This window comes from Ostrinia nubilalis, chromosome Z, assembly GCF_963855985.1.
Source record: "Ostrinia nubilalis chromosome Z, ilOstNubi1.1, whole genome shotgun sequence".
Lineage (NCBI taxonomy): Eukaryota > Metazoa > Arthropoda > Insecta > Lepidoptera > Crambidae > Ostrinia > Ostrinia nubilalis.
In genome coordinates, this window is record NC_087119.1 from 20,334,640 (window position 1) to 20,478,818 (window position 144,179).

Consider the following 144,179-nt stretch of genomic DNA (forward strand, 5'->3'; position numbering starts at 1 on the left):
TTTATAGGTGTCTAAATAGTAGACACCTTTTCAAAAATTGCCTCATAGACGTCGCTTGCCCAAACCCACCTGCAAAGAAAGTTCGTTATTATTGTAGTTGCAAGGAGACCAGCAGAATTTACTTTTACGGAAAAAAAAAATCCGACTCGAGATCTAAAGGAGCACAGTGCCACCTAGTCATTTTGCAGTGTACTAAGTTTGAGTCAGCATGGAGTCGAAAAGTGTGAACCGTTTTAATAGGGGCTGGTTTTATTTTCCACAGTTTCCTCCATGAAGAAAATAAAATATTTGCTGTCGTCTCCCATTTTGTTGCACTTTCAACTGTAACTTTAATTTATTTAAGATTTTCTAAATAATTGCCTATTTATGCAGTGTCACATACTCATGGCTAGAACGCGTAGTTCGATTGGTGGGATCACGTGGTCTAAAAAAATAATAGTCCGATTACTTAATCGGACCAACCGGAAAAAAAAGTTAATGTGGTCCCATGCATCGGTAGGACAAAGGCAGTAGGACCACGAGGCCACAGGGGATTCCTTGACCGACCTCCGACCGTCAAGTGGAGTAAACGAGTTATCGAGTAGAGATCACACCTCGGTAAATGGTCGCCTGCTACATGACATGTCACACCGACGACCTCAAGAAGAAGGCTGGTAGTAGCTGGAGGAAACAGTGCTTCTTGACGATGAAAATTTCCGTCTCCTTCCTAGCACACCTACTGTGACCAAAACTTAAGAACACTCAATCTTACTATAATTCGTAACTACGATGTATTGAAACAACTTATGTTAGTAAAATAGATTTATTTATAATTATAACAAAATATAATAATTATAACGAATTATTTAAGATACATAACTCGAAATTATACTAAGGCATATAAAGTCTCCAAAATACTATTACAGAATATATTCGAAAAACCTATAGAATCTTTACGTAATTAAATTTAATAAAAAGGACGGAATTAATCAGACCCAAAATTCTACAATAATAAAATGGTGGCGAGTTTAATAATTACAATTATTCTAAAAAACTAGATAGTATAGTATGGTATCTTATTTTCTCTTTATTCAATAATAACGGACAAGTCATAAGCATGTAAATGCATAATTATTAGAAGATTCTTACAAAATCAATGACTGTTAAGTTTACGTAGCCACTTCTAAATTTAATGTCACTATATTCAATAAATAAAGAGAAAATGAGAGATCTTAGCTTTGAAATGGTTTGTTGATTGCCACCAATAAATAAATAATATAAAAATAATATTCTGGTGAAGGTTTTTATACAGATACAAATTATAATATAACTGTATGTCCTAATCTAGTTTTAATATAAACTTGTCCATACAAATGTTTGCTTATTTCAAACAGTATTTGACACAATGATGTTTGCTATTCGAACCAATTTAAAAAAATCAAATTAATTGTTTCAACCAATCTGAAAGGGAAAACTGACGACAGTTCTATTCACGTCAGCCATTTTGAAACAATGAATCAAATATCTCCTTTTTCCTGTGGTGAGGATATGGGCACGCGTGCGGATCTGTGGCCTTATTCACGTAACAAAACTTCAACGACAACAAAACACTGAGTTGCGATCTTATCGAGTAATCGTTCTATCAAAATGACCCTTGTGAATACAGATTTAGAACTGTTTTTCAATGGGACGACGACGTAACAAAACTTCAATGACAACAAATCGCTGAGTTGCGATCCTATCGAGTAATCGTTCTACCGAAAATGACCCTTGTGAATACGGATTTAGAATTGTTTTACAATGGGACGACTTCTGAACGTGAGCGAGATCTTGACTGTAAAAAATACGTGAATTAGGCCACAGATCTGCATCACAGGAAAAAGGCATATACAGGGTGTTAGGTAAATGGGTATATGAGCCGACACTAGCCCATGTTAACATGGGCATATAAATGGTATGGTGAAGTCAGAAATTTGATATCATCATTTAATTTTTTTAAATTTTCATACAAAATAAATTTTATTAAATCCGATTTGTATGAAAAATAAAATAATTAAAATGAAGATATCAATTTTCTGACTTCACCATACCATTTATATAACCATGTTAACATGGGCTAGTGTCGGCTCATATACCCATTTACCTAACACCCTGTATAGTAGTTATCACTCTAGTCAGCATTAAAAAGTAAATTAACCCACCCACACTCACCCACCTGCTTAAACGATGATTAAAAGCTAAATATACTCAACGCCTTGAGACCAAAACAACCGCCGTTTATATTTCAAGCAATGACTTTGGATCTGGCAAATATAGACAACATTAATTAATTGAATTATCTGTCTTAAAAAGGCTACGACCATAATATGAGTTCTAAAGACAACGTTCTATAGGTCAAGCACATGCATGACTTATGCCCGTTTTCACCATCAATCCCTAATTTTAAAGTGACCCCTATGAAAACAAAATGCCTGTTATGTGTCACCATAGGGGTCACTTTAAAATTAGGGATTGATGGTGAAAACGGGCATTAGTGACTGAGATAGTTAATAAGGGAACGGCACTGGAGGGTGTTTTTGTGACGTCAGACGTCAGTGAGACTTCAGATGTGTTTCAGACTTGTATGCTCTGTCACGACATATTATGTCAATTATGTCACCCCTCCCATAATTTGGACCAACTTATTTTAATGTAATGGAATAAGATTGTGCTGGTTTCTCGACGCGCTTTAAATCACGGCATGTAATGTTCACTGGGATGAACGTCAGTGACATAATTTGACACAGTGTCATAACATTTGACACTCGTTCCTCAAGTTCTTAGGTTAAGCGCTTCTGCATTGACGAAAAATACACATCAAAAATTTATTTTTTTTGCCTTATTTAGGGTCCACAGGTGTGATTTTATGTAGCGACTTCCAGTAAGAAGAATGTATCTTGGCAGAAGAACAGTAGGTATATCTAATATTTACTGCATTTAATGGAACCGTTCATTCATCGCTTATTTAGAATTGGCTGTTAAATGGAATTTCTTTCTGCCTCGAGGCGGTAAGTAGTGGTCAATTGATTTAATATTAAAGTAAATGTACATAAATATTGTCACTACTGTATAATTGGATACTATTTTCGACTTATCTTATTAAAGAGATTACACATTAACAAGTATACTTACTATTTTTGGAAGATCTTTGTCAGAATGAAACTTATTTTATCAATTTGACACATTGTTGCTTATATGTAACAAAATACGTAGGTACTTCAGCGGTGAAAAACAATGTAGCCTTCCACTCTTAGTTTTATACAGCGATCAGTCATCAATTAATAATGGAGAGACGAGGCGTAACGCAACATGAGTCTTTTAAAATGAAATGTTTTCACAACACTGAGTGAGACAAAATAAATAAATAGCCAATATTAAGATCACCTCTGTCTTGCTGTCACTCTAAGTATGAACAAGACAGAAGATGGTTATAAAACGAGACCTAATTACCTTTCAAAATATAAATAACTTTAGTTCGCTCATAATAAATAATATTACAGTTAACACATCTGCAATTTTTTAAATATTTTTGTATAAATATTTTCAAAATGAGTTAAACATCGCTTACGACATAACTGGAATTACGCAAGCGATGAAATATATTTTTAACGAGAATACTGTTTTAAATTACGTATTATCAGAAATATGCAATTGCGATTATGTTACAGTTTATGGTAATAGCAGACTTATCAACTCGGAAAGGGGTCAACACCGTATCGCCTTTCGCGAACTGTCTTCGCCTTTTGCGCGCTGTTAATCGCGAGGCGAGGCGTTTACGTTACGATACGGATAAGTGTGCGTTGCAGTATGAAGTTTCATACAATGAATACTGACCACCTCGAGTTGATACGGTTACGATCCCTTTCCGGGTTGACAAATGTGCTACGTCCTTTAAGGTTTAAAAATGTTATGAAACTTATTTTAATTTTAGTAATAATAATTTACATTTGGTATAGTAAATGCAAAAAGTATATTTTAAGTACATGATTAGACTAAAGTTTAACTAAACTATTCTCATTGCACGAATCTAATAATGATGTTAATTGTTTTAGTAATAAATGCATAATTTAAATGCGACATCTATTACAACGTAATATCAATTCGACTTGAGAAAGACACTAGACTAGAAAAGCTTTCTCGGAGTAACGTGATTTTTCTTCAAAAAACGTAGATATGACACTTACTTAAGATACGAATTAAAACACAATATTTACCTGACAATCAATTTGTAACCTTCTACAGTTACAAACTTAGTTTGGTCCTCAAGACAGAGCGTGAGGTTCAAAATATAGTAGCAACAGCATTGCCGCGATATTACGGGTTAACATTAGACGTCTTTCTAAAAGTCGATATGTATCTTTATACAGGGTGGCCAAAACAGTGAGGTCTAAAAGAAAAATTTAGATTCCTTACATCAAGGTGTACCTAAATCACCCCCATGTATGTAATACGATTGTGCTTAGTTTAGGAGATAGAGTTAATTTTGTGATATTTTAAAATTTTATGACCTAGTAGGCTTTAAACATTTTTATCTTTTTTTTGGGTTGACTTTTTTCAGATTTCTTTTTTTCGACAGATTTGTTATTAATTGCAGATGTTTGATTAAAATAATCACCTTCCTATCTTTGATTCAAGATACAAAAGTTTTGCTAGAAACATTAAAATTATGCTTTTATCAGAACACTATCAATTTTTCAACTTAAAAGTTTATGTAAAAAAAAGAACTTCCATAGGTCCAAAACCATTTTAAAAACTGCGCCGTTTCCTGAACATTCATAATAATACAAAAAAACATGTACTTAATGGGCCACTATTTCCTGTAATCGGTCCACTAAAGTGGGAAGTCGGAGATTTCGTTACTTGTTTTTGACTTTCTTAGAGTGAATTAATATTGGGAATCCTCTAAGTTTACATTACGTAGAATAGATTTAGAGCAGTAATAGGACAGAACATGTTTTTATTCTCAACGAGGAAGCTCTTGCCCTTCACCACACCTGGTGGAAACTGATGATTAGGCTGAAGGTGGAAGGGTACTTCAACTACAGAGGAACTATGGCTTCCTACCTCCAAATGCCGGAACACATTCTTATTTTTAAGTAAGTTTTAATTAACATAAACCAAATATCCTCCTTCTTCTTCTCACTGTAGTAGGTATTTCAAGGGAATAGTAAAATGTAACAAATGCCTCTGTCTTCAAGTGGTAAGATGTAAGCTTCAGAGGTCCCGGGTTTGATTCTCAGTGGAGGTGCAATTTTCTGCTCGGTTTGGTTGGTGGTAGGGTTTGATCTAAGTCTATCTGGCTAGCAACTCTATTTTCCTAAGTCTGTCACTATAACAATAATGTTAATAGCATTACTGTATTCCGGCATTTGGAGGTAGGAAGCCATAGTTCCTCTGTAATTGAAGTACCCTTCCACCTTCAGCCTAATCATCAGTTTTCACCAGGTGTGGTGAAGGGCCAGAGCTTCCTCGTTGAGAATAAAAACATGTTCTGTCCTGTTACTGCTCTAAATCTGTTCTACGTAATGTAAACTTAGAGGATTCCCAATATTAATTCACTCTAAGAAAGTCAAAAACAAGTAACGAAATCTCCGACTTCCCACTTTAGTGGACCGATTACAGGAAATAGTGGCCCATTAAGTACATGTTTTTTTGTATTATTATGAATGTTCAGGAAACGGCGCAGTTTTTAAAATGGTTTTGGACCTATGGAAGTTCTTTTTTTTACTTAAACTTTTAAGTTGAAAAATTGATAGTGTTCTGATAAAAGCATAATTTTAATGTTTCTAGCAAAACTTTTGTATCTTGAATCAAAGATAGGAAGGTGATTATTTTTTTCAAACATCTACAATTAATAACAAATCTGTCGAAAAAAAGAAATATGAAAAAAGTCAACCCAAAAAAAAGATAAAAATGTTTAAAGCCTACTAGGTCATAAAATTTTAAAATATCACAAAATTAACTCTATCTCCTAAACTAAGCACAATCGTATTACATACATGGGGGTGATTTAGGTACACCTTGATGTAAGGAATCTAAATTTTTCTTTTAGACCTCACTGTTTTGGCCACCCTGTATGATAACGGAATGCACAAATAAAAAAAACGTGTTAAAAAGAAAGGATTGAAAAATAAATAAACATAAGTAGAAAAAAAGTTGAGATTTTAGAAATCCTAACCAAAAAGAGTCAAAAGTTGAGATTGAGATTTTAGAAATATAAAAAGACATTTTATGATTAAAATAGTCAAATAACTGCGACTTACATAACTGGAAGCTTTTACTGAGATTTGTGCGTGTCTTTTTATTTCTACTAAAACATTAACTTTTCCGATTTCGGAAGACGCAAGCTTCACTGTCGTTATATGCAGACTTTAAATAAATTCGAGATAAATAGAATACCTAAAAATACAATATATTTGAGCAAACAGTCTTACTAGACCGACTTACTACATTTCGTCGTGACGAGCTCTCTCTTTGTCAGTGTTGTCTTTCTTGTTGCGCCGGTTTCTCCTGGAAAGAAAATGCATTTGCATGTTTATTACATATTTTTGCTGTTGCTTAATATTATAAAGGTCATAATGTTAGCCGTGCAGTTCAGCTAGAGTAGAATAAGAGTAGGCGCACACCGTTGATTTTTCGTCGGCCGATAGTTTAGTCGGGCTGTTGATCAATATGGGCATGTATGGGAGTGCGCACACTACGCCGATTCGATTTGGCCGATTCTTCATACAATTTGAAATCGGGCACAACAGACTATCGGCCAACTAAAAATCAACGGTGTGCGCCTACTCTAAGTGCGAATACGATATTGTCATCATAACTAAGGCCCCTCGCCCACGGCGACTTTTTGTAGCGATGCAGTAGCGATTCTGTCGCGCGTTCGCATCGATACAGTCGCAATGCGGTCGCTAGCTATGTGCCCTCGCCCACATAAACGCGCTTCTGTCGCGATGCAAACTCAATACTGTCGCGCTCCTGTAGCGCGTTGGCATCGCTTCTGTAGTGCGTGCAAATGCGACTAACGCGCGTTAGTAGCCGATACTGTCGATCGTTTACGAAACGCGCGATAACATCACTACAAAAAGTCGCCGTGGGCGAGGGCCCTAAGGTAAGTAACGTACAAGCGTATGTTCTGTTCTGTACAAGCTTCTGCGACAGAATTCAAACCCGCTATCACAAGTTCACAACTGGCATGTAGTCCTTTACGGCTACTGTTCGAACCACCAGGATGGGTGGCCGACATGCAGAATAAGTACAAAAATCCTTGTATTGGTGAACCTTTTTCTATCACTTTAGGGAAAAGGCGTTTTCCAAAGGACTTTCCCAGTAGTCTTACCGCCAAGTGAGGTGCAGACCAAGAGTTTCCTGTAAGATGAATTGACTTTGCTTTAAGATCTTTTGCCTCACCTTAGACCTTTTTTTCACTTTCGTACAAGAACCCGATAGAGTTAACTGCGCACCTGGCAGCCGTGACGTCATATCGACGCTCTGATACGGACGGAGCGAACGCAGGGAGGTGTGCGGGACTCATCCTTCAACTGACTTTGCTTTGAGACCTTTCAGCACACCTTATGCCTTTTTTTCAGCTTTGTACCAAACATTGTATAAGGGGCAGTTTACCTGTGCTTGCTGTTCGACAGTATCTCGTAGGCCTGCTGTATCTCCATGAAGCGCTCCTGCGCAGCGCGGCGCTGCGACTCATCCTTCACCTTGTCGGGGTGGTTCTCTCGGGACAAGCGACGCCAGGTGGAAGTTATCTCTTGCTGACTCGACTCCGGACCGAGCCCGAGGACCTGGATATGAGAAAAAATCGAGCTTACAGCAAGTCATCATGGAACCCTAGTCGATTTATTTCTTTATTTATTTGGGAATAACAACAGCCGACACATAAAATAGACTTAAATGTCGATGTCGATGAAAACCTTAAATAGCTGAAAAAAATACTAACTCTATAGCAGATTAATTGTATTTTATAAAGACTCAATCGTACATAAGTATAGCCTGGTCTACATGCGACGCAAGATGTACGTTTTCTCTTGCTGGCTCGACTCCGGACCGAGCCTGAGAACCCGAAAAACTTTCGAGTTCGGATCGTTTGGTTATCGAATCGCCATCAAAAGATTTAGTACGAAAACTACAACAACGCCTTTGTGAACATGTCGTAAAGTGAACTTAAAAATGGTTACGCGAAACTTATTTTGAGAAACAAAATTGTCACGTTATCGTTTTATTCGAAGGTTGAGTATCGAATTTTATCGCATACGCAAACGATTCGAAGACGAAAGTTGTTCATGCTAGAGGTGCAGTGGAAATTATATTTGCTTCGTCATTAGCATATAATATCAAATTGAGCTCAACTCTGTGTCATAAATTGTTGCACTATATGTCTAGCGGTCACCGAGTCCCGTGCGCTCGAACGGAGGGTCGCACGTCAAACGATAGCGAGACATCAGATTTGCTGTCATGTCATAATATGTCAATGTCACACCTCCCGTACTGCTCCCAGAACTGCCTAAGGCCCTCCTAAATACTCACTCAGTTACGGGCTAGACATATAGGTGCGATTTTGAAACAAATATGTATAGTCTAATGAACTGTGGACTGTCCATTACCTAATGGCATCTTATGGCCACCTGGTCATAACATGTATGTGTGAATCAAGCTGAAAAATGTGTATGGACAAGCAGTTGGGACCAAAGTCAAAATTTCTTAATTTGTATGCTCTTTAAATAAATAGTAAGTACAGTCGCGGAATGAAAAGGTTCGTCACCTTAGTGTCGGTTTTCGCTTGCACTAGGTACTGTAAGAGTCAAACCTGCCAACATAACCGTGCAAGAAACAGTGCTGCTAACATTTAAATAAATATGACGTTTGCTTACGAATAAGGTTTTGCTTGTTTATTTTTCTATCCCATCAGTGCTGGTGCAATGTTACAAAATGTAGTTTTTTTTTATTTAATGGCAGGTTGAACCAACAAGGTTTTAGTTTAGGTATTAATCATAATAATCTTCTTGACAAGTTAAATCGTCAAACAACTTTGATCTGAATAATTTTGAACTTTACTGACGAACAGATAAAGATTATTTTCTCTAACTCGAGATTATTCTGTAACATAGTTTCAAAAGGTAATATGTGCTCGCGATTCGTTGAAGGAATCAATTTGAAAACTGACGAACCTTTTCATTCCGTGACTGTACCTACTTACAAATCGTCAAATATTTCAACGCACGCTTATCCGCGCACCGTAGTAAACGCCTCGCCTCGCGATTGACAGCGCGCGAAACGCGATGACAGGTTGAAATAGGCGATAATGTGTTGATCTCTTTCCGAGTTGATATGTCTGCTATGACCTTTAACTTACCTTGTAAGCGTTCTGTTCCCCATGCGGATCTGACAGATCTATGATTTGCTTCCACACCTCGTACCAGCCGTGATGCTGCGCGTACTGGTAAGTATCGTACAGACATTGCTTCGCGTCCAACCACCTGGCAACAAAACGTATGGTGATTAATATAACTTTTCTTAAGTTATGTAAAAGCAAGCTGTATAATAAAAGTTATCAGAACTGCTTACTGTGTCATTTATGTTAATGTCAAACTAAAACGAATGTTGTGTTCAGATACAAACTATTTTTTTACGATATACACCGTGTTACTTTGCATTCTTGCCATATTCACAGAGATAAAAGTAGGGAACAATACCTATTGTTTAAGATAAACAAGAAACTCCCATAAATAAAGGACACTAAGATTTTAGTGAATTTGGTTTTTCAGTACAAATTGGAATAAACCAATTTTGTCTCGCACGTTCTACAGGTGCAAGTGGAATAAACCTAGTGGGCGTGGCCTAGTTCTTAATAATCTGCTGTTTTATGGCTCTGGGTACCAGCCTTTTTATCCAGTCATAATAATTATTTTAAAATACTCTTTAGTTGATTTCGATTTTCCTTTCTACTTTACGGGCTTAGGACCGTCAAAAATACGTAATAATTATTAGGGTTTTAATTAATTTATAACATTGTACCCTATTTTTACAAATTAATAAATTAAGTATGAAATGAAATCACCTTATTCACAATCAATTATTTATTTATAAGTTCCTACTTACAAAGTTTACGGACTGCGAAGCAAGTGTTCAAAGTGTCCTCCGTTCTCATGAAAGCACAGTCTAGCACGGCGCAGCGTAGGTTTTTCGCTTTAGTTTTCGCAACACATAAACGTTTTGTCTCACAGTTTCACTAAAACAATCCTTTCATGTAACGCGTTTACTCTGTTTATCTCTTCTGCGCATACCAGTCGTTTCAAGTCACTCCAAAAATCCATTGGTGTCAGGTCCGAGGATCGTGGTGGCCAAGCTACTGGACCCCTCGTCCAATCCACTGTTCACCAAACGTATTATTCGCGCACTTGACGTCCTTATTGTGGGGGAGCACGGAGCACCATCCTGCTGGTAGTAGGGCATTTGGTCACGGTAATACTATCTATAGTATTCCAACTCAGCCTTATTTTTGAAATAAATGTCAACAGCCGCGCGGTACGTCACCGTATGACAACATGCGATAGGGCTGCCCACCTACAGAGCCTATTTTCATGACATCTGCCTACTTAGAATTTCTATCTAGTTTTGTGAATGTATTTTGTGATTGTATTTTTTTATTTTATTTTGACAAACAAAATAATTTGTGAATGAAATAGGATAAAAATGCATGTTGTTTTGTGATTGGTAGATTTAATTTAAAAAATATATTTGTGTTAAGATTTAGTAACAAATCTTATAAATTTGCGACCGTAAAATGTACGCGCCTCGACTGAGGCTTACAAAATGCTTGATTATTAATTATACAGGGTGTTAGGTAAAATGGGTTTATAAGCGGACACTAGCCCATGTTAACATGTGCATATAAACGGTATGGTGAAGTCAGAAAGAAAATTGATATCATTTTAATAATTTTAATTTTCATACAAATCTGATTTTATAAATTTTATTTTGTATGAAAATTAAAAAAAAAATGATTATATCACTGACTTTACCATACCATTTACATGTACATGTTAACATAGGCTAGTGTCGGCTTATGAACCCATACCTAACACCCTGTATAAATAGGTAGTTGTAATTATTATTATAAAAAAAAAGCACATACTGTTTAAAAAACAACACATCGTTTGTTTATTACTGTGGCACATTAGCGACACCCCCGACTTTTGCATGTCGAGCGCATACCGAGATTTGAATTTCGAAGGAAAGCTCGCGTTTCGTCCGTTTATATGAAGTTACAATACTGTATGATAATATTACCGTGATTTGGTGTAACGCTAAGGGTACGTCATCAAGCATTTCGTCTAAGACGTCTTGCAGACACTCCAAGCACCATTTTGATTAAATTATTCGTTATTTGAATACACTTCAGTCATTTTTTGTATTATTTATAACGTGATTTGTGATTGATGGATTTCTCAGTTATTTACAAGTGTCAAAAAGACATTTTAAAGACAATAGATTGCAATAGATATTTAAAAATACAATAAAAAGTAAAAAAGTCTCCATCGCCATCGCCAACAAGTGATGTGCATGCGTTACGATAATTAGTGGTGTGTTTAACAGGTTGTCGATAAAATAAAATAGTCAAGATTAAAAAAAAATTTCGGGCGTTATTTTTTTACGGATTTGTGTTCAGTATCAGTAATATAATAACCTCTGTAAATATGGCAAGAATGCAAAGTAACACCCTGTATTTAATGCTTAGGCTATGATTTGCAATTTGTTGCAGTAACATAGTCTACATTTTAATCCCATTCACTAAAATATATTGTTTGCAACATCACGAAACTTCTCCATTTAGTACTAAGAACTCCCGCGCATCACGAGACTAGGCCGCGTGAGCGTGACCAAATTCATAATATTTCATCGGCCGCAGTGACCTGTACCTCTAGCATGAACAACTTTCGTCTTCGAATCGTTTGCGTATTCGATAAAATTCAATACTCAATCTTCGAATTAAACGATAACGTGACAATTTTGATTCTCAAAATAAGTTTCGTGCAACCACATCTCATACTAAGTTCACTTTACGACACGTTCACAAGGGCGCTGTTGTAGTTTTCTTACTAAATCTTTTGATGGCGATTCGAATACGCAAACGATTTGAACTCGAAGTTTTTCGTGCTAGCCGTACTGGCCGCGCGACCTCATCACCTAATACACGGGGGCCTTAAAAAGTCATGGTAACCCCTCGTGAAACCCGCGTCTACGGATCTGCCGATTCGGCCAGTCCATCCCGACACCATTGGACTATTGTTGCTTTATGCTATCGTTGCAATATCCACGAAAACTTTAAAATAATTGTGTGCGTGACTTGTACTTGTAACGCAATACGACGCTGCCCGACAGTTTTATTGACTACTATGTATTCTGAAGAAGACAATATTATAAAAGATATTTTCAGTTACAAATTATGTCTTTTTATCTGACATGACGATGCTTGACTGCACATTGTTGAGGGTGGAAGATGGATGACTCTTCCTCACGCTCAAATATTGCTCGTCGAGTAATACTATAGTCTATCCAATATAGCTTGATTAGAATGACGGCTGTCAAACGAATGTGACTAGTGCTGGGTATGTTTCGTACGGTTCACATATATGTATCGATAAGTTTTCGAAAAAATGATAATAAAAAAATGCACCCAATTTTTCTTCATATCTTTATTCATAAAAATGACAATTATGATTTAAATTTAAAGACAGTAAAATTTAAAATTCATGTCAAGGGTGTACAACCTAAGTCGTAGTCATTATCATCGGTGTTCTTCAGTGGTTTTTTCCTCTCGCTAGAGGGCGGTGGCCGCGGTGGGCATCTCTTCTAGAGCAACGGTGCTATGAATACCCAAAAAATTACCGGTGATTGATTTTCGATGTTTGATTATTTAAGAATGAAATGTTTTTTGGTTTTTAATAGTGAACATTTAGAAAAACGTATAACTTGACTTAAATATGTTAAAAAATTAGTTGGAAAAAAAATTTGTTAAATATGTTAAAAAATTAGTTTTAATTTAATATGACATTTGTCGATATGTCCCAACACTAACATTTTTGTAACTCGAGATAACCTTGTAGAGACGTCGTTAATACTCTAGCTTGATTTTTATAATTTCGAATTACTACTTATTGGAGTAATTTAACGCTGCATTTACACGAAATTAACATTTTCATTGGAAGCACTGTCGTCGAAAATATTGTTTGTAGGTCAAACGTGAATTATTTCTTGTCCGCCAATATTTAGCTCTCATTGATCGCTACTACAAAGTTATGTCGTTACTTTTGATGGCAGCTGTCATTCTAATCAAGCTATATTGGATATGTCGCAGTCGGATTGTATAATCCGCCGTTTTACATTACCACTAGGCATTTTACATTACAGCTCTGTTTTGTAATACGGCGGTTCAACGTTTAGGCGGATTGAATACGGCTGAATGAAAATCCGCCGGAATGTATTCGGCGCCAAATGTTCTTCAATACGGCTAGCCGTAATGTAAAACAGCGTGTCATTACCCGCCGCTTTGACAGTTTTTAGTTCCCATTTTCAATACCGTGGCGCTGCCTGACATAACAACAACAATGGCGTCGGATGCAGAAAATGTGTTGCTAAATTACGGTGTTATTTCTGAATCTAATAAAGAAAACGTTATAAATATGTGTGTCGACAGTGAGTTTAAGAACAATTTTAACTTGCAATTGAAGAATTTCTATTCTTCACAATGTGGAACAGTCAGAAAACCGTGGACAAGGGACCGAGTTTTGGAGGTTATAGCCCACATCAAAACCGCTAAAGTGGCTATGGATTCTGGTGTTCGGTGGAATCCTACTCAATATTATTGGTGCAAAAAGTATGATATTATGACAGTGGCCGGTGAAGATTTTGAGATATCTTTTATTTTAAGATGTTTGTACCTTGTGATTACTCATTGTGTTTAAAAATGACTAAATCCAAATATTTTATTATATTATTAACTTTCGAAAAAAGTCTATTTGTTTTGAGATGGCTGTCCTTGTGATTTATAAACATACAAAAAAATTACTGAAGCCAAATATATAATTTAGTATTACTTACAGTAACGAAGATAATCATTCTTACTTAATCACTAAGGAATATCGTGAGAAGAAATCTTTCTTATTAAAATTTATTTTCATTAAACATTGTTTTATTTTGTAAGTATGGTCACCCTACAATCTAAATAGTAGTACGATGCGGCTAAACGTGGGCCGCCGTATTGAAGAACGTATCGCAATGACAATCCGCCTAAACGTTGAACCGCCGTATTACAAAACAGAGCTGTAATGTAAAATGCCTAGTGGTAATGTAAAACGGCGGATTATACAATCCGACTGCGACAGATAGACTATACTGAGTATTATTTAAGTTTGCTGTATTAATACAACATACAATGCTACAAAAACAACTTGCAACACATTACACACCCAATCGTCAAATGTAAGCTTTATAAAAAACAAACAAAACTAATAATATACCTACTTAACTTAAGCTATGTAGCTTGTATGTACGACATTTAACAATCAGGCATCACGAAAGACAAATAGTAATTTGATATACTGATCTTGAAGCATTATTTTCTATCTAAAAAGTAACAAGTTTCCTCGCAATTTGAGCTTTCACTACATGTAAATAGAGGATGATAACGCGTGGGATATTCTATTAATGTATGATTGGATAATTTTTGTTAAGCGTTTGAGGGCGCCACCGTTATTTTATTGATTATGGCACTCCAGTAGGATCACTTATTCTCGAAAGGTGACGATATTTAAATCGTATTTAAATCCGTGAGCGCGCGATGCCCACAGTGCGATCATAAATATTGTACCCCAAATAGAAGTATCCAGAACACTGCTGACATAGCAACGAAACGCGAATCCGACTAGCTAAACAACATAGAACAAATAGGGGACGAATGTCAAGGATACAAGGTGCGTAATTGAATGTTCTAAATTTTAATCTAGACTAGGGTTCCGTGATATATCAGCATAATTATATCATGGAACCCTAGTCGATGCCGATGAAAACCTTTCATAGATGAACACTAAAAAATTACTAAACTCTAAAGCAGACTAATCGTAATTTATAAAGACACAATCGTAACATTCAACAGCCAAAAGAAACTCCAAGACTTTTATACACTGCGATAAATACGATACAGGTTAAAAGTTTGCATATTATTTAAGGCCTATGAAAACAATGCAAACTAAACTGTAAATGTTTAAAAATAGAAACCCTCAAACAAGGTCACTTACCAAGGACTGCTGAAGAAGTGTTCAAACGCTTCGTAGATGGGTACTTCATTTCCATCGCTGTCGGTGATGATGCCTTGGAAGTAAAGATAGCTGACCCACAGCGACAGGTAGAGGCAAGCACACACCGCTAAGATGGCTATGCGGCTGTCAAATAGAAATTAGCATTTATAACTTTGATAGTTGAATATAAATTGTTCGAACACACAATCTTCATTTATTGACATTTAGAAATAATTCATACACTTATTGAATAAATACCGCACTAACCTCACAACATGACGTTTCTTGGGTTTCTTTTTACGCCACTCCTTGGAAAAGGAGTCAAATGCAAGCGCCGAAGCAAGCACCATGAGAGTGAACCAGATGGTCTCATCGTAGATGTAGTAACGCGTGAAATACGTCACGTATGCTGCCGCCAGGGGCCACTTCAGACTGCCTTGCTCTCTGCCAATGTTGCCCACTGTCCACACACCTACACAAAAGAAAAACAATCAGAACAGAGCACTATATGAATGCATTTACCCCAAGACCTTTACCATTATACACTACTTACCGAGAGCAGCTGCAAATGGAATCAAGTAGTTAAGGTATCTGAAGTTGATGCCCCAGATTTCATCAGGAGGAACTGCATACAGCATCATCTGCCCCCAGGAGTAGCCGACCATAAGCATGCCCGTAAAGCGATTCATCGAAAATGGGGGCTGGAAGAAAAAACCTATGAGCACACCTGCGCAAAACACAAATATGACATACATTGTACACCTAAAGCACTCAAGTTATAATTATTTTGGTGAAAAGAATACATATTATTAGGCTTAGGAGAATTTATTTATTTAGGACAAGAAGGACATAATATGATAGATATGGGTCACAAAGTTAGGGTTTAGAAAAATGTAATTGATGTTGTTGGTAAGAAACAGGTTTTGTTCACAGGAAACAACTTTCTGACGGATAAAATGCCTTGGGGTGAAGCACATGTAGTCTGTAGATACTAGTAAGTTAATGGGAGCATATGAGATCAAATACTAATTAAATGTAAAAAAATGATATTGTATCAAGCAAGTCATATTAAATAAATATATAATGCTTGTTTTCTCTGGCTTGATAGACATAATGCAGTTAAGAAGGCTAATTAGTTGCAATCATTGAATCATGTTACCTACTCAGGAAGGATCAACTTGACCCATCAAGAACACCCTCAGTTTGCAATTTGATATCAAGAATGCTTGTAACTTACTCATTATGAGATAGTAACTGTCATCAATCAAACCAATAAAATGATCAAATTCTGAAACTTCTTAATAAGCAATAATTTTAAAATCCACAATTATTATGCACCTGAAAATCACATTTTAGTGTAGACTACATTTTATGTAAAACTTCAGAATAAATTTTTAGTGAGGAAAATGGTCATGAAGGAGGTTAACATACAAAAATGTAGGTCACCAATAAATTGAGGTCAATGAATCCTCAAAATACATCCTTATTAGTTACTAACCTTGCTGTTTTTGCTCATCCTCATTGAGAGCTGGAGCATGTACTGAGGATCTTCATTGGCGTCCCGTACGTATCGAGGTATCCGGAATATTTCACCAAGCCACCCAACGCCAAATCCACCAAGTGTAGACCACCAAACGAAAGCATGCCTGTCTCTTCGCAAGTAAAAATGATGCACTCCAAATATACCACTAAAGAGCCACAGCACGTAAGCCAGGATTACTGACTTGTTACCGGGCACAGGGTCCTCTTTCTTAGACATTTTCAACAATTGATTTAGTAGACCGTAGACCTAAATTCAAAACTACCACTGCCCGTGATTAAAAACAACGAAAGAAAATTATAAATAAGTTATTCTACCATAAACTATTAGATATCCCAACACATAAGCCTTCAGCGGATATTTTATGTGCTAAAAATCAATTTATCTTGAATATAAAAATCGAGATTTTGTAAAACTTGACGAAACCGCAGTCTGAATTTCTCTAAACGAATGACGTGTGTAGTAATGTGTGTGTGTGTGGTAGTAGTGTTTACAAATGACATGTCACTCATGGTTGTTCGGATACACAACTACAAGAGAATTTTGTACTTATTCTTTTTTTGTTTTTTTTTTTGGGAAGATTGGTATAGCCCGACCAGGAACATAAAAACCCTGGCATAAAGGTGCGTCAATAAGGGTTTTCGCGATTGAAAAATCCGCCAGATGGCAATACGTAGACGCGAGGTCCAAATGCTGCGCGATTGGTGGATTTTGACATATCTGTCAATGTCATGTCAAAAATAACCAATCATGCAGCATTATTTTGGACCTCGCGTCTACGTATTGCCATCTGGTGGATTTTTCAATCGCGAAAACCCTCATTGCATTTGATAGTGCAACACTGAGTACAGTCGTACATCGTACCTGTGTTAAATTAATAAGCTTATTTTATGTATCAGGCAGGATACAGGATTACGGGCTAATTTGATATTTTCGTCAATTAACGAAAATATACTATAAATTATAGGTAACCTGGTTTAAATAAATTAAATGAAACATCAATCGAGCTAGTAGGATTTATTTTATTATTCATCAATAATCAAATTCAGAACTTGAATATTCAACAGACTGCAATGTCTGCTCATGAACGCTTCAAACTCGGTACTTCTTTCCCAATTTCATAAAATTCAACACTTACAAAGTGACAAAAAACTTTAAAATAAGTAGTTGAAACAAATTACCGCTAATTTTCATAGTGGACTGTACTATACGATAAACATGTCAGTCAATTTGACAACCTTTGCCGGAAACATTATTCAATGAAAATATTGTCCGAGCCCTTAGTATTTCTCTTCGACAAATACTTTAACACATTGTGCATTGTGTGTGAACCACTTTTCTTTCACGACTATAAAAAGATTTTCGCAATTTAATTCACAAAATCAATTGCACTTAAAATAAATTTTGTTTAGGTTTGTTTACACTTTAACAGCAATAGTTTAATTAATGACATGCAAGGTGACATGTCAATGAAGTTTTCAGTTACTGTTGCCATTAAAAGAAATTAGTACCATTAAAATAGTTTTCCGCAACATGGCGAGGGTTTTTATATTCCTGGTCGGGCTATAATATTATTATACCACCAATTTTGCCTAAAAATATATGCTAGGCTGCGCTGCTATACTGCAATACACGTCCGATTGGAAAATTGCAGATAATGTGGTAAAGTTCGCGCTCAAACAAAGACGAAACAGCGGATTTAATGACTTTCCAATATTGGTCCGAACACCAGACCTTATTTTTTCACTAAAACACAGCAAATTTTCGTGAAGGCGTTTGTCTTGAGTATGAAAAATGTAACTTTCTTTTAGCTTTTACAAGCAGTTGCGTTTTTTTTTCGTTTGAACTAGCTGTCAAAGCGACACCGCGATACGGATTTGTGATTTTCGTTCGTCGTCTAGTGGCGTCGCGTTGTAGTTGAAAATATTTAGGGCAAGCGGGGCCCAGGTTGATTGGGATACCTACTCGACCTATTCCTTGAAAGGGGTTACACTAGAGGTCATTAGTGACAAATTAAGTCCAGTAAACCAGGGCCCCGATTGTGCTAAAAATTTTCAACTGCAACGCTACTGGACAACGAACAAAAATCAGCTGTTTGCACAAATCCATATCGCGGTGTAGCTTGACCTGCTTGACAGATTGTTCAAAGTTTCAAACGAAGCTGTAACATAAACGGAACGTACCTAGGCGTCTTTGTGTAAAATTAAGCTGAAAGAAAGCTACTTTTTCTCAAACCGAAAGAATATAATTTGTCAGTCTATACGTACTACCTACAATATTATATAAAAAAAATATTACCTTCCATCATCAGCTCGTCAACATGAGATGATGATTTACAGACGCAAATACTTGGGTAGCTTAAGAAAAACTACGAAAAACAATCTTTATAGTGCCTCGCGTTTGCACCTAAAGCTGTCTGGCAAGAAGAAGGAACGATCAAAATGGCTGATGCGGAAACTTCATGATATCTCGAATATTACATGTACCTAGTTACCTTATTATCAGCTATTATAGTATGACGTAAGTAGGATCACATTTACATGAACTTTAGGGTGTCTGGCAAAGGGTTGCCACGATAGTAGGTGTCTGTCAATGAAGGACGTCATTTCTAATAATATTTTGAAGGAAATATCAAAAAATCTAATTTTATAATTTGACGTTATTGGGTTGGTATTTTACACACCTTTAGCACTGTCTGTCTGCCAAAGCCACGATGACCCAAACTTCATGTTTGGCCATGGTTCTTAGCTACGTTAGGAGCATGCGCTGACAAAATTTCAGCCTTTATAAAATAACGTAGGTTTGGCTTTCACACTTACGCAAGAAATCATTATTCATCATTATAATAATTATTGTCCGAACTTGGAATTTTTTACGCAGCACACTCACTCTGTGAGAGGACCCCCAAATTCCCTCTTCCAGTTATTTTTATAGAGGTTACGATAGTTAAGTTTTGATCTATCGCTAATTAAAATGTATCGAAAGCAATCCTCCAAAGAAAACGCAAACAGCTATCTCTGAGGGTTTTAAAGATAAATCCCTAAATATAAAATACCTCGCTATCCGCAGCCCAGGTACTTGTCCGGTATACTCAATACTCAATATTTTATTGCATCCATTATGTACTTAAAATTAGAACATTATGGGCCCTGTAGGGCACGGCAATTAGGAGAGAGGAGGACCACCCTAGATCAACTGAAAGATGTATCAGAAGTTAGAGCCTAGTAATTTATCATTGAGATACTCGCTTAAAGCATAATAGTGTTTGGAAATTAAAAGTTCTTTAAGTTTTTTTATAGCCTGACCAGGAACATAAAAACCCTGGAATAGAGGCGCGTCAATTGCATTTGATAGTGCAACACTGAGTACAGTCGTACCTGTGTTAAATTAATAGGCTAACTTTATGTATCAGGATTCAGGATTACGGGCTAATTTGATATTTTCATAAATTAACGAAAAAATATTATTATAGGTAACCTGGTTTAAATAAATGAAATGAAACCATCAATCGAGCTAGTAGGATTTATTTTATTATTCATCAAAATCAAATTCAGAACTTGAATATTCAACTGCAATGTTTGCTCATGAACGCTTCAAACTCGGTACTTCTTTCCCAATTCCATAAAATTCAACACTTAGAAAGTGACATTTTTTTTTTAAATAGGTAGTTGAAACAAACCACAGCTAATTTTCATAGTGGACTGTACTATGCGATAAACATGTCAGTCAATTTGACAACCTTTGTCGGAAACATTATTCAATGAAAATATTGTCCGAACCCTGAGTATTTCTCTTCGACAAATACTTTAACACATTGTGAACCACTTTTCTTTCACGACTATAAAAATATTTTAGTAATTTAATTAACTAAATCAATTGCGCACATTTAAAATAAAGTTTGTTTACACTTTGACAGCAATAGACTGACATGCAAGGTGACATGTCAATGAAGTTTTCAGTTACTGTTGCCATTAAAAGAAATTAGTACCATTAGTTTTCCGCAACATGGCGAGGGTTTTTATGTTCCTGGTCGGGCTATACGAATGTTGATTCTTTGGGTGTATTTTTTATTGAAACTGGAAGCATATTAAAAATTTTGATTGACATGGAAAGTGGACCCGATGAGTACAGTTCAAGGTAGTAGACCCAAAATATCGCCCGATGGTAGAACACGAAATGTGTTCATCGCCTCAACTCTCGTCGAGCGACCTATAAGTAACTAAGCGATTTTTTTCATGTCTCATCTATACCATTACACATTTCTATTAAGTTTGGAGTAAAAAAATGTGAAAAAAATAAAATAAAAGCAGTTTTCAATAATTATTAATTAATACAATGTATTAATTCTAAATTCCTGAGTCATGAACATGATACATGATGGGAGTGTATCCAAATATTTGTCAACAAAAAGAAAAGTAAGCAGGGGTGCCACTAAAAATTTACGTCATCAAAAGGAAGACTTTTTTATTATTTAGATTTAACTTTATTAAATATTTTAACAGTGAATTATTAAATTTACTGTATAAAATTTATTTGCGTATAAAGAAACTAAATTTATCGCCTTTGTTTGGGGTTTCTAGATTTTTGATTTAAAAATAGTTCAAGCAGAACACTTCCGGAAACGGTAGTGCAATAACGCCAATCAATGGTGTGCGTAGTTTTTTTTTATAGAATTAAGTCAATCTACCTACTCAACACACAAATGGTGTCTTTCCAACTACCTCTGATTTCATAAACATAAAACTTACAATCTACCGTCTTATAAAACGATATGCTCAAGCATTAGAATTTACTGGAATATTATCGATTGAGCCACAGCAGGGAGCAGTCGTAGAAGCCATGTCATAGTCGCCAGGGGTGAAGGTACCAAGTGCTCGTTCTCCTATCCTTCAGTAGTTCCTGCGCCAGCCAGCAAGATGAATTTCGACGAAAGTTCCAGTGGGTATGTTACCAATGAAACCATCTATGGAACCCATGAAGACTCACATGTCGTGATGTCAGAAAAAGTTCAGTCTCTGGCTGGCAGCATTTACCAGGAATTCGAGAGAATGATCGCTAGATACGACGAGGATGTAGTAAAGACTCTAATGCCGTTGCTGGTCAACGTACTGGAATGCTTGGACTCGGCCTATCAGACAAACCAGATGCACGAAGTTGAATTGGAACTACTGAGGGAGGACAATGAACAGCTTGTCACCCAATACGAGCGCGAAAAGTCAGCACGCAAACTTTCGGAACAAAAGGTGAGCTCCCAATTAACACACTACTAGACCTTGGTATAGATTTCTTTGTTTTACTGTACAAGGCTGCATGTTTGGTTGCATTCACAGTTGTTTCCTCAGTTTCTACCGATGCACACCTGTATTACACACAACAATCCAGTAATTATAAGTATAATGTGTTGTTTGCCATTTTTGTGATTTGCTGCAATGTGTCATCCTTTCAAATACCTCTACCCCAAGGTAAACAAGCTGGTTTACATTTTTAAAGTTATTGGTAATTTCGTAGTTTAATTTTTAATAATATACCTGGGTAATTATTGATACAAAGAATTTATTGTTCGTTAATTTCTTTTTGGAAACATTCTTGATCACTGCTTAAATGTTTTATATACACGATTGAAAAATTATGTTATTTAAAGCAAACATAATTTCCTCATGATGATTTAATGTCTGGCATTCGAAACTTATCACAATGCAATGCAATGTATAATTATTATGAAACTACATGTGTGCATGACCTGGATAGATTTATGCGATTGTTTTGCCCAGTTCATTTATTATTGTGCACAAAAATAAACAATTTGCTGGCAATCAGTATTAGTAATTAGCATTTGTGGTTGAAGAATAATATATTATCTTACTAAGATACTAATACTAATCATGTTAATTTGGATTAATTAGGTAATGTGGGTAGATTCTTAAAATTACTCGTTGTTGTTGCTGACCTGAGACTATAATGTGTTCCAGCGATGGCTAAATAATAATTAATCGAAGGGATATTTCTTTGAAATAATTATTAAAAAGGAAATTGTTAATTAACACTTGGTTATTGGGTGTGGCATTATACTAGGATTCTATTTGCTTAACCATTTTTGAAGTCATAATACAAAACCTACCAGTTGTGGTTTTCAATATTCATTTAGTTATGTAAATTTTCTACTAAATCATTAGGAAAAAGTTTACTATCTACGCTAAACATTATAGAGTTTATGATGATTAATATATTTCTAATTGGATTGCATGTTTCGGTAAAATCATAGATGAATTTTTACACATGAATAGATTTAGTTTACTGTCTTACATGAAAAATATTATTGCATCAATTATCATATTTATTGCAAGTGAGAATATTAGTGGCTGTTATGATTGGACCAATTTATGCATTTGAAGACAATTAGAAAACAGCGCATATGTTAAACACTTTTACAATGCAATTAATGTCATCACAATAAACATTTATAATTTTTAATAGCTACTTGAAGCTGAGGATCACCACGAAGGGGAAAGAAAAGACCTGCAAGGCCGGATGGAAGCACTCGACAGCATTGTGAGAATGCTGGAGCTGAAACATAAGAACTCTTTGGACCATGCAAGCAGGTTGGAAGAGCGAGAAAATGAACTCAAGAAGGTCAGTAACAAAAATCGTTGTTTGTTTCATCAATATTTAACAGATTATAATTTTTAAAGTTTGACAATGTTTTTTGTAATTTCAACTTATATTAATAAAACATTTTGATAGTTTCTTGTCTGTGCCACATTCAGATGTGGTTGTGGGTACAAAGATTGCAACTTTAATTGTTTTTAAAACAGGAATATGCAAAACTTCATGACCGTTACACTGATCTATTCAAAACACATATGGACTACATGGAGCGCACCAAACTTCTTCTCAGCACAGCTAGTGAGCGGAATGAGGTCCGTGGAAGGCTGGGCCTCAATCCTGTTGGTAGATCAAGTGGTAAGTCTACAATCTTTAACGTCTAAAATTTAGAGCACGCAAGATTGAGCTAAGTTATTTTTGCTAGTTCCTGGTCTTTGTGCAAAGTGATGCTTTGTCTTCTTTTTTGTTGAGTTGCTTGTAATTTTGAAGAAACATAGAATTTCACTACTGCTAGTACTATACTACAATATTGTCTTCTTCATATTATGCTAGTAACTAAAATACCTTTGAGATTTCACCATGACTAGCTAGGATTAACATAAGAATTCCTGAGATTCCAAAAGTGGGATGTTTATGAGTTGGATTGAGTCTTATTGCAAAATTATATTGTAACTTTCTAAGACTTCACTTTGCAATCATCTCTAATAAACAGCTCAGTGCTAATGTTATTTGGAATTATTTGTAACAACTGCTAGTTTTTTTCTATATGTTTACACGGTTGAGCTTATCCCTTTTTTCTTCCAATAACAGGACCCATATCGTTCGGTTTCGCATCCCTGGAGGGCTCCGTGAATGTTGTGGAGCAATCGGAGAGCATGCCCGGGAGCCCTGTGAGTTTGTCTTCGTCGCCTCCGACGCCGCCACTGGGGTCCGAACTGGCAGCGGTGCGCACAGTGGAGAGGGCCCACCAGACTGACCCCATCACCCAACAGAGTCAGGTAATTATCTCAAAACTTTCAAATTTTCTTGTACAGTTAGCGTCAAATAGTTCGTGACACTCAGAGTGGTCAAACACTTGATAACATAACCTTATTCCAATTGTAACATATTTTTGGCTAGCACAGACGACAGCACATCAAGGTAAAAATTGTGAAAGGAGCGATTTTGGAAAAAAAAGGAGTCTGATCTGATGTGCTGTTGATGAACACAAAGTGATGTGTTAATGTATTTATCAATACAAAGAAGTGTATTCTACTCGCCAAGTGTACTCCATAATCTGCCACCACCATATCGCCATTACGTAGTCTGCAAACAATTATCACTTAGAAAGGAATAAAGAAAAGTATTCATATAATACGTTGAATGCTGCAAGCTTCACCGTGATCAAGATTTTCTATTGTGTGTAGTTTCTCGGCGCTGAAAGTTTTAATGCACAGGTTCAAGTAAGCTAATCTACCCACTTTAAAGTTTTAGACCAGCGGTTCCCAAACTTATTTTGTCTACTGCCCACTCTGAGAATAAATTCTTTTTTGTAGTCAAGAGTCGAGTGCTCAGTCGGTGTCTAAGTCTTCCTAGTAGATGAAATTATAAATCGCCTCTACACAATGCCCCGATTTTTTTCCGGGGTCTCTTACCGCCCCCCTTTAAGCCTGCAGCGCCCACAAGGGGGCGTTATCGCCCACTTTGGGAAAGACTGTTTAGACGTACGAATAAAGCCGGTAAGTGCAGGCACGATCAGAGCATAATATGATAAAACATTTTGCATGATAAATATCCCTATCTTCTGTATTATTTTCCTTCTAATGACATCGTTAATATATTTGGCATTGTTATTCGTAATTAAATTGCAATTACAATCCTTTGTCAACGGACACTACTTGTTTAAAAGTACTTCGGGTATGAGTATGGTTTATAAAAGGTCCAATATTGTAGGGTGCTATTCTAGTGGCACACGTTTATTCAGACTGAATGGACTAACCGGTTTTGCGGTCGGCGAAACACGCACCTGGACTCTATTTATTGGTGCGCGGTTATTTACTCGGGAGGGATGTTTAAATGCCTAAAGCCCGACTTGCCAAGTTTTCAGTATTTACGATCATTGTTATAGAAAAAATTGGTAAAATAATCACAAAATTATTGGTAAACGCCACCGATTAGTGCCAACGATCACCCCGGTGGCAAGCTCGAAGGGGGTAGATGGGAATATAATATAGGCATGTGTTGGTCGAAATAATTTCTTCTAAAAACCGAAATTAACACGTAAAACGAATGCGACTGCATTGTTTCTTTGTAAAAACTTACACGTTACTTTAAATGCATTTAGAACCGAAAGCAACACGATGCACTGATCGTTCGCGTGTTAAACTGCATCAAACATACGCGTTGTGTAGTAATAAAGTTAATGGGAATTAGTAAAACATGTTATTTTCGCTTTTAAACTAAATACATCGAACACTTTTATAGGTAGTTAAAGATGCATTCCAATCATGCTTTAAAAAGATTAGTGAACTCATAGATAGGCCTAAATTCCGATAGCTAGCGCCGTGGAAAATTCAGTCAAGGTGACTATTTAGCCTAGGGCAGTCCACCGACTTTTAGTTGGCCGATAGTTGGGCCCGGTTCTAATTTGTATGAAGAATCGGCCGATATCAAATCGGTGTAATGTGCGCACTTTCATACATGTCCATACTGATTAACAGCCCGACCCAACTATCGGCCAACTACAAATCGGTGGTCTGCGCCTAGGCGTAAAGGTCACCCACCAGAGGTCAACAATCCGTCAGAGGTCTAGGTCTCCTTGGAGAACGCCCCTATAGATTAAATAGGTTACATAAGTACGGCCGAATGTTTTCGTCCACAGTATACTTTTAGTATTAGCAGTCTAAGTGTGAGCTATTCATAAAATTAATTTATATTGTTGACTATCTACAAATTGGTTATAGACTGATTTAGGATTATTTATTGGTAATTGAACATTTAAATATTTCCACAATGCAATAATTACACTTTCGCTTTAGATGACTGTGGGTGGACATACTTGTTTGGATACTAATGAATAATTCGAATCTCGGAGACAGACGCATTCCCAAATTATCTTGAAGTAATAAAGAAATTATTGCATATAAACAATGGCACAGGTCAAACCGCACGAGATTATGCAGAGGTCGTTCTATGAACTACTCATTAATCACAAATGTTCAATATTGTTTGACGGTAATTAATAATGACCTTAATGACCGTATTAAATTGATTAATTCAGGAAGAAAAATATTTTGCCTGTGTAGAATTAGATTAAACTGTACAGCAGTGGCATCATCTAAAAAACTACAATAGTTTTTATGAAGACTACTTACCTATGTGCAATCTTTTTTACTTTTTTACAATTACATGAAATACTTTTTAATAGGTTTATTAATTAGTATACTTTGATATTCGATAGAAAGAAGTCTATCCATCTTCTGAGGCGTCTGATAAAGTGAATTTGCAAGAGCATTAACGTTACGACCCTGCCAAGACCCAAGATGTTATTTTATATTGAACTCTAATTTATTGAGAGCAGAGGTGATTATTGACTGTTACGTAACCATTATCCACGAGCAAATTGGATAATGTTGTAGCCATTTTGTAAATAATTTAATTAAATGATGTATTGTGTAGACGTCGTTTTTGTATTATCTTTTATTCATTGATAGTATGATATTTTTTTTAAAATAAACGTTATTTTATTATTTATTATTTCATTTTCTGAATATATTTATCAATAGAATACATAAGATGTGTTGAAATAGTCACACATGGTTGGCGCTGTCCTCATCAGCTCGTCATATAAGTTAGGATCGTATTTAGTGCCAACCACCACCCTGGTGCAAATTTGAAGGGGGTAGATGGGAATAAAGGATCGAATTGTGATGAAGAAAATTTTAATCTTATATTTGGTTAAATTCAAACCAAATTAAATTATTTTAGTCACATGTATTTTATAATATTGGTCTTGATGAGTAAGGTAATGCCTTTCGAAACACATTGCAACATCTAAAAGCGTTGCGGCAAACGCTCTGAGCCTATCCAGTTATTGGAGTTATTGCGGAATCATCCAGTGTTATACATCGTTATAAATTAAAACTTGTTGTTATTAAAATGCAATTGATTAACGTTCTCTTTCTTCATAATTGGTTGTATTGAAAAGTTTGATAGATGTCGATGGGTGCCTGGAACAAAGCCGCAATAGCCATAGCAGCAGTTTTCCGATTAAGTGATTTTAGTAAACTGCGGGTCCCTATACACCTTTTGAATTTTTTTCAGAATTTTATCTTTGAAACTGCCTGATTTACCAAAAGCACTATGGATATTGAATCGTTATTCCCATTCATCATTTAAAATTTGTTGACCGGAATAATCGTGCCATATACAATGTTAAAACTTTTATTTAAATCTTCTACAAGCAAACGGCTATTACTGTATCCTTCAGATCAGCGCCCGAGACTGCAATACACTATTGCTGTTTGATTAATTGCACACTTTTTACCGGAATAAAACCACAATGGACTCTTACGGAACCGACTTTCAATGTATGAAGCGGCAATATGTATTTTTACCTTTTTTAAAGTATATTCTAAGCACTATAACCTTATGCACATTAAATGTTACTCCAGAAAAAATAACGCATCGTTTGATATACAAACCGTTTTGATACGCCTCGTAGTTTAGAATTATTCAAAATCTGATATTTTGCTACTAGTTATTACGGGAACGCCGTCAATATTATAACTACACCCGACTAAATTTCTAGAAGCAGGTATAATCAAGTAGAACTAACCTAAAAGGACGCAGATAAGCGTTGAAGGCACTGGGCGAGGCCAGAAAGATATATGCACGTACGGACGGCGATGCATACTAAAAACTGAGGCATTTCAACTAGCTGTAAACGGTGCTATCCTATATCCTACTTCCTACTATGTACTATCCTACTAATATTATAAATGCGAAAGTTTGGATGTCTGGATGTTTGTTACTCTTTCACGCAAAAACTACACATATAGGCTATAATTTATGACGATCTGTGACAAACGAAATTTCACGCGGGCGAAGCCGCGGGCAAAAGCTAGTTTTACAATAAAAACGGATAGTAGGATGTGCTGTCGATTGTACAGTCAACAGCCGTGCTTAAAACAACTAGATAAGACACCAGTGTTTAGCTTTATGTGATGTCGTCTAACGTACGCGATAAAGACACGCAGTGAAAGTTCTAAAAACGCATAATGCGTCGGTGATATTAATTGCGTTAATAATACAGCATAATAATACTCGTGTACATTCAATTAATAGATAGTATTCGATTAAGTAACCAGCTATTCGACTTACGTAAAATTGTTATGAAATATTACGTAATATTTGGAATATAAATATCGGCATTTAAAAGTGTGCCAGAGGAAACTTTTCCGAAGCGTTTTCTTTGTGGCGTAATATGTTTTCAAAGGCAGACTTCTCTAATTGGAGTCGGTGAGGGGCTGAAGGCTGTTGGAAATTGCGAAGGGCTTGTTAAAACGCCCACACTCGCTCGCCACAGGGGATTAAGGGTAGTGATGGAAAATTGTCGGGTCTTTTGAGTCTTTTAAAATGGAGCTTTTGTGTGTGAAACCGGTTTGATGTGGTCTCTCAACGGAATCTATGGCAGAAACTTAGATGCAACTAAAAGTAACTAGAAGTTGCAGTTTCGTTGCAATTGCGTTTCACCGTGTGTTCTGGGCCGAATACTTAAACGCAACGGTTAACTTAAATTATTTTGCCAGTTTCTAGTGAAGAATTACTAACCTACCCAATTTTTTTCAGTTTTTTGTGATGGAGTGGATGGAAATATCCCTTTCTCATTACTTTTTGAACATCCCTCGTATCTAAAGTTGACAACACATCGCACAATTTTAAGTGCTTGTATAAGGACTACTTGAGTTTGTGCCATCTTGAAATAAGTAGGCAAAAAGGAATTCGGCACACATAATCTCAGGATTTACTTTAGTCTGGAGACTAGTACATATTACCCAACCCTAATCTGTGTGCTTCCAGCAGTAAAAATATTTTACGAAAACATGGAAGTGAATGAATAGAGTTTGCAATTTAGTTCAAAGGATACAGGCAGGGGCAACGTAATATCATAATAATATTTAGGTAACTAAGCGTTCGATCAATATTTATGTGAATAATATGAGTGAACCAATAATGGTAACTGATACCTTCCTAAGTCGAAGTGACAACGACAATTTACATGTATAGGAAGAATGTTTATACATTTATACTACTACTTTGCCTGGCCAATTCCCAATCATTTTATTTGGGGTCGGCTCTCCGCGTCATGCGTCTCCAGGCGGCTCGGTCCTGGGTTGTCTTACTGTTAACTTGGGCTTCTTTAAGTTTCGTTATTGATTACGGACATCCATGTAATATGTCCATGTTTATACATTCATATGACCGACAATTTGGTCCAATGATACTCGGGTGAGAAGAGAAATGTTTTGTTTTGTTCAACTTGTTATTTAATCAAGATTTGCCGGCTGACCCTCGACTCAAGATGCCGACGCGACTGCATCCGTCTGAAATGCGCTCTAATAATTTCCAGTAATACATAACGTTTTTATTAACCGTCTGTTTATATACGTTTCAAGGATTTCATGCAAATTTAACGTTTGCTTAACTCTGGCTCATTCATATTTTTTATGATTTTAGGAAATTAATAAAGTAAATGCAGACAAACAAAAGTAAATGGAGGAAAAATACGATGTGTTTGTATGAATGCTAAATAATGTTAATAAATAATATATTCATTTAGAGTGTAATGTAATTTTTCATGATCCACTTAACGACAGCTAACATGATATGTATTGTAGCCAATTAGTGTTCGTCCAAGCATCGGCCGTTGTTACTATGAAGCATCTAATAATAGTTTAATTTAGGTTTCCCTTCGTTACTTCATTAGGGAAAATGTATTGCCTGTTTCCTGCGAGCGACTCGACGCATCTATAAATAATAAGACAGCAGTTAATCGAGTGCATGTTATAAAATCGATTGTTTTAGCGCTCGTAGTAATAAGTTTATCGGCACCATTTGCTTGGCTTCCTGTGTGTCATCTTACACGTAACCTCACTGTCGACAAAAATGTTTACCTAGATAACGTTGTTTTCATCAGTTTAGCAAGATAAAACTACTAACGATTCTTTCATTAAGAAAAGGTGGTTAAAATTATCAGTGAAATATAATCGTACTTCATACAATATATTTAAAGTTACAATTACAACTAATTACTTATACTGTACATGTTATTGCGGTAAATCCACATGCTGTTTAGGAGGCAGGCGATAAGCATCGTTATGCTACTTCGCGCGCGACTGCTTGTTCTGTTGCAACCGTCCTCTTCGCATTCGCATGATAAAGAGTAGTGGATATTGCTGAATTTCGACTGTACGCATCCCAGCGGTCGCGTGTAGATATACGCACACTCCCTAATTACCGTCACGTCCTGCTCAGGCTTGAAGAACTGGAGCTGGGACAGGATACGGCATACGGGCTCAGCTGATTGGCGAGCCCTGTCGCACTCCTTTAAATGATTAGCATCAAGATCGTAATTAAAACAACCCCGATCGGTCACAGACGAGCACTGGTAGCACTTCAAACATTCCACTCGTGTCCACGCTAGTAAAAATATAACAATAGCTAACACGCTACATTGCATTTTTATGATCGCCGATTGACATATACGACAAACCGTGACAAGGTGTCAGTTGACTGACATTCTATTCATGAAGGAAACTAAAAAATGAAAATAGGTTTTTTATCATTTTATGATTCAAGTACTAATAATTATATTATAGCCTGACCAGGAACATAAAAACCCTGGCACAGAGGCGCGTCAATTGCATTTGATAGTGCAACACTGAGTACAGTCGTACCTGTGTGAAATTTATAGGCTAACTTTATGTATCAGGATTCAGGATTACGGGCTAATTTGATATTTTCATAAATTAACGAAAACATATTATTATATGTAACCTGATTTAAATAAATTAAATGAAACCATCAATCGAGCTAGTAGAATTTATTTTATTATTCATCAATAATCAAATTCAGAACTTGAATATTCAACTGCAATGTCTGCTCATGAACGCTTCAAACTCGGTACTTCTTTCCCAATCCCATAAAATTCAACACTTAGAAAGTGACAAAAATTTTTAAAATAGGTAGTTGAAACAAACCACAGCTAATTTTCACAGTGGACTGTACTATACGATAAACATGTCAGTCAATTTGACAACCTTTGTCGGAAACATTATTCAATGAAAATATTGTCCGAACCCTTAGTATTTCTCTTCGACAAATACTTTAACACATTGTGAACCACTTTTCTTTCACGACTATAAAAATATTTTAGCAATTTAATTCATAAAACCAATTGCGCACATTTAAAATAAAGTTTGTTTACACTTTGACAGCAATAGACTGACATGCAAGGTGACATGTCAATGAAGTTTTCAGTTACTGTTGCCATTAAAAGAAATTAGTACCATTAGTTTTCCGCAACATGGCGAGGGTTTTTATGTTCCTGGTCAGGCTATAATAATTATTTCGACGTTCTATTGTCTTGTTTAATTTAATCTCCTACAGTGAATGCTTTATCAATTTCTGATTCTAGTTTCTAGGTGTGTTATGCTTCGTATATACTACTTATAATTCAATTAATCCCATTACCTAACTCAATGGTCGTTGTTAAACTTACTATCCTTTTATAGCAGACCGTATTTAGGGATCAATAGCAATAAAAATGGAATCTTTGTTTTATTCAAGTCCTCGAGAGACTTTGATACTAAATTGCTTTATTTGTGACGTCTGTAATAGTAACGAACGCCTATAAACTTTTGTAGGTAGGTTTACCATAAAAGCAATTGCTCAATGTGTACATTTTCAGGAAACATACTATTAATATTAAACGTAAATACATTATGCATTATTGTTTATTCCAGGCAACCTCTCCTGTCACACCGCAAAATGCGAACGCGGGCAAATCGCAAACTAAAAGTGAAAAACGCAGTGCCAACACTTTGTACCAGGAGCTGGCCTTCCATGACACCGAGAACATTACCGAAGGCGACGATGGAGCTGACATCACAGGTAACGGCTGACACATTTAGGCCCGGTTTCCACCAAAGAGACGAAAGGAGATGTGTTTTGAATAACCAATCTAACCAACCTTTGCCACATCTCCTCTCTGCTCAACTACGGTTCAGAATTCTGGTTAATATTTAAAACATATCTCCTCTTGTCTCGTCACCGCTCCGCTTTGGTAGAAACCGGGCCCTAGGTGCGCGTAAGCTGAGACTGAGAGTCAGGTACTACTGACAGCAGTACTACAAATAAGCATGGACATTTTTTGGAGCCGTTTGCGTAGTTTCGGGGTCTATCATAATTATCAGCTTACGCACACCCTTAGTTTTTAGTAAAACCCGTTTTTATGTCGAATTGTAGGGTGTCAAAATAACTGAATCGCCAGTCCTTTCTACAGTCTTTTCACAGACCTACAGATGTGCTTGCTGAATAGCCGTTATGCGCGTGTGTAATATTTAAAAAATGAATTATTTGGGTCTAAGTTTTGACAAGTTAATAATTTGGTATTTTCCTGCGAATGGCCCGAAGTTGGACAGGAAAATTCCCACAAATAAAAGTGCAAATAAGGTTACATTTGACGGTCACCTTTGTATCGAAATCACGGACGCGTTTGAAATTCAAATATTATTCCCCAGCGTCATGATTTGATCTGAATATTTTTATACACTTGCGGTTTGTTTCTTAATTGTGTATTTATCTTTCTCTCACAGGGAGTTGGGTGCATCCCGGCGAATATGCTTCCTCCGGTAAGTTGTAGTGACTTTATCTTGAGATTAAATTACCTAAACAATTATCAGTATTTAGTATGATTGCCATTTATGTAACTACAAAATATATAATATAACATTAAATCTTAACATTGATATTTTTGCATATAAATGTATCTAAATAGCACTATTGAATGTTGCATGATATATTGTGTACTTCAAAGCTTTTATATAAATCTAATGCCACTAACCTGATATAATAAAATATTGTTAGTCTTGAAAGGTCTGTGGAAAAGATGGAGAAAACTGGTTGGATGATGATTACACTCCGATTTCGATAAAATCAATTGAATGAAACGGTTATGTGGCATGCATTATTAAAATAGCTCTTTATTCACACAGCTTACGTTCTTAAACTAGGTACTGATTGCAAAAAACGTTAAATATTTGCTACTCACTGTATTGATATGATATAGAAGCCAGCTAGCCCCTTTTCTTAGTTTGATAGATCTGTGTTTTAACAATCAGTAGCCCACTGTACTCAATACTAATATTGTGTTCGTTCTGTTTCCATGCGTCTAACAAATTGTCGCCACACCGTAATGCAGTTAATGATAACTACTTTGGTAAGTAATCTATAGGCATGAAGTATGTTTATTATTAAAGTACGGAATCGAAATAAATAGACTCTAGAAATTAAACGTCGTTCAAGTTTGGGTAATCGTAGCATGAAAATGTCAATCTAAATTTTTGAATATAAAGAGAGACTTATTTATTTCGTTAAAACTATTATTTCAAAAAATTCGACATATTTTGGTTCTGTGTGATAGGTTCTTCAACAAATGTTATATAGCCTGACCAGGAACATAAAAACCCTGGCATAGAGGCGCGTCAATTGCATTTGATAGTGCAACACTGAGTACAGTCGTACCTGTGTTAAATTAATAGGCTAACTTTATGTATCAGGATTCAGGATTACGGGCTAATTTGATATTTTCATAAATTAACGACAAAATATTATTATAGGTAACCTGGTTTAAATAAATTAAATGAAACCATCAATCGAGCTAGTAGGATTTATTTTATTATTCATCAATAATCAAATTCAGAACTTGAATATTCAACTGCAATGTTTGCTCATGAACGCTTCAAACTCGGTACTTCTTTCCCAATTCCATAAATATCAACACATAGAAAGTGACAAAAAATTTTAAAATAGGTAGTTGAAGCAAACCACAGCTAATTTTCATAGTGGACTGTACTATGCGATAAACATGTCAGTCAATTTGACAACCTTTGTCGGAAACATTATTCAATGAAAATATTGTCCGAACCCTTAGTATTTCTCTTCGACAAATACTTTAACACATTGTAAACCACTTTTCTTTCACGACTATAAAAAGATTTTAGCAATTTAATTCACAAAATCAATTGCGCACATTTAAAATAAAGTTTGTTTACACTTTGACAGCAATAGACTGACATGCAAGGTGACATGATAATGAAGTTTTCAGTTACTGTTGCCATTAAAAGAAATTAGTACCATTAGTTTTCCGCAACATGGCGAGGGTTTTTATGTTCCTGGTCAGGCTATACATATTTTATTATTTTAAATATCGTTGTTGATAAGTATAAAAGTTGGCCATAGTATTTGATAAATTATTAAACATTTATGTAATATTTTTTATTACAATTTCTCTGCCTTTGTAATATGTATCTTTCAGTTGTTTTATGTTTATTTTAGAGACATGGTGTCGGTGTACCTATTATTCTTTATAGTTTTCTGCATGTCTTTGATAAGTTATATTTTATTATGTTTCCTGATGTATCGTTATTTGATGTAGGCATGGGAAAAGAGGTCGAAAATCTCATTCTGGAGAACAACGAGCTGCTCGCAACCAAGTAAGTCAAAACTTTTATACGTTTTCCCATAAACACGTGCTTAGATTACAAGTTATTTTATCATTCTTGCCTTTTGTAAAAAAAAAACCTGTGAAACAATTAATGTGCAATAAAGAGTTTGAATTTACTCTAGTCTCTCCCTCTCTTTTTTTTTTTAAATATTATTAGTAATTTGTAATGTATACTCTTTCCTTTGCTTGTTTGTGCCTTTTATACTCAAGAAATAATATTAAATTATTTTTACAGGAACGCGTTAAATGTAGTCAAAGACGATCTTATAGTTAAAGTGGATGAATTGACCGCTGAGCAAGAAATATTGAGAGAAGAGGTGGCAAGTTTGAGCGCGGCCCGAGAAAAACTAAGGGAGAGAGTGTCACAGCTGGAGGAAGAGTTAAGACATTTGAAGGTAAGGACATCAGTTTTCTTAAGATACTGTTCACTTCCGGCTCGGAACGGCCGAAAGATGTAGCGTGGGCAGCCCCCAGCGTTGCCAGACGTCCCGATTTTGGCGGGACGTCCCGATTTTTAAATCAAATTTAAATGTCCCGCGCGGGACAGGCTCGGTCCCGCTTTTCGGAGAGAGACACTGACTTCACCAGACTATTGTTTGAATTCTAAAGAATAAAACTTTAATTTCGATTTTTTGTTTTTTTTTTCTTTTTTTATTCTAAAGACGAATTTAACGATAGAGTAAATCTGATTTAAAATATTATTGTTTTGTTAAAATACAATTACTGTGGCTACTTTTGCTATCTATTGTCTCGTAAACGTAATTTTAAGTCAAATAAAAAGATAAATATTTGAAAACCTTTGATTATATACGTTTTTTTACTATGTCCCGCTTCTGACGGAAGAATCCCGCTATTTTCACTCAAAAAGTAGCAAAGTCCCGACTTGGCGAAAAAAAAAACTGGCAACGCTGGCAGCCCCCCACTAAGTGGACCGACGACCAGGTGAAGGTCGCTGGAAGAACCTGGATGTGGGCAGCGCAGGACCGGTCGATATGGAAATCCTTGGGGAGGGCTTTGTCCGGCTTTGGAAGTAATTTGGCTGAAACCAGCCAACGAGCAAGCGAACTGTAACCACACTGTATCGTGATTTGACTGAAGCTTTTTTTTACGGCACTATTCCCACCACTGTACCTATTGTGTAGCCAGGATCTACAGCTTGACCGCCAATAAAACCCAGTAGTGTTGTCCATAGTATCCTTGACTTGGTACTTGTATCTAAATAAAACGCATAATTAAAAAAAAATATAGAAGTTTTTGCAATATAATTATATAATCTGATGTGCTGTTGACTCTACATTCTAAACAGCGACCTACACCTACGTTTTATTCCAGCGCCATCTTGGGTTGTTTATGCACCTACATAATGAAAAATTCAGTTTCATTCGAGACAAGTCTCAGTCTATGTACCTATATATTTTGATTCTGCTGAAAACACATACATAATTCAGTTTGAATATTTTTCCATTCATCTGATATTTCCAAGTAAAACCAAACATTAACATGTCCAATTCTTATTAAGCTCTTTAGCAATGTATTTACAAATGCTTTGCTTTTCTGCACGAAGTACTCATTTAATAGTTAGAAGACATAGCGATCAGACGTTCTGTGAAGACTGCCGTGTCTTGTGTGTTTTTTATTTATTTATTATGATTATTTTTGTATTTTTTTTAGTTATGCATAACAAGGCAGGTATTTGACCGTAAACGCACCTAGTGTTAAGTGAGATACAGTCTAGAATGGTACATAATATGCCATGTAAGCCTCGCCTTGAAAAGGCCCGGATTATAATGTTTGTGCCTATGAGAACTTAAAAAAAAGTTTGAGACCGAAAACTGGACCAATTTAAGTTTCGACTGTTGTGGTTTCGTCCTTCGGCTTAATTCCTCTTGCAGGAGATAAGATACTAACATTTATGTGATTTATTAATTGTATTTTAATAATAATTGATCATCTTTATTGTTGGTAAAGCATTTATGTTTGTTTTTATCAGGAAACAGTGAGCAACAACGCAGGCGGCGGTGAAAATGAGGATGAAGCTGACGTGCCCATGGCTCAGCGTAGAAGGTTCACGCGGGTCGAGATGGCCCGTGTGTTGATGGAGAGAAACCAATATAAGGTGACTAACGTTTTGTGATTTTCCAAGTTTCTAGGTACAAAAATGCATTGCAATGTAAATTTACTTGGTACAAAAATGCGCCTTGTGTGAACATAATCTTTCATATCAATTATCGTCTTATTATTGATTTCTCATAACAAATTGAACATTATTCGGCTGAAATTAACGTAAGATCTTATTTTTTTCTTAATTTGAACTAGATTGATTAATATATTTTCAATTATTTAAGTGTGCAAGAGTTTATTGTAAAACGTAACGGCTTATTTGAATTTGTGACGTCATTGAGATCTTCCGCTCAGTCAAAGAGAAGATAAGATCTAGCGTTCAAGAATATATACAAAATAGGCTTTATTGTTTGGAAAAATAATGTTTTCTAAATAATAGTAGCAGCTACTTAGTAAGTATAATAAACCTATCGCTAGTGTGAATAGATGCTATCTTGCAAGTTCATCGCTGCTATGTAAGGCCAGCATACGAAAATAGTTATTGCAGTATTCAGATCAGATTTTATTTTACATAATTCAAAATTGGTGTCGTATAAAAGTAAGTAATTTCAGCGCAAACGGCTCAGTTGTTTTTATATTTCGTAGGTAGTAGGTTGTGTTGTGCGATTGACGTTCTTTCGTGAATACAAGATGCCGTTTACTATTACACCGGTTCGCAAGCTGATGTTCTTGAGAGTGTTTCTCCTGTTCCTGGTTATTATTGAGAACCGCCGCTATGGATGGAAACTGAAAGATCTCGATCAAAAGCTGGCCAAAATCCAGAAAATATTTTCCACTAACCACTCGGATTCTGAAGGAAATGAGATTTCTCCAACCAACGCTCGGATCAACGCGGGGCTTTTGTCAAAGCGTTTCTTGCTGTACGCTTTGTTGTTCCAAATTAAGAGGATCATTCAAATGCTGCAATCTCTTATTGCACGATTGTACAACAATTTTTAAAAGTTTTTCTATTTTATATTATAAATAATAAATATTTATGTATTCATATTTATTTAAAGATTATACAGGGTGTCCCAAAAACAATGGATAACCCTGTAACCATCGATAGGCCTCGCCATGATCTCCCTAACGTCCATTTTTGACCCCAGTAAAAATATCACCGTTTTCAAGATTTTTAAGTTTATGTGCATTTTTAGAAAATTGCCACCTGCGATTACTTTTTTTCATGCCATTTCTACAAATGAGGATACTTTTCAATCTAGTTTTTTTCCTTATCACAAGGGATAGTTGGTCTATCAAAATAAAAGATCAAAGTTCAACAAACTAGTTTGAAAATATGAAAATTTTAAGAAATTGCAGAAGAGAAGAAAAAATTAATTCATTGTCTTGCACTTTTGATCAGCCATCGTGTAAAAAAAATGTAGGAAGACCATCGTGCCCATTACTTTAAAAACTTCCTTGGTTAATTGAGATTCTAAAAAGGTATCACAAGCGTATGTATCCTGTATTATTTTTCTCTTATGGCTACTTGAATAGCAACTAGTATGAAAACTGCAAAAATGAGTTTTTCTCGTAATAGTTAAACTAGGACTGCATAGTGGCATTAAATACAAATGGATAATTTTTAGCATAGGAATTTAAATAAAGCAACATTTTATCATCATCATCATCATCATTTCAGCCGTAGGACGTCCACTGCTGAACATAGGCCTGTACCCTAATGATTTTCATAATGACCGCTTGGTAGCGGCCTGCATACAGCACCTTCCTGCTTATCTCTATGAGGTCGTCGGTCCACTTTGTAGGTGGACGTCCTACGATGCGCTCTCTGGTACGTAGCCTCCAAGAAAGAAAGAAAAGAAAGAAACCAAGAAAGTTTTTAAGGTAATGGGCACGATGGTCTTCCTACATTTTTTTTACACGATGGCTGATCAAAAGTGCAAGACAATGAATTAATTTTTCCTTCTCTTCTGCAATTTCTTAAAATTTTCATATTTTCAAACTAGTTTGTTGAACTTTGATCTTTTCTTTTGATAGCCCAACTATCCCTTGTGATAAGGAAAAAAACTAGATTGAAAAGTATCCTCATTTGTAGAAATGGCATCAGAAAAAGTAATCGCAGGTGGCAATTTTCTAAAAATGCACAAAAACTTAAAAATCTTGAAAACGGTGATATTTTTACTGGGGTCAAAAATGGACGTTAGGGAGACCATGGCGAGGCTTATCGATGGTTACAGGGTTATCCATTGTTTTTGGGACACCCTGTATATATTTTGGTGTTAGGTATTATTTATATATGTCCACATAAATTATGCTTGCCTATGACATAATCATAAATCATCATCACCTGGAGCGAGATCAAGCGCGAAGCTCAAGACCGAACGCGATGGAGGACTGTTGTGGACGCCCTCTGCCCCATCTAGGGGACATAGGACCTTAAGTCATGACATCTGCATTTCAAATCGTAATGGTGGAAATCTTGGATTGAATATTGATTGAGAAAGTTTGATTGTCAATTTTCGGCGCTTGGTCAGATCATGGTTTACCATCCTGCTTGGATTTATGTCGTCTCACCGAAGTTATGTAAGCTACATATTTTACACACTAAACAAGTAATAAGTTCCTTTATTGCTGTTATTTACAGTTTATTGTTTATACATAGTTATTTAAGGGACATCTATTATAGGGTGATTTAGGATGTGATAACAGCAGCTGACCTTTAATTGGAATGTCAAGTCCTACGTCATGATGATGATACATCCGACTGATTTCGGCCATGGCGACCACTTCGACTCCTGTCTTGGCGGTGCGGTGCGCCCGAAGATCGCTTACGTAGCCGATCTTCGCGGCCAACCCCCTCGCACATTAATTATATTGATAAATCTATACTAATATTATAAAGCTGAAGAGTTTGTTTGCTTGTTTGTTTACTTGAATGCGCTAATCGCCGGAACTACTGGTCCGATTTGAAAAATTCTTTCAGTGTTAGATAGACCATTTATCGAGGAAGGCTATAGGCTATACAACATCACGCTACGATCAATAGGAGCAGAGCAATAATGAAAAATGTTGCGAAAACGGGTTTTCATGCGTACGAGTCGCGGGCACAGCTAGTACGTAATAAATGTATAATTTTGTGATTTCAGGAACGTCTGATAGAGCTACAAGATGCCGTCCGCTGGACTGAAATGGTGCGAGCCAGTAGAGTCGACTCTACCATGGACAAAAAGAACAAGCAGAGTATTTGGAAGTTTTTTAGCAACCTTTTCAGGTATGCTAAGCATGTGTCACTTGCGTAATAATAATTAATTTTATTAATGCTGAGCGGATTTCTATATTCGTATTTGATTTTGTTTATTTTTAATAACTTTTGAATTTATTTTTGTAATTTTTGCATTCGCAAGTGGAAATACATAGTTAAATAATAGCTGAGCGTGGTACAATAAATTAAAGAATTTTGCATAAATGTTTCTTGCGAATTCTGACGAGGCATTGCAAAAATGCTTTGCACAATAATACGGCGCTTAAATAAAATATTAATGGGTTCGAATCCTATAAAGTTGTTTTGATTTCTCAAGCGAAAGGCCAAAATATATTTTGCTTGCATTTCGAATTGGCTTTATATTATGTGCTATAAATTGCGAAAGGCTGAAGTTGGATGTAAAAAGCGAAATACAGTTTAAAAAGGTGCGTATTGGGAGAAGCTTATTTCCAGCAGTGGACTGATGAAAATAAATTAATGAATACTGAACAACTCTGCCGGAAAAAAATAGAAAAATCCTAATAATCGATGCACTTTCCATATTTTTTCATATAAATGTTGACTTTTGAATTGAATTGACTTTCGATTAGTTCGCTACATGACAGATTGGTGCTATAGCGTAGCGTCAGATCGAGGCTCTATAGCGTAAGGTCAGGTTGAAGTGCTATTAGGCCAGTAGAATTAGATATAAAAGGTTTTATTGTTTTAATGACTTTATTTGATGCCCATTAAAACTATCCTAAGTTTTAGACTTCGGTGGAGTTGTGCTTAACTGGTGAGGCCCCCCGAAAGGGCCCTTTTTGCGGTTTTACCGCGTAAAGGACTTACTGATTGAAAACTAAGCTTCATGACGGCGTTTAATCCTGCATTGAATAAGACCAAATTCATATGTTTTGGACCAACCGTTTTCGTGCTTATCTTCGACAAAGTAGAAAATGTACGCATAATTAATGACCCTCTCTATGTCCAATGGCTCGTCACCCGCAGGCTCCCAAGCCTTGTAAAGGGCCGCCTTAACCAGCGTAAAGGACTTACTGATTGAAAACTAAGCTTCATGACGGCGTTTAATCCTGCATTGAATAAGACCAAATTCATATGTTTTGGACCAACCGTTTTCGTGCTTATCTTCGACAAAGTAGAAAATGTACGCATAATTAATGACCCTCTCTATGTCCAATGGCTCGTCATCCGCAGGCTCCTAAGCCTTGTAAAGGGCCGCCTTAACCAGCGTATCCCTGCCTGTCAAGGCTCGCGAGTTGCATTTGCTTATCCTTGTTCGTCCTAGCCGATCCTTAACTACGGTTGCTGCACCTCTTCGTTGCACTCTCTTGAACGACTCTGTTATCCACTATGGCTGCCCCTCTTCCTTGTATCCTCCTGCACAGTCGTGGAACGCATACGGTATGCCAGGTCGTGGGCAGGTCTACGGTCCGTCTCCAAAAATCAACAACAACAGGTTCATATTAAAACGCTGAAGTTTTTTTGTTTGTTAGTTTGAAAGCGCTAATCTCAGGAACATCAGTTTTCGATACTGTAAGTCGTTTACGTGGTATAACCGTAAAACCGCAAATATGCCCCTTTGGGGGGCCCCACCACTTAAGCACAACTCCGTCAAAGTCGAAAATCTAGGATAATCTTAATGGGCAACAAATGAAGCCATTAAAATTAGGTAGGAATTGCTTCCGATTTGATTATTTTCATGTTTAATTCTACTGGCCTATATAACATGTTTACAGACCGGAACTACCCTGCTACTTGTACCCATTTTCCTGCTAGTATTTCCTCTATTTTCATGCACATATTCTCAATAATAATGAACGCACATACGTCATGTTTAACTCAAGAGGCATACGAATGAAATGCTGATTTTTATGTAAGTTTTCTCAAGGGTTTGTCAAGTTCGTATACATTGGTTTTGTTTTTGCGAATAAAACATTTTTGCATAGGTCAGAATCAGCGGTCATACACGACATAAGACAAATAAGTTTGCTCTGACAAAATCATGCCCACCTTTACATTATGGTTATCAACAACTTTAATGTTAACAAGCAATGATTTGAGAATTGCATTACATGTAATCTCCTTATCTTGTATCTGGAAGTGATTACACTTTTTATCAAGTCACATTAGTACTTTAATACTTACACTAAATTCAATGAATTGATAAAGAGTGATTACTAAATTCAATGAATTGATAAAGAGTGATTAATTATTCCACCTTGTTAGCAATTTTAAGCGGGTGCATTATTTTCTAAGCTTTATCGAAATGATTTTATGGAGTTGCTTCTTCCTTTTTCAATGGCAGCGATCACGTAGACCGTGTCACCATAGGGATGCGTGAAAATAATATTAGAAAATAGGAACTTATTTTTCGTGGATGAAATCCACTCATCAAATAAGTTATTATAGATCAATCAATACACATTTTTGCCTCCATAAGTATAGTACAGATTAGAGCGATGTTGCATTGCGGTTGTATTAATTTAAAATGGCTTATGCGAGGCTGATTCAAACCAAAACCTGCTAAAGCACTAGTCTAAATAGAAATATGTTAAAACTCGCGCGGCGCCCTTATGCGTGTGTTTCGAAAAGTAGTATGACGCGTACGAGTTTTCAACGGTCGTGCAATAATAGGCGGGCGCACGCGGCAGGTGCCCGCCGCGAATCTTATACTCTCGGTGGATGCACGTCGCGCAAGTTTTAGCGTAGTCCGTAACAGGGTTCGAGGATATATATCAAAGGATATATATCAAGATATATATCGGATATATATCCGATATATATCAAGCCGGTTTTGATGATATACAGGGTGACAGGTAAAGCGATACATTCCTTGAAAGGGGTTAAAGTAGAGCTTATTTGCAGTCATTTAAGTCATATGACACCATGTCCGAAACTTGTTCATTTCCAAGTTATTCAAGATTTAAGTATTTTTTAAAAAATCTCCAGTTTTTATGTTAAAATGTACCCTTGTAATGAAGAATACGGAAAAATGTTAACTTTTTTGTTGTATTCGTATAGCTAAATAATAAGATTGACATTTTAAATTAAAATTTGCAAGAAAGAATCGTCATTACTCAAGTAAAAGCTAAAAAACCATGTATTATTTTGCAAAAAAAATATGTTTTAGGTAATTAAACGAAGAATTTCCAAGAAAAAATGTATGGAATGTTGTGTACAAATTACAGAATTTAGTTCCTTGATTCATTAGCTATTCAAAAAGGTACAGGTGTTTAACAAACACTACATAATTATTTTTTTATTTGAATTTAAACGTCTAGTAAGATACTTTCATAAAAAAATAAATAAATAAAATAGTCACACTAACAACTGTTCTTGGGTCTCAATAAATGAAAAACTTAGTATTTTAATAATAATTGTATCACCTTATTTTATCTAGGTACATTATTTTAAGTCCTGCTCAAACTGTGAGCCCCGTTTTCTAATACAAGCTCGTAGTCTGTTTCTCACTTCTGTTTTTGTGACTCTTGTTGTCAAACTTTGCTGAATATCTTGAGCTGCCCTCTGAATGCGCTCACGAAGCTTTCACACACAGCATACTTTCGGCTCAGTGTACGCCAATGGATGGATCAACAATATCCACTTCGTTGGATTGGGCGCGGTGGACCCATTCCTTGGCCAGCCAGAAGTCCGGATCTGACCCCTTGCGATTTTTATTTATGGGGTCACATGAAGTATCTCTTGTATGTAACCCCCGTAAACAACGAGCAAGAGCTTCGTGAGCGCATTCAGAGGGCAGCTCAAGATATTCAGCAGTTTGACAACAAGAGTCACAAAAACAAAAGTGAGAAACAGACTACGAGCTTGTATTAGAAGACGGGGCTCACAGTTTGAGCAGGACTTAAAATAATGTACCTAGATAAAATTAGGTGATACAATTATTATTAAAATACTAAGTTTTTCATTTATTGAGACCCAAGAACAGTTGTTAGTGTGACTTTTTTATTTATTTATTTTTTTATGAAAGTATCTTACTAGACGTTTAAATTCAAATAAAAAAATAATTATGTAGTGTTTGTTAAACACCTGTACCTTTTTGAATAGCTAATGAATCAAGGAACTAAATTCTGTAATTTGTACACAACATTCCATACATTTTTTCTTGGAAATTCTTCGTTTAATTACCTAAAACATATTTTTTTTGCAACATAATACATGGTTTTTTAGCTTTTACTTGAGTAATGACAATTCTTTCTTGCAAATTTTAATTTAAAATGTCAATCTTATTATTTAGCTATACGAATACAACAAAAAAGTTAACATTTTTCCGTATTCTTCATTACAAGGGTACATTTTTACATAAAAACTGGAGATTTTTAAAAAAATACTTAAATCTTGAATAACTTGGAAATGAACAAGTTTCGGACATGGTGTCATATGACTTAAATGACTGCAAATAAGCTCTACTTTAACCCCTTTCAAGGAATGTATCGCTTTACCTGTCACCCTGTATATCAACTTTTAAAATTTCTTACTGTATTTGTACTTTTTGACATAAGATTTTTATTTTTTTAGGTGTTTTTGCCGTATTTCAAAGATATTTTATGTTTTTGCTTTATTTGTCTGATTTTAAGTTTTAAAAACATTAAAAACATGTTTATGTAACACATATGCAATAGTATTCATGAATAATACAATAAAATAATACTATGGCTTTCATACAAAATTGATATATATCAAAGTTGATATATATCGGATATATATCATAAATATCCGATATTTTGATATTTATAATAAATATCGGATATTTTCGAACCCTGGTCCGTAATAAATATAAGAGCGATAGCCGTATAAAGAGCCTCTCATTGTCATCAGTACGGGCGAGCGGCCCCAGCGGCCCTTGTCTACACCACACCTCCGCGCGGTGGCGGCGCCGCAACCTGCCATGCGCCACTCCAGAACCCAAGCGGACTTCATCGAGACGCAGCTCTCCGACCACCATCATCGAAGGCACGAGAGGACCGAGCAATTTCGACAGGTCAGTACCAAAGCCTGGTCCGTGAGCACGTAGAATTTTGCCCAATGACCCCAAGCTACCCATCCTTATCGCTCGCGCGTAATTATGTTGCTGTCGCGCTCGCACACTCACTGCGGGCGCCCGTCGCACAGTCGCGACAGCAATATAATTACGCGCGAGCGATAAGGATGGGTAGCTTGGGGTCATTGGACAAAATTCTACGTGCTCACGGACCAGGCTTTAGTCAAATGAGTTTTCTTTTCTAAGCCTATAAGATGAATGGTTTACGAATGACCACTCGCGCGTGCGTACGCGTCTTATCATTCAGATACCTTTTTATGATCTAGAAATGGAAACCAAGCACTTGGTCACGGTAATAATATCATACAGTATTGTAACTTCATATAAACCGACGAAACGCGAGCTTTCCTTCGAATTTAAAATCACGGGACGCGGTCGAGATGAAAAAATTAGGGGTGTCGCGAATGTGCCGAACGGACGTCGATGGCCTAGGCCATCGACGTCCGTTCCGACATTTTCAACACTAGTGTTGAAAATGACTAAGGTGATCGAATTTGACAGACCATCTTAAACAGTCAAATTTGTCAAAAACTAGTCATTAACTGTCAGAAATGGTCATTTTGAGTCACTTTGATTTGAAATGAAAATTATATTGTATAAAACCAGCTTAAGCCCAAGACTTCGCCCGCCTGAAATTAAAGTAAAGTAACAGGTCATTAAGTACTCATTATGATTAGTAGATTCAAAATTATTTTAGTATATTCTTTTAAATTAAATCTACTAATCACAAAACAACACGCATTTTTATCCTATTCCATTCACAAAGTATTTTGTTTGTCTAAATAAAAAAAAATTACAATCACAAAACTAGATAGAAATTCTAAGTAGACAGATGTAATTAGAATGGGTACTGTAGGTGAGCAGCCCTATCGCATGTTGTCATACACCGTGACGTACCGCGGGGCTGTTGACATTTATTTCAAAAATATGGCCGAGTTGGAATACTGTATAGATAGTATTACCGTGCTTGACTTGGTGCAAGATCCACTGCGAATAACAAGTTATGACCAAAACTTACTAACTTATGCTTAACCTACACTTTGGGGTACATGAGCGAAAAAGGACAAGATAACCACAATCATTAGAAAATAGTTTACCTACACAGCTTTACTCAGAATCACGCGTGATATTCAGAATTACGGTCCTATGTACAGATCTCGTTCAAACCTCGACAATATATCAAGCTTTGTTATTCGTTTTGGATCTTGGGCTATAGTTGAACACATGTTTAGCTACTCGTTATAAATAGTTGGGCATTTACACTATACTACTCCTCTTTCGGTGTGGTTTTTCTGTCTATTCTACGGCAATTAAATATGCTAATTATGTATATTAGCCTTTCGGTGGTTTGTTAACTAATGTAGATTTATACTATGATTCGTTATCCTAGATTTCATGTATCTAGGCAAAGCTTCCAAGTAAAATACAGGTGACTGTAAATAACACACATGCCCACTAATCGAATGATTCATTTTTGAAACTGCTTACTAAAAATAAAGTTCCTGTATTAACTAATAAGTACTAAGTAGTTAATGACATTTGTAATACGCATATACGCTTTCTAACCAATGTTCCAGTATCATGACTATAAATTAGAAAGTACCGCTATTATCAGCTTTTTTCATAGTACAATTAGTAGAGGGTATACTTAGGTTCATCACTAAATTTAAGACCTTTAAGATTGCACACATTGATTATTGTTATTTGCGGCGATCCACAGATCGGTCGCCACGTAATATATTGGTACATTCTAAAAGTATATACAAGTATCTACTGCAACTTGAGTTTTCTTTATGTATTTAAACATTATCCGCATTAAGCTTTCCCATCCTTTCATGCTTATTTTGTGTGTGCTGTGGTTCCTCTGTTGTTTGTTTATTATTTATTATCCTTGCCCCTCACCTAATTCCTGTCCCATTCTTTGTTTTCAGTTGAATGAGTGACGTCTCCCAAAAGAAAATAGTAATCAATTTAGTACAAGTTTTTTGAACAGTGATATTAATGTGAAATAACTGTGACGTTATAAGTGATATTATGAAATAGGCTTGTATAGTAATGTTAGATAGATATTTATTGAGTAATCAAATAATATTATTTTATTTTATCGCTCTATTGTTTGTGACGTTATGTGAATAAAACTATTTTATATATGAAGCTTTTTGTTTTGTGTTTGTCCTTTAATGTTAAAAAGCCTGTGGCATATAGAGGCATGGATGCAGTGGAGCTAGGTTGCGATGTACTGATTTCACTATTTTGACAGCATTTGACAGCTCTGTCAAACCGTAATGTAAATTTTGCACTGTCTGCGGCCATTTCCCTGTGTGTCAGAGGCTTAGATAAAATTCGCTATAATTTTACTTCAAGTGCATGTTTATTCCCTTTTTTATTTGCAAATACCGTAATTTGTAAATTTCTAGAGACTTGTATATGCTTTGAATGTTCTGATTCTGTAATATATTGGAACTCAAGTTTAATGATAATAGCCTATGTATATTCAACACAGTTCTAACATAACTAATTATGGGAAAACCAAGGTAATATCACTAACCCCGAATAACCATGATGATTAAAATAATTGTATAATAGACTGCTTTATGACCTGATGATGAATAGCTCTTTAAACGAAGCTTTTACAATGTACTATCGCCAACAGTGTTAACTGCCCATTGAAAGTCATGTCATCTCGTTCTATCGCAAAGAATCGCCATTTGATTAGAGCGAGAGCAAAAATGGAAATGGATAGTTAACAGTGTGGGTGTGTACATGATACACCTAGGTCTTAGAGGAGCATGTAGTCACGATGCAGTTCAAAATATGTACTGGATTCTACGACAATCGAGTATCCCTCGGGACTAAACAACCTTCACTGGTTGGGTTTCGTTTATGGCCAATCTGACTCTGGCTAAAAGATGTTGCAATGGTGGGAACGAGATGATGTAGTCCCTCAACTTGTACGGATTTAAATGGTCATACCTCAAGCTACATTGAGAATAAAGAAAGACAAATTATTTATTACTTTTTTTTACAAAATTTTATAGTAAAAGTTATAAGTTTAAAATGTTAAAATGAGACAAACTTATGAAGTTTGCAATGTAATTAGGATTGCTCTTCTAGATTGATGTATGAGTAACACCCATTCATCGTCGCTACTACGCGTTACGTAAGTTAACCACACTACACTCTCCCGTTGGAGAATCATAAGAGCTTGATTTTGTAGTAGCCTATTCGAGTATAGCCTTAGATTAATTAGCAAGTCGTCTCAACCAAATGCCTTCAACTGCTTGATAAAGGCCTTCCATAAGGGTTTTCACAACGATCGGTCCCACGCTGACCGCATCCAGGTGCTTCCCGTCTATACCTTCTGGGTCATCGATCCATCGAGTAGGAGTTTGTTAACATGTGATAATGTGACTGCCCACACTCACAGCTGTCTTTTACTATGTTTCTCCTACAAGGAACTTAAAATGTGAGACGTCTTATCTATCTTATTCGATTTCGAGCATAGCACGCTTTATCGCCCTTTGGTTGACCTTGAACCTTATGAGGCCCTTAGATACTCATTATTATACTATACTGGTCGTGGTCATCACAAAAATCGGCCCACCTACGTTTTACAGGAAAACTCGTTCCTACTGACACAATCATGGTGCCCCAACAATATTGGTGTTATTTGAAAGCCCAATAAATATCCTTAAAGAAAAACACATTTAATTTCTTAATAAACGATTAACATAAACGCGATATACAATAAATGTGACTTGAAAAAAGACCTTACTTTCGGCTCACCTCTGGGATCAATTAGGCCAATTTTTATGGTTATAAAACCAAATAATGATCTCACGTGTCCTCTTTAACAGATCGATAGCGATTAATCCCAACCTAACAGTTTTATAGCCATAAAAGTTGGCTCAAGTGTAACTACCTATTTTTTTAAGAAGTGACTGGATTCTTCTATAGACACATTTTTGGGGTAAAAACCTTTCCTTTAATGAAATGAAGTTTAGAACTAGGCTTTTAAATGGTGCCAATATTGGTGGCAAGTGGGGATGCATACGTTTGAAAGTGTTTGTCGCGGGAGGGTCGATTTTTGTGATGACCAGTGTATTATTAGCAAGTAAATGAATGGAATTCATAGTCTTAAAAAATGAAGGAATCAAACGTGGCCAGCTTACTCACCTTACCCTCTCAAAAGCATTATGAAATCCTCCATACATAGGTGAAAAGAGAACCACGGCACTTAGAATTTGATTTAGAACTTGTGTCTGCCAAGAATCAAGTGAATTAGTTTATTTGGAAAATAATTTTTATTCCCCTACTATCTTATTCAAATGACCAATACAGCAGAAACTGTTGTTATTCTTTAGCCAAAATGAACTTCTATAAAATCCTAGAGTCCTTAAGTTGCATAGTGATAAGCATTAAGAATGGTCCTACGTGAACTGGTGGTATTCGTAGGTGCGAGCGCATGTGAAGAAAGAAGATGGACGTCTCCAGGCTTACGGGTGGAGTCTACCAGTCAAGGGTCAGAAACCCAGCCCTTGCACTTCCCTCTCGACCTGCGGAGTGCCGGTTCCAGTGCCTGTGTTCTGCAGGTAAGTTACTGATTAGACTTGATGATCAGACGCCTCTGGGGTTTACCAAAAAGAAAAAGGGGAACGAGTTATTGAGGACAACCAATTGTTTTAGGAGTGTAGAAATGGCGATGAACTAGTTGACAACCTGATAAAATAATGATGTTATTTAATTTTAGGGGCCCTTCCCCTTTTTTCCCCCTATTTGGTATCTACGAAAATAAAATAAATACTTGAAGAGGGAAGGTTAAAAAAAGTTTAGTTGTTGGTTCGTAAGAGTAAGGACGTAAGGTTCGTAAGAGTAAGGACTTAAACAGAATATTTGTAACCTGGGCTCTATCTACCACACGTTGGCGCATCTCTATTTACTTTTCCTTACTGATAACATCCTTAAAGGTTCCAAATTAATTTGTTTCTATAAGATATTGTATGAAACATTTGTTTGTTAAACAAATGAGTGGGATACCTATCGATCACAAATAAACTGATGATACTGAATAAACATTTTTTCTTTCTTTCTTTCAATAGCACAGAATAATGCCAATAGTTTTATCACGGTTTTTATGTAGAGGTTCAGACCATAGAAAACATATTTTTCTTATACTACCTTATTTGTCACTGGCAGAGATGTGGGGAAACTATTTTATAGAAAATCTCCCTGTTAACCCTCAGAGTAAGTTAAATGCTTACCTTAGGAATGGATTCACCACAACAATCCAGCGATCAACCAAGATCAAATTAGCATTCCTCGGATACCGAGTCGTCACTCTGATGCTGTCACTATGTACGAGTAGTTTCTTCGGCGGTTCTATCAGTTCTTAGGAAAGGTATCACATCATCTGAGATTATTAACATCTCACTCCTGTCATCTTAGCACTTTCGAGTAACTCAGACGTCCTCATTTCTGATATCAAGTTCTTTATAATGAGACATTCTATCGCTAAACGTCAGCCTTTTATCTCAAGAATAATGTTAGACATAAGTTAGTTACCACTTATCGACTGGACCCCAATAGCTTTTTATAGAACTATACAACTACAATATTCCGAAACGAACGTGAACAAAATATTATTATGTCCATTATAATTTGTTGGAGGATATGTGATATCACCGTGTTGAACCAATTACTTACATGCCCTAGCTGCTACCCCATTTGTGACGCTATCACAAGGATTTAAGGATGTTAAAAAATACCTAGTTGTCTTCAAATAATGCTGATTTATTTCATCGTGACACATGTTTAATTGCAAAATCGCACCTACAGAACATGATTCTTATTTTCCGTCTTCCGCGTACGTACATCAGTAGTTACAGCTTGGTGTCTCTTGACAGGCCGCTCGCTGAGATGGAACCCCGCATGACACTTCTTTGTGCGGCGGGTGTGAATCTCACCGGAGGCTGTACCCCCGACGGGGGCTGCATGGTGGGAGAGAGCGTCTTCTACGATGACAAACCAGAAAACACCATGACTTTGGGTGAGTTGCCGACACAGAACGACCCTGTGAGCGATACGACAGCGCAATCGGATGAAATTGACCAGAGTAAGTTGGTGTGTTTTGTACTTGTGCACAGTACACTCTGTTCTCATCATCACAGAATTTATGGGGATCTTCACAGACCTACTCTTTTCTAGGCGAATCTTTACTTAATTGCTTCATCAAAAAAAGTGTAAGATGTACCTTTAATTCTTGGAAAATTGCTTTAATTTGTTCGTTACTCAAAAGTTAGTGTGTATAATATAATGAAATGCCGTAGAAGCTGTATTGTTAAGTGATATCCAAAAATATCAATGTACAAGGCATTGAAATGAGTAAAATATGTAGAACACTCATATTTGCAGTGTTGTTAAACTATGGCAAGACCTTGCTACCTTAAATTCTCTCTACTCTTATTCGAACTCAACTATTTGAACTCTTGACTCTACTTCAGTCGAGTGACACTCAAAGTCTATACCTTTACGTGAGCTTGTATCTGTAAATAGCAAAAAAAAACTTGATGACACCTGCAAACACTCCCATCACAGTACTCCATTCAGATATTGCACATTAATATTGCTTTATTATGTAATCACACACAGCTAACGTGGGCACCATGTTTGTTATAGCGTATGAGATGAGCAGGGCGACCGTCCACTCACCGGAGATCGAAGAAATTAATGAGCAACTGCAGTCTACACAAAGTGTCCAACGTACTGAAAAGAATCTTTCATCATTAGTATGGATTTGCTCGTGCACGCAGACCAGGGGCGTGGTCATGGTAAACAGATATTTTACAATATTTAATATAATTATTAACATAACACCAATCATCTATCAGTTAATTACAATAACAACTACTAGTCGTGATCTTCTTCAGGACAGATATTTCATGTTTCAACTACCAGGTATTAAAAGTAGTTGTGGACATGGCAAACATAAATTTACTTATCTCATGTTTACCTATGCCGATCTATAGTCTGGTCTGCGAGCACGTAGAATTTTGTCCAATGACCCCGAGCTACACATCCTTATCGCTCGCGCGTAATTATGTTGTTGTCGCGCTCGCACACTCACTGCGGGCGCCCGTCGTACAGTCGCGACAGCAATATAATTATTACGCGCGAGCGATAAGGATGGGTAGCTTGGGGTCATTGAACAAAATTCTACGTTCTCACAGACCGGGTTTTAGTACATTAGAAGTTGTTTTGGGTAATTTATATTGGTTATATTGGTGGTTGGTGACAAATGTATTCTACTCTTACTTGTAATGCTTACTATACTTGTCATTACTTGTAATGCTTTAAATCTAATACCATTTTCATGAACGCACTCTAACAAACGATATTACTATTATTGGTATATCGTCCCCAAAGTGCGGAGAGTAAGTTACGCAAATTTCCTCTGGCCATACCTGATACATCAGTTGACCAAATAGATGTTGCGTACAAATATTCTTAAATACTGTTTCGCACTATAGACAATTGACAATCTTGCAAGCCTACTAATCCTAATCATATTAACACCAAATTATCTCCATCCCTAATCAACATTAAACTTGTTTTTTATTTTAAAAAATACTGACATAGTAGGACATCCTAACTCATACTCAGCGAAACTGCGAAATTCTGTTCTGGCAGATTTTAATCTAAGATATGATTTCGTAATCGACTCCACGGAGCAGCAGATGACGTATCTTCGCAACACTTTTCTATTATTCATTATTCCATATTATGTACTGCATAGAAACACCTAAAGCCCGGTCTGCGAGCACGTAAAATTTTGTCCAATGACCCCAAGCTACCCATCCTTATCGCTCGCGCGTATTTAGCTTGGGGTCATTGGACAAAATTCTACGTGCTCGCAGACCAGACTATAGAAACCAATCGTGTTGCGACGACACATCGACTGCTGCTGCTGCGTGTTGAAGTGTTCGAATTTGAACCTTAAGCGTATCTTATTTACAAGATTGCCAACTTCTATAGGGGCTTATAACGCTTGAATATTGGTCTGTATTTGTAGTAGTAATATTATAGAAATATTTATCATCTGTCACCAGATAATCGATGCGAATAACCCCGCTGTCGTGCTTGAGTCGTTCACCGTTAGCGACAAGCATATACTCTGTGTGGCGTCTGTCCCCGGGGCTATGGCCGAAGACTACCGCGAGTTCGGTGAACGGATGACCGGAATCGACCGCAACACCAAAAGGCCTGCTGTAAGTGAAACTATTACCTATAATAATATATTTATAAATAACTATTAAAACCGTTCGCAAAGACTTCAAAGTACCGGTTTAATATCTAAGGCTGCTGCAAGAATGCGCAGAACACCAGACTTCCAAAAAGTCCCCATCAGCCTCGTTAAACATCAAAACAGGCAAAAATGTAAAGAATCGGCCAAAACTTTGTATATGGACCCGAACACCTGCGTCCATACAAGATCCCTCCTGCCAACATACAACACCTTGCAGGAGTTTATAAAGATCGTCCGACCGGACTTTGCCACCACCCAGGTCTTAACCAACCACGGTTATCATAAGGAATACCTACATCGTTTCCATATTGTCGCAGATGACCGCTGTCCCTGCGATGACCAGACTCCACAAACTTGGAAACACCTCCTAACACAGTGCCCTAGATTTTCTTCAGCCCGATATAACCATGAAATGACATCCCGCCTGCTAAATATCAACCCATATAATCTACCAGACATAATTAGAAAAGAAGACACAGCAAAAAGCTTCAAAGCCTACATTACCCATATAGTCGATCACCTAAAATAATTTAACCAAACGTAATTACAATCATCATAATTCACAAACTAAATCACTGCACTGCAATTGGAGTACTCCACTAGCTACCATTGCATGTGTATCTCAATAACACTCACTAACAAAAAAAAAAAAAAAAATATAGGTCGCTCAAAGAGAGTTGAGGTCATCCACACAAACAAAGATTTGTATCTGTCTACGCTGACGTTTCGCGTATTCAGATTGACAAGTGTTTTGTCTCGCTTGCAGGCATTTAACAAGAGCGAGGTAGCTAGTGTATTCGATATTTAAACTTGATTGTGTAATATGTTATGTTTTTTTTTATATTCAAATATTACATCTGTGTGAGTACGTGTTTGGCGTTTGCTCAACTTTTGTTGCGACATACACTATAAATGTATTTTTATTAAATTCAATACGTCTCTTAAATGCACTCTATTTACTATCGATAGACTTGTTGGTCTTATCGTGCCCAGAGTGCGGAGAGAAATTTGCGCACAATTCCTCTGGCCATATCTGTTGCTTCGGAATGACCAAATAGATGATGCGTACAAATAAATCTTTTGCCCATGCCATAGAAATATATGCTGTAATAAATCAGTTTAACAATTATGAGAAAACGTGGTGAAAGTTGAAAAAGATTCATTAATTTTACTTTTTACTCACTGTACTTTTATTTAATAAAAATAACAACAATTTATACTCATATCATAACAAAATGCGGTATTACATGGCGATTAGATAAGGGATGAGCACTAAAATACACATAAATAAACATTGTCAACGTTAAGATAACATGCACAAGTGTGGACGACGACATCTAGGTAAAGACTTGAAGCTTATGCAGTTAGTAATAAATGTGATTTTGCAACAAAATTGTGTTGCCGACTTTACAAATCTTTTGTTTGTATCTGCAGTCATTGTTCTGCATGGGCGAATCATTCGAGTCCCCGCGAGCCAACGGTATGCAGGGCGCTGACACCGAACCGGAGGAGAGTAAGGAACCCGTCGTGGGCTCCACCAAATTGGTAAGTACTAGCAACACAACTTAGTAACTTATTACTTATCTATTTAGAGTTAAACTTGTTTGCCCGCACCTTGATTCACGATGGACTGTAAGATTTCGTCTCATCGTTCACAGGGGTGCGAAAATAAAATCACGCACATCTAGTTACAGCCATTTCGTAAGATTGAGATTGCTGCCATCCTGTTGCGCACATACAATACATAATCATGTCCATTATGGCATTGGCTTATTTATCCTTTTGCATGCTTTATACCTTTCTTCTTCTTAGACTTATCGTACGTGTTGCTTCAAATTGACCAAATGGATATTGCGTATAGATGATAGATCCGGGCATAGTAATTGACAACAATAACGTGTGAATGAACCTTCACTTGATTGTAATATAATGTTGCGAACACAGGGACAATAACCTGTAATCTCACTTGTAGTAGATTCTTATTAATGTATAAAACATTTCCAATTTCTATGCGCGTTCACTATTCATTTACATCAGAAAAAGATATTATTTATTTTCATTAATCACGGTTATAAATGATCTACACTCCACAAAAGCCATACGGGTTGGTAAACTATACATATACTCGTGTATTTCTCTTACGGCATTAATAAGAAGATTGCAAGCCAAATCCATGATAGATTAATGACCTGACGATAAGAGTAGGCGCACACCGTTGATTTTTCGTCGGCCGATAGTTTAGTCGGGCAGTTGATCAGTATGGGCATGTATGGGAGTGCGCACACTACGCCGATTCGAGATTCTTCATACAATTAAAATCGGGCACAACTATCGGCCAACTAAAAATCAACGGTGTGCGCCTACTCTAATGATATGACTCGTCCAGGTATACTCAACGCTGCTGACGCCTCCAAGTACGCCGGTGAAGGAGCGTTCGCCCCCTGCAGAGGGCGCTGAAACTGCTGACACCACGCTAAAAGTCGGCGACGATGCGGACTCCATGCCGCCTGGCAGTCCGCCGCTCAGTTCCACGCCTAACCATACAATGCACCGAGGTAAGAAACTAACTACAATTACAATTGAAAAATTGGGATGATGACTGGGTCATGAAATCGAAATTGTATTTAGTAAGTCAGACAAACAATAAAAAAATATTGTACACATATTTTTTCATTCTTTTCATGATCAAAAAATTACAGTATTATATTGATTTGAAATGTCGCGTGACGTCACTAGTAAAAAATCTACATAGGCGTGACGTAATGCGCCATTTCAACTCGATGTAGCACTGTTATTCATTAATTATGAAAGAAAACAAAAAATACGAGTCTAATATTTTTCTAATTATCTGCCTAACGGATAAATGATTGAAATTTTGTCATCTAGCCTATTACTATAAGACACTGCAGACTACCGACTCTTAATCGGCCAATAGATTGGTTTCTTTGTACATTCGGTTTACAATTTGTATGAGGAATGCTTATCAGATTCTACTAGGAAGAAATCTTGAATGAAAATATTAGTTTTGCGAAATCGTAATATATTATTTTAGGATAATAATTATTTACAATATTTAGCGCTTGATAACAGTTTCAAACATGCTCCGTTTTCACGAAATTGTTAATCTCTTTGTTATAATTTCGATCTGTTAAACCTTGCATTAAAAGATACAATTTTAAGTTTTAATTTAGTAAGAAAAATAATAAAAACCTTTATTGGCACAGTATAAGGACATAAGTATTACTGCGCAGCATATTATTATGTTAAATATTACACTGTGCCCACATTGAAGTACAAATTAACACACAGTCTTTATTTTTGATGGAGACTGGCATTAATTGCTGTACTACATTGTATTGTATAGTTATAAAATTCAGATACTAAAACAATCAAGGTTACAGTGTATACTGATTTCTGATTTTTTGCCTCTATAAAGCAAGGTTTAGACTAGCAATAAAACTTGCAGAAGGTGACTTCAGCAAGCTGTTTACTATTGTGTAAATAGCTGTGGCAAGCCAACTTCTGCAAATTTTATTGCTAGTCTAAACCTCGCTTAGGAGAACGCACTTGAATTTGCGATGAGACTATCTTTTGTCTTATTGTATACCCGGTGCGGAAATAAATTGTCGCGCACTGCTTTTGGACATACTGTATCATTAGTATGGCCTGCACCGTGATGCGCACAAATATACTTGTATTGTTATAGGTAAGACTTATATTTACTCATTAATGTCGCTTTAATAAATAAAGTTTTTGCCATTCTTATTTCTGTTTAAGTTACAACGACGACGAAAAATATAACGACGAAGCTTTCGTAGCAATCAAGTATCTGAATAACTCTACTATGATACCCTAATTAATTATGAAAAACGTTAAAAATATGTGTTGTATACTAAAGCGGCGTTATGTTGCTCAAGTTAAAGTTGCAATTTTGAGTAATATGATGTATCTCTTGATGTATCCTTATTATCAATGGGGATATTCAACTCAAAACTGAATTAAATTAAAACGGCACTTTTATAATTAGATCGTCCTGCATCGCCCGAGCCGGGTGTCGATGCGTTCGCGCAAGAGCAAGAGTCGAATGCTGAAAACAGTACAGAGAACCAATCAGAAGCGACACAGGATCGCAAGATGTCAACCGTGATGGCAACCATGTGGCTTGGCACCAAGAGCGGCAATCTTTACGTGCACTCCGCTATGGGAAATTACAGCAAGTGCCTGGCGAGGTAAGACTCGTAATTCACACTGTACAACTAAATTGATCTAAGTTCTTGAAGATTTTTATTTAGTGCAGGAAAAAATGGCTGTATTTTTTACGCTAGTTGACACCACAGACAAGTAACTAGTGCCTTTCTTGCTAGTGGCGCCATCTTGGTGAACATAAGTTGGCCTCACTGTGTATGCCAATGACGTGACTTTACTCGCTAATGACACCAACTTGAATGCAAATACGGTAGTATCCCTTATTGTGATAGAATCTATTGGATATTATCTTTTTTTAGAAACTTTTATACAATTGACATAGATCATTCCGACACACCACTAGCTGATAAAGACCCTGGTAGCATCTTATCTTAAGGCCTTCTTAAAGTCAGCGACAACTATTTTTTGTTTTAATTTTATATCAGGTGCGTCAAATAACTACCTGAAACTTAACATAAAATGGTGAAAGTCGCCTATTTCTTAAAAATAAAATATGGACTTGCTCATAATAACGCAGTGCGCTGACGCAATTAATGGTGGATCGAGCTTGCCCAAGAAGACACCTGTGGGCTGAGTATTATAGTGAGCACGTTTGATGTAAACTCACACTAGGCCCTCTGTTCAATCGTGTGTCAAAGATTTATAATGGCAAAGATTGGAAATAGTAACCCGGCATTGACGGCAGCGCCCTCCTGCAAATGACATTTCAGTGTTTTCCAACGTGGCAAAAATCGGAACCTGCGGTCCGATATTGACGGTGGCGCCCCCTGTCAATGTCACAGGTGGAACGGTTCAGTGTAGTTAATCATATCATTGGTTCCCAAACTTATTTGAGACGCAGGTTTTTTATACTTATGTACACAGATGGCCCGCGCCCCCCTTTAAAGGTCTTTGTTCCCTCCCCTAGGGGGCGCGACCCCACTTTGGTAACCAATAATCTATAATTCTATATGATTGTATTTCTTTAGATTGAAACTGAATGATGCCATCCTCTCCATCGTGGCTTGCGCGTCTCGCTGTCTGGTGGCCCTGGCCGACGGAACGGTGGCCATCTTCGCTCGGCTGGCGGACGGGGAGTGGGATTTCGGCCAGTACTGGCTACTTACGCTCGGCGACTGCAAGTGTTCTGGTGAGTACATAACTATTATAAATAAGTAGGTATATATTTAGTGATGTAAATAAGAATACAGCGCGTTTTAGAATACCAGTACTAAGTAGGTACACTGTCTATTACTGTATTATCAATTGTCTAGCTTTTAAGGTTTAAATTATAAGAATTTTGTAAAATTATTGCAGAGCGCTAATCTTTCATGAAATACTTCTTCACTGTCACGACATTTTTCATTACACTTTACTGTCACGACTGTCGTTACCGACGCAATAGTCTATCACGACAATAAATAGATGACCTACATTGAACTGTCCCACCAAACTCATTGACAGGGGGACGCCACCACTGTACAACTTTATAGTTTCCAACTTGGCAAAAATCGGAACCAGCGATCCGGTATTGACGGTGGCGCCCCGCTGTTAATGTCACGGATAGGACAGTTCAGTATTTTGGATCTAGGTAAACACTGTGTTTTCCTCTCAGGTCTCACCTTTTATTGATAAAACATTTGATGAACACAATAAGAAGCATAAAAGGTTCATATGGGCATGTCCCAAATAAATTAAGATCATACAAAGTTGACTTATAAACTTTCAAAAACGTCTCACCAGTTAGGCTAGGATGCGCGCCATATCGATTTTATTCTATAAGGCCGTGTATGTATCGTCTGTAATCGTCGATAACATTATATCACGCACAGGGTTCGAAAGGATAATTATCGTGATAATAACAGATGGATAAAATTATCGGTTGATAATAACAAACAATGCGCTCGTGAAAATGAACTGTATTCGAAGTTTTCGAACGTGTATTTCCGCACTTGCGTCTAATTAGTGGGTGTTAATCAACAAAGATAGTTATAAAACCTATCTATTTAGCTCCACAATAATCGCTAGTTATCTAGCGTCAAAATATTTATCTATTTTCCAAACTTTATGCGACTAGCATGGACAACTTGACGAAAATCAGCAACCAAAAACATAAAACAACATACGCAATCAGAATTTCTTATGAAGCAATATGACAAATGTATCTTATACTGTTGATAATTATCTGATAATTATCATGAAGCGTAATTATCTTGATAATTTCGAACTCTGATCACGCACGCATCCTACGCTCTCTGATCTTATATTACCCGTATCTAGATCACGCCTTCCTTGCAGTGCGCTGCCTCTGTGCAGTGGGCAACACTGTATGGTGCGGGTATAGGAACAAGGTGCACGTGGTGGACCCGCGCTCGCGCACGTTACTGCACACGCTCGAGGCGCATCCGCGGCAGGAGAGCCAGGTGCGGCAGATGACGTGCGACGGAGACGGCGTCTGGGTGAGTGCTATTATTATAATAACCTAACCTTCAACCGTGTCTTCACAGCATAAAGTTCAAATTGGAAGAGCTTTGACTGTGGCTTGCTTAGGCCAATTTCATTTCAGTCGTCTCCAGTTGTGACATTCTATGAAATATACGAATCGCATTGAGATCTAAGTTGTGTCAGAATAACGCTTTGGTCATAGACTTCTAGGTTTTTTGTTCTTGATTTTTATGTTTATTTGTTTCTTGCAAGCTAGCTCGCATTTGGTCAACATTCTCACTTGGAGTAAAGATTTAAAATGACTGAATTTGACCAGTCACATTGATGAAGGGCGATGCACATGGGATATTGTGTTGAACGTGGTCATCAATTCCAAATTAGTTCAAAATTCACCACTACTTCAATTCATTTGTATCTACACTTATCCACAGGTATCAATAAAAATGGATTCCACACTTCGATTGTACCACGCTCATACGTACCAACACTTGAAAGACGTGGACATAGAGCCATACGTCAGTAAGATGCTGGGAACGGGAAAGCTGGGCTTCTCTCTGGTTCGCATCACGGCACTGCTGATCAGCTCCGGAAGGCTTTGGATCGGGACGAGCAATGGCGTGGTCATATCCGTCCCACTGAGCGAGGGGACGGGGAAAGAAACGGTACCGAGCGTCCCGAGACCCACTACCAGTGGTAAGTTTTTGCCTAGATTCATTTCGATCTTCTGTAGTTTTATTAAGATTGTTACCAAATGTTGATTCCCTTGGATGTAAATAAAATGTAATTGAATTATTATGGGATAGTGTAGTTACCTAATATGAAATTCTATTGCCATTTCTGGGGTTTCTTTTTACCTGACTGTATGGTAGTGAAAACAACCTACCTACATGTTGGGCTTAGGCCGTGGGAATACCAATATTAGTCTGTAAGACTGGGACTGGGTCTGGCAGTCGAGTTTGACATAAATTACCTACAACGTGTCATCATGACTAACCTAGGAAAAAGAGTGTTGTCCTAAAGCAATCTACAACATTTACTTGGAAGGTATTATGACTTTTTAAATGGTCCATTATTTCCCAGGCAACACATCTGTAGTTCACGCCCGGTCCGCGAGTCCAACCGGGTCGATCCCGTGGTGCTCAATGGCACACGCGCAACTCAGTTTCCACGGCCACCGGGACGCTGTCACCTTCTTCGTCGCGGTCCCAGGGGCCCCCGAGGCCCATCCGCCCCCGCCGTCCCCACAGGCCACCTCGCCAGACTCGCCCAAACTGCGGTTACTTAACCCCATGCTGGTCATATCGGGCGGGGAAGGTTATATCGACTTCAGAATAGGTAAGTCTGCATGTTGATTCACTACACTATTACACCATGTTACAATACCTTGAAAGATGAGTTACCCATACCGTTAGTTTAGAACCCCAACAGTTTAGGCGCTCTACACACTAATCATCGGCTCATCAGGCTATTCGAAAACAAAACAGTCCCGAATCTTGTCGCTGACACAACGTAGGCACGGTAATAATATCATAGTATTACCGTAACGTAGAGCCGGAAGACGTAGCGTGGGCAGGCCTCCCACTAGGTGGACCGACGATCTGGTGAAGGTCGCGGGAGGTGCCTGGATGCGAGCGGCGCAGGACCGGTCTTTGTGGAAATCCTTGGGGGAGGCCTTTGTCCAGCAGTGGACGTCTTTCGGCTGAAACGACGACGAACGATTACCGTAACGTAGGTGTTCGGTGTAGAACGATTAAGATATTGTTTGACTACGTAGTTTTTATGCAGTGATTTCATACGGCCGGCTGAAAAGCGTCGGATGCTGAATTGCCGAACTATCTTACATAGTAAATCCTTTACTGTGTCTGTGACAGCTAGGGCGTCACTTATGTTTAGTAGAAGAAATTATTTGTTCATTACACTGACAGGATATAGATTTCAAAGCAAGCAATATGCACGTTGGCTGTACAACTCGTGTACCTAAATAGTAGGATTATAAATGGTGATATTTATAGTTCTCTCTCGCTTGCACATAATTTGCAAGCAAGAGATACACATGTTATCATTTCAATCCCACTATTTATCTACACAGGTTGTACATAAATACATCAAGATACAAAAAGCTTGTGCTTAGTTATTCAACAAATAGTTTGTAGTGTTTTACGCTTTCTATGCTTACCTTACATAGCATTACGCTTATTAGAAATGGTACCGCTTAGTTCCAGGTATCTGGTTAAAGTTGCCAGTATATTTGTGCCTATTGTTTGATTTGAATTGCAGGTGCAGATTTCCTACTAAAATGTGTTGTAACATTATTGCGAAATTAAATTAATGTCATCGCTTACTTACTTTACATTGACATACTTGTCCGTTGTTTGCTGATGCTGTAACGAACTATTTATGTCCCATGTCGTTTGTATATGTCACCGTAATATTGTGAATTCCGTCAGATTATAATCTGACGTAGTTGGATTAGAATCTAACCTAACCTAACCCACTGTTAGTTTACAGTCTCACGCGTTATATTGTAAACTGACGGAGTTTACAATTTCGCGTTGACATATACATTATAAATATGACCACTAATATTAATATGGATATAATTAACCACTGTCCATAACTTTGGTTTTGCTCACAAACTATGTTAGCAGCTTAGTCGATTCTGAAACTTGCGACGGACATGCCTCATCAACAATTGACTTCATTCAGTTCTTAGTAGGGTGTATTAATAATTTACCCAGATTAAAACGTGTAATAATAACAATCGGGACTAATACTTAACCTCTGACACGCGGTGACGTGAGTGCAACGTTAGTGGTTCGTTATTTTTCCATACAATTTGACAGCTGAAGGATATATTATGTGCGTGTGAGGCAATGAATTACAAATTAAATAAACGCTGCGCATACGCATCCTGTACATAAATCGGCTAAGTACTACACACCTTATTGACTAATTCTGGGATTTTGTTACATGAAACCTGCCATGTTTCTGTTCTTTGTTATTTTTATTTTTTTAAACCACCAATCCCCAAGTGGTCTCATATGACCTCGTAACAATTGATTTCTATTGTCTCGATTGGCTGGGCTTGAAGGGTTAATAGTACTAACAAATCAGTTCAGCTCACAACGGACATAGCATACCACGTAATAATATCACGCATCACATTAACTCCCGCATTTTAGTCGAGAAACAAACTACCGGTGCCCATATAATTGTCCCGGTTTTATTTTGTTTGCCATTAGAAGAGCATGCTGACGACCGTGATCCGGCCTCCCATCTCATGGTTTGGAGGATATACCATACTCCCTGTGCTACATAGTATTCTTAAAGTTTCCCCTTTTTACTAGTACGGTACGTCAATTTTTATAATCACATTTGAGGGCATGTACGTAGCTTGGACTCACGTGTAAAACCACTAATGAAGTTTTTAATACTAATCATACAGTACATTGTGCATCACTAACGCATTCATCTGACCAATAATATTGACGTATCACCATTATTTTTATGAAAATAGTACTTTGATATCAATATAACATTTACATAATATTTGTGGTCAGACATTCAAGCGAATATACCGTTGTATGTAATCATTTTCATACAGTTATTGGGGCAGATAACTCAATAATATTTGCTTATTCGCTTACAAAATTACAATTGACATACTAATCCAAACCTAAAACGCCTAGTTGTAATCGGCTATATTTGCTCACGTAAGTGCATATTTAAAATTATGAGAGCAAATATGTCTGCTTTGCACTAGCCAAGGTAAGAAGGGGTCATTTTAATGTACTAAAATTAACAACATATCTATCGCTAACGTGTATATTGCTAATCAACTGTATATATTAACAGTTATGTTATGGTTAACTCCATTTTGTCTTGTTGTTAACATGTGACGTTTAAATTTCTGATGTTTTGTGTTCTTTTTTGTTAATATAGCGGCTGATACATGATATTTAATGATTGAATTAATCTGACGTGTTTTATTAACATTGTTACACGTATAAAATCATTATATCTTCAAGTCAAGCTATTTAAAATAAACAGCGTACTTGTCTAACACTGAAAAACTGTCATCGTATTCATTTATTACCACTTGACAGCACTTAATTCGTTGATTTGATTGATGTTAGTTTCATGCTGTGACAATAAAACATCTGTTTACTCAAACGATTCAGGTTTAGTCTAAGAGCTAGTGAACGCCAGACCTAGGTACGTCATTTTATAAAAGCTGAAAGTTTGTCAGCGTATGCTCCCAATATAGGATATAATGTTGGTGAATATAGGGTCTTTGGGAGCTACCCTAAAAAAACTGTCTGGCAAGGAGTTGGAACTGTCAGCTGTTGGGGAAAATACTTCTAATTATTGCCCAAATATTAAACATAAAAATCAGATTTTATCGCATAAATTATAGCCTATATGTTAATCTGGGTTACAAACAATAATACTGTAAAGTTTCAAAAAAATCCGTTCAGTAGTTTTTGCGTGAAAGAGTAACAAACATCCAGACATCCAAACTTTCGCATTTATAATATTAGTAGGAAGAGCTTTAGCCCGCGGCTTCACCCGTGTAAAATTTAGTGTCACAGATAGGCTAATCTGGGTTATAAACAATAATACTGTAAAGTTTTATTAAAATCCGTATTAGTTTTTGCGTGAAAGTGTAACAAACATCCAGACATCCATACAAACTTTCGCATTTATAATATTAGTAGGATTATAATATTATTAGGAAGTAGGATTGGATTGAAATTCGACACCGCTCGACTTAAAGCGAACTTATTCAAATTGTTGATTGTTCCCAATTCCACAGCCGACTCCGAGATGGAGGACAGCGTGGTGATAGCGGAGGACGGGTCATCCAGCGGGCACAGTTCGTTGGCGGAGCGCGCTTCCAAGAGCCACCTGATAGTGTGGCAAGTGGCCACCGCCTAACGCAAGGCCAGCCGGGCCCGCCTCTCTTCCGAGTCGGACTTCGTCTACGTGTGCACGTCGACTAAGCCCGCTGTGCCGGTACACGCGTGAGCTCTCTCCCCCAGTAAATAGGACGCCGCTTGGAAATGTATCGGCTGTATTCACCAGGTCTAGTTCGGTCACAGTCAACAGCGTGGCTCTTCTATCAACAACCGTCTTTTACTTTCATATCAAACTTTACACTCCCATAAAGTGCATATCAGAATTATATTTTAATAAATATTCGCAAAAAAAAATTCAAACCTCGCAATTCAATTTAAGATTTTTCTTAAATGAACTGCAATAAGTATTATTTTGCGTAAATAACATTAAATATTTTGAATGATAATAATTGTCTTATACATTCCCAAGCGGTCGACAAAACAGGATAATGCGGAGAAATGGTTGTAGTGGTCTAAATTACATGAAAAGTTCAAGTTTGGTTGCATTTGGCAAATGGAATTGATTTCGGTTAAGAGTTGGTCCTTCGTAATCCATTACCTGTTCACCTCATTATGCACACTGTATCGTTCTAGCAAGTGTGTTTCACGTCACGCTCACGTCACGTACGGACTTCGGATGGCAGTGCTCGGCACTCAAAGACTCATTTAACTTCGCCTATACATATATCACGAGTGTAATCGTTGTGCTCCTTTTTGTGTAATATTTTTGTTGCTGCAATTCGTCTACTCTAACACGTTTATCACTTAGTTTTGGGAATCGTTTTTTTATATTGTTGAAAAAAGATAAATATTGTGCCTTTACATTCGGTAACCCCTATGAAATTCGCACTGCGCCAATAGATAATTTCAGGTAGCTGCTGCTGTACAAATCTGTTTCGTTGTTCCATAGGACAGCAGCGCTGAACGCTCGCTGTCCGTGGCACTAACATGCGCTGACGCAGGGGCACTGTAAAGCACTTTCTATTGCTAAATGTGAAAGTGCTTTTATTTACTGCATAGAATTTAGACTTCCCAAAACTAAAGGTAAAATCCGTGTCGACGTCATTCGTTTTCTTCAACTAGAGTCTTAGATTCGTTTTAGTAATGGTTAGAGTAAGCTCAGCTCCTTATATTGCTCACACAAGCGTCAGCGACTGACTCAGTGTTCTAGTATCTTTTGTTTCGGCTTAATCTCATCTTAATTAATAATGTACAAGATGTAACCACCAAATAATAAATTCATTTTAGTAGTTGTAATGTAACAAGATTTTTATATATTATATTATAAGAGTGTATCGACTAAGAGCTCACGAATGATTTTGGCAAAGGTAATTGGCATAATTTTAAGTGGGTAGTATCTGTGTGTAGTGTTCGCCTTATTATCGACGGCGATCACGGTTAGAATGCATTAAGTAGCAGATTCTTTGAACAAATCATTCGTGAGCTTTCATTCTAGTAGTTATAAACATTTCATGCGGCTTGACCGCTATCCATACGGGCTGTGGTTGTATCACCGGCATCACAATTTTAATTATACAACAATTTACATTTAAGATCGTTATCTTTCCACTTTAACGAGTATTGTAGCAATTTAATCGCTATTTTCGGTTTAACAGGGCGGACCACGCCATTATTTATTTCATGAAATGCGAATCTCCTACAAATTTTTCAATCATTTCATCCAGATCTATTCTAAGAAATTTATTTATTTTTACACAGCTGTGTAATCCTTTTTAAAGAAATTTCAGAAATGAGCGATTAACTTTCATAACTTTATCGTGCTAGTTAGTACTCGTTGTACTGGGATTAAAAATAAAGCTACTTAACTGAGTTTATTGAATTCTCGGGGTTATACCCTGAGATTATTGGTTTTATATACAATTCTTGACTATCCCTGCAGATCGAATTCTAACGATCCTGCTTGTCAGACAAAATATTAACATTACTTAAATTGCTAAAAAAGAGCCGTCGTGGCATCAATCGGTTTATTTATTTTATCCAGTCTGCATGCAATGTATACATTTTTGAAAAACATCAGGGTCCACTTGTGCCTCGTTTTTATTTGGGGATTGACTAAATCTTGATGACAACAACGTTTTTGAATGTAAAACTGACGAAATCATGTTTTGATCAAGAGCTAGATTGACGGTAGATTTGACAATATGGCGCAAGTGGTCCTAAATTGTTTTGTGATATTAGACTAAGAGATGGTGAATAATTTCGTTGAAGTGTTTTGGGCTAAATATAATATAGATCATAGAATGATCAAGCTTAAAGTGATTGTTGTGTGGTGCTCTTACACGGGAAGTATTTCTTCCAATAACAAAAATAACTGGACAACTTCTATGAATCTATGCAAGTATAGGTTTTAAATCTTACTAAATTCCTCTATATCGTTCCTTAATATTGCTATGACGTCATATTATTTCTTTTGCCCATATAATTAGCACCTCTAGACCAGATGTTACTTTGCCTTGTTTCTGAAATGCAAACAACATGGTATCCTTTAACAGTGCAACAAGGTTTAACACCATCAAAACACTTAGCACAAATTGTTCACTATCTATCGTTCTATTGTGCAATCAACATTATTCTGTAGGCAGATTTTAAATTAAATTCAGTGACATATTGTATGATAATATTATATTAGAATCCATGAATATTACAATTTGACAGATACTTTTATTCCAATTAAATGATGGTTAAGTTAATATGGTCCATGGTGCACTGCTTGTATTGTACAGTGCTCATGGAATATTGAAATCTATTTAAATATCTTTCTTTGTTAATTTATTATAGAATGACTAAAGTTTGTTTCTCGTTAGGTTTCGGATAAAGTTGACAGACAGATCTGGGAAAACTTACTAATGTAGAGTGAAGTTGCTTAAATTGGACCGCGTCTAAATCGGATCTCCTTAATTTCTACTTAACTACCATTTAAAAAAAATGGCCACATTATCTTACAGGAGCGCAGCTATGACAGCTTTTTTTTAAAATTTGGATTCAGTAGTTATTTATTTTGTTTCCTAAGGGCTGATTTTTCAATCGTCAGATATCTTTTAACTATAGAATAAACTTGTCATTTTGACATAATTCCCATATTAAAACTGTCAATGTGCCAAAGTTATTCTTCAGTTTAAAGTTATCCGACGATTGAAAAATCGGCCCTAAGTTGAATACATAACAAAATATATAAACTTTGAGGTTCTATAATTTTTCAAAAATTTATGTTATTTGAGCTAATAAGGGGATAAATATTGTCAACTTTACCCTATAAAGTAACTGACTGCAATCCTTGTTATAATCGAAAAACATCTAGAATATCCCCACTTTACATAATGTGATCATATTATACCGAAAACCAAAATTTTCGTGGTACTCTGGTAATTTGCTTGTCAACTTTATACCGCACCTGAAGAAAAACATACTGTAGACGACGTCGCCAAGACGCATCGATGTAAATGATTTATAATTTACTATAATAAGGATACCATTCGCAAAGACTTATAATTTCCTGTAGAAAGATTCGTAGTTGATATCTATTTATCCATGGCATGTTAATGTAATAACGGATTCGTAAGTAACTATGCGTGACGTCATGCTGAGAAATTACACCTTTGCATTCAAAATCAAATCAAAAATATTTTATTCAATTTAGACCACTGGTGGCACATAAGATTAATAAACCAAAACCCAACCATGTACCCAACGCAATGTAGTTTATTTTGAGACTCGTAGCGTGAGGGTACACGTTAACCCTTAAAAATATGTATGTATTGCAGTGAGGCATATTGGGTTACCCTTTAATTTACGTCTTTAATTTTCTTTTGATCTCGTCCAAATTTTCTGTCATTAAAATGCAAGAAACCGTTACAAATACAAGCGAAAGAAAATCGTTATTTTCCTCGTTTTTCGAGGTTCTAGAAGCACGAAAGAACGGCCACGCACCAGCCTCAAATGGATACTATGCTCGCCAAAATGGAGGCGGAGCGGAGCACGCGCTGTTGACGCCACCTACAGCACCGAGGTGGTCATCGACAATCTCCACAACATGATCGCCGAACAACGGCGGTGCGTGCGCGAGGTGTCTTCCTCCAGCGTATTCACGTCAATGTGCTAGGCCAGTGGCTCGCCACTCGCCGCTTGAGCGCCACCTGCAGCACGCCTATCGCCCGCGGCTAACGGCGTCGGCGGCTGCCACCGAACATATAAAAATTTAGTTACCCACTTAACAACTTCATACGTGTAAATCAGCCTTTATATTATTCTATTTGAACTGACATTTGCGCTGTTATTTAATCAAATATTTTCTCATTAATTTCTTGTGCTAACTTTTGGTCTAGTTTCCACGGATCAAAATAGCAACCCGTGATCGTGGATTAGGATCGCATTTTGAACTTGTTTGCGTTGAATGATCTGGTGTAATTAAGATGTGTGATGTCACTCATAGATTACTAATATTTATGTGTAAGTAGAAATAGTCGGGAGGGATAACGTATATAAGGTGTTATTTTTTGTACTGATCATACTTTACCAACGCATCTAATAAAATCATACAAATACAACCCAAGTGTTTTTAAAAAAAAATTCAGGCTAGTTTTTGTTTTTACTTTTCCTAACAAAAAAAAGATATTATTTTTACAACCATCCTGTCTTCACTCACTGCCTCTCTCTCTTTCTTTACTCATTTCATTCATACGAGTACGAACAATGGCCGCGCGCATTCATTCAACGTTCACACACATAAAGGTTAGATTACACTAAACCTACGTTACCAAAAATTATCACTCGTGAGTATGTACGATGTTACGTCATGTTAATAGGTACTACGCGCTGGGAGAAACAAAATCTAGCTACATAAGTAGGTAAATAAGTGTATTTTCATTAGTGTAATAGCGGGGGACTTTTCCAACGAACCGAGGCGAATCATCCGCGTTAAACTAGAAATTTAGAAAAGGATAGAAATTGGAATTCAATATCTACGGTTTCGTAATGCCTACGCAATTTATTTAGAGACGTAATAAAAAATTGATAGGTAGGTACATACCTATCACTACTTCGCTTCGCGTCAGTGGAAATGCACCCTAATATTGAATATGATTATGTGTTGTAAATAAAACTCACTGATCAATTTTCCTGGTTTTAATTCCTAAATTATGATTTGCCATCACACTTTAGATTCATTGATTTTACTTATTCACACATTTACCTATTTTGAATGTTGTTATTTAAAGTTCCTAGGTTATTATTACACTAATCACAATACATTTTGAACGTCAAGCCTTTGTTGAATGTTCACGTAAACACTGTCTTGCACTGTCTAATCTAGCCACGATCGAATTGAGGTAATGCTTTCGGGCTGCACACTTGCTTGCTGTTCACTAGACACCACGTCGGATGTTGTATTCACAATTCGCGCACTAACTTTTTTACGGAAAAAGTCCCTTTCGCTTAAACAAGCACTCATCTGTCCAAATCACACTGTAGGTATGTACCTAGGTAGACTTCCGCAATAACCATCGATAGAACTAGGTCGCGGTCGTGGCCCTTTGGCAACAACTCCTTGATAAGGCATTCCGTATTTTTACGCAAAAGCCGCCGTCTGCGGCGCTCGCATCTGGGTACCGCCAGCACTGTGCCGGTGATTGAAATTGAAATCCAGAACTTCGTCCTCGAAGCGCACGGAATCTCGTCAAGTCAGGATACGGCTGCGCTCCCTGAAGCGCTGCGCGGCTCCAAACAAGCAATGAAGGTTTTCGACTCGTCAATGTTTCTCGTCGGCCAGTTAGTGTGCCCGAAACATAATTTCACCTGCGTTTTGTTATTGATCAAGCGCGGCATTGTAATAAATCACACATACACTGCAATACGTTTGGGCGCATTGGACGGACTGGGACGATTATTTATGTTGTTGCGCTCCCGCATGCCGATCGGCGGCTCGGCGCGGGCTGTGGGCGCGGAGCGACTGGCATGGCAGCGAGCGATATCAATATGGCCGACTCACGCGGCGCGGCACGTGGCAGGTCGTTGCCCTCGGCCGGCTACTACGATAGTGCGTACAAACGAATACTCACCGCGCTCAAAGGATGATTTATTTTTTATTTTTTTCGAAACATTCTTTGTCGTTTTACTCGAAAACTAGCCTGAATTTTTTTTTAAAAACACTTGGGTTGTATTTGTATGATTTTATTAGATGCGTTGGTAAAGTATGATCAGTACAAAAAATAACACCTTATATAGTTTATTTATTATTTATAGTGCTTGCAATATTTTACCAGGCGGCAGGACTGCCTGTTTGCATAATATTTATTTAAATTTCTTCATAATATATTCATGGAAGAATCAAACTGCTTCTTAGTTTTATAAATTATCCCTCTTGGCCAGAATACGAGTGTCATAATAATATTGTTTATCGTACTTGTTAAAGTGTAAATAAATAATGTAATATGAGCCTATTTTTTAGATTTTCACGTTATTTTCGCATGGTCTAAGATGCACTAGCAGCTATAATCTCCCAGTTGGCGGTCAAATAAGATTGTTTCCTCTTGCTACCAAAAGTACAAAGGAAAGAATAGTACCTGCTGCAATCACGTTAATGGATTAATCGCTATCGGTAGTGTAATATAGTATAAATAGATATTAGTGCTAAGTAAATTATACATAACCGGCGGAGGCTGTTATTGGATCTTAGGCCACTTTTCTTTTAATGTGTTAACTTTCTTTTAAAGTGTTTTGCGTTTTAGTTGTAAAATAATCATTATTTATTTAATTTTAATTATTGAAAACCTAAGAAATAGGCAATTTTATTGGTCAGTTTATTAATCTCTTATCAAATAACTAATGGTGCAAACATAATTTAAGTGGACATTTATTTAATTTTAGTGTTCATCATGTTTTTTTTTATCTAATTGTGTATTTATATATTATATGAGGGAACGACGTAGTGTATCTATATTTCATAATCGCTAAGTTTTATCGAGTTTGTTGTGACTTAATTACTGTCCTCATGTATTATAGAGGAGTGTGCAATGAACATTTAAGTTTTGAGTTGACCCATGTTTATTAGGTGTTAGCGAAAAGCCTTGAGGCGACGTTGGTTGTGAGGCGCACTTATATAGCCATTTGTATCGCGCTTGCAACAGAATGTATAGTCGGCTTCAGGACCAGCGTCGCCTGCATATCCTAGTCAGAATAAAACGACGTAGCGATGTAAAGTTAGCTAGGTTATGCTCTTTTGCTAAATAGATATAATGCAAGATATGTCTAAAGATCGCCTTCTCACTGAGCTGCGTTAGGCCTTGCTGCGTGTGTGAGATATTTACAGCCCGCCTAGAAAAAATAACATTCGTGACAGTTTTAATCTTGAAATCGCTTCAATGAGCGAAATAGCTACATGAAAAAACGCCAGAGCAAAGCGATTTCAGAATTGCAACTGTCACGTATTGTAACTTGTCTATGGGGGCAGGGCGATTCTAAGAGTGGTTTGGAAGCCAATACGTAAAGCAAATTCCATCGCTCAAAACAAGTCTAAGCCTTAAACAATTATGACAGGGACGTTCTGGACTTAAAGCCATTTTTATGATTGCCCTAGTACTTATATTGTGTGAATCGACAATGTGTAAAAATTACAAGTGCTTGAAAATTATAGTATTCAAAATTTATTACATTTAACAAGCTAGAATTACAAATTCAACTTAAATTGTGTTAATGATATTCTCAATGTATTTTTTAAATTAAATTAATTAACTTTACATATTTTAAATTATCTTATCTTACCTTTTCGTTTTTGAAAATCTCAAATATACACTTTGATTTCTATTCTATTGAGATTTTCGTGTGGATTTTATTTATTTTGAGGATTTTTATTTATATTTTTTAATTAATATGATTTAGGCAAGGTTTTATGTACCTATATAGTTTCATCTTTTTGAACATACAATAAAAATATAATGACATGACATCATTACACTTCTTTTATTTTAATATAAGTACCTCTACCCAAAATTATAAAAATGAGTTAGGCCCAGTTTTTTGATTCATAGTTAAAATAACTAATTGTTAAATTTTGCTACTAATGGTTAAATATTAACAAACTGTAAACTAATGGTTAAAAAATGTACTAAAAGTCAGACTAACCATTGTTTGAAAAACATTTTTTTCTGATATTTAACCACTTGTCACTTGACATCTGTCAAATTTAACTATTGGTTATTTTAACTACGAATCAAAAAACTGGGCCTTAGGTTGAGTTGCACCACCTTATTTTAACCGAGACTGGTATTTTTATATGGAGTTTGACAGACATCTGACGTTGACTGATGGTGCAATCCAGCCCTAAACGTGTAGTTTGTCCTAAAGGCTGATTTACACGGATATTAGAATAATACTATACCGGTTACGGTTACGGATAGTAAATCATTTCGGATTATCCGAAAGTTTCGGATAATTTCGGTTACGGATATTAGAATTTTAAAAAGGTAAAATTCAAATAGGTATCCAGATGCTGTGCGACCCACTTAGCCACTTTATGTACTATGACGGCACTTATGATAAAGGTAAAACAGGCGGGTACCTAACTATATCAGAATGGTGCCAAAGGATGCCATTGCCAGACAAGTAACAAATATTAAGATTTAGACTCCGCCTTTATCCGAAACTTCTGAATCGGTTTCGGTTACGGTTATGGATATTTTTTTATTTCGGATATCCGACAGTTACGGTTACGGATATCCATAACATCCCTGGTGTAAATCAGCCTTTATCCCTCCACTTGATGCGTTGTGTCACTCTAGTACACTCAGTTTCCGCAGGAAGGCGTTAGTGTCGCGGGTTTTGGCGCGAAATTACTTTTTTATGTGACAGCGCACTGGGGGTAAAATTCAATGTGACACATAGGTATCCGTTTTGTACCAGATAGGTTATTATCATCATCATTTCAGCCACAGGACTCGTAAACACACACATTAACACAGGCAGCTCGCAAGGCTGGATGCAAGCCGCTACCAACCGGCCGATGTGGAAATCATTGGAGGAGACCTATGTTCTGACCTAGGAGACCTATGAGAGGGCTCAGTCCCGTATTCACAAACATTACTATGAGGTCTCACAGTGCGCGTGGACGCATAGGGTGACACATGAACCAATCATAGAGCTCTATTCAACGATGTGCGTTCGATTTTCTGTTTCACTTAAGCAAGCATCGTTTGTGAATACGGACGTGAGTGTGAGTTTACATCAAATTAATGTCCTCACTAGTGAGCGCGTTAAAAAAATATATGAAAATTTTAGTTCTTGAAAGTTTCCGCTAGGTGCGCTGTAAGTACAATGCATTTTTTTACGCGCTCACTAGTGACGACATTTGATGTAAACTCACACTAAGCCCTCAGGTACAAATTCACCACTTATTTTTTGTATATTGGCCACACTTCATATTACACAAACTGACTAGGAGCTAGGGCTCGTTCTGAGGAATTTATTCGCAATCCATGAAAATTACTAGTGTGGCGATCAACTCAAACCGCTATATTTTGTCGCATAATCACATTTACTCCAACCACATTTTATTTAAATTAATATATATGTGCAATTGACAGTACCTACCTACCCAGGGTAAGGAAATACAGGGATGGGATAATGAAAACCTTGAAGAATTAAAACAACACATTTATACAATACAGTTGTTTATTTTTTATGAATAATGAAACCCAACGTAACGCACAATGCAAACTATTTTTAACATCAGCCAAATCATAAAACAATCGAAGCCTAAACAATTTTGACGTACTTACATCAGTTTACCAACCATCTTTTAGATAAAAAAATGTAATCGTTTGTGCATTGAATGTTCGTTGAATTTTCATATTATAACGCCACACACTGAGTATATTTAAAACTAGACAAATGACTAGGTTCTTATTACAATGTAGGTAATACGCACATAAATAGGTACTTATTTTATTACAGTTTGTTATGAAGTCTTGGCTGCATGACAATTTGGTCGTAGTACGGTCGCTCAGGTCAACAACCATCAATGTTAAATGTTTAAAAGCTTATTAACAATATTTGTTATTTTTGGTATCATGACTTACGACAAAATATTCTGAGGTGGAATTGTGTAAAGCAATCGTTATCATTTGACAGTTCATAACGTACGATTATTCTGTCAAACGCTTTGTTTAACGGATTTTATCGTACGTTAACTGTCAAATGATTACGATTGCTTTACTATCCGTTCGCTTTATGTTTGTCGCTGGCGATATGACGTCACTTGAAGGGAAGCGTCTATAACTATAACAAACTAGGATTTTTTATTCATTATTATTGATAAAAATTGTGTATTTGCGTAAAATAAGACACATTAATTGCGTTTAATCGCGGTTGGGGGAGGGGACACGCATTCCACGGACCGACAAACTTAGCGCGAACGGGTAGCACACAATTCCACCTCTGGTTCGACACACTCGTCTAACGGCTGCCATAATAATGATACTGTATAATTTTTGAGTGTTGCCGTGTTGCCAAAAACTTTATAACAGATTAAGTAGGCGCGCACACCGTTGATTTTACGTCGGCCGATAGTTTAGTCGGGCAGTTGATCAGTATGGGCATGTATGGGAGTGCGCACACTACGCCGATTCGATTTGGCCGATTCTTCATACAAATTAAAATCGGGTACAACTATCGGCCAACTAAAAATCAACGGTGTGCGCCTACTCTAAAGTAATATAACATTCTCATTCAAACTCAACAAAAAAAAACTTAATTTATTGCATCCTGTTCAAGGGCCTTTGCACATCACGCATTTTTCAGGCGTCTGGTAAGGTAAATTAGATTGCCGTACAGTCAGAGTCAAATAGACTACTCGAAACAAAATAGGGCCCACCAGTACCACTAGCATGAACAACTTTTGTCTTCGAATCGTTTGCGTATTCGACAAAATTCGATACTCAACCTTTGAATTAAACGATAGGTAACGTGACAATTTTGATTCTCAAAATAAGTTTCGTGCAACTATTTCTCATATTAAGTTCACATTACGATACGTTCACAAGGGCGCTGTTGCAGTTTTCGTACTAAATCTTTTGATGGCGATTCGAATATGCAAACGATTCGAACTCGAAAGTTTTTCGTGCTAGCCGTACTGTTTTTTTTCCACAAAACTTAAATATCTTTACAGTAGTTTAGTTCACCCAAAGTGACCAAAAAGTTGACAACACAACCTTATTCCAATTGTAACAAAGACTTGTTGCGAACTTTTGGCTACTTTGGGTGTCACGAACTATTTGACGCAGACTGTACAAAGCGCATTTCATTTGGATGAAACGCTTTAACGGAAAAAAATGCAGTGCGCATGGGCCATTAGAGATAAATATTAATGAGGATCAAACAAAACTTAAATATTAGTTAACTGCGTTTATTAACCGTTAATGATTTCTTCTTTCCTAAGCATTACCTTTACTATGAATAGATGATCGTAGTGGACCCTAGGTATTTAAGTAATTACATATTACTTTATTTTAGAAGACAAATGGTTTTTATGTTAAAACAATAATGATCTACAAGAGATTAGGTAGTATAATGTCTCCGAGTGTGGCCTACAAGTGATGCATATTGGAGCGTAGATATAATTAGTGATTTTCAATGAAATATAGGAATACAGGGTAGTCAACTTTGAGAAACGCAGTCAAAAGTTAGATTAGGTTCTATCATGAAGTGTCAAATACTTAACATAAAAAGTAAAACATCATCTGCACCCTTTGGGAGAGATTCTGATCATGAGTCAGCCCATTATTATATTCTTGAAACAATTTTTAGAATAATTTAATTATGTACCTATTGCTTGCCAGTTTATTTTTATTTATCAGTTTGCTTTTAGATACAATTTATACACTCAGCATCAAATAAACCGCACCTTCCGCGACGCTAACTTTATTAAAGATTTTCTTCTGACCCAATCATGATGCCCCAACAATATTGGTGTTATTTGAAAGCTCAATAAATAAACAATTAACAGGTATTACTGACATGATAAAATTGTGAGGATCGAGAAAATCAAAGTTGAAAAAGTAATGGCCACAGCGAATCAAAAATACCTATAAGAATATATTGTAAAAACAAAAAATATTTACCTAAAAGGTACTAGCTATGTTCGAATATTTTAAAATGGAAGAGCTTAGGGAATATTATAATGTAGTAATATATTTCACTATTATTCTAGGATGGTTGGTTTCATTAATAGCCTTGCGTATATTCGCTGTGGCGTCAGCCGATGAAAACGCATTGAAATTTCAACAAAAATGCAAACCTATCTGATTTATAAATTTCTTTTTCAGGCTTAGGCTTATTTTATAATTAATCGTTACGATATATTCCTATTTAATATAATAATATAGATATAATTCATGCAATGTTACTACTACTCTGTAGGTACTTTTGGTACGCGATAATTGCTTATTAGGAAGGAATAAGTGAATTAAAAAATTGACATACTACATTAGAAGGGTAATTTTACATTGTTTATTAAATTTTAGTAGGTATTTTCTACAATTATTGGATTGAAAACTTAATTTTCGTTACCTACCTACCGGAAGAAGTTCATGAAAACTTAATTGGGTAATCGGCGTTGTAGGTATAATTTTGTATTTCCAAAGTATTTAATTCAATAGTAAGTTTGGTTTCAAGTCGAATTTTGGCGAATCAAAAGCTAGGTAGGTACAGTTCATTCAAAGTTCTGAATCCCAAATTGCAGGATGATTTTATGCGAAAAGCGCCCAGTGCTACTGCAATACTTGAGACGCCTTCTGGGAATCAGGACATTGAGAAAGTAGGCTGCACAGCTAATTATTTTTGTCTAGAGGCATCCGTATCTACTTGAGCCCTTCAGACTCGTAGCCTCGGCCTAAAATACTAGTTGGGAGCGTGTGCAATACCCCTTATAAAAGACTCCCACCTATTACCAACTACAAAACCGAGTTTAACTTGATTTTAGTTACCGTTGGCAACAAAACTTGTCTTGCATTGATCAGGAAAATGACTTCAAGAGATCTTCAACTGACATAATTGCCTCATTTAATTAGGAAATACTCATGTTTCAAATATTTGCGAACATTTTGATCACGCCAAGTGAAGTCAGGAAAACATAATGCACAAACTAGCCCTGGGACGGCTTTAGCTTTGTTAACATTTTGTTCTTTTTCTAGGTCTAGGTATTCTATAGTACTTAGTTTAGTAGTTAATATACTTGATGTTCTTTTCCATTGTATGTAAGTAGTCTATCTGTTTCGTCGTATTGGACTAGGTCCGTGTGTTAGGTGAAGGGTAGCCGTCTTGCTGCATCGATAAAAGATCTGGTTCTGGCGGTTACTTCATTTTTATTATCTTGGAAAAGTCAGTAATTTTACATGCAGAACCTATCTTTTGTTGCCTGTGGTTTGTTGGTTCTGCTTTAACAGCTGAACTGATGTTGTTGATTTTTGAAATAGAGATAGTATAGGACCTTTAATAAGGATAAAGTGTCTTTTGCGTGAAGAAGCCATGGTTATTAGCCTATTTTTTTCGTTACATTTTTAGGTGTTACATTTTTAAAAATCAACTCCTCCTCACCATAGGCTTTAAAAGAAGGCAAATAAATGTTTGCACATGACAGTTTACCCAAATCTTTTAACCTGCAAGCTTAAACGGTAGGTAACGACCGTTAACTTCCACGCGTATTGAATAGTCCTAATCTGTATCTGTACTTATCAAAAGTGTAAGGCAAACTTAGTTCATACCTCCTCAGACGCTGTCTAGCATTACCTCTACTTCTACGCACTCGCACACTCTACTCAATGCATCACATAATGATCACCTCCTTTCTACTTCTAGTGGTTAGTTAGTATAAATATGATTTGTAAATCCATCTATATCTGACTATTTTCTCTACCACCTACCTCTATTTCCTAAATTCTTCCACGTCCCCTCAGAATACGGAACAAACCAGAAACCGTCAACGGGCGTAAATGTGTATTCATATAAATTACTCCAAAACGCACTAATTTGACTTTAGAGCAATTAGTCAATGGCCGGCGCGCGCATTGTTTACATATCCGTCAGATTGACACTTAATAATTAAATTATGCCGTCTTGTGCCGTTCCAACATGTAAGAATGCTACTGGAATTACGAAGAAAGTGCATGGGATCATGTTTTATCCGTAAGTAGCACATTTCCAATTCATTTTAATTAAATAATAATTTTCAAAAAAAATCACGGTTGTATTTTGTAAGTGTTGCCACAGGTCAACGGAATATTTTACCCTACTTTTTTATATTGAATTACATTTGTCTATAAAAAATTCACGCGTTAATTTTGTTAGCGTTACCACAGAATAATGGAATATTTTCCCCATCCTTATTGTTTTAATTAGTTTTTAGTGTATTTTCATCCATGACAATATGACAACCTGATTAATTAAATTATAAGTGCCACTTGTGGTCTAATCTGAATAAATATTTTTGATTTTGATTTGATTTTAATATTTGAATTAATTTATAATATTACCTACTCCCTAAATAATGAGGAGATAATAAATTACTATCGTGAATTTCATACTTTCCCATTTATTCAAAAGTAAGGCATTGGTATCAACAGATCAGCAGCAGCAATATTTGTATATTTAATAATAATTTTAAGTAATTAATTATTGCTTACATACTTATACTTACTCTGATTTTCTTTCAGGATACACAGCCAGAGTTGCCTCGCAATCAAATTCAAGTATTGGTGATGTTTTTGATTTGGATTCTGTTTTTGACTCCAAGAAAAGTTAAACTAAAAGCACTACTGCGCCGTAAACAAATGTTTTGTTATCGATATGTTTACATAATAAAGAACCTTAAGTTTATTTTTTGTTTTACTTGGCATTCTAAAATTTATATTCGACTTTTGTAATTGACTTTTAAATAACATATTATACCTACATGTAGTATATTACACTATTTAATAGAAATAAATAATCATCTACACTTAGTTACTTCGGAGTAAAAATTAAATTCATAGGTAGGTAGGTACTATCTATGCCTATGGCCAGTCATGTCGTCTCGTTCTATCGCAAAGAATCACCATTTGATGAGAGCGAGAGCAAAAACGGAAATGGATAGTTAATATACTGTGGCCGTGTGTACTTATTTCACTTACTTATTTTTTACTTGTTTAACATCTCATTAAAAAATTACATAATTTTACCCCGAAAATGGGGGTGTCACACGGCGCTAGTAACACTAAAGGGGGTAGAGGGGCGCGGGAGGGGAAGTATTTTGGACACAAGTTGCCGCGTAGAAATGTTATCGAACACTCCTTCTGGTTTGTTCTGTATTCTGAGCACGTCCCCTGTTCACTTTGTAAAATGTAGGTATCGACTTTTTCTTCAACGCTGAATGCAAAGCCCATTTAAAATTAATTCAAAGAAAAATCAATACTTTTCTTTCGTTTGTTTTTGTTAATAATTTTACGATTGTCAAATTAACAAAACCAATCGTAATTGTTCTAGTTCAAATCAATGAAGTTATTGATTGTAATGAGATACTATCATAAAGTGGTCGATTGTAGTTTTGCTAATTTTTACATATTTAAATCCGTACTTAATTGTATTTTTACCACCATCAACATTCTAAGTATTTAGGAACCTATCGATGATTTTATTGACAATGGAATGTTAATAATTATCTTATTTAAACTATTTTAACGTAACGATTCGTCATAGTTAACTATTGCTTACATTTTTCTACGTGTACGTAGTTTTAGGACTAGATTTAAATTGGAAATTATTTCACATCAAACATGAAACACATAAGTTGCTTGTTTGTGTACAGAAATTTCGTCGTCATTTGTTAATTATTGATTTTAAATAATGAATATATTTGTACAAATGTAAACATGGACGCCAGATCAACTCAAAACATTTTGAATAAATCTTAATCATATTTCTAAATAATATCAGATTCTCATGGTCCGTTCAGTAGTCCATATCAAGGAATAGTTGTTCATTTCTGTCAGCAACAAGGGCTCGGGTACGGTAGTGTGCCGCCAAGTTCTTAAAATCACACTGTCGTACGCTTCTGAAATGTATTGTTTTGACTTTCCAACACACAGACATATGAACAACAATATGATCTATTCCTTTCTAATACCAGTGATATTAGAAAGGAACAAATAGATCTAAAATAATTTTCACACTGTTTGTCATATCATTGAGACATCGAAACATAAGCAAAACAATATGACAATAACTAACAAAAAACTCATCTATCACTCAACTCAAATAAGTCATTTCATAGTTTACAATGTTATAATTAATTACATTATTTTGAATTAGAATATTTTTCTAGGTACATTTCAGGAGCCATCGTAACTGACTGAAAATATACATTTTCTCTTTTCCAGTGACACAAGCAAGCAATAACAATCTTATACAATTCGTTGTACGTACTTCGTTCTTTATTGCTTTCGTTGTTCAATTATTATATTATATTCTCACTCATTCTTATTGCTAAAAGGTATAGTACATATAATTATTCTTAAAGATTTTACAACTGGTTATCACCACACATAAAGGAAAACTGAACATATAAAAAAATGTAAATAACCTATTAAAGTTCGATTTAACAATATCATCTAAGTATAACATATTCCACACAACGTATAAGAGTATAGCTAAATTGTTATAAATGTACATTGTAAATTGCTATTAAAAAAATATTAACCAGTTTTAAGATCTTTAAAACTAGTTAAGTTTGAAATTTGCAAAGTGGAAAGTTTTATCCCTTACTTAGTCTGGCAAAGTATAGTGTAGAGTCGGTTTGTCAAGCCTATTGTTAACCAAATACTGTAAAAATGTAAAGAGTTATTATAATAACCTTCGACTATTACATTAGTAAATGAACAATATTGCACGAATTCAAATTTCACTTATATTTAAATGCAATGAGCTAACTGGAAGCTTATTAGATAGTAGGTAGATAATGTTTAATTGTACACAAATTTTCTTATCGAACAATAATTAACTTCCCAAATACAATCATTATATTGCTTGTAGTATCACATCACGTAAGTACTTTGTTTCAAAAATGGTGTTTTAGTGCCATAGATTCGAAGGTTCATATTTTCCTTACTATAAAAGTTTCTGATGAGTGTCACCTATTATTATAATCTATGCGATAATTTCAATATATAACGAAACAATCTAAATATCACTTCGTTGCAGTCTACTTATATTTAGCCGAGTTCCTTTAAAATTACAATATTATTCAAATGCATCAAATCCATAACTAAATCTAATAAAACAATATTGCTCTTTAGTATTGCTTACTTTATTACTATTATCGATAGTCTAAATGCTATGTTGTTAATCGTCTAGTAATTATATTATATTTAATCTAGAGTTATTGCTTATGTAGTATTGCTAATTTGGACATTTTTCGAAATTTATCACTGCTTTGCGTACTTATCTAGACTTTAGTAATACTCGTAGTAGATGGAAGTAACTGCGTTTCAAGTATTTTTAGCATTAATAATATTACTCTAGTATTATAGAAATGCCTGGTTTTTCTATGAATATTTTAATATCTCTAGCAAAACCGCGGGCGTAAAACTATTTTGATGTTCAATCTGCCTCTGTCGTTCCTCTGGGACTAGAATATTGCTCGGATTGCGATTTTCATGAAATTCCAATCAAGAACAAATATCGGAGTACACCTAGGGCTGCAAATGGATCTACAGCTGTACCAATTTTGACTAAAGCAAATTAATGGTGTTCCTACTGATGGAAAGATAAAGGGATGGCTATGATAATATTTTTTTTGTGTCCGATCCAAAGTAAATGTTAAAGACAACGTAAAGTTCGAGTTCGATGGCAGTATATTATTTTATAAATCACTGTTTTGTAACTTTCTTTATGACTTGAGTTGTTTTAGAATTTATCTACATAAGTATTCATATTGTATCACAAAAACTTGTAGCAAAAATATTTAAATTTGTAATTTAATGTATTCGCGTAAGTAAGAGTATGAGTCAAATTATTGCGATGTATTATTATTATTAATAAAGTTTTCGAGTATGTTAGTGTTATAGCGATCGCTACTTAAAACGATTTTGACTTCAATGGCAGTCCTTGGATGAGTCCGATAGTGATATTTAGAGAACTAGATTAGTCGTACAATAAAAGGCAACTTTGTATTTTGCTTACGAATGCCAGCAATTTCAATGTTACTGTTTGCTATAACTATTTAACCACACAGTCCCACCTCTGTGACATCTAGGTGGTCTTAACTCTACCTACAATGATTTTTCATAGATAAATATTACCATAGGTTATTAATATCTACGTCTACAAAAATTGTAAAGAAGGGAAATTTGGTACACAGGGATGTATTTACAATTTAAATGTATATATTTTGTATATAAGTTGCTTTCGTTAATGCTAACCGTTAATTACTTACTTACTACTACAATAACGTTAGTATAATAAATATTCGAATAAATATCTCAATTTAGATTTTTCGAAGCCATTATTTTGCATTTCCTATGAAAGTTAAGATGGGACAGCTAAAGATTATAAAGAATAAGTTAGAGTAGGTGAAGGAGTACATGTAGAGACTAGACTACGTAGCGAAAGAGAAAGAGAACTGAAGAGAAGAGAAGACCGAACAGTATAATAGGAAACGCATTCAAATCACATACAAACAATTTTGTAATCTGGTCAAATAATTTTTCGTAATACTATAATTTTTTTCGATGTATTTTTCGTTTCAAAATTTCTTTAAGTACTCCGAAGCACCAAAAACGCCTAAAATTCTACGAAACCTTAAATTATATTAATACCTACGTAAATTCTACATTAGTATTGCTTATTAATTTACAATATTGCTTTTAAACGCGCCACCTTTGTCCGTTAAGCTTATGTTAGTTTGTTTACTTTAAATAAATTGTAGTAGAGTGAAGGGACCTATGAAATATCTATATAGGGTTAGTTAAAAAGTGGCACTACTTCTACTAATAGGAATACTTGGATTAGGGAATATATCTAGGATGGGGAAGTGCCTCGTTAGGCGGTAGTGTCGACGGTTTTTACGGAAGTGTGGAGTTGTTTTCTGAAAAATATATTGTTTTTCCTTAACTTTTTGAAATTAAGTCAAATGTTCTCCGTAAGTAAACAATAAACCTACGTCGTTACATCTAAAACAATAAAAATTACCTGTAGATTTTAGTTTGTTTTAGATTATAGGTCCACAAAAAATTCTTGAAATCAGAACCGATATAGCAATTAAAGCTTTCAGTGTTGGATTATCAATTCTGAATTTGCCGAAGATCGTTAGTTAGAACCCCGTAGCCGTTGGCCTATTGTGGTGAACCCACAAGCATTATAGTATTATAGATTGGCTGAAGGGGTAAAATGTTTATAGAGCCTAATATTTGTATTAAAACGGGAATAAATAATATTAAAAGATGTAACGCTCATTTGTTTAGAAGAACAGAGTTATTTTCATAAGTAATCAAATGATTTAGGCGAAGCCTTTGATGATTTTTTTAATTGACAAGGATTAAACGAAAATTGACATAAAGGAGGCACTCACTAATAGTCTAGGGAGCAATGGCGACTTACTAGGGCTAAAAATTTATTTAGTTTATCAATTCCGTTCCTAAATACTGTTAACTTCACACTAGGAACCGACAAACATGCATAGTCTGAACACTTCTTTCATCGGCTCTATATTCTATGTATTGATCTGATTGTTAACTATTATCACAGACAGGCAGTGGAGTCGAGTTTATATCTCAGAGTACACACTCGTGGTGTGTTCTCGTCTGCTTCTATACCGAATTCTACTCAGGTAGAGGCCATAAATCAACCTAAAGTGGTACACCTCTGCTTATCTACAATTTGAATTTCATAACTACGTGTTTTTGTTAAGTTTAAGTATGTATTTTGCTTGTGCGTGTCGGTAATTACTTGACACTAGCCTGCCTAAATTTGAAATTAGTTTAGTCGCTACTTTAATATTTAAATATCAAATTCTTGTCGTTTAAATCAGTTGCAAAACTTTGTTCTAGTTTCAACTTTCTGTAAACTTACGTATTAAAAATGTATTACACGACTGGCTGGCTAAATTAGGTCGGAAACTGTAATCTCATACCGAATAAGCTAAGATTCTTTATTTTTTCATTTGTTTGTTTTTTTTTTATAAAAATAGATGTCGCCCAAATAAGTCGCCATTGTATAAGGATGACTACACACTACGGTTGCTACTGGGTAAGTCTGCAGCATCTGCCGACAGCGGTGCGCGACTCATAACCTACATTATTATTGCTTTTCGAATACCCATTTCTCCCCGAGCACCTCGTGCTCGCCTTCCTACCCTAGTTTATACCTAGCTTAGTCTAATTTATGTTATTGCCAGTTACTTGACTTGTAATACACGCTTTAATAAAGGCATGCATTAGATGTGCGCCCTGCCACTGCGAACGCGATACCGAACGCCAAAAACGTCTTAAAATAACTGGTATCTTTCTCACATGTTACGAAAAAATGTAATACGAGTACCTATACGAGTACCTACTCGTTTTCATTGTCAACCCCATCGGAGTTTTGGACATATTTTTCTTGTTTCTAAAAAGAACGTACAGTTCTAGGTTTGGATATTTCAATTGTACATATATTTCATTGTTCATTTAATACTATATAAGAATTTTGTTTTTAGTATTTTTCTAATATACTATATAAATTTTGTGACAAAATACCAGTAATTTTAATTTATTTTAATAAATATTATTAAGACGTTATAACATGTTTATCAAAATAGCTTTTTTTTAAGCAGTCAATTGCGTAAACTTTTTCTCGCTGCCTTGTCAGACAGTCAGCTTTGAATAGAGTTTTTGTTTGCTAGCTTTTCGTTATCTGAGGGCTTAGTGTGAGTTTACATCAAACGTCCTCACTAGTCAGCGCGTTAAAAAATATATAAACATTTTAGTTCTTTAAAGTTTCCGCTAGGGGGGCTGTACAGCGCCCGTCATACATTTAATGTAATTTTTTTACGCGCTCACTAGTGACGACGTTTGATGTAAACTCACACTACTCTCACTGGTCTTAAAAATGCTAGGTAGACAATATCGTATGATCAGTAATCGCGTACATCTTTAGCCTTAACGTACATACTTTAAGGTGTTATTTGTCTTGCAATAGACGCTTGGCGCTGACGGTGGAGCGAGTGTGGGCGCGACCGCCGCGTGGGTAGGGCTGAGTGATATGCACGCGTCGCCGCAAAGGAACTCTACACTACCGACGGGTCGGCGACCAACTGCGACTAGTACCTTATTATGCACCTAACTATCATTACACTTACTTCGACGTCGGCTAAGACCGTCTCTGTTACTAGAATCAAAGGCCTCGATGGTTACGTTTTGTATTATGTACACGCAATCGTCTTAAATTTATTTACAATCTTACATCCTTATTTAATTCTGAATACAGCAGTTTGTTACAGAGGGAAGATGAACTAGGGGGGGTTAGGGGTATTGCGTCGCAGTTAGTCACCGATTTGTCTTAGCTACGTCACATAAGTAATACAAAATATATCGTTATCACCCATCGCTACCGCTAAGGCACTGTCGCGGGGCGGCGGCGGCGCGCTCGCTCGAGCCGCGCTCGCGTGCGTGCTCGCGCACGCTGCGTGCGTTCGCGGCCGTTCGCGCGCGGCACGGCGGGTGCGCGGCTGTGCGGAGCTTCGGACGGAAAGTTTTGGCAAGTTCCTCACCGAGAGGACGAACGGCGCTCCGCCTCCGTCCACCGACGAGCTCGGCGCTCGGCTCTCGCATCTCGACGCTAAACTTACTCCGTAATTACTCTCTAACCTACTTTGCGGTTGTAAAAATCACCTACAAAAGATATTAGTTTCATTCATATTTCGTTACTTCTATATATTAGGGTATATTTTATCGATGAATTATGTACATTAATGCTAAACGTATCGGGACGTCTGTCACCACGGCCTATAACCGCGGCACTACGGGGTCGTACATGATTCGTTGTTTGCGAAACGTTGCTCGATTGCGCGGCGGCGCGACCTGCGCGCCCTGGGGTCGCCGGTCGCGCGCGCCGCTTTCAATTTGTATATTTATAATTATGCTAACAAGCTAAATTCATAATAATACTTTAAGTTTACGTGTAAAACCATTCTGCGTGGTTACGGTCCCTAGTTGCGGTCGGGGGCCTACCCGGAGGCGGAGGCGGGCGGGCTGGGCGGCTCGTCGTCGTCGCGCACGCAGGCCGACTCCTGGTGCTTGTTCAGGTAGCTCTTTAGCGCGAATGTCTTGTGGCAGCGCCCGCACTCGAAGTTCTTGTCCGACGAATGCGTCTGCATGTGAGCGCGCAAGTTGGATCGGTCCGCGAACGCTTTCCCGCAGTGGGCGCAGCCGTAAGGCTTCTCACCTGTGTGCGATCGCAGATGGCCCTGCAGCAGCCAGGGCCGCGAGAACAGCTTGCCGCACACGCCGCACACGTGCGACAGCTGATGCGTGAGCACGTGCATGGCCAGCGCCGGCATGGACACGTACGCCTTGCCGCACTCGCCGCAGCGCTTCGCCGACCCCGAGTCGAGGCTGCGATGCGTCTGCTTGTGCCGCGACAGATTGGAGGAGGTCGCATATCGTTTGCCGCATTCGCTGCAGGTGTACTTGGACTTGACTTCGGGTTGTTGGGCGCACTCGATCGGTGAGTTGGCGAAGTTGCGCCGTTTGGAGCGGCCGTCCGAGACGAAGAACGCGTCATAGGTGTAGGCGACGGTCTCACACTGCTTATCCTGCTCGGGCTCGGGCTCAGGCTCGATAGGTGGCGGTGGCGGCGGCGGCGGTGGTGGCGGCGGTGGTGGCGGTGGCGGTGGCGGTGGTGGCGGCGGTGGCGGCGGGGGTAGCGCTGGCTCAACGCGTGGATTGCTGAGGTAGACCGCGTGCTGGCTGAGGTCTAGGATCGCGTGCGCCGCCTTGAGGTCTTCTTCGGGGCGGTTGAGATGCGCGGCGCGGTCGCCCAGGCAGTAGGGGCGGTAGATGTCCTTTTTCTTGGGTGGTAGAGAGAGGAGCGCGCCCGTGCTCGTGTAGATGAGTGATTTGCCGCTCGCCGGTGGCGGAGGAGGGGAGGAGACAGGCGAAGACTGGAGCTGCACGTGCAGGAAAGGCTGTTCGGCCGAGTCAGAGGCGGAGAGGTGCAGAAGGGCGTAGGACAGAGGCTGGGCGGCGGTGGCGGGCGCGGCGGGGGCCGGGCTCACCTCGCGCGGCAGCTGGGCGGTGAACTGCGTGGAAGGCTGCTCCTCGGTGTAACCTGCCGGCAAACAGAGACGACATTGTACGGGTATGCACTCAAAATACAACTTAGAAATAGGTTGAGATCTCAAATGACCGTTAAATGAATAATTAAGACTTAAATTGACTTCGATAATTCTGTAACCTGTAGGATGCATAAATAAATCACTTCAGGAAAATGTACCACATCCTACACGAGTGCTAGCCGCGGAGCAATACACATTCAGAAGTTCGAATTTGCATGCAAACAAAACAAAAAATCGCCACAGCTCTGAACAAGAAATACTGTGTGCAAAATAAAAAGCGTTCGAAATAACAAGTTTACGCAGCGCTAACCGGATACCCCGAACTTAGAACAAAAATTCAGCATTGCACGAAAATCTGAAAACACAGTTCTGCCAAGTTGACGTAACAATATTTGAAGTAGCTTGAAGCGCAATGCAATTGCAAAGTTAGCATCCAAATAAAACGTTTGATAGCGCCTTGGAGGCACTAAAGCAAAGCTGCGGTTTTAAATAAGTGGGTCTGAATTCTTTGAATTTAATGTCTGATTTTTTCGAGATTTTATTAAATTCCTTTGAATGTTGTAACTGATAGAGATTGTTTTAGGTTTTGTATTATTATCAAATTTTATTATCTATATTTTTAGCTCTTGCAATAAAATTGGTTCCACCTATTTAGGGATAAAAATTAATAATGTCACTGAAAGTAATTTTGACTGTTTATACTCGTAATATTATTTTCTTAATTATTTGCTAAATTCATTATTTTTCAGAACAGCCCGACCTCACTCATAAATTCCTACACATTTAAAAAGTGTTTTTACAAAACACAGTCAAATGGAAAAATAACAATCAACAATCAAGAACATACTTCTACTAATAACAGGCAGTAATCCGCAAACTGTTCTCAACTGTTCATAAGTAGGTACAGACAGCCGTCATCACATCAAGCGAAACACTGCGGGTTCTTATGTACTTGTAATAGAGTCGATTTTGCAACAAAACTGTAAAGCCTGATGTGCTTTCTGTGCATTTGGGAACATTAAACGCGTGCTTCTGGCGAAGCGTCCCTTATAATGAGATTCTCTTCACGTACAGATTCAAGTAACGAAGTTTAGATTTGAATTCGCAACTTCAAACCCCAGTCTCGGAGGACAGTTGACAGCGAAAATATGTATCAGTTTTCCTCCTTTGAGAGGAATGAATAAATAAACGAGTAAAATGAATGTATTCATTTCAACCAACTGAGAGTTTGTATTTATAATTTTTATGTTATTCTCGGTACGCTGAGTAAAAATAACTTATGACGAGAATTATCTTGAACAGTTGATATCATATGGATATAAATTTAAAATGGTTATTTAATTTTTTTTTAACTTGTATGATTTTTTTGGTACCAAATGTTTTTTCTTTCTTTCTTTAAACTGTAAAAGACACTGAATTCTTGAGGCACCCGTAGAAAATTAAATGCTATTAGTGTACTTATTAGCGTTGTACTTAGTGGGCAAAAGTAAATGGCACAAAATATCATTTACTATATTATGTAGGTGCTATCAGCACTTTATTAGCGCCTTATAATTGCTTCATTATCTTTCTAATACCCTTGTATAGATTGCTGCGCGTTACCACAGGCGTTACCATAGCAACAGTGCGTGTTGTAACGCAGCACCGCGCCACGCAAATCTGCCGTCAAGGGTGGCTACCGGCTAGGGTGGTGGAGTGGTTCGACTTCGCTCGGTGTTCTTCGGAGCAATTATTCTAAGGTACGGCTGTGGCTTGGTGTTAGCGGAGCTCGGTGCTAGTAAGGCTGAGTTGCACCATCTAACTTTCACGCTAACTATAACGATAACCGGTGCGATTTGTATGGAGTTTAACAGATTTTAGACATTTGTTAAAGTAAAAGAAAGATGGTGCAATCCAGCCTAAGGGTACAATCATAGAGATTAGAGATATAGAGAGATGCCAACTAATCCGCTGAGTTCGAAACTCAGTGTCGCATTAGAAATTGTCATAAACAAAGTAATCAAAATATGTGCTCATTATCAACTGCGGTAGTAGGTACTCAACGTTCGAATAATCTTTAGTACTACGCAAGCAATTTAAACTGTTTACATTGTGACGTCTGCAGCAATGTTTTCTGTGATCGCCCCGGGTGCCAACCCATGCTACGCCGCCACTGCGCCTACGCACTTTTAAAATGATTGAAGAATAAAATAAACAAATCACGAAAACATAATTAATTATATAATAAAAATCTAGACTAATTAAAAATAATGTCGTGGGTTCGAGTTCCGTCTTAGGCAGTTAAATTTTTTCAAGTTGTTTATTTAAAATTTTGCATTAATATTTTCTTACAACTTGCCTTAAATTTCAAATAACGATAATAACAAATGAATAAGGGCCGATCGTAAACTTAAGTAGTTCTATTTGACTAGGCGGCGTTCTAGCCCCACTCCCCGCTACGCTAAGAGCGCGACTCTACAATAATTTCTCCCTGCACTTTTGTCCGATTCGTGTTATATTTTAAATTACGCTCCCCTTTGCTACTACAAAGCCGTTGTAATAAGTAATAACTCAGAGGGGCGACCTGTAGCGCGCAACCTGTAGAGTCTTACGAAGACTACAGTACTTGGTCTTAGTACTTACTCGTAGTTCGACACGAAATGTATTTAACGACGATTGCTTGCTTGCAAGGACCACTTTCGTAGCACTGTTAGGAGTCAGACTCGTAGCACTCGTAGTTCGACCCGAAATACTCTTATTATGACAGTAGCCGTTGCTTGTAGGAACCTCATGAGTAGCACTGTTAGGATCCACATTGTTGGATTACCCCATATGCCAGTTTGTTTGTCACTAATCCTACTTAAGCCCGGTTTCTGTATTGAGATTTTTCGATGAAAATCCAAAAAACTCATCTTTTAGGGCTGATTTTTCAATCGTCGGATAACTTTTAACTGAAGAATAACTTTGGCATATTGTCAGTTCCTGTATGAGTAATATGTGAAAATGAAGTTTATTCTTCAGTTAAAAGATATCCAATGTTCGAAAAATCAGCCCTTAATCAAGTATGAACTTTTCATATGAAATTCATCCTTGGGTAACAGATCAGCATGCTCAGGCTGAAAATCTCAATTCTGAAATAATAATAAGGTTTTTTCGTAAGTGCAATGTAACTTTAGAAACACATATCAAAATTGGGAATCGACTGTGATACGATACGAGTAGGTATGCGTGTTCTCTTATGGACTTCGAGAACGAATAGATTTCAGTAAACGAAGCTTTGACCTTTGCGAGTCAGACAAGTACTCTCTGACACGAGCAATCGAAACCCACGTGCCTCAATATACACCGTGAATCATTAATGGCGTTTTTCCCACAGGTGCCGCCATTTGTAAACGAAGCATTTCAACTTTGTTGAAGCAGGCACGTAGATTACGCATTTATTGAAATACTTATATGAATAAAAATACTCGCATATGGGAGAATTGTTTGTTTTTAGTTCAGTAGCTTGGACGTTGAAAAACATTTGCTTAACATGAGTTTACGTTAAGTGTGCTAAAAAACTATCAAGATCTTAAGTTGTTGAAAGTAGCCGCTAGATCGGTCATACATTTAATGACATTTTTTACGCAGTCGCTAGAGAGAACACCTAACGCAAATTCATGGTAAGCACACAGGTCTATATTTAAGCTAATTTGTCAACAATTAGAGCAACAGCTAACGCCTACTAATGCAATTCAACTGAGCGAAATAAATCCACAATATCTTCAGACAATAGACAATAACAACTTAATTGCCTAATCTCTTCTTCATTATAGAGAAAATGGCGGTCCTTTTCTCGCTCGAGACAAAGCATATCACTTTCTATTCAGCCAAGAAATGCAGCCAGCATTTTCTTTTGCCCGAGAACCCGCTTTATTTTTAAATGGATAATCGTTTTAAGTGCTAGCATTGTTCTATTTAGAACCACTTTATTTATGTGATATCGGTTGTTAGGAAGTAGGTTATTTCTAAATTGGCGTCAAGTTTACACGTCATAATCTCTGTGTATACAGGTTGTAAATAGAACAAAATATTTATTATTCACTATCGGCCACCCGCGACTTCGTACGCGTGGACCCCGTTTTATCCCCTTAGGAGTTGAATTTTGCAAATCTCGCTGTAAAAACCACAACACTTCAACGAACATTAAAAAAAGAATTGGTAAAATTGGTCCAAGCGTTGTTGAGGTATGCGCTTACCAAAACATTTTGCGATTCGTTTTTATATAAAAGATTAAAACCCATCTACATTAACTTTTCACAGCTGTCAAAATACTTTTACTTACAAAATATCAAAACATTTTTTGTTTATTTATAAATCAACTTTCATTTGTTTATCAAACTACTTACCGTGACTTATTTTTGCCACTTCTGGATTGTATTTTTTATGATAGTAAAAAGTGCGGGAAGTGCAGGCCAAATCCTATAATTGCCTTTGGTAAATTAATTAGAAAGGGTCTTAACGGGGCTATTCCCACCTCTCGTTCCCACCACTGCAACTCCTGTGTAGCTAGGATCTACAGCTTGACCGCCACAAAAACCCAACCAATGAAGGTCAAGTTTGTCCAGGGGGAAAGTTAAACTGTAATTGGACCCGCAACGAAATTAATCAGAAGAACACAGGAGGAGTTCGAAATTAAGGTTCGACTTCCCTCCATTGCAAAGCGGATGACAGGTGACAAACAAAGGTTTAAAACCTTTAAGAAAAGATTAAATGCACCACGGACAATAAATATCAATTAAGGGGGCCTATCTTATGAGCAATTAGCAACTACCTGCCAATAATATTTTTCACAAAATCTTAAATTTTTTAGAAAGGGTCTTGCTGCAGTAGAGACATAAACTAGTGAACTTTACGATAACAGTTCAACTTGTTAAGTAATTGATTACGTTAAGAACTGCCTAGTTTTCCAGTTCACCCTGTATAAAATACTAGTAAGTACGTGCAAATGTAATCGGCAACACGCTACAGGTTACTCCAGTGCGCCGCGCCACACTTAATTGTATTATCTGCCTACAGGGTAAACAAAGCGTACCGTGTAAATTACTGTTGCCTTGCTAGTTGCGAACAGTCTATTAAAATGTTTAACCTATTTGAAATTTACGCACACAAAAATCGTTGTACACTTATGTATTTGATGACGTGTCACAGGTTTTTTGAGAGATTTCGAAGGGAAGCAAATTAATTATAAAACGTACCGCTCGGCTCTACCTTGTGCAAGCAGGTGAAATTAATCCTCGTATTTTGTTAGATTAAATTTATCAACTCAAATATTTCAAGAGTGTTTCAAGAATCAAGTATGACGGCTACGAAAATAGCCTTCTTATTTCACGAATGCTACATTCTTCGTAGACTCAGCTACGAAGCAATAATGCGGCAGGTATGCCGAAACATGCAGTCCGCTACGGAACTTATGCTACGAATTCCGTAGTAATGCGGACAGGACTTACATTGTACCTATGTTCTGCACCATGACTTGTTTGTAATTGATCTGCCAACGGTCGACATCTCATGTATGGCTGTATGCGACCGGAATCCGTAGTCCTCAATAGTCCCGTATTCAATCCGTCGCTAATACAAATTCCGGAAGCGGTGCTTATAGGGCTGCGATGTGGGTGACATTTATAGGCGAAGTCCGGCGAAGTCCCGCGTATGACGTTAGGTGCGAAATTGCCAATCGCAAAAATGTAACTCCTATTTCTATTTTCCTCGTTAGTTTTCTGCATGACAGGCCAGAAGTAGGTTTGATTTTTTGAATTGTTGAAGTTTAAACGCAAAATACGACAAAAGTATTATGTACTTACATAAATAAACTAATGAAACTGTAATTATTACTAATTTTATTGTTATTGGTATACACAAAAATGGGCATTGTATGCTTGTATTTTTGAATTATGAGTTAAGAAATTTCTTCTTTCACAAGTTAGAACATAATTGGAACTGACTCAGATACTGTATACCTATATTACCATGACATTTTGTTCTGCAAATAAACTTATTTGATTTGATTTGATTTTTAAAGTCAAAGTCAAAATTTCTTTATTTGCATAGACTACTTATATAGTGCTTCCAAATCGTCATTTGATTTGAAAGCAGGTGTAGAGGTCAGTCTTTTTAATCTGGCAATAATTATTTTCATATTTTCAATATATTTTCATAGGAGGCTTCTTTGTACTCAAGTGATATCACAATAGTTAAATAGGCAATACGATACAATGTTTATATTCGATATTGTATTAGAATATAACATCTAAACTATGGCAGTGTAAAAATTTTGCAGTCTTTTCATTCCATATCGCAAAAGGCGAACATTTCACCAATCAAATAACGGAACTTCCCGTCAGCGAATAAGCTCTCGTTATAAAATAGTTCCGGTTCGGAAAGCTTAAAAGCAGGTTCAATTCTGAATAGTTAAATTACAATTCGTTCGCACAAACGGCAGTTTCTCAGGCAGAATTGCTTCGAACCTCACATTAAGCTGGAATAATGATGTTGGATGAAAAGTTTATTTTAATATCGAATTTAGCTAATAATGCCGTCATTATAAATCGTAAGTTTATTCTTATTTAAGTTAATTCATACCTACTTCACGAGTAAGATTACGAGTAAGTACGAGTATTTCACGATTGCTCTCTGTTATGGTCTTAGGTACTTTATCCAAATCAAAAATAGGATAGTTATCTAAATATATGTAAAACTCAAAGGTGACTGACTGACTGACTGACTGTCATAGTGATCTATCAATGCACAGCCCAAACCACTGGACGGATCGGGCTGAAATTTGACATGCAGGTAGGTTATGAAGTAGGCATCCGCTAAGAAAGGATTTTACGAAAAGGGGGCTTCACTTCACCCCTAAGGGGGTAAAACGGGATCCACGTGTACGATGTCGCGGGCGGCCGCTAGTTGTCAATTAAAATCAGCCAAATAAGCAACAATTAACAGCTCTGTGATAATTCACTTCACTTAGCATTAGTTTCTACCTAACCAAAGGTTTAACCTCCATCACTCAGTAAATAAGACCATGTATTCTTAATAAGTAAATTCACGAATTTGTAAAAAAAATGAAGTTAAAAATGCGAAATATCTACTTCACGTTACATTCCGAGTACACATTCTAAAATGCTTTGAATCTGCAATCAGGTCGACAAATAGCTGCCAATATAATGAAACAACGGGCTTGTGCTGCCCGGAGCAACGGATTAATAATTCCTTCCATCCCTGGCTCTACTCGAGCTTAATTCACAAAGCCCACGCCACTCCATGCAAGTGTGCCCACGTGCATACACACGGCACACGTGGAATTAGCATCCGCTCATTTTTAGGGTTCCGGTACCAAGGGATAAAAACGATACCCTATTACTAAGACTACTGTGGTTCTACTGTCTCATGAACCACGATTTCTAGATACCTAGTTGAAATTTTCTCAGATTATGACAATTTCTCAAAACATAAAAATAACTACTTGATATTAAAGACAAAAACGCGAGTATTTTGCCGTTTTTTGCACGATATTAATAAGGGCAACAGGTAGACGCGTGATTTGTTCACAGAATATTTAGTTGTATGTCTTTAAAAATAAATAAGTAATTTTTTTAAGGGCCGGGGCTCCCGTATACAACAGCAAAAGCGTCGTACGAAACCCTTCGTGCGCGAGTCCGACTCGCACTTGGCTGGTTTTCGTCCATTCTGCAGATAAATGCCACACCATGGCAAGCATTGGTGCTCATTCCAGCGCCCACTTCCGAAATTACATTCTGATGCACACCGAATTTCGAAAGCAATATGAAAAGAAAGAGAGACTGAAGGATTCATTCCATTTCTATTTCCCTTCGCGAGCATAATTGCCTGTGTCACCCGATAGCGGAAGCGAAGCGAAATCACTTCATTCCGATGACAGATCGATTGGCATGCTTGGACTTCCTCCAGCAGTGTCATTAAGAGAGGCTGTTATGTCGATGCCCTATTTCTGTCGTGAGTGATTTGGATTTCAAAACCTATTTGTTATAGAAAGATTAAATCCTATACAAAGTCTAGACGATGTCAATATTTCAAACACATGCCTGTTGAGCTGAAATAAAATCTTTTGGGACGTACCCATAACATGGACTCAAAGCCAAATGGTCGTGATTTAGCTACCGTGTGATATTGCGACACTTGAAATTTATCTAGACGGAGGCAGGCAAAGTCAAAGGGTAAATACCGATCGTATTGCACTATCGAATGTCAGAATTCGCCTGCCTGTGCCCCAGCGGGCCGGGATAAGCTCCCGTGGGTGCATGCAAGTGCACTTACGAAAGGAATGGAGAGCAGAAAAACAGCCATGACTTTATTACCTGTGTGCTATTATTTACTGTACAATAGCATGTTTTTTTATGATTCTACAGATTTTTTCTAGCGACTGTACCTACATAAACACACAGAATTTTGTTACTACTTACTTATTATCATCGTACGAAACGAAGTGAAGTTTTGCTCGCCAACATCTTATCTAGCTAACTATAATATAATTTTTCATAATCTTCCTAACACGATAATGGTAGATCTCAGATCATAGAAGGGAATAGATGTGAAACGGGGGCGTGGCGCGTGTCTCCGCGATATGCCCAGAAACGAACATCGCCCGCGACGCCAGGTTAGTTGCGATTCAGTCGTACTGAGGAAATGTTCTCCGATATTGTTGGATAATGCGTCGTAACGTGCAATAACATAAGTGAAACGAAGAACTACAGGAACAATGAAGTCATTTACCACATGTAAGTATTGCAAATCCATTGGTATTTTGCTTATAAATAAAAAAACTAAACATTTTTACGAACGAATTCAGTGATGTGACATTTACTGCGATATCGAAATTAGTGGTGATAAAAATTCAAACACGTTGTACATTGACGATTTAGTTAGCAACCACTTTATGTCATGCGTAACTACTGCGCAATGTATTTTATTTCTTCCGATATCCACTGACGCGTGAAAATACACAGTACGGCCGCATGTGCCGGTCGTAACATAGTGCAGGGCTCGTGTTCTAATACGGTTTCCTATTATCGATAAATAGAAGTAAATTATTATTTTCTATTTTCTAATTTTGAATGAAAAAATCATGAGTTGCTTGCGATTTTTAAGTTTTTACAAAAACAATAACAATAGTAGAAGGGATTAGTAACTGTCAACTATGTAATTACTATAAGAGCTAGTTGAAAGCCTAATATAGGCATTATTTTTGATAAACATAGGCGGTACGAATTTCGCCATAATTAAAAAGTTAATGCGCGATAGTAGTTAATAATAATTACAGTGATCCTGTTATTATTATTAAAGTAAATAATAATATATTACCAATATTGTAAATACTGGTAAAAATCGCAAGTACCTACTTAACCCATGACTTTTCATACAAACTTTGTCAGTCTATAACTTCTATACTCCATCGATAACGACATTGAGCTTTGGTTGGGGTAAATTAATATAAGGTAACTTCATTTAGTCCCAATAATTGATTCTGAGTTTTTCGTCCATACAAAATGGAACTGACTCCTTTATGCAAAAATCGTTAAAGAACATAATAATAACGTATAATAATAAAAAGGTTTTCATACAAGCATTTTTTAAACCAATTTCGAGCCTTGCCCCCAGGATTTAAAGTATCGATATCTTATCGACTCCATTTTATCTTTCTTCTCTCTAATTGCTTTTTTCAAAGTGTGCGTCACGTCACGCGGCCATTGATTGGCCATAAGGCACGCCTTCTGGCCAATCACAGCACTTTTAAGCCGGTTGCACATGTTGTCGTAGACTCTCAGTCGCTTTGTTTTTACACAGTTGAATGTGTGTGTGGGAGCTGTGGTGGGGTAAATGTGGGGACACTGGTTCTCGTTGTAGTTACGCGCGACTTCATATCTATTCTCTTTCTATGATCTGAGTGGTAGATTATCATCCTCAAAGTTCAAACAGCTTAGGCGTCAAAATGTACGAGAGGTACATAATTTCGTAACTAAATTTAGAGGTATTATATCCTTCTTATATTATTTTAATCTGTGTCAAGGCCCTATTCTTCCGTCAAACAACTAAAAATGTCTCGTAATTAGGTCGGAACTTTGAAGTTTACAATAGAATTAACTGTTGATTCCCCCCCCGACTGTGCCATGGCCGCATGCGGCTCGGCTCCACAATTTTGGCTCGCTATATTCTGATAGAGATTTAGTTGTCACCAACTCGCTTTGGACCTATTATGAAACGTCCTCGTGGACAATGTCTCTCAGTATTTGATATTAACTCTAATGTTGACAATTAATAACCAGTTTCTTGATATTATTAGAGAATAAATCTAATTGCATATTATTTTGAAACACCCCTTAGATTTTACAAAATATCTTAGAGTACAATGGATAGGTAGATACAACACAATTTAAAGTAAACCACACAAGACAAGAAAATTTAAGAGAATACAAAATTTATATCAAGATATTCTACATTTACTCATTTTATTATATTTAATATTGATGTACATTTCAGTTTTCAATTAAACTTACAAACATTTAATTTAAAACTCCATCTAACTGTAATACACTGTAGCGCAGCAGCGTAGAAATTGGCTATTTCACTTTCTTTTACTAAACAAGCAACTCGCAATATAATGAACAAAGACAATTTATCGAGGTTATTTATACCCTTGTCTTGTATTAAAGCAGACAACATTGAATGTTACAGAAACATCTTAGTGTAATCCCGGCGTCGCGGGACTTATCCTCGTTAGAGAATAGGAGCGACTCTATACCGCATCCACGAAGGGGCCTGACAAGCTACTGGGACAAACGGCAGTCAAAACCTTGTAAAGGAAATTCAACGTAAAGCCTAACAAATTTAAGACCTATTTTCATTAATCAATGGCGCCAATCTAACGAGCTTAACTCAGCGCAATGCGGCGTGAAGGGTGCCAGATTGTCAAACATGAACATTAAATATAGAGCGTTACGGTTGACTTTTGTTTCTCAGTCGGGTATCATTTGAGCGTGTAGTGTTGGGGTCTAAGCCAGTACATAACTAAGAGGTCCCCAATCTATATTTTGTCACCTAACACTGTTTGTCAGTTCTTTTTCGTCAGCTATAAGATTACAACAGTCAGGTACTTTAATAAAATCATTGTAAGTAACTAGGAGTCACTACGGAAAAACTATGAACTCAAAAACGTAACATTAAACGTCTTTCGGTAACTAAAAAAACTTAAATACAATGTAAAACCACAGAATAATAATAAGTACTACGTACAGAAGTTTTACTTCGCGAAGGTGTTTAAAAAAATGTATGCTCAATATCATTAACAATATGGTGTAATTTAGCTTGTCTCAAGAGTCAAGCACCATTTTGTTGACAAACGTCAGTGATAGGCACTGCGCCGAAGCTATAGGGCTGACTTCGGTAAAATGATGTGACGTGAGGTGCCAAACTGTAGAAAATGGCGGAGGAAATACATGATTTAGCATGAATGAAGAATGTTCACTAATTTTGTTTTTTAGCTTTCTGTATTCTCTGTTAAAAATAAAAAATACACGTGAAAGAATTATTTCGATACGTCAATTAGTTTCCAAGATATTGAATTTTAAAAGTGCGGGCGGCGGCCGGCCCGCCATTTTATGCGCGTGACGTCATATTACAGTGACTGGCTCATATTTGTATGGGTGGAATCTTGCAAGCTGAATTAAGACCCACTTCCAGGCAACCGATTAAGCTGAAATTTCGCAAACACATGTGATTTGGATGACCATGCAATATTATGATGACATGGAGCTGATCTGATGATGGAGCTGGAAGGTGGCCATAGGAACTCTATAATAAAACGACTTAAATGCATCGAGTTTGGGCTCGTTCGTTTTGTATTGATGAGTATTTTATTTATATGTAGTAATCGGGGTCTAATGATGGAGCTGGAAGGTAATTCGCAATAAAACGACACAATCGCATCAAGTTTGGGTTTGGTTCAATTTTAATTTCTGTGATGGGTCTGGGTGTTAATATGTATAATAAGTTTGTATTTACAAAAAAAAAAATATTTAAGTATGTTTATATCCGTTTTCTAGTGAGCGGACGGTGTGAATGAACGTCACACGGGGTCACGTGACCGTCGGCGGGACTCAATATTTAAGCGAACTTTGAATGCCTATAAAATCATAACTACTGGGTATTTTTGAATGAAATAAAAACTAATGCATTTGTAAATGTAAAAGCTTAACTGTAACATAGGTTTCAAGTGATTTTGCATACCTAGTAACATTCTCAATTATCATGAATAATATTAACTACTTATTTACCTCTCAGTGTCTTGAGGCAACTTAAAAAAGTACATTCTGTGTTTTTATTATTATTTAGGCAGTTAAATACTGCACAGTATTTAGTACACCATTTTCTTTATTTTCTTCCATCATTCACAAGAATAGATACGCGTGCGTGAGTCAATGTTCGCTCGTATGTGAGGCCTTGTCGAATAGTATCCTGAAGGTGGGCCATCGTGCGTATTTTGTTTTCGTTGTAAACTCGCGGAGATGAACAGGCCTGGTAAAACAGGAATTTCAGTTTTCAAGTCTCAGAGATTTGATTAAAAGTTTAATGTACGAGTAGTTTCCCAGGAATGAATTACTACTTCTGTATAGTAAATTTTACTTAAATATTGTTTTAAAGTATTACATTTCTGTGAAGTATTCTTCTTACATTACTTCGTAATGTGTGTCGCCAATCACGCAGAATTCTTGGAACTGTAGGCCTAAGATGCGAGCCGCGATAAGCGGTCATCACGCCATTTTATCGAATTTCCCATACATTTTGCCGTCGATAAAAGTTATCACGGCGCGCATCTTAGGCCTAATGGTCTACTAAAGACGTAGAATAGGTATACAACAACGATAATAATAAAGTACTTTGAGACAGGCAGTTGACAGGCTGGATTCCCGAGTTAAATTCTCAAGTTAAAATTTTAGATTTTAGTTCATACTACGCTTCCAAGGAATATATGCACATATCGTGGCAGCTTTCAATAATGGGTGCAATATAAACACCTAGGTGTAAGTATTCGATGTTTCTTTCCATTTTTGATTATGTATGTCTTGTTAGCTGTCCAGTGTCCATATAAAATAAATAAATCAAGTCTTACATTTCAAAGAAAGAATAAAAGCTTCGTTCCATCGAACGATAAAATCTGATTGTTGGTGCTTTTCTAATAAAACTGTATTATTAATTCAATGTCCTTGGCCTTGCCCTTGCATTTGGATTCAATGTTAATTGTTGATCAATACTTAATCACGAAAACGTCAAGTGGATTGCAATCACTGTCAGGCTTCTGGTCAGTAATTGAAATCCATTATGGAGTAATAGTCTTACACATTTTTTATACATTCAAAGCCACGTAGAGCTATGCAGAGTTCGTTTGCTAACTCTGCACCTGATCTGGGGACACTTTGAAGTAACAAGTATTTAGTAAAATTTTCCATCGCAGCCGTAAGTACGAACTGAGTAGGTTTATGTTGTACTTGTAGCAGTCTGTATTTCACTAAACTAATAAAGTGATGAAAAATTCCAAGTAGTCTTCAAATGCTTGGAATTTGTTCGTCATTAATAACGGAATCCCGTTTTGGTTTCTCAATTACGTAACGCAATGGCGTTATAAAGAATATCCAATTTTAGAGATATTTTAAGAGAGAGTTGATTAACTGCAAACAATTATTACGTCAAGAAGTCGACCTTAGTTTTACCCAGGTCGCCTTATCTAGGACAATCCCCAAGCTATCAGAAATAATGCCCCCAGCGGCTAAGAAAGAAAAGTGAAGAAAACTTCGAACGGCTTATCTCTCAGAGTAAATTGAAGTGGACGATGTAATTAAACCTAAGTCCCTTAAGGTTAAGGGGTCGCTAATAAATAACTATCTAAATATACAATTGAAGTAAGTATATGGCTACTAAACTTATAGCTTGTTCAAGAATATGAGAGTGCATACGTAATTAACATATATTTCTAAAATATAAGTCGGTTTGTTTGTATCGATTTTATCCGGATTTACATTGGTACTTCAATAGCTGTATAGGCGTGGTCTACTTTAACTGTTGGTCACAGAATTAGAAGGTCAAGCCAGAAAATAAAATCCTGTAAACAAAAGTTGTGATGAGTTGAGCTAATTTTAAATACATAATATTTTCTAATAGAATTCGGGTCACAAAAAACTAAAACTATTTTTTCTCAAGTTTCACATAGGTGGCCACTAGTTTCAAGCCATGGGCAGCGGTTAGGAAGTAATCGTATAGGATCGAACTCAGTGGACTGCATCAGGGCGATATGGCATGGCCATCGGAAATCCGTATATGATGGTTAAAATTATATTATCTTATCGTCAATCACGGATAAAGTTATAGAAAATAAGTTACACTGAAATCTAATGGAGAAATAGGAAATCTTCTACTCTACACACCGAGTTACACTACTTATTTATGAAAGAAATGGAAAATATCGTCTTCTTATGTTTATGTATATTAGAAAGAAGAACATAAGCTTCGATGGGGAGAAAACGAAATGCTAAATAAATTCAAATTTCTTTTCAAATTCAAATGAAAATTATAGAAAGAACGCTTTACTAACAACTTCAGCCTACTAGAACAAATTGAATTTACTGAAGCGTATTGGAAAATGGTACAACGTAAGAAGAAAGATAGAAGAAGCAGTAAATAAATCGTACCTACTAATATGCTCGTCAAAACTTTCATTTTTCATAGAACTTATACATGCATTCTTTTGCTCGGTAAAAGAAATTACAAGTAGGTAGGTACTAAGTACCTAGTTAGGGTGGGTTGCACCATCTTACTTTAACTTTGACAAACGTCAAAAATTTGTCATACTCCATACAAAAAACATCGGTTATCGTCTTAGTTACCGTCAAAGTTAGGTGGTGCAACTCAGCCTTTTAGTGTCATAATTCACTTTGAACTTGAAGCCTTCAAACTTAAATGGCGAACGTCAATTATTATCTTGTCAGTAGGTTTACCAATTGTGCATAGATTGTCCTTATTTAACGTAAATGCGCCTATTACCGCCAGTTTAAGCTGACTTCGGATAAACGTTAGAAAATTAGATATAAGACGTGGTGATAGAAAAGACACTTTAATTTATTTATAACAATGATGAAGTAATCTTTGAATTCAAGTAGTAACAATGAGTATACAATCACACAATAATTAATAAATAGCAATTTGATCTGAAAAAGCAGTTGTTTCTATTACCGACCTATAGACGAGGTGTGTTTCTATTAACGTTTTTTCTGTTTCTATTACCGACCGCTAAGAATATTGCTCTTCAATTGGGTATATTCCAAGAGGCACGGGTTCGATTCCCGCTCAGAGGCTCGGGAACCACTTGATTTTTCAAGTTCAATTTGTTTTGCTTTTAGTTTTAGTTAAATTGGTTTTTTTTTTTCAAGTTATTATTGTTTTATTATTAAAAGAGAAAAGGCACGATTCTCGAAAATAAATAAATAATCAAGCAGAAATAGTATAATAATAAATTCCTCTATTATACTTGATTACGCGGTACCCGGTGTTCTAGTGAGTAGTGGGGGTCATTATTTAAACTGTATTTGAGTTTTAACAAAATTTAATTTTCATTTAATATTTTATTTTTAATTTGACTATAATTATTAAATAGTTTTTGGTTGATTTTAATTGTGTGTAATTGTGTATTTTAATTTAAACTATGAACAATTGGACACTGTCTGTATAATTATTTTAAATTATTTTTTTATTATTCAAAAGATCTTAAAAAGTTACATAGTAGTTGTGATAACGCATGATTGGTTTGGTGTCATGTCATAAATGTTAGTTATATACAAAATACAGGCTTAAAGTCTTCGCAAGTGGCGTTATAGTTATGAGGCGGTAATAGAATCCAGTATGAATATTACATTATTCTATTAGCGACCGTAAAAAAAATCAGTAACCAGCTAAAATAACTACTTTAATGAAGACGTGATCAGTGAAGTATCATTTTTATTAGGTTTTATTTTATATCAAATAGGTACTAATTAGAACCTAACAGGTTTTTATAAAATCTATTGCCATACATTATTAGAGATATTCTATAATGTTCATTGCAGTTTTATGCCAAACCTATGACAATTAACGTATGGCGTTAATTGATTTAATTATGTGAAATATTCTTATGAATCGATCAAGATAATAAAATGGAGGTTAAATGCGTAATTAAAGATATAAATACTAAAATAAAAAACGTTATCAAAATTCTAACAACGCCATGGGTCGTTATTAGGAACCAAATTATTAAAAGTGTTTCTATTACCGCCCTTATTTAAAATTGTATTTAAGCCACAAAAATACAGCGAGAGGGCTATATTGAGGGTTTATTAAGGAAATTAAAGTACGAATTAATATTGTTATGCAAAAACATGTTGGTATACTCATTTTAAATGTGTTAAAATCGCTAATTAATAACAAGGTGCACCTTAAGTAGCTGGGAGCGCGTCAGTATGAAAAGTGCGTCCGTTGCGGGCGCGTCCCATTTAATGTCAAATAACTCCGTTTACTGGTTATTTACGAACACAAACTTTAATCGTTTTGATAGTCAATAAACATATCTAGATATTTTTTAGGTAACGTGTTTTCTGGAACCTGTTATTATGTCTTTTATGAAAGAAAGAAAAATAGGGCGGTAATAGAATACAAATATTGGGGGGTCGTTAATAGGCGCACTTACGTTATCATTATTTTCTTTATAATAGTTTATAATGCCCGTAGATATAATTTGTATCTAATAGAGTTTAGTGTGAATTTTTGACCTAATCAGTAACAATAAAATGCAATAACACAATGTGTGTGTGACTTACACTTGAGAGAGGATGCAACACAATAAATCACACTTGAGAGCGGATGCATTTCAATATTTGTATGAAGTGGAGAAATTTTGTGCAGAGAAATAGAAAAGCTCAGATGAAACGGCACCTCCGTACTACTCGTTCCGTTTTACGGAACAAATATAAAGCTTTTATTTTGTTTTGTGTTGAAATCAAGCAAGCTCAGAATTGAGGTTAATCTTTTGCAGCGCTAGTCTATTTCGCAATCAATTGCGGGATCGACGTGTAAATTCAATTTATTTTGAAATGGTACTGCTGTATATAGTGTTGATTTAGTAATCGCTTTTGTTTTGATTGATCCAATTATTATGGTAGCGAATGTTTAATTTATTGGCTGAACTTTTAAACTTTACGAGAAATTAGAAGCTATTTCTGAGGATTATAATACTTTTTGTTCTGTGATAGCGTGAAAAGAAAGGAGACAATAAGTGTTCAGATTTTTTTGCACGATATAAATTACCTTACTTTGTAAAAAATAACTGTGATAGAAAAACGTGCAAAAAAAAGATCTCAGTTGGAATATCTTCGATATGGTTAATAGACAAACATAAAAGTAAAAACAAAGTGCTTTTACTTTATCCATCCACTAGAAAACACAATTTGCAGTTAAGCCCTCTTAGTTAAAAAATCCTCTATTTCAACCAGATTGCCTTTAAAAAATGATTCCAATGTGCTGGGGCCGTCGAAAATCGAATAAACAACTTGTTGGCCTTACTCGGCTGTCCGAATAAATCGAATAGCTCGACTCGATTGCTCTCCAACATTCGATTAATTAAAAAGGGAGCGATCGCTGCCGAACTGTTAGGCATTTTGTCTCGCTCCCGGCTTCGGTCTAATGTTTTCAATTACAAATCGTTGTGAATTGTATTGAAAGGTGATAAATCTTTCTACTTTCACATTTGCTGCTTTTAAAAGATGAATTTAGGCATTAGAAGCTATCAATCACTCCATTAGTAAGAATAAGATTGATTTGATTAAATGAATTTGAAACCATTATAATATTTAATTTAAGTATCAAAAGAATCTTAGATTAGATTTGAGATGAAAAATAACCTTGTAACCTTCAAACACGTGTTCCAGACATCAATCAGACTTCATAAGCTAATAGTCTGCACGCGGTTTCGTCTGTCTGCGGTCTGTCGCAGTAGACTAATAATTGTGGCGCAAATAAAATAGCGACTGTTAATAACTTTGGAACGACGCAAATCTACCTATGTTAGTACTTTGTTTACAAACTGAACAGGGCTGGGTTGCACTAATTTACTTTATTTTTGACGAATGTCAAATTCCATACAAAAACACCGGTTCTGGTTGGGTTAGTAAGGTAAGCGCAGGTAATACCGACAGGGGCCCAGTACTCGACACTTTTTAGATTTAAGCTTATTAAAAATTTCTACTAACATCAAACTAAACGATTTTTATGGCAAAATTTTAATGGTATTTTCTTACACATTTTAAATGGCAACACTTATTAAAAAACTGCAATGGCGTCCGAAAATAAATTGGTGAAACAGTAGTGCTCAGCAAATACTCATTTTCCGTTAATTCAGTGCCTGAATTTCAAGTCTGCCTCGCCAGTTTATATTCCATGTCTTGAAGGATCTATCAATTAATAGGTAAGTGTGATTATTTTGTGATATTGCGAAGAAAATTTTTAAGCGACTTAGCCTATAAAACTTATATTTTTTTCGTCAGTTTAATTTAATTTCCGTGTGACATTTATTGGTTCCTTGAAGTGCATGCTTGACCCAGTACTCGTCAAAATTGGTACTATTTTGACGGTTACTGGTACACGCTTGATGAGCTGCACCTAAGTATGTCATTGGGCCATTTTTTAAATTATTAATGAACTTATGTCTTAAAAAAAAAATATTAATCTACATACAATAAATAATCATTTCGTAACAGTATCATATTATCATACCGATGATCAAACTTTACAGTCTTGTTTTTAAATTGAGTTCTCCCTGGTGTCGATTTTAGAGACTGTCGAGTATTGGGTCATGCACAAATGGTGCACCAATATAAACAATGTGGACCTTATGTATTAGTTGTAATAAGTGATACTTTGCGACAACATTGTTTAATCTTGTTTGCTGTTGCTGTGCACCGAAATGTCGTTATATACGAAGAACAATATTATGATGTACTGTAAAGTTTTGTTTACTGTAATTTTTATTTTAAACAACTATCTGGCAAAATTACATTTTTACAGATTCGCATGACTGATTTTTTATCTTTTGACTTGCTTCTTCTTTTGTTTAATGACAATCGAACCTTTTTGATACTGACACTAACATAATAATATGCCAATAATTTTATTAAAGTAATGACTAGGTGTTGCCACTACTTATGGCCATAATTTTAGAATGTCAATCAATATGATTATGACAATATGACAGTAAACCAACGGTAGTTGATTTTCATACTATAATTATTACGGTAAACGGGTGGTACACGGTACCTAAGGTAGTATGGGGTTTATTTGTGTCATTGTCAAGTGGAAATTGATATAACTCGAATAATAGAACATACCTAGGTGTTTTAGTTCTATTGTTTTGTTTTATGTTTATGTTGATATTTAATTGATCTTAATTTATCTTGCACTAGCTGTGCCCGCGACTTCGTACGTATGTGTAAAAATAGTTTCAATGTTTTTTCTCGTTTTCGCAACATTTTTCATTGACGCTCTGCTCCTATTCGTCGAAGCGTAGTGATTTAAAGCTTATAGCCGAAGATATAGAAGAAGCTTCTCGAGATCCACGCAGAATTTTTAGCTGCGACGAAAGTGCATTTTTTTTATCCACCAACATCTGAAAGAGTTTTAGCCAAACGTGGATCCAAAAATGTGTACAGTGTCATCCCAAGTGGAGACAAGGAGTGTGTCACAGTTCTCATAACAGCAAACGGAGCGGGTCAACTGGCACCACCGATGGTGCTTTTTAGGCTAAAAAATATACCCTCAAAAATATCAAAACAAACACCGAAAGATTTAGGTCACACAGCAAAATACAATTATTTATACAGTGTCAGTCACGTTAAAGTGTATATATGAAATTATGTGAAACTAGACCTATTTTTATCGGCAAAAAAGAGGTCAAATTTTTTTTTTTTTTTTTTTTAATTTTTTATAGAATTTTTTTTCTTCCAATTACTTATTGAAAAGAAAACGTAATAACTTTTAAACTAAGAAGTATATCCTGATAAAATAAAAACAGTAATAATGCTAACTAGGGATTGCAAATATTCGATAGATTTCTATTTCGAATATTCGAATATTTTTTCAGTGATATTCGAATATTATTCGAATATTCGAATACTTTAAAAAAAAAAAAAAAGTACTTAAATTATCAATGTTTTATTGCTGGTTTTATTGCTTTAGGAACTATATTTTAACTATTTAACAATATAGTTTTTAAAACAGTTATAAAATTCTCACCATCATCATAATTTCAGCCATATAACGTCCACTGCTGAACATAGGCCTCTCCCAATGACTTCCACAATGACTGCTTGGCAGCGGCCTGTATCCAGCGCCTTCCCGCTACCTATATGAGGTATTCGGTCCACCTTTGTGGGTGGACGTCTCACGCTGCGCTTTTTGGTACGTGGCCTCCACTCCAGAACCTTGCTGCCCCATCGGCCATCATTTCAGCGTACTATGTGATCTGCCCATTGCCATTTCAGCTTGCTAATCCGTCGGGCTATGTCAGCGACTTTAGTTCGTTTACGGATCTCCTCATTTCTGATTCTGTCTCGTAAAGAAACCCTGAGCATAGCCCTCCCCATAGCACGCTGTGCAATTAATACTTATGGTTGTCGCACGTTAATTCTCAATTTCGGACTAAGACGTGATTTTAAGTGGAATTTCGTTATTGCAGATGTAGATATGGCAATCGTGGGATCTGATTTCTTAGCTTATTATAACCTTTTACCTGATTGTCGACATAAACTTCTAAGAGACGGTAGTACAGGGCTAACATCGCCAGCAAGCGTCTCGTCTCATCATCAGCAAAGTGTCAAAGCTATTTTTCAAAACGACTCTCCTTTCGCGGATCTCTTACGGGAATTTCCAGACCTCACTCGTCCTCCAGGTCTCCCAACACAGGTAAAACACAACACGGTACACCATATTTTGACAACCGAAGGTCCTCCGGTCAGCTGTCGTCCCCGTCGTCTAGCTCCTCAGAAACTTTTAGTTGCAAAGAAAGAATTTGAAGAAATGGTTAAGTGTGGAATTGCACGCCCTTCTAATAGTCCATGGGCCTCACCATTGCATTTGGCACCCAAAAAGGACTCATCATGGCGCCCGTGTGGGGATTATCGCGCCCTAAATGCTCGCACCATTCCTGACTCTTATCCCGTAAAGCACATAGGGGATTTCAGCCATAATTTGGCTGGATCAACTATTTTTAGTACAGTGGATTTAGCAAAGGCATATCATCAAATTCCTGTCCACCCAGACGACGTGTGCAAAACAGCCATTGCAACTCCATTTGGCCTGTACGAGTTCCCTTTCATGAGTTTTGGACTTAGGAACGCGGCACAAACCTTCCAAAGGTTCGTAGATGAGGTTGTGCGTGGTTTGAACTTTTGTTTTGCCTATGTTGATGACATTCTAATCTTTTCAAAGAGCATGTCGGAGCACAAAGAACATCTCAGAATACTTTTTCAGAGGCTTCATGATTATGGGATGGTGATTAATCCAACAAAATGTGTTTTGGGAAAGAAGCAAGTTACTTTCTTGGGCTACACAATAAATGCAGAGGGTACTCTTCCCCCAGAGAACCGTATCAAAGACCTCGTTGATTTTCCACCTCCAAAGACGGTGCAAGGCTTGCGACGGTTTCTAGGGATGATTAATTTTTATCGAAGATTTTTACCTAACGCAGCCCAGCATCAAGCACCCCTTATTGATGCGCTGACAGCTATTGGTGGAAAAGGTGCGAAGCCATTTATATGGTCATCGGAATTGTTACAACATTTTGAAGCGTGTAAAAAAAGTTTGTCTTCTGTCGCTCTTTTAGCCCATCCCCATCAAGAGGCATCATTAGGCCTTTTTACAGATGCTTCAAGCTCCCACGTTGGTGCCTGTCTTCAACAAAAGGTCAATAGAGAATGGCAACCTTTAGCCTTCTTCAGCAAAAAACTGACTCCCAAACAGGCTGCATTACCAGCTTACTATGATGTCTTTGGTATAGTGTCGCGTTAACCTAGCACTTGCATCTGTTGCTGAGTTATTAACAGGTTTGGAGGTATGTAGCTGTCCATAAATCTTTTCGATCTCACCCAGAACCTCGGCTTTTGTTGACATTACCGTCCGCCGTCTTCAGCATCGTTAGCTGACTTTGCTTAATAAAGTTGTCTCTTTCAGGTAATTTGGAACCTTGGTTTCGCAAGACAACTTATTGTTCACCAATGAAGTCGGAAGCATCAATGACTAGTTCTTTTAGTTGGTGATATGTATTTGATGCCTCCAACCACATTTGCAAACACTAAGTGGTCTTCGTTCTATCTTTTCTGTTAATTTTTGTAATATTCGAATATTCGAATACGTGTTAATTTACTATTCGAATATTAAATTTGGAATCTAAATTCGAATATTCGAATATTCGAATATTCGATTGCAACCTCTATAAATAACAGACGATACTAAAAAAAATCATAAAGTACCTTGGAAATGCCAACAAATAATAAAAAAATATACTTTTTGAAAAAAATCTGCTTTTAAATTCGTGTTTTTTTGGTTATTTGATAAATTTCTCCAAAAAATGCCCCTATAACAGGTAGTTTTTGTTACTTTGTATTATTCTCTATCGTATTACCTTTTTAAAACCAAAAATTGCATGTCTCTATTCCTATCACAACATTTGCTATGATCGTTTGAACAAAGGCCTGCCACAACATTATTCTCCGCTACAGGCAGGGACAATTTTAATTTTAACTAAAATGCTTATTTTACTTCGAAATCTTTTGTTTTTATTTGAAATCTAACTTGTCTTTATCAAAATTACAAATCTAGAGCCATTTTCAGTTTCGTTGTTAACGAAGCGTTGAATGGCGCGCACGGAGAGGCTTAGTTCAAACGATCATTGCAAACGTTGTGATAGGGATAGAGACATTCGATTTTTGGTTTTACAAAGGTAATACGATAGAGAATAATACAAACTAATAAAAACCACTTGTTATAGGGGCATTTTTTGGAGAAATTTATCAAATAACCAAAAAAACACGAATTTTAAAGCAGATTTTTTTCAAAAAGTATCATTTTTTATTATTTGTTGGCATTTTCTGAGTATTTTATATATTTTTTTAGTATCGCCTGTTATTTAGCATTATTACTGTTTTTATTTTATCAGAATATACCTCTTAGTTTAAAAGTTATTACGATTTCTTTACAATAAGTAACTGGAAGAAAAAAAATTCTATAAAAATAAATCTCAAAAAATTTTTGACCTCTTTTTTGTCGATAAAAATAGGTCTAGTTTTATCTATTTTCATATGTACACTTTAACGTGACTCACACAGTATTAAAATATTTTGAATTGTTTATGTTGTTATATCCTAAAAAATCTTTCTTATGTTACTTATCTACAAATTAGTAGATTTGAGTTATTTTACTGGTCGTCCCAAAGATATTAATTGAGAATGTTACTAGGTATGCAAAATCACTTGAAACCTATGTTACAGTTAAGCTTTTACATTTACAAATACATTAGTTTTTATTTCATTCAAAAATACCCAGTAGTTATGATTTTATAGGCATTCAAAGTTCGCTTAAATATTGAGTCCCGCCGACGGTCACGTGACCCCGTGTGACGTACATTCACAGCGTCCGCTCACTAGAAAACGGATATAAACATACTTAAATATTTTTTTTTTGTAAATACAAACTTATTATACATATTAACACCCAGACCCATCACAGAAATTAAAATTGAACCAAACCCAAACTTGATGCGATTGTGTCGTTTTATTGCGAATTACCTTCCAGCTCCATCATTAGACCCCGATTACTATATAGAATTAAAATACTCATCAATACAAAACGAACGAGCCCAAACTCGATGCATTTAAGTCGTTTTATTATAGAGTTCCTATGGCCACCTTCCAGCTCCATCATCAGATCAGCTCCATGTCATCATAATATTGCATGGTCATCCAAATCACATGTGTTTGCGAAATTTTAGCTTAATCGGTTGCCTGGAAGTGGGTCTTAATTCAGTTTGCAAGATTCCACCCATACAAATATGAGCCAGTCGTTGTAATATGACGTCACGCGCATAGAATGGCGGGCCGGCCGCCGCCCGCACTTTTAAAATTCAATATCTTGGAAACTAATTGACGTATCGAAATAATTCTTTCACGTGTATTTTTTATTTTTAACAGAGAATACAGAAAGCTAAAAAACAAAATTAGTGAACATTCTTCATTAGGTATTATGTACATTTTGTATAAGATTTTGATTATTTTTATGAAGAGAAGGATATTGTTTTATATAATTGAAAATGAAAAATGAAATGAAAATGAAAATTTAATAAAAGTAATTTCATTTTTCATTTTCATGAAAATGAAAATGTAATAAAAGTATTTTCATTTTCATTTTTATTTAATTAAAAAAATATTTTGGTTTGTCTACATTAATGTAACTCAAGAAAGTTTTGTTTAGCTTTAAACATAAATATGTTCTTTTTCTATGTATATTGTTGATCGACCTATTACAATAGGGGCTTAAAAGAATACAAAGAATATTGCTGCATTTTGCATTTATATGAATAATTTTAAAGACTGATTATGACTGAGTACAAATTAATAAAGTACTAAGTAAATTACTGCTAAAAATTAAGTCTAATATTTGGTTTATTTCAAATAAGTACCAATGTTATTGATTAATTATCGAATGACAGTTATTTAACTATGAATATCATTTGTTAAACATTTATCAAAGATTTTGTTTCACTATATAAAAATTGTTGATCATTTATGTTATAAGTTTAAGTACCTAATCTTTGTTGTATACCGCACATGAAGAAACAACAGAAAATATATATTGATTTGAAGTATTACAGCGCATTTGTTATTTATACACCGTGTTACTTTGCATTCTTGCCATATTCACAGAGATAAAAGTAGGTAACAGTACCTATTATTTAAGATAAAAAAGAGACTCCCATAAAGAAAGTACACTAAGATTTTAGTAAATTTGTTTTTTTAGTACAAATTGGAATAAACCAATTTTGTCTTGCACGTTCTACAGGTGCAAGTGGAATAAACCTAGTGGGCGTGGCCTAGTTCTTAATTTTATGGCTTTGGGTACCAGCCTTTTTATCCAGTCATAATAACTATTTTAAAATACTCTTCAGTTGACTTCAGATTTTCCTTTCTACTTTACGGGCTTAGGACCGTCAAAAATACGTAATAATTATTAGGGTTTCAATTAATTTACAACATTGTACCCTATTTTTACAAATTAATAAATTAAGTATGAAATGAAATCACCTTATTCACGATTAATTATTTATTCATAAGTTCCTACTTACAAAGTTTACGTACTGCGAAGCAAGTGTTCAAAGTGTCCTCCGTTATGATGAAGGCACAGTCTAGCACGGCGAAGCGTAGGTTTTTCGCTTTAGTTTTCGCAACACATAAACGTTTTGTATCACAGTTTCACTAAAACAATCCTTTCATGTAACGCGTTTACACTGTTTATCTCTTCTGCGCATACCAGTCGTTTCAAGTCACTCCAAAAATTCCATTGGTGTCAGGTCCGAGGATCGTGGTGGCCAAGCTACTGGACCCCTCGTCCAATCCACTGTTCACCAAACGTATTATTCGCGCACTTGACGTCCTTATTGTGGGGGAGCACCATCCTGCTGGTAGTAGAGCATTTGGTGTAACGCTAAGGGTACGTCATCAAGCATTTCGTCTAAGACGTCTTGCAGACACTCCTAGCACCATTTTGATTAAATTATTCGTTGTTTGAATACACTTCAGTCATTTTTGTATTATTTATAACGTGATTTGTGTTTGATGGATTTCTCAGTTTTTTACAAGTGTCAAAAAGACATTTTAAAGACAATAGATTGCAATAGATATTTAAAAATACAATAAAAAGTAAAAAAGTCTCCATCGCCATCGCTAACAAGTGATGTGCATGCGTTACGATAATTAGTGATGTGTTTAACAGATTGTCGATAAAATAAAATATTCAAAATTTAAAATCAAAATTTTCGGGCATTATTTTTTAACGGATTTGTGTTCAGTATCAGTAATATAGTTACCTCTGTAAATATGGCAAGAATGCAAAGTAACACCCTGTATAACCATTTCGACATACATTGGCAAATCTATTATAGTCTTTATTGCTTTGAGATAAAGTTCAAATTCGCGAAAGCTGTCGAGTTCTCGGTCCGTTTGACGATAATTGGGTCTAAAGTGTCGAGTACTGGTACAAATGGGTCTTTTTTCAGTTAAGTATTTTTTTACATTAATTCTTAATACCTACGGTAATCAGTAAAAATTTACATTAAAGAGGAATAAATTACCTATCTGTCCATGTAATTCGATTTTTTCTAAGTCAAATAGTTTTCACGTATCAGCGTTGCAAAGTCAGCCAAAGTGCGAAAAGTGTCGAGTATTGGGTCGTTTACCTTAACGGTTAGCAACTCAGCCTAAGAAACTAAAATACCGGGTTCGATTCCCGCACAGTACAAACATTTGTGTGCATGAACATATTTGTTTGTATTGGACTGGGTGTTTTTCTATGTATAATATGTATGTATTTACAAAAAAAAAGTATTTAAGTATGTTTATATCCGTTGTCTAGTACCCATAGTACAAGCTTTGCTTAATTTGGGACTAGAAGCGCAGTGTAGAATGTCCAAGGATATTTATTTATTATTATTATTTAAATTTTTATCGCAAATTACGCATTTTTTAAGTTAAAACATAACTAAAAACTCGATTTAACACAAGCATAGATTCAAGTCGGTGATTGGTTTCATTCCGATAATATTTGGACCAATCTTCAATTACAATATTTAGTTAATTCCTACTCGTCCAATATTTCTAATTCTAAGTTATTTCGAACCCTGTATAGTGTCATTTGCAATTGGTCTACAGTAATTTCTCACTTTATGTCCCCAAACTACCTGAGCGCCTGCTGGCTGCTCAAGATAAATCCATCAAGTCTCAACCAGGATCACAAACGAAACAAAATGGATTCTTGTTCGTTAAACTCTCAGTTCAAAGTACTGTAGGCAGTTGGATATCTACAGTTTCAGGTGGTTCAGCTAGAAGCTTATTAGTTACTGAGCAATAGAGCTATTGACCATGGTGTCCCATATAATTAATAATTACTGTTTTAATATATCTAGCTTACGGATATAGTTGAAGGTTAGGTACATGGTCTAGCTAGACTGTCTACCATTCAGGACATATTAAATATTTCAAAGCTGCTATGTCTCTTTCTAGAAGATACTCGTATAATAACTACTTAGCATCCGATTAGAAAATGTACATTATTTTTATCCGTCTTCGCTAGTTGGACAGTTGATAAAAAATAACATTCAGTCATAGATAAGTAGACTCAGGAGAAAATGAAACCATCAAAGCCTAACTTTAACTTAATTTTCCGCCGGCAACGAGATGAATCACAACAAGAAGAGCGTCAGTTTCAACAGGAAAAGTGTTCGTTGCAAGGAGATTAGTTGGGAAAGCAGAAAACTTTGTAAATTGCTAAATGCAGCCACTTTCCTTGGACTGCATTGTTTCAATAGCATTAGCGACTGTGAGTTGCCTTGATATTGCGTCACCTTGCGCTGGCATTCACCTTATTAGGCGAGTTCAACTGCTTCTTCGCTGGTCACGGACACTGAATACCTCATTTTATATTCAACCCCTACAATGCAACTTTCAAAGTGATCGCAACGGACGTAGTAAGGACAGACTTAACATTGAAGTTGCCGCAACTTGACAAAGTAAGTAAGGTTAAGTTCTGTGGTAAGTAACACCTAACTCGGACGTAACAATTTGAAGTTCAATCTTGTAGGTGGGATGAAAGCAGGACAATTATGAAATTAGTGAGTGTGAAAGAATTATTAGTAATATGAACGAGTGATTGTTGAGTGATAATGCACAAAAAAGAAACTGGAGTTCCGATCGAGAAATACCATGATCTTGGGATCTTGAGAGTCCCAAAATATCGGCTGAATTTCATTCTTTTACAGAACTGTGTACTTTTTCGCATGTTTGGGGAAAAATCGGGATAAATAAATAATATTCAATGTTGTTCTCTGTGTCTCAAACTAATCCAATACTTTAAGCGTGAAAATGTAACATACAGAGTTGCATTTATACCTAATATCAGTTTTGGTATTAAATAATGAAGCCGCTCCCATACTTGCACAGCGTATCTTGGAAAATTGACTTTGCAATGTGCAACCGAATAATGTGTGATCCGTTTACAGGGCCCGGCCCGTTCGAACACAACCGTTAGCAATTCAGCTTAAGCCCCAGTTCGGAACGCCAGATCTGGTTAGTAGTATCATATCGTATTCAAGCTACAAGCAAACAATATCTACGCCGGGGCTGTCTGTCAGCTCTCTGGGGCCAGGTCATGACGTATTGACGTTCAATAACCCTCAATGTCAATTGACGTGATTGGATTTGGCCGGTAGATACTAATAATTGGTGTTAAGTACGGCGTCGGGTGGAAATTGGCAATCTAGACCGTTTGTCTCGTTAGACAAAGGGATAGGAATTGCCTAGCTTTGTATTATATCATCAGAACCAACTCAATAACAAATTCGTGAGTCAATAAAGCGTTGTTAACATTATATAACAAGAATAAGACTTAACAAAGGTATAACTGCATTAAGAACAGACCAGCTTTGTTTTTTTATTAAACTTGGAGATGGAAAATAATGTTATCTTGATAGATGAATGTTTCCTTCACTTCCAACCATATTAATTACTACTAATAAACACTGTAAAACATTGTAATTTACGGTTTCTCGCGATTTCGTCCGTGTAGAAAACGATATAAACAAACTAACGATAAATCAAAGATGTAACGGCTAAATATAAGTAATAATAAATAAATAAATATAATTAATAATATACTACGTAGCTGTAGCATATCGTATCATATCGTAGCTGTAGAAATCGCGAGAAACCGTAAATTAATAAATACTTATTATGATATAATACTATAATTACTTACGAGCTTTACCTCAAACCTTGTATTTAAAAAATACGCATACCTACTTAAATAATCCTTGAGAAAATGTTAACAATAAACAAAATTAAACCGTGAACAGTTAAAACACCTCTTTGTAACACAAGGTATTTCAGTAATATTGCGAGCTTAACCTTAAAAATATTTCGAATTTTGTTTGCATTTTCCCCTTTTATCGAGCCCCTCATAGCGAGCGTCGTGAATAATATTTTACCGGTAATTCGAAGAATTTGTTGGCATTTTCTCACCAGCTCCTGTTTTCCTGGAATCCTAGAGTGGAGCGTTCCGTGTAAATCCATTAAAGGCGATATTTCCCTCGGGACCGGTGATAGGATATGATTCGAGTACTCCCAGTTTCCACCGATATAAGGTGTCTTCTCGGAATATGCCTCGACTTTCAGGCGATATGCAGTTTCAATAAACGGAACGATAAAACGGGCCATTGCGCGTTTATTCGTTTGTATTTATTTGTATTGTTGGTTATGACAGTTTTTAAAATTCGTTGTGATTAAAAACTATTGGTCGATAGAGACGATTATCTTTATTTAGGTATCCAAATTGTTAAATTTCTTCAAACCTCTGTAACCATAGACCAATATGTTTAATTATAGTTAGCACTGTTATCTCATATAATAATATAATTTTATTGTAATTGAGCTAAACTCAAAAATTAGGTACTTCATCTATCAAATTGCTTCCATTATGAACAAAGAATCAATAATAGGTATCGTACATTTACCTATTTGAAAATCACTATCCTATACTTACTTAAACTTTTTTAAAGTGGCTTAATTGAGCGAAGTAATATTTCTAATGTACCACAATTGGAAAGAATATCAAATTATTCCTGATCGCAAAATAGTCTCAAAGTAAAACTATAATACTTTAACTGGCATTTATTTAGCAAATTGGAATTGTTATGGCATGTGATTCCATGTTACTCTATAAATCCAAGTTTCCAAGAATTTCGCTTTGTTGAGCATGAACTTAAAAACTTACTAATGTGTAGAGCTCATACTTATTCAATTCAAGGAATCAATTATCGTAGGTACATTCAAAATATAGTACATTAATTTAAAAATCACATTACTAGCAGTTAAAAAGTATTAAAATCACAATCATAAACTTTTCGTAAGTGGTTTAGTTGAGCAAAGTATTTTTTCAAATGCTCCATAATTTGAAACAATGCATCACATTATTCGTTGAAAAATTTGTCTTAAAGTAAAACCTTACCTACTTTAACGGGCACTTAGGGGAGACCATGGTGAGTTGTAATTGTAACAGAGGAGAGTTGTTGTTGATTTTTGGAACTTATTAACTACTAGCATGCTCGTAACAGTACACGTTTTAGTTCAAGTCTCGAGCTAACGAATGTCGCTGATAGATAATAGGTTCCAAAAAATCGTCAATGTCACAGCTCTCCTCTGTTACAGTTCACCTCGGTCTCCCCTATCTAGTAAATTGTTGTTGTATAATTCCATGTTTCTCTTTATATCACGAAGTTTCCACTGCGGCAAACGCGGTTGAACTTTGCTTTGTTAAAGTGCAGAGCACTGTCTCCACTTCGTCTACGAGTTGCGACACAGGTATTTCATTCCGTGGTTTGTTGTGGTTAAATAGTTACTGGGTCAGCTAAGCGCTTGTTTGATGGCACAATAGGTGTTTAGTTCAGTTATTTTGATCCCACGATCGTGACAATTTGTGGCACGTGTTTATGATTTTCATTTTGGTTTTATTGGTGTAGAACACTTTTTTTAGTGGCCTGATACTTTGGCACGGCACACTTGGTAGAATTAATGACGGAGACTGCTAAAAAAATGGCAGGAAACAGAAGAGTCAATTTGGCGCGTCAGGTTCTCTAAAATGCAAAATCTTTAGTGAATCTTAACGGAAAGGACTATCATTTTATCTAATACATTGAATCTTTATTTACTTAACACTGGCAAGCCGCACGAAGCCATAAAAAGAAAGAAAACAAGTGACATTGTGAGCAGCGGATTTTTAACATTCATTTGTTTTTTCTTGTATGGGTAACTTTAACCGTTTGGTTAATAAACATTAAGGCTGAGTTGCACCAGGTTACTTTAACCATAACTCTAACAATAACCGGTGATTTTTGTATGGAGTTTGACAGATTTTTGACGTTTAAAGTTAAAGTAAGATGGTGCAATCCAGCCAAGTTACGTTAGTGGTGGTCGATGGGGCTGATTTGTATTCACAGTCGGTTTCTGATGGCCCCGTTTGATCAGCGGTGTTATTACTCGTACTAATCAGTTGTCGGTCGGCTTCGTCACAATTGAGATAGACACGCGGGGAGTGATACTCTTTGTACTGCACCTAGGGCTGTAAAATCGCGAAATGTAAAATTAAGAAAGAAAATTTTTTGACACCTAGTAAAAGAATGACGCATTGTCTTTTTTTTATCGTGTGCCCCTGTTATTCCAAGAGGCGTTAAACAATCAAAGAGGCTTGAAATTCCGCTTTTCAAAATCGACTTTTATTACTATTAGAGAACATGAATATACCTACTGGGATGGTGATGCGAAATTTTTATACACTAGACAATAAGCATCACCTTTTAGTGGGCAAATGTGCCCAATGACAGTCAATAAACAATTTCGGAAATATCGTTTTTCCACATTGAAGTAATATTATTTCCATGGCGGCATTAGCTAAAATGTTGATAGTATTCAGTTACCGTCTGGTAACCCTGTAGGGTAATTCAAGTGCAATCTGTCATTTCAATCTATTCTATTTGTCATTTAGCTTGTTTAATCTGTGCTGAATAAAGTGCACAATATTTAAGCAGGATATGGTTGCACGCGGATTTTTAGAGAGTTAAATCTTTTGGCCAATAGAAAACGTCATAATAGTTATTATATGAACTGGGATTGGTCAATGACTTTTGAAATTAAAATCCGATGGCCTGAAAAAATCGGTTTTCCAACAAACGTCAGTTACGCGCAAGGAGGTTTAACTATTTATCCATCGAAGTTAATAAGGGAGAAGACATAAGACTAATTTTATTATTTGCCTGCCGCGACCCGGTTTTTACGAACAATGACGATGACGAACGATGAACCAGTAACGAGGAGCACACTTAGCAATGCTTCCAGGTTGCGCCTCGGTATCAATTAAGTAACATTTTCCGTTAAGTTTACTTTATGGCCAACTAAAGGACTTTTGCCGTCTCCATGGACAAACTCGAAGTATGATAACTACAGTCATTGTCAAAATTTTGCACTGCCATTGCCGCTGGATACCATATATCGCTACTATATTCATAGATAATAGACTTTCAGTTAATCGTCAAAATTGACATTGTTTTTTAAATAACAACAAATGGTATGAATTTTTAAATGTGATATTTTTATAAAGGTAAGTCCCCAAAACAACATTTGATCAGTGTTGGCACTAATCAATTAATTTTTTAATCAATTAATTAATTTGATTAATTTTAATCATGATTAAATTAATCCTGATTAAAATAATCATGATTAAAAAAGTAATCATAATCATGATTAATTTGTTAATCATTAATCAATAATCATTAATTTGATTAACTTGATTAACTTCTTAAATGTTCTATCGAAAACAATGTTAAAACATTGAATTCTAATATTAGATGTTTGGTTTTAGGCTACAATTCTATGACAGCTCATACCTAGATAAATATAAGGTAACCTAGACTGCCCCCCGCCCCCTTCCCTCGCTGAAACTTCCGGTGCAGTCTTCCGACCTCCCGTAGGAGGATATCAGTCCACTTCCCCTACCGTTCCAGCACTTACTTGCAACCCCACACTCCCACCACCTGCCCCCCACTCCTAGCCTCCCCTTAAACTTCTGGTACGAAGTCTCCTGCACCTCCCCAACACGCAAAACCTCCTAGTTTAGCAACCCCACCCTTCTACATATTGAATTGCCCACGCGTGGGCTTCTCCCCGAAACTTCTGGTACGAAGTCTCCTGCACCTCCCCAACACGCAAAACTTCCTAGCTTAGCAACCCCACCCTTCTATTGAATTGCCCACGCGTGGCCCTCCCCCCGAAACTTCTGGTACGAACTCTCCTGCACCTCCCCAACACGCAAAACCTCCTAGCTTAGCAACCCCACCCTTCTATTGAATTGCCCACGCGTGGGCCTTCCCCTGAAACTTCTGTTACGAACTCTCCTGCACCGCCCAACACGCAAAACCTCCTAGTTTAGCAACCCCACCATTCTATTGAATTGCCCACGCGTGGGCTTCTCCCCGAAACTTCTGGTACGAAGTCTCCTGCACCTCCCCAACACGCAAAACTTCCTAGCTTAGCAACCCCACCCTTCTATTGAATTGCCCACGCGTGGCCCTCCCCCCGAAACTTCTGGTACGAACTCTCCTGCACCTCCCCAACACGCAAAACCTCCTAGCTTAGCAACCCCACCCTTCTTTGAATTGCCCACGCGTGGGCCTCCCCCCGAAACTTCTGTTACGAACTCTCCTGCACCTCCCCAACACGCAAAACCTCCTAGTTTAGCAACCCCACCATTCTATTGAATTGCCCACGCGTGGGCTTCTCCCCGAAACTTCTGGTACGAAGTCTCCTGCACCTCCCCAACACGCAAAACTTCCTAGCTTAGCAACCCCACCCTTCTATTGAATTGCCCACGCGTGGCCCTCCCCCCGAAACTTCTGGTACGAACTCTCCTGCACCTCCTCAACACGCAAAACCTCCTAGCTTAGCAACCCCACCCTTCTATTGAATTGCCCACGCGTGGGCCTCCCCCCGAAACTTCTGTTACGAACTCTCCTGCACCTCCCCAACACACAAAACGTCCTAGTTTAGCAACCCCACCTTTCCGTTGAATTGCCCACGCTTGCGCCTACCTTGGGAGGGGGGGGGGGGACTTCTCCGCTATCGTCAGCCAGCCCGCTTAACTTCTATCCTGACCCAATTTTGCTGGAGGATACCGGAAGAATAGAAGGAATTGTGAGAAACAAAACTAGTGCGATAAGTGTTTTGAGTTGTGAAAATTGACGCAGTTTTTTGGGAAAACGACAGTACAACTCCAGATCCCCCCTTTGCTAGATATTTTATAAGTCGCGGGTACCTTTTCAGACACCCCCAACCCTTTTCTTATGAAAATAGTAGATAGTTAATCAAATAATCAAATTAACGATTAATGATTATGATTAATTAATCTTAATCAAAATTTTTGATTAATGATTAACTAATCATAATCAAAAAAATTTGATTATGATTTTAATCATTAATTTTTAATCATTAATCAGATTAACTTTTTGCCAACACTGTTTGATAGCCTATTTTCTTTCGTTGGCATCTAAGTTCCTGTTTTCTACATATATGTTACTACTACCTATTGGATAAGTAACTAAGAACTTTGTCGTTTATTCCATGTGAACAAAATCCCTAAAAGCCCATTTGTAATAATATTCTTACTAAACACTGCTGAAAAAGGACTAAACTTCTGAGCTATGAACGTATAATCCAGTAGCATTAAGTAGGTAGGTACGTATAGCGACGTTGGAACTTGATATAGAAGTTAGCTGTTTAATATTTTTTTTCACAGCAGAAATCTTTATCTTTGATCTTAATATCTGATCGTACGTACCTATTGTCTTTTAAAATATTACATTTGCCTAAATAAAAATAACCGACCTGCTGCTTATGTAAATTATAATTATTTATAACCCTACTTACAATGCATAACAATCATAATTAGGTATTATAACCCTACTTAACAATGCATAACAATCATAAGATAGTTTGGCGTATAAGTAGGTAGGTAGGTACTATCTAGGCCGAAGGTGGAAGCGATCGACCCGGAAATATTCTCAACCATCTCAACTATCATAATATGTATTTAGAACAGTCCCTCCTTACCAATGATATTATAGATAATACCATTGCTCCTTACCATCAATGCAATCGAGCAGACAAAGGACATTGATAAAAATCGCCCTAAGATTTTCAAAGACAGTATGTACCATAATTTTATGTATATTTTATTTATTTACTTGCAAGTGACCAAACCTATCGGACAAGTTGCAGTTCGAAAAAATATTTTAAAAGTATTTAAACGAAATCAAAGTCACCGACATATTGACAGAGCAGAGACAGCGATGCGCTTTTTTAATTCGATTTAAGTAAATAATGGTATGATCGATTAGACTAGAGTCTAATCATTAGACCTTTAGACGGGCGCAGATCCGCCGCGCCCGCAGCGCTTCAGTGGATTATTGCATTTTATGTATATTTAATCACATTTATTTACCTACATTTACATATTTACTCTTTTCTCTAAGTGTAGACACTGTTTATGTATAAGTCCACTATTGCATGCCGTGGCAACCTATAACACTGCGTTACACGATTTTGGTACCCGTTAAACTGATAGCTGGAATGAATAGGTAATTAGTCATAGATAAAAAGTTCCAAATATATGTGGTATCCATCACGTCTAGTTCTCGAGGTACAAGTCAATCATTATTTTAACTACCCTCACTTTAGGCGTATAAGAACAGTTGAGGTTTTCGATGATATTATACTTTTTCATTGTTTTATTTCATATAAAATCGTTTCCATTCGATAACCTCGATATCTCTGAGCATATTTATTTGAAAATCCATCATGACTACTGAAGTAAGTGGCCGTCGCAACTGCAAAAATGCACCAAATAAGTTTTGTTTGTGGTAAACACCACTCCACATAATACTTGGTCTGTTGAAAGAAAATTTTAAGGCTAAGAATAAAGAGGGAGATGGATTTATATATTTGAAGACGTTTTTTTCAAAGTTAAGTGACGCAAAACTCAAAGAAGGGACATTCATGGGACCACAAATACGCACATTAATGAAATACCTAAATTTTGACAAAAAGCTTACTTACAAGGAACTTGATGCCTGGTCATCACTGAAAGCAGTTGTAAAAGGGTTTTTAGGAAATCATAGAGCCGAAAATGCTGAACAGCTAGTTAACAACATGTTAAAAGCATACGAAAAGTTGGGTTGAAGAATGAGGTTAAAAATTCACTTTCTTCATTCCCACTTCTTTCTTTCAATCTAATCTTGGTGCTGTCAGTGATGAGCAGGGTGAGAGAAGTTCCACCAAGATGTAAAGAAGCTTTAAGAACGATTTCAAGGCCGTTGGTACACAACTATGCTAGGCGATTACTGTTGGCATCTAAAACGAGAAGATTTTTCAAAACACAAAAGACAAAGTAAAAATTTAAAGGTATTTTTGGTTTAAATTGTATGAATTTATTTTTCTTATATTTTTTATACCTAAATGATAAAAAATTAACTCGATTGATGTATAAAAGTCTGGTATATTTTATTAGATTTCTTTAAATTATGTTTGCTTCTTTCAGTTTTAAGCATAATTTGGCACATCCTTACGGAAAAAAATGAGACGTGATGGGAAGAAAATATCCATGTATTCTTACTAAACGATAGGAATGAATAAGAAAACGCGACATTTCAAAGCGGGTACTTAATTTTCTTTTCCATTTGTAACGCAGTGTAATTAAGGCAGCACTTAGATTAAGTTAAATACGTTGTAAATATTGATTGTCTTCCAGTGTATGTCTTGTTGGTTGTCCTATTAAATAAATAAAATAAATATTTATAGCAACACAATGTTTAAAAATAAAATTTTTCAAAAACGATCAATTTAATCGATTATGTCTATTCTAAATGGACATCCCTATTTGTTAGTCAAATTGTCATTCACTCGCATCACCTTTTCTCTCTCACTCACTCTTGCTGTGTTGCTGTCTTGCTTGATCCTTCTTTGTGATTCGTTTGTGTTTTAGCTTTTATTTTCGGAACTTTATTAACTACAAACTTGGCTATTCAAACGGACTCTGATTGATTGCAATAACGACATACTCAGCCTGGGATTTACTGTTTTTGTGTGGCTCGGCCAAGGCTCGGCTGGTGGTTCTATGGTGTTAGAAAATGAGCAACTTAATTATACACAACAATGGGCAGCACCTCGATCGGTAAGTACCTACATTTTGCTCTGCAATCTTATAAATAAGTACTAGACTTGCCAAACTTCTGAATTGCCATTCTCATGGCGGGTTGTCTTGAAATGAATGTTCCGCTATTATCTGTGGTTCAACCCTGGACAGTGTGGACAGCCAGGCCCGATTCGATTGTAAGAAACTAGTCGATGGTACAGCGCAATGGAGGCATGAGCGAAACAACAATTATGTTGACAATCCAGCTGGTTTTGGTGTAAATCTAAGGAATTATTTACTTTGACACTATCTCCCTGCTCTCAATGAAAGCTTGTTTTGTTTTGTTTTTTGGAACTAAGACTACTAGATTATTATTTTTTGTAACTAAGTTTGTAACACGTCATAATTAATTATTATAACAACAATGCTTATTTACTAAAGCTGTTTAACCCTACCCTCTGACCCAAAATTCTACTAACAGCACATAATATTGAATTATCATTTTTTTTATGGTTTGCGGCTCAATTTATTCAACGCACAGGAGTATGTGTGGCATGGCATGCAATGAATCTATTTATTTTTACAGGTTACAGCTCATGATCTTATATGCACAACATGTTGGACCCAAGCCCAAGATACAACACAAATGCATCTACTTCAAATCTTAGCAGAAAATGTGTGCTTTGCAGTAGAACACTAGAGCCTAGAACACGTTCACATCAGGAACATAATTGTGGAACGACTAACTCCATTAGAGGTAATGCACGCTAAAGTCCTTATTTAATAAAATGTTATTGGCTATACAATCAGTCTAATTCTTGTAAAGTTATTGGTTTCTGTAAATTAATACTAAAATAAAATAATTTAAGTGCGGGACATTAAAAAACTGATAATTTTTTTAAACTTATTTCTAATTATTATTATTTTTAAACAGGTTACTGCAAATGACTACATCTGTGGGGCTTGTCACTCATTATTGCAAAGAGATACCACACCTACTTCACAAGACTCTCCAGATATGCCAACCGGTGCCCCGGTAGGTCACCAACAAGTTTGTGTGATACCACACCTACTTCACAAGACTCTCCAGATATGCCAACCGGTGCCCCGGTAGGTCACCAACAAGTTTGTGTTGGATGTGGTTGTTCATTATTGCGAACTTGAAGTCATTGTTTGGATACAGAGAATAATCAAGATATATTAAACATTGTTCGAAATTGGATTCAACCCAGAGAGGTAAGAGCCCTGCCAGTTTTATAATACATAAAAATAATTATGCCGGTTTATTATAATAATAAAAAAGGTTTTTTCCGAATCAGCCTTCCCATCCTTCAACTCCTTCCATTGCTTTCAATCTGCCACTACTCTCATCCATACAGGTTATACAGGGTGGAAACGATAAGTGATCTCACTCGATTATTTCTAAACTACACAAGATATCGAAAAACTGGTTACTCATCCTGAAAGTGCTTCACGAGCTCTTTCTAACGGTATCAGTAAATAGTTACAGAATTAACTGGATCTATCCGAAAATTCAATGTTTTCAGCCTCCATACTAAATGTATGCCAGCCACACAATATTAAAAGTGTTATAGATCACTTATCGTTTCCACCCTGTATAATACAAATAGACTTATATTATTAAAATATTGCAATATTATTACTTACATAATATTAAACATAATTTTTACTATTATAAAGCCAGTTAAAAATTCCCTGAGCCAAATAAACTCAGTAAAGTTTTATTTATACTTCCTGCATAACAACAGACTACTCTTTTAAACTACCACTATTCTCACTCTCAATCCTCGTTCCTCATTCATCCCTTTCGTTTCCTCCATAGACCAATCATTCCTCATCATTCAGCGTTCAAATCATAAATTATCTTTCATCACTCATCTTACTATTCCGTTACACAAAAGTCGTTAATCCTATATAAATATTGCTCTTCTTATTGTTGAACTGTGAATCTGATGTTTTATTTTATTTTCAGATTCGTCCTTCAGATCTTCTTTGCCATAGATACTATCAGAGAGCACGAATTACTACAGTTGGTGCTTATTTAATGAAGCTGAGGACCGGTGATTCAGATGACAGAATAGCTACATTACTTGGCATTTCAAGGAGTACTCTTACAAAATATGTAATGAAAGCACGCAGTAGGTATGATGGAGGAACATTTCGTACCAGCACATTTAGGGTTACAACATATTAGTAGAGAGGAAGTAGCCCAAAGAAACCTTTATGTTCCAGTCTCTTTTCGGGAAGCCAGGAAACGATTTACCACAAAGAAAGGCTATTGTCATCATGGATGGTACATACATACATTTATGTGCAAAAAAGTAGCAATTATGCATACCAAAAAAAAAACTTATTCCCTATACAAATATCGGAATCTCGTTAAACCATTTATGGTACTTTGTTGTGATGGCGACATCATTGATGTATTGGGCCCATATTTAATAGAAAATGTAGAACATGACCATTAATAAATAATAAGTACCTACATACGTATTTTCATTTATACCTACATAACTGCCTACTTACCCTTGGGTCGGAATAAAGATATTTTTGGATTTAAATGTAAGTAAAATATATTAACTTCTTTTTAAAAAATGTTTGGCTTTTCCGTAGGCATTCCTATTTTTCCAATACGCAAAGTTCTATTTGCTGCTATTCATACGGTTTGACAAAGGGGTTCTTTATCGATCTACGATTTAAAGTGTAATTAAGACGTCTCTCCTACATATCGCTCACCTAGCAGTATAATGACACATCTACTTTTTTCTTGTTTTACAGAAATGAGGGTCAAAGATTTTACAAATGTTTGAAACGAAGTTATGAGTTCATTTTACATTTTGTCATGGATTTTATGGTTTTAGCAACTAGTATAGACCTTAATAGATACTTAGGGATAAAAAAATCCACTTCAGGTTTCCAGGAGTTACTTCATAGCAGTCAAAGAAGAAGAAGAACCATGCAATTGTGCCGTTATACTTTTTGACAACTTCCAAAAATGTCATATATGCCCCAAAGCCATAATTAAACAGGATGTGAAAACTAGAAATAAAGACAATTGGTTGATAGAAAACAAAAGTTTTTATTTGAAATCAACATACAATAAAAAGTTTAACTAAAATATTATAATAACCTATATATTTTATCTATACCTACTTATAATAAATCTGTAGAGAGGTCAATTCTGTACATGAAATATAATTTTCAAAATAACTATCAGGGGGTGATACTGATGCCAAAAATGCAATCAGTAAAATTTTTGTCTGTCTGTCTGTCCGTCTGTATGTTCCTTATAGAAACAAAAACTACTCGACGGATTTTAACGAAACTTGGTACAATTATTCTTCATACTCCTGGGCAGGTTATAGTATACTTAGGAATTCTCACGGGAACAGGAATTAGCGGGAAAATCCTTTTGTATGAAAAATCTAAACCGCTTAAGTTAGACGCTTTAAATTTCGCACGTAGGTACTTTAGTAAACTAATTCCCACGGGAACGGGAATTCGCATTATTATACATATAATTCTTGACAATAAATAGTTTTATTAGCAACTAGCGGCCGCCCGCGACTTCGTACGCGTGGATCCCGTTTTACCCCCTTCATCTATCTTACGCGGTTTAGATTTTTTCGTTCAAATGTTTTTTCCCGTTCACGTGGGAATTTTGCAATATCCTGTTGTAACTAAGCTTTAAGTTTATTAAGATACCTACATATGTCAAATTTCAAGCGTCTAACTAAAGCGGTTTAGATTTTTCATACAAAGGGATTTTCCCACGAATTCCAGTTCCCGTGGGAATTAGTTTACTAAAGTACCTACGTGCGAAATTTAAAGCGTCTAACTTAAGCGGTTTAGATTTTTCATACAAAAGGATTTTCCCGCTAATTCCTGTTCCCGTGGGAATTCCTAAGTATACTATAACCTGCCCAGGAGTATGAAGAATAATTGTACCAAGTTTCGTTAAAATCCGTCGAGTAGTTTTTGTTTCTATAAGGAACATACAGACAGACAGACAGACAAAAATTTTACTGATTGCATTTTTGGCATCAGTATCACCCCCTGATAGTTATTTTGAAAATATATTTCATGTACAGAGTTGACCTCTCTACAGATTTATTATAAGTACCTAATAGAAGATAGAAAATGGAAATGTACTTCTGTTATGCTAATTACCTCAAAATCTGAAGCATTTTTCCTATTGTAACGAATCTCCCGCTTATCCGTGCTTTAAGTATCTACACTAATATTATAAAGAGGAAAACTTTGTTTGTTTGGTTGTAATGAATAGACTCAAAAACTATTGGACCGTTTTTATTAAATTCTTTCACCATTCGAAAGCTACATTATCCACGAGTAACAGGCTAAATTTTATTTTGGAAAATAATAGGGTTCCGTAAAATATGTAGGTACCTAATGTAGGCCACGCGCGCGAAGCCGCGAGCGAAAAGCTAGTGGAGTATAAGGTGACAATCGTTAAGTAATTTCACATATAAAAATCATTATTTCATTGCTTGGGGGTCTTGGGGCGAACGATGTATGGACGCAGAACAATATCCTTTATTTTCAAATTTAAGCAAAAAGCATTCTGTGGTTATAAAATACCTATGCTTATTTGCACCTAGTTTATCAATCACCATGTTAATTCCATGCTTTCTATCCAGTCGACTGCTCTAACGACAAGGGTGGGCAGTCGTTGAGATGACAGCGCGAAAATCGTCGGCATCCACTAATTATGACCCTTATGTACCACTATATTGACAAAGTTCTCCGTCTTCGTACGCGATATTGGAAATTTGGCATCTACCATCGGCTGATCTGACATTAGGCGTAGTCTGGCTTTGATATTCAATTTTCAACTGTATTACCTTGACAATCAGTTCAAAATTGATTACTATAAAATTATTTGACAGACGATTTCTACTCTCGACAAATGCATTTGAATTAGCCCACTGATTTTCTGCGCGAACATTGACACCACAATCCCGCCGCAACAGATCTTAGGGACTATCATAAGGACTATAGTAATAGCCACTCAATTTAAAATGAATGCACTGAGTGTGGCAATTTTCGTATTTACTACCAATAAAGCTGATTTGTTTGTAAGGAAATTGGTTATTGAAAGTTATTAGCTTATTGAAGTGTTTCATGCCCGCGTGAGAAACATGAAGACTGTATCAGAGTCCCTCTTTCAGAATCTAACTATATTATCCGTAGCACTAATTCTTATGAGAAAATTTCGTAAAGTGCTCGTAGACATACTTAACATTCCTAAAAACTTTCAAAATCTAAGATAAAGAAAGAAGATTTCAAATATTCGAAGACTTCAAAGTTAACACAGATACAACTGACAAGTTTACAATTTTTTTCTTTTAGTAACATTTGAAAATTTAAGTAAAACTAATAATAATTGTGAAAGAATCATGAAAATATCTCTACAAATACAAAAGTTACAGGGTCCTAAAGTCGCGCGTAACAAATATTCGCGCCATTTTGATCGGTGTAGACACGACAGTCATTCGGAGTACAAACAGTAAATCACCCCTGGTCCAGACCAGGACAGATTCATTTTTTTTAAATCTAGTAGTTTTTAATTTTTCAGCCAGGGTCACTCAAGATTCTTTCTTGGTAAAATTGTGTGTGTAACCTTTTTTGACATATCCAAGACCTGACCGTATATAAAAAGAAAAAGAAGACTGACATTGTAGTGTCAATCTCGACAATGCGTTAGGGGTAGTAAGCATTGTGAGTGAAACTTGAACAGGTGGCCTGACGTCACGGCACCGCCTATGTTTAAATTCCACGCGAAAATATAGAGGTAATTTAAATAATTAATTTCTCAGCCATTTCTTGATGGATTTCAAAATTAACTTCACCGGATTTTTAGTTTTGGTCATTTTTAATCCAATTCAGTCTAATGTTCTCTAAAATGTTTTCAAATCTAATGTTTTCAACATCACAAAACTTCTCCATTAGCTTAAGTTTACTTTGCTGTTTTCTTAACTCCAAGAATATTAGTAGACTAAAATAAACAGATGAACTTTCCAGATGTCGCATACATTGTCCGAACTGTAATTTTAATAAATGCTTATACTACGAGTACTTATGTTGTAGTTTCTGAGATTTCGTGATGAGTGAGTCAGTCAGTGACCTATCGCTTTTATAGATATAGATAAGAAACTTTCCGGCGGCGAAGTGACGCCATGGTGGTCAAGAAATCCTATATGCCCTCATTAGAAGACCGTCTTCTAACAGCACGATCGAGGCCATCGACCTCCGAACCCTTCGAGGTGATTCACCGTGACGTCACCAAGTCAAACACCTTATAAGCGCGTTAAGTCTTTTTCAGGAAGACAACAATGCATGCAATTTACCGGTCGTTGATGTAGTTTTCTCGGGTCAATCGCACTTTGCTATTCCAATATGCAGTCCGATTCCTGTCTGAATCATTCAACACCGCATTTGTATTCCTATGACGCAAATACCATGTAGAGAACAACTGAATAGGTAATAGTTTGATGGAACATTGTTCCAGAGCCAATTGGAATACGCCCTGAAATAGGCATTGGATTGGCGGGAATTGAAACGACGTAATTTATAGACAAGGTACATAGCGTGGTGCGGCTAATGATTGAGACGTTTTGTATCAAAAATGCAACTAGGGGTAACACATAAAAATAAGCAGTTAATATTTTTATCTCTGTTATTCAATAAATAAATGAGGCAATTACCGGAATAATAATAATAAATTGCTTCAAACGCTATACCAATTAGCAAACTCCAAAGCAAGCAGAGCACAAGGGATTAAATTCTCCCCTATATCCCGGGGTATTAATGGTTGTATCATAAAATCAACTTCCTGACGTACACTTTTTAATAGGTAGGATCAATACGACGGGAGAGGAAACTCGTTAGTAACACGTCGAAAATATTTCAGGCGGAGAAAATCGCGTAAAGATGAATGATACGTTGATCCGGCTTCAATTTCTTTTGATGGCAGACTAATTGGCTTAAATATGCAGCTGCAGGTAAAATTTCCGTTAAAACTTTTAAAATAATACTTCATTCATGCTCTGAAACATCACAAATATTTTACAACACCTCGATTATTAATTTTAACGAAAACTCTATTGCTTAATTGGAAAGCCAATATCGTAATTCGAAAATCGTACTAACTGCCGCACGCCGTTTAATTCAAAAAATCTACGCAAACTTGTTAGCTGAATTTTGTGGGCGTAACTGTTAAACCGGTTCCACGAAAAACCGGCGTTTGTGTTGGTAATAATTAATGGAATAAAGTTGAAATGTCTGCATTTTCCGAATGGGGGCCGAACAATCGAGCGTCTGCGGTCCAGACAGATACGATTGTACACGTAGCGCATGCACATCAACTAATTAGTAATTCAATAACTGAGGCCTGCATTTCAAGTCTGACCTGTTTTTAGGGATTTCGATACACAGTGTATGATGGTATTTATTAATGATGGTTTTGTTAACGCAATACTTTTTTCACCAAGATTAGTAGTTGAAAATAAGATTCCGTGCTTGGTGCGCGATCAATAAACTCGGCCAATCTATAAAGTAAGAAATACCTATACGAGTTCGGTAGGTACATAGAACAAAGCAAATATTAAAAAGCTTACACGAAGCGTCATCGGGTTCCTGAATTCAGTGAGGAGGGTTGTTTAATAATCCTTGAAAGGGTTGGAAGTCAACACAAAATTTTACGACGTAACAGGTACATTTTCTTACAAGCTGATTATTTCATTTTTATTTTTATTTGGGTAAATAATAAGTAAACCAATATTATCTAATTTCAACAATAGCTTGGCGATTATTGCAGTAAGACGCCTGTATTCACAAACATAACTATGAGGTCTCACAGTGCGCGTGGACGCACAGTAGGGTGACTAACGAACCAATCACAGAGCTCTATTCAACGCTGTGCGTTCGATTTGCTGCTTCACATAAGCAAGTATCGTTTGTGAATACTTACGGGCGAAAGTGTTTTTATTTTTAGACATTTACTTAGCTAAGCAACGCTAATATGGCGGCGGGGTCGCCTGCGCGATAATAAGCTTACGTTTGTCCGGCGGACCGAAACAAAATAGCTCAATGAACGAACCAATTAATACCCCCGTAATTAATGGGATTTAAATCATTCAGCAGAATCAAAAGGGAACGCTTCGCCAATAAGTTTAATTTGTGACTACCTACGTTTGAACGTAATCGTTTTTAAAACAATGCGATAGAAATTAAACACTACATTTTTAGAGCTAGGTGTTTTTCGTAAGCGCATTTTCATTCAATTTCAGTATATTTAGCTCACTGATGCTAAGGTAACCTATCTTTTTATATTACACAAACATAGAGTCAGGAAATTGTGTGTGTCCGACTACCTCTGCCTGGGCCTTTATGTTATTCTAATGTATAAACGATCATAATGTACCTAAAGTTTTATAAAAATCCGTAACAAACATCACATTAAACATCTATACATCCTCACGAACTTTCGCATTTATAATGTTAGTAGGATAATTACCGTAACTTCGCCCATTAGAGTAGGCGCACATCGTTGATTTTTCGTCGGCCGATAGTTTAGTCGGGCAGTTGATCAGTATGGGCATGTATGGGAGTGCGCACACTACGCCGATTCGATTTGGCCGATTCTTCATACAATTTAAAATCGGGCACAACTATCGGCCAACTAAAAATCAACGGTATGCGCCTACTCTTATACATTGTTTGTTGTTCCAACAGCTCAATACTGAATTATGCCTATCCTTTTGGCATCGCCGCACTCGGCTAAAAATAGCACTAAGAGATTCACAAACAAAAAATGTTTATGTAATCGAAATCCCTCGAAATGGTTGTGAAATCAGCAGCCGTCTGATTTCCCTTTGCATGCCGAATTATGCAGTTCGTCATTCATAATACACTGGACAGAATATTGCGGCCCCTCGTGCCGTGGCTATGGCTACCTATAGTATCTATGGTGTAGCGTCCGCGTTTCTGACAGCTAGGGGAGTCTGCCCATCAACGGATATACGCAGGGGTAGTACGACTCGTACCTATCGCGTATTTTGAGTTACTGTAGGATAAAAAATAATGAGCCTTCATTTGTATTTTGTGACTTTTTTAAATATTCAGATAAATTCATGACTCTACAAGTAAAGGTAAAGAGAACAACTAGTAGTAAGTAGGTCACATGATAAAGTGGCACATGGTAAATGGCTGAAGCCCAGACACGTATGGACAACGGCACATAAGCCAAACACTGTGGCTCCTTAGGTTGCTGTGATAGGTGTCATTTTGCAACAAAAATATAATAGTATTTGGTATAAATCTGCTGTCCACGATACTGTAACTCTACAATTGGGACGATGACTGGGTAATGAAATCGAAATTCTATTTTTTTTCATAATCGAATCAATACAGTATTATATTGAGTTGAAATGTCGCGTGACGTCACTTTTGAGTAAAAATTCTACTTAAAAGTGACGTAACGCGCCATTTCAACTCGATGTAGCATTGTTATTATTTAATTATGAAAGAAAATAAAAAATACGCGTCTAATATTTTCTAATTATCTGACGGGCAAATAAATAATTGAAATTTTGTCATCTAGCCTTTAAATATTCAACAAGAAAAATGACATAAATGGTTCTAATAGCGTAAGTCAGTAACTTTGATGTTAATTATTATGCACTCTGCCGGTCCGAACAGGGGTCACGTTATTTCAAAATACGCGATCTCGATGCAAACTGTGCGTATAATATCAGCTATAAGGGGAACGTCCTTTGAAGTAGAGTAGCCTGCTAGCAAAACGTCGTATGCGAAAAGGGTGAAAGTATGGCCGGCGCGCCGCCGCTGCATTGATGATATAATGGAAACCAAATAGAAGGGTGGTGTTTTATACTACAGGTATGCAGGTTGATAGCGGGGAGATCGTCCCCTACATGGATGTGTTTATCGACGTGTTTAATGTGTCGTTAAATGTTATAATGAGTTGTGATATGATTAAAAAGTAATTAAGTAAAACACTTTTAAAACAGAACCATTTGGGCAGAAAATATAACCAAATGTTGTTGAAATTCGTTAGATGTATTAGGTGTATTGTTAGATTTACAGCCTGAAATTAACGAGAAACAATATAAGTAAACTGATCGATAAAACGAGGAAATAAATTAGATTCTTCATATTTACGTATTTCTTCTTCTCTCCTCTTACGTTGTAATTTTAATTTGTATAGTCACTAATAGTAATAAACCTCCATTCAATATGCTATTAGCCATATACGCCTCGCAATCATCTAACTAAGCAAATAGACCGCGGGTATCGCTCTAATTGTATGTATTGACTTGATCAACAGCCGGCCAGTCACCTAACTAACCAATATTTGATTACGATATATCTGCAAACGGGACCGGTACATTCTCTAATTGTTCTATAATCGGTTTTCGTTGAGCCAATAATGTTGCTGGGTAAACTGCAAGCCAATTTGTTCGATTCTGTCCCTCCCTCATCGGGAGCATATTTCATTAGCGAGCATTCGTTGCGGGCTTGTCTAGCGTTTCGATTGAAATGGGCGCCAAATTTTAAGTTTGCGACAAAGTAGTTAATGTCTTAATATGTTTGGGTAAAGTGCATTCACGTTCAATTTATTTTATGAAAACTAAACGCGTCAAAATGTTTAACGCACGTATTCACAAACATTACTATAAGGTCTCCCAGTACGCGTGGACGCACAGGGTGACACACGAATCAATTACAGAGCTCCATTCAACGCTGTGCGTTCGATTTGCTGATTCGCTTAGGTAAGCAAGCATCGTTTGTGAATACGGGCGTAAATTTCAATAAGTTAATAATACCTAGTTCACACGAGTGTGAACGTAACATGAGAAGAACTGTAGTGAAATGAAACAAGAGAAAAACAAACATCGTATATTCGTTCATCGGTTACCAAGTTCTCGAACATTCCCTGCAATTACTTCTTTTACGAATATGACTCGCGGTTTACATAGAATAAATATTGAGGAGCCATTCAAAATTGAGTGCTTGCAGCCGTAATCCCGCTGTCTGCCATCAACAATGCCGACATGAATTTCGGGCTTAATCCCGCCAAAGCCGACTTTGTTTGATTTGAAAGGCGAACGCTGAGCTCAGACCGCCGATGTTTTCGGCAATCACCGCCATCATTGTTTTGTTCATTTGTTTTTATTCGTTTTATTTGAAATGTGTACTTTATTAATATCTTTATACATATAGTACTGATATAGAAACGAAACTTAAGAAGTTGCATGAAAAAATGTTGGTGTTATCAACTCAATTTTTATGTACAGCCACAAAATAAGTAATAGTGTACAGCTTGATTTAACAACCCCTCGCAGGCTTCTGCCGCACGCATTTTTGCATTGAAAATCTATTTCTGACGCACACAATAATTTTTTCAAATCGAGATTTTTGAGCATCGTATTTTCTCTCATATTAAACCTTTTCGTTGTGTTTAACAAAAAATAACAGATAATATGATATGATATTATAACAGTCATTCAGAATTAATGCGCTTACATTCAGCAATTGATTATTATATTTTATAAGTAAGTGTCCTCATTGAGCTAGCAGTCACTGCTAGTTGTCTCATTGCTTTCGGCGTCCATTCGAAAAATTCAAAGGCATTTTTTGCCAAATAGCCTCCAGTGTGAGTCAAATATTTGCGCTAAAATTGTAGATGGCGCGAGGGTGCGCTCTGTTATACTCGTATCTATACCTAGTTGTTGTTTTAGTTTTATTTTCACTCCCTTTGACAGACGAGAGGGTTCGTGCCCGTGCAGCCAATTAGTACACGCACGTATTAGGTAGGTGCAAAGGCCCGTGGGTCGGATGCCACGTTCGTTCGTGTTAGTTATTTTGGATCGAAAGCGATTGCGATTGTGTTAAAAAACAAGCATTTTTGGCAGCGAATTTACCTATACCCGAAAAAGGACACAATTGTTATAAATAAACAAAACATTAATCGACTACTCAAAGAATTATAAATCACGATCCGCCCCGGTATCGCACGGGTGCTAAGTATACATGTAAACCTTCTGCTTGAATCATCACTCTATCTATTTAAAAAATACCTTATCAAAATTAGGGACAGACAGCGGAAAGCGATTTTGTTTTATATTTTAAGTAGTGACAGAAAATACAACACGTGTAAAAAATCCATGTAGTATTTATAATATTTACTGCGACATTTTTACTTTCTACCATAAGTATTCCTGTGAAATAGCTTCCGTTGGTAGCGACACGTCATCTGGAGGTCTGAAGGTATTTCATAGAATCACAAACCAGAGCGTCGCGGCGACGCGTTGTCTGCTGCTGCTTGTAGTGGGCTTGGAAATTGAACCTTTATGTAACACAACACATAAAAAGGGTCTAAACCAAACGACCGAAATATGAAAAACAAAAAAGTTGACATGAAAAAACTTACGTTCGAACTAAGAACTAAATAGATTTAAGATAGGTATATCTACTTAGACCGCTGTGCTAGTTACTCGTACCTTTTTCAATATGATGTATACGTAGCTACATATCGAGGCCCCGGGCCGCGTCCTGGCACGGTGCCAGCCGGCCAGTGCGGCACTGCCACTATCGTTACATGAACTGTGCTCTATAATATAACCTGAATCCGAAATAAAGCTAGCACGTAGCTCATAGGATGTTCTAGAAGTTTTACAATTGGGCGCCTATTATGCATGCGCTCGACACGCTGACCGCTAGAGATGGGCTTTGGGCAGTTATCGCACATCTCGCGAAAGGGGGAGATTGCAGTCGTAATTTATTAGCGAGTGATTTTCATAGGACACGTCAAGTTTTACCTGCACCAAATTATAAGTTTAAATTAGGCACATTTACATATTAGTAAATAAAAATACCAGTATATTGATAGAGTTGGGATTGTAGAGGACAAATGCTTATAAGCCAATGTTTAGGCAATAATAATTTTCTTTCAAGAGTGCAAATCCGCAAGATAGATTTGCGGTCCCAAACTATTCCCCCGACATCATCTGTATGAGTAACAGGTAGTGCCTGCACGGAGGGTGCCTTACAAAGAACGAGTCTATTTGAAAAGTTACTCTACAAATCTACCGCGTATCGATTCGCGTCGCGCCTTACGAGACGTTAGGAGAATTCTTTCGTTTTTATGTGGATACCTTTATATCCCTCATAAGCGTGAACTCGCGGTGTTTGTGTAAAACATTATGAATGCCGATTTAATTCACGCATGAATAACGCAGACACGAGACAGAAAGTTCAGTCGCATGGAAAAAATCTATTTATTTTGATGTCAACGACAGAAGTTGACTTTACAAGGCCATGCTTATCTTTCAGACGTTCCAGTCATTGTTTAAGATTTACGAGATAAGAATTTTTTAGCACCGTTAAAGCTAAAAATACCTAACTATGTCTTTTCAAATTAAAAATGCAATTTCTAGAAAAGCTAAAGGTAAAGTTCATTAGCATTTCCTTAAATTCTTACTTAAAAATTTACTAACAGCTGCTTATCTTGAGTTAGGTCGTATAAAACGCTGCAAATCCCTGTAATCTATGCAGGGTACCGTCTCAAGATTACTACTCGCTCGAATTATTTAGAACAATAATAATTACAAATTCAAAACAGCGTCTCAATTAACACGGGCAATCACAATAAACTGTTTCAGCGCTGAGGAGAACGAAGAAAAAAGTAAATGGAATAATGGCAAGCCCACCCTCATTTAAGGCGCCTGCAAAACAAACGTAACGAAATCAACGCTTAGTGTGCCAACTGGGCCCGCTAGTACAATAGCAAAAACAACCGGTGGGATGAGCGGGGGAGCGCCGCATTGCACCAGTTGAATCTCGCCCCGAAACGCTAGGGGGATCCCCACCCGACCCCTCCTGCTATGGGGTACTTGTTGACGCTCGCTAGCGTGGACTCGAGAGTAGCGATTGATTTCAGAATTGACGCCACTGTTAGAGAAATATTTGAAAGTCGAATCAGTTGTTTTTACAGAAACAAATGCAAATCGTAGAGTGCATTTTTATAAAATATTATTTTTAATTGGTGTTCTAAAATTGAAATACCTAATTTCAATGACAAAAAACAAATGCAGTTCGAAACAAATTGAAAATTCTAAAACATTCTAAGCTGCGGTTTGAAATGAAAAGAATCCGCTCATTTGGAACGTTTTGCCATTCAATCCTACCTTTTACCACCCGTCTTTCACCGCCTTTCAACGTGGCGAGCGTTCACGTACCACGGCATTACGATTGCGCGTGTCTCCCGTCTTGCGAGGTTTACGTCCCTTTTGTTACGATATGTCAGTTTTATCTCCGCAAAGTGCTAATCAATACTACTAAAGCTGGGGTAAATATTTTCCCATTATTTGCTATTGTTTAGCAATTGTTAGCATGACAAAAGATAAGCAATTTGTTAACCTAATTTGTCAATTCACTGTTAGGTTATCTTTTCACAAAGATAAAGCTTATTTAATTTGCAATTATGTCTAGTTGGCGGATTGTTAAACATTTTACGTTATTTTTATAGAAACTAGACTTCTCAGTAATTATTTTTTAGACTTGTCTAGTGTAAAATCTGATCAGCTAGAAACTAAGTAACTTCAACACAAAGTTAAAGCCGATAGTTTCATTCAAACTACTTAAACTGTACCAAAATCGCAATGCAGACGAAACTCCCGTACAAAGCCTAAACTTGCTAAGTATTGCCACACTCGAAATAAGCTGATCGCCAACTTTATTAATTAAACTGAAGATCTTGTAACTTGTAACTAATGAAATCATGACGTATTTAGCGAGCATTGCCCTCTGAAGGTATAAATCAACATTCAAGACGAACCGACAGTGACTCTTCTACTTACATAACTGAATACATAGTTTCACTGGAAACTTCTTTACGGCATTTAAAATTCATTGTACAAAAGGAGACAGAATAGTCAGACAATTTTTAAGCAAAATAACCTCTATTACTACTCTATGAGATAATACGTTTTAATAAATTTACTCGTACATACATACCTATGCGCGGAGCAATTTTCAGTCTTCTTAACTAACGAATAAAATTGATATTACGACGTATACTAACCCTTCGATACGGCCCTAGTATCTTTCGGAAAATTTCTTAGGTAGGTAAAGAAAAAAATAACTTTGACATTTGCGGATTTTTTTTATTTCAGTCAGTGGTCACTGGTCAGGCAATATGCTGAAAAATACATCTCATTAAAGTCTATTGCTGATCCTCTCCAAATGGCATTTTAGAGAGAGCCAAACCACACAGGCATGGCACTGAGTCCAGCAATATCGGGAACATGGTAGCACATGTAATCGACCAAACCACAGACTGTGAAGCTCATAAATTTTCAATTCAGTATCAAAGTAGTTTTGTTAAATATTTTCAGTTTGGCTCTGCAATTTAAATGACACAACATAATACAGTTTCAACGTTTTCATCTATATTTATAAAAGCGAAAGGTCACTGATTGACTAACTGACTCAATCACTCATCACGAAATCTCAGAAACTACAAGTGCGGCTGAAAACATTTAATTTTCGGATATCTATACTTATAATAAATCTGTAGAGAGGTCAATTCTGTACATAAAATATATTTTCAAAATAACTATCAGGGGGTAATTAGTGATCGATACTGATGCCAAAAATGCAATCAGTAAAATTTTTGTCTGTCTGTCTGTCTGTCTGTCTGTCTGTCTGTATGTTCCTTATAGAAACAAAAACTACTCGACGGATTTTAACGAAACTTAGCACAATTATTCTTCATACTCCTGGGCAGGTTATAGGATACTTAGGAATTCCCACGGGAACGGGCATTAGCGGGAAAATCCTTTTGTATGAAAAATCTAAACCGCTTAAGTTAGACGCTTGAAATTTGGCAAGCAGGTACCTTAGTAAACTTAAAGCTTAGTTACAACAGGATATTCCAAAATTCTCACGGGAACGGGAGTTAGCGGGAAAAAACATTTGTATGAAAAAATCTAAACCGCGCAAGTTAGACGCTTAAAATTTGGCATGCAGGTACCAAAGTAAACTTAAAGCTTAGTTACAACAGGATATTGCAAAATTCCCACGGGAACTGGAATTAGCGGGAAATTTCTTTTGTATGACTGACTCACTGACATACCCACGCACAGCCTAAACGGCTAAACGTAGGCACTTGAAATTTATAAGGGACGTAGCTTAGGTACCGTAGAGGTGCACTAAGAAAGGAATTCCCGAAATTCCCACAGGAATAGGAATTACCGGGAAAATCCTTTTGTATGAAAAATCTAAACCGCTTAAGTTAGACGCTTGAAATTTGGCATGCAGGTCCCTTAGTAAACTTAAAGCTTAGTTACAACAGGATATTGCGAAATTCCAACGGGAACGGGAGTTAGCGGGAAAAAACATTTGTATGAAAAAATCTAAACCGCGTAAGATAGATGAAGGGGGTAAAACGGGATCCACGCGTACGAAGTCGCGGGCGGCCGCTAGTATCCAGTTAATTCTGTAAACTATTACTGATACCGTTTGAAAGAGCTCGTGAAGCACTTTCAGGATCAGTAACTAACTAGTTGTAGTTAATATCTTGTATAATTTAGAAATAATCGAGTGAGATCACTTATAGTCTCCACCCTGTATAGGTAGATATAATTTTAAAAGTTATTGTTGATTGATCACTTTACGCTGTTATGGCGCTAGAAAGAAGTTCACAACTTTTTGTGCCCAAATACAAGGCTAAAGATAAAAACGTTGAAAGTTGGCATTTTAAAAATAAACTCTCATTAATCATTCATGATCATTCACAATGAAATGATACGGATCTAAAATTCAAATATTACAAAAAAAGCACTTTTAAATTGAAAAAGTTTGTGGCACGTAACTCTAAAATTGGACAGTTACCTATCATACGCCTCGCAAAATATTTGATGAGGGCCAAAATATTTTCTGGTGTAAAATTTCCTTGGAAAATTTCCCAGATATTTTGTTGGTACATCAAAACCACAGATTTGGTTGCACAAAATTTTGCTTAGGATATATTTAGCGGCTGTCATTCATTTCATATTTTTAATTGTTTTGTGGCGCCATTTTATTTTTCTTATTAATTCTGAAATTATTTGTGACTTGATGTACCTAGGTAGGTTTTATTAATACAAGAAAGTAAAATCCTTATTTACTTATAAAATGTCTATGAAACCTGTGATTACATTTCTCGGAGATGAATAATATAATAATATATATATAAGAATAATAGTTAACTGATAGCATTATTAGGATATCATAAATAACATTCAAACTCCATTCAGACGAAGTACGATACCATGTTTAGTATAGACAGAAATAATAAAATGCGAATTTAAGGCCGGGTAGCAGAGAAAATGGCGAAAATGAGGTTTTCATTTTTCATTTTTGAGGTACGAAACAGTAAAATTAAAGGCTAAGATTTTTATTGGGCATAGTTGAGGATATTTTCTAGGGCTATTAACGGATGGAAACACGATTTGATGAAGTTGACTCGATAGAATATATTCCCAAAGTTACCTCTATTCGTTTTCTATTTATGGTTTTATTTTTAAAATAAGCGATTTGAGATTCTAAATCTTTTACTAAACTAAAGTTCAGAAATAACTTGAGGGCTTTTAACGGATGAAATTTTTATATTGCGTCTTATTTAGTTACTATGTTAAAAAATGTGGAAAAAATCGTTCATGACGGCTTGGACAATCTCAATCAGTCGCGCGGTGGCGCTTACGGAGGACGGACGCGTGTCAGTTTTTTGGCCGTGACAGTTCGCGATTTGTCAATATTTTTGACAATGATGACTTTGATGAGTCACAGTATAATAATATCAGTGTTACTGGAGAAAGCTTAAATTTTTGATAATTAAGAATTATCAATTTTATCCTATTGAAATTTAAATCGTTCGCATCCTTTTAAACGAAGACTCTACTCATGATACATAGTACATTCCTCAAATATGAGACAAAACCAATGAGTTAAAATTACATTTTAATAGTACCTACATACAATCGTCTTACACTCTTTAGAAGAGCACACTGACACAAATAAATAATAAAAAATACTGTCTAAGGTCTTTAGTTAAAGGTCTAAGCTGTAAGATAGAAGAATCTTCTAGCCAAAAAGATGGCAGATGCAGTAGATGTCAACGGATTTAAAACTGGAGTTCATATGACTCTTTGTAGACTTGAGT

The 144,179-nt window shown here is 36.4% G+C and overlaps 3 protein-coding genes and 1 long non-coding RNA gene across 9 annotated transcripts; 2 read left to right on the forward strand and 2 right to left on the reverse strand.

The window, feature by feature from the left end:
• Positions 1-861: 861 nt before the first annotated feature.
• Positions 862-17,319, reverse strand: LOC135086559 (dnaJ homolog subfamily C member 22). The gene is made up of 7 exons (XM_063981312.1): positions 16,822-17,319; positions 15,877-16,024; positions 15,591-15,795; positions 15,324-15,467; positions 9,380-9,503; positions 7,639-7,811; positions 862-6,528 (listed from the first exon to the last, which is right to left on the reverse strand). Exons 1-7 carry the CDS (start codon positions 17,080-17,082, stop codon positions 6,465-6,467), a joined length of 1,119 nt encoding a protein of 372 aa, XP_063837382.1. The 5' UTR covers positions 17,083-17,319; the 3' UTR covers positions 862-6,464.
• Positions 17,320-21,323: 4,004 nt separating this feature from the next.
• LOC135086550 (JNK-interacting protein 3) lies at positions 21,324-73,408 on the forward strand. 6 transcript variants are annotated; one of them, XM_063981290.1, is made up of 25 exons: positions 21,324-22,106; positions 23,338-23,493; positions 23,676-23,823; positions 24,277-24,464; positions 32,472-32,619; positions 33,324-33,359; positions 33,929-33,946; positions 35,165-35,222; positions 35,469-35,628; positions 37,224-37,349; positions 40,441-40,565; positions 45,393-45,555; positions 50,071-50,207; positions 51,519-51,727; positions 52,291-52,442; positions 53,721-53,879; positions 55,352-55,462; positions 56,304-56,472; positions 57,945-58,146; positions 59,092-59,252; positions 60,383-60,561; positions 60,979-61,240; positions 61,628-61,882; positions 63,790-63,898; positions 65,364-65,449. In XM_063981290.1, the coding sequence occupies exons 1-24, from the start codon at positions 21,780-21,782 to the stop codon at positions 63,864-63,866; spliced, it is 3,726 nt and encodes a 1,241-aa protein (XP_063837360.1). In that variant the 5' UTR covers positions 21,324-21,779; the 3' UTR covers positions 63,867-63,898; positions 65,364-65,449. The 6 variants fall into 6 exon arrangements, with proteins under 6 accessions (XP_063837360.1, XP_063837357.1, XP_063837358.1 ...); XM_063981287.1 differs by lacking the exon at positions 63,790-63,898 and having other exon boundaries at positions 65,364-73,408; XM_063981288.1 differs by lacking the exon at positions 63,790-63,898 and having other exon boundaries at positions 60,401-60,561; positions 65,364-73,408.
• Positions 73,409-87,685: 14,277 nt separating this feature from the next.
• On the reverse strand, positions 87,686-106,523 carry LOC135087148 (transcriptional repressor scratch 2-like). The gene is made up of 2 exons (XM_063981987.1): positions 106,430-106,523; positions 87,686-88,788 (listed from the first exon to the last, which is right to left on the reverse strand). The coding sequence occupies exons 1-2, from the start codon at positions 106,521-106,523 to the stop codon at positions 87,686-87,688; spliced, it is 1,197 nt and encodes a 398-aa protein (XP_063838057.1).
• Positions 106,524-125,728: 19,205 nt separating this feature from the next.
• On the forward strand, positions 125,729-128,420 carry LOC135086692 (uncharacterized). The gene is made up of 4 exons (XR_010260568.1): positions 125,729-125,953; positions 126,501-126,671; positions 126,849-127,150; positions 127,908-128,420. It is a non-coding gene; the product is annotated as an uncharacterized LOC135086692 (long non-coding RNA).
• Positions 128,421-144,179: the final 15,759 nt, after the last annotated feature.

Excerpts from the sequence above, each read along its gene's own strand:
- LOC135086559 (XM_063981312.1), bottom strand. The coding sequence starts at position 17,082 with ATGTCTAAGAAAGAGGACCCTGTGCCCGGTAACAAGTCAGTAATCCTG. Across the intron at positions 16,025-16,821 it reads GGATGAGCAAAAACAGCAAG|CCCCCATTTTCGATGAATCG; the intron begins GTTAGTAACTAA and ends TTTTTCTTCCAG. Across the intron at positions 15,796-15,876 it reads TCCATTTGCAGCTGCTCTCG|GTGTGTGGACAGTGGGCAAC; the intron begins GTAAGTAGTGTA and ends TCTTTTGTGTAG.
- LOC135086550 (XM_063981287.1), top strand. The coding sequence starts at position 21,780 with ATGAATTTCGACGAAAGTTCCAGTGGGTATGTTACCAATGAAACCATC. Across the intron at positions 24,465-32,471 it reads CCATCACCCAACAGAGTCAG|GCAACCTCTCCTGTCACACC; the intron begins GTAATTATCTCA and ends TGTTTATTCCAG. Across the intron at positions 61,883-65,363 it reads TTATATCGACTTCAGAATAG|CCGACTCCGAGATGGAGGAC; the intron begins GTAAGTCTGCAT and ends CCAATTCCACAG.
- LOC135087148 (XM_063981987.1), bottom strand. The coding sequence starts at position 106,523 with ATGCCTAACAGTTCGGCAGCGATCGCTCCCTTTTTAATTAATCGAATG. Across the intron at positions 88,789-106,429 it reads CGATTTATTCGGACAGCCGA|GTTACACCGAGGAGCAGCCT; the intron begins GTAAGGCCAACA and ends GTTTGCCGGCAG.